This window comes from Puma concolor, chromosome B2 (assembly GCF_028749965.1).
Source record: "Puma concolor isolate L17-30 chromosome B2, mPumCon1.1.hap2, whole genome shotgun sequence".
NCBI classification, from domain to species: Eukaryota; Metazoa; Chordata; class Mammalia; order Carnivora; family Felidae; genus Puma; species Puma concolor.
In genome coordinates, this window is record NC_141671.1 from 47,841,175 (window position 1) to 47,985,353 (window position 144,179).

General features: G+C 37.1%; 1 pseudogene; it reads left to right on the plus strand.

The window, feature by feature from the left end:
• The first annotated feature begins 37,024 nt into the window (after window positions 1–37,024).
• Window positions 37,025–89,305, plus strand: LOC112862773 (protein ZAR1-like pseudogene; annotated as a pseudogene).
• Window positions 89,306–144,179: the final 54,874 nt, after the last annotated feature.

Sequence of the window (144,179 nt, forward strand, 5' to 3'; positions counted from 1 at the left end):
TTTTAAAAATAAAATTCATATTTCTCCTTGTCATGTCCACAGAGAAAATAAATTTATAGGAATGCTGGATTATTTCTCTGTCCAAACCAACTTCAAATTTTAGAGTTGTAAAGCAACCAATGAGATCCACAGGGTTAAAAGGTATGTGCAGTGTCACATAGATGGATGAGAGCGGATATAAATTTCCTTTCTTCTCATTTCAGTGCTTTCCTGCCTCCCTTCGAGGTCTTCTCATCACTGCCTCACCTGGATGAGCAAGGAAAGGCTTTCTGCGGGCTAAGTGAGATTTGTGAAAATGCCTCCAAGTTCAGGGAATCCTGCTGGGCAGCCAAATGCTGAGGCCAGTCACCCACCACTGATCACACTGGCATACTGAGAAACCAGAGGGATATTCTAATAGTTCCAGGGCTCAGCTTCACTTCACAGAGTAATAGAAGATAGCAGCTGTTTTAATCTATGGAATCTCCGAAGCAAGACCATATTATTTGTGTAAAATGGCAACTTTGCTGAGAAAGCTATTTCCACAGGTCAGTGGGGGAAAGGAAGCATTTAAGTAGTTGTCAGGGAAAACATGGGAGGGAAATAATGCTAGCAAACACTAGACAGTTTCAGTTTAGGAACATTTAAACTTTTATTTTTACTTTTTTATTGAGGTTTTGGTAAATTACTTATACCAACACCCCAAGATAATTATTTGAATTACCTTCTCGAATTCAAAGTTTTCAAAATCTTGAGTATTTTCCAAATTCATATGCAGATGATCAGTTTGCATCTACCTTTTCTAAACACCCACCCTGTGGATTGTTAGCAACTTTCCTATCCCTTCTGTTTCAATATCAAGATTAGTACATGATACCTACACTGCTAACCCCTAAATGTCCATTCTGAGACTGAGAATGGTGAGGCTTCCCTATCAATGCATAAACATTTAGGATGACGGAACTTTGTGTTGTATTGTCCATTATAATATATTCTTAGAAATTAAAAGGTACTCTACAAATTGTACTGATTTTAGTACATAGGTCAAAGTAGAGAAAAACTCAGGAAAAACTATTATTTGAACAATAGCCCTTTTTTTTGAGTCAGTTCCTGGGGTTCTGGTAAGTTTCTGAGGCTATATTTAAAATACAAACTTAATGGCATAATTGTTGCCACCAGAGGGTGCAAGGGCCCTGCTCCTCCCTGCCATCAATTATCCCCTCTAGTTAGAATGACTTACCCAATAGACATCGATAACTTTGGCCAGAATCCTAATTCTTATCTCCAACTAAGTGCTTTTATTTCTAAATAAAACTTGTCTTTCCTACTCCAAAAGGCTTCATTTCTGGCCAGTGAATAAACATGTTCCTTTCATTTCTTTGGTATTATCTTTAATCTCTTTTATCTCTTTCCTTCCAAACCTTGCTTAATTAAATGTTTTCTGTGGTTGAGGTGCCCGGGGTGGCCCAGTCGGTTGAGTGTCTGACTTCAGCTCAGGTCATGATCTCATAGTCCGTGGGTCCAAGCCCCATGTTGGCCTCTGCGATGACAGCTCAGAGCCTGGAGCCTGCCTCACATTCTGTGTCTCTCTGTCTGCCCCTCTCCCCCTTACGCATGCATGCTCTCTTTCTCTCAAAAATAAATAAACATTTTAAAAAATGTTTTATGTGGTCTATTTAATGCCTCATATTCATTTAACATTCCTGTTACTGCTAAGTCCAAACTTTCAGTAACTTCCACTTTGACTTTTGCAAGAGTTTTCTCATAGATTCCTGCCTCCGTTCTGGCATCAACACCCCAGGTGTTTCCAAACCATTCTTTACAGAGACCCCAGATGGTCTTAAAATGTTACAATGTTGGAATTCGTAGAAGAGACCATAGCAGTAAGCACCCAGAATCTGCTTTCCCACACAGACAACAATTGCACTGGCAGAATATGTCTGATGTAAATATTTCACAACTTTCAGGGGAAGGCTTGGACAGTAAATTGCTAATTAGTTTTGGTCAATTTCAGCTTCTCCCATAGTAGCAGCTACTATCGCCCACTCTAGTTGGTAGCAGGCAGCTGTGCACTTGATCATGGAGCAAACTCTATGAAGTTTGTGGGAGCCAGGGTGGGCAAAATGACCCTATCCTCCAAATATCCAGGATCTGTGCTCTGGTGTTTATTGCTACTTCTGATAGCAGAGTTGTTGCACCTGACCTACTTATTACAAATCCCTTACTATCTGGCTGAGAGACAGACAAGTGATTTAAAGGGCCAGCACCCCCTTTTTTACTCCTTTTATTTTTCCCTTTTGGGAACCAGACTTCAAAGACGAGGAGATTAAAAAACAAAGAACAATAACAACAACAACAACAATAACAACAACAAAAACCTGCATATACTGGGGAAGTAAGAGTGACAACAGATACCCAGGGGAAGGCTTAGAAAAGACTGTAAATTTATACCTTAGGCAGATTGTAGGGACAGAGATAGCCTACAACAATCAATCAAAAACAATAAACAAACAGTAAAAAAAAAAAAAAAAAAAAAAAAAAAAAAAACAGCAAGCCCTGGGAAAAGAGTAGAATTTGATATCTAGTCCTTCCCTAGTGATGGTTACCAGTGGGGGATGTGCGTGAGACCCAAGAATCTCTTCCTATCAGGCTTATTTTATCCTCGAAAGCCAGTAAATTAATCTTATCAACCCCACAAGCCCCAGAGGTTCCCAGGAGCTGGCCCTGGCTGGAGAGGTTAGATGCCCTAAACACAAGCAGTCATGTATTTGTAGACCATATATTTAAGAGAACCACAAGAGAAGTAAAAAGAAACTTTTTCCTTCTTAGAGTAACTCTTTCAAAGAAACTAAAACATGGGGCACCTGGATGGCTCAGTTGGTTAAGTGTCTGACTTCAGCTCAGGTCATGGTCATGATCTCAAGGCTGGTGAGTTCAAGCCTCCCATCAGGCTCTGTGCTGACAGCTCAGAGCCTGGAGCCTGCTTTGGATTCTGTGTCTCCCTCTCTGTCTCTCTCTGCCCCTCCCCTGCTTGCTCGCTCTCTTTCTCGCTCTCTTTCTCGCTCTCTCTCTCTCTCTCTCTCTCTCTCACAAAAATAAACAAACGTTAGAGAAACTAAAACTTAATAAAACAGGCCCAGAAGCACCTAACTCAGTAACTGCAATTAATGGGTAGTTTTCTTACCCAAAACATTAGTAGGTTGAACTGGAATAGTTCTTTAGTTTGTGGCGATCAAGGATATCTTTAAGCATCTACAGAAAAGTAGGAGTCCTTTTACCCAGGAAATGATATGTTTCACATATTCATTTAATTTCATACCATTTAAATTCAGGGGGTTTACCAGAATTGGCTTAAAGTTGTCTTTCTTCTCTGACATAAAAAAAAAAAAAAAAAGAAAATTCTATCCCATTATTAGTGGTGATATTCCAAGGTTTTCCATGATGGCAGGAGTTCTACCCCTGACAATGTAAATTAATTAGGATTTAGAGTTGCTCAGATTGTAAGATTTATCTATAAAAAGCAATGAGGCTCTAGAAAATTGACCAATATGATTCACTCCTCTCCTCAGTGATTCACCAACCATTTCAATGGTAAGTAGAAACAGCAGTTCAAAGTACATGAGGAACTGTGAAGACAATGCCAAAAGAGAAAAACAGAATATAATCTGACTACAAGCTAAGGACGTTAAGGCCATGTTTTCCCAGCAAAATAAATGAGATTTAATGTACACTTATTTAGACAATACACCACCACCAAACAGACCCAAACCCACCAGGCAGTATGAAAGCAAACGTCACTAATGAAGGTCACGAAAAAAAAAAAAAAGATGAAATTACTCGAATTATTCATTTTTTTTAAAGTAAGTAACAGCTGTTCTTGATGTTATGGAAGATAAAATAAATATACAGGAAGATAGATCCATCACTAATTCTGACAATAAAAGAATGTAAAAAGGACATAAAAATGCAAATGCAATCTACCAACGGAAGATAGCTTATCATAGAGACAAAATCCTAATGCCGGTGGGTTAGATTTTATAGACAATGCCTGCAAACTCAATTAAGGATTCTTGTTACAAAGTAGCTTTAAACGAAGATTGGGCAAAAAAGATATGCTGTTGTTTAAAACAAAAACAAAATGGTAAATGAGTCAGGATATAATATAAGAAGCTCTGAAGAAAGGCAGTGATTGAAAATGATGCTAAGCCCTTGACCACACATTATAAAAGTGTTCTTGGTAATGAGTAAAGATCAGGAAGTCTATTTATAAAGAGCCAAACAGGGGTGCCTGGGTGGTTCAGTCGGTGAAGCATCCAACTTTGGCTCAAGTCATGAACTCATGGTCCATGAGTTGGAGGCACCTATCGGGCTCTGTGCTGACAGCTTGGAGCCTGGAACCTGCTTTGGATTCTGTGACTCCCTCTCTCTGCCCTTTCCCCACTTGTGCTCTCTCACTCTCTTTAGCTCAAAAATAAGTAAACACTAAAACACAAAAAAATCCAAAACAACCAATGCAGAACTACGTTTAAATATGACTTCGAAAGGTCAAGGTAAGATATGATAAGGGAAATTTTCAACTTTTCAAAAATGTTTATTTATTTATTTTAAGAGAGAGAGCATGCATGGGGAGAGAGAGAGAGAGAGAGAGAGAGAATTCAAAGCTGTCAGCACAGAGCCCAATGTGGGGCTCAAACTCACAAACTGTGAAGATCATGACCTGAACCGAAATCAAGCGTCCGAAATCAAGAGTCAGACACTTAACCAACTGAGCTATCCCGATGCGCCAGAAATTTTCAACTTTTATGGGCCATGCTCCTGACTCCTAGAGAAGCTATGCTTAAACTTTTACCAAGGTCAGAATGACTTTACCAAACTTCAAAGCATGGCCTCTATTTCTGCCCGGAGCACACATTGTACATCTGCTTCATTAGCAAATAACTTAAAAAAAATATTTCAAAGTTGAGGAGTAAAAACCTCCTTAAGTTCCATTCCCATACCTCCAAAGCCTGCAACCTTGCACACACTAAAAGCATAAGATAAAGCTTATAATTTTCTGGAATACCCTTTCTCATGATGATTTGTAACTCTTGATGTAACTGAAAACGTATAACCCTATATTAAGCCTTCCCTCTCCAGGACACTCCTTCTTTGTGAAGATTGTGTATCTGGGGCAGCTGTCCTCACCTGGGCTCAAATAAAACTCTCTTCCTTTTTTTTTTAAAGACATTCCTAAAAGACTTGTTCATTTTGCATCAACAGATACACAGTTACTGCTAATGAAACATCATCCATCAATAAATGAATGTTGTAGAATGAATGTAGAATGAAGAAACATCATCAATAGATAAATGAATGTTTGTAGAATGAAGGAACATAAAGAAAGAATTGTTTAGTAAAAAGTAGGAAAATTTTCCTGGTTGTCAACACCATACTACGCAGAGGTATCACGTTAACCTTCTCAGCACAATATCTATGCTTAGTGTACTATTGGGCTTTAATGTGTCCTCAATAATTCAGTGAGTTAATGGTTGACTGAAGGAGCCATACAAGTGGCTATGGGCTGTGCTCTCACAGAGCTCACCTTCTTGGCATTGGAGCATTTAATCCAAAACGTTGATGGATTCATTTGCACAAAGTCATTCCCATTGCTTATCTCTTCCAATACTGTGCTCATTTGGGAATCACAACTCTGAGCAGTTCAGTGGGGCTTTTTGCTTTTAAGCTGACAGTGTTTCTATCCAAATATCTCAGAATACTTAGAGCCATACATTTTGTATAAGCCTTAGTGAAGAAACATCCATTGTTAAACAGTCTTGCTTCGTGGGTACAATGTGGTCTTAGATGCGGTCTACCCTTGCATCTGGGGATGTGCCCACATTCCAGGCAGAATCAGCACCAATATCAGAGAAACAGTTATCTGAAATATTTTAATTATTAGTTTCCTGAAAACTTTTTTGGTGTGTGATCAACCAATTTACTTGAACAGGGGTGCCCTGTTTGTCCATTGTCTTTTGTCCAGAAATAGGACCATCTGTATGATTCTGACACCCATCTTCCCACACTGAAAATCACTGACTTACATAATGGCTAGAATCCCCTTCCATGAAATTTGGGTTAAGAAGGCAGCTATCCTGAAAATCAATTTAACATTGCTTTTCTTAATAACAAAGTTATAAAGGTTCATGAAGTGAATATTAATAAAATTTCAGGGAGGAGAAAGTAATGTTTATATCTAAATGTATTCAAATAATATCTAAATGTTTACATCTAAAACACCTCCGAGAGCATTTAAAAAATATTCTTTTCCAGAAAAAAAAAAAAAAAAAAAAAAGCCCAGTCTTATTCATGGCTGATCATGAATAGCTTTAGAGCCAATAAGATGATGCCAACATTTTTTTTTTAATTTTTTTTTTCAACGTTTATTTATTTTTGGGACAGAGAGAGACAGAGCATGAACGGGGGAGGGGCAGAGAGAGAGGGAGACACAGAATCGGAAACAGGCTCCAGGCTCTGAGCCATCAGCCCAGAGCCTGACGTGGGGCTCGAACTCCCGGACCGCGAGATCGTGACCTGGCTGAAGTCGGACGTTTAACCGACTGCGCCACCCAGGCGCCCCGATGATGCCAACATTTTTAAAGGTATTGCTAAGATCATCAGATCAGTGAGAACAAAAATAGGAATCAAAGCTCTATTTCCTTATAATGACGTGCAGCACATGAAACTATGTTGTAACCTCTCATTTTCAATGCTTCTCTGGGTTTTGACTTTATTATTATTGTCGTCATCATAATCATTTCCTCTTGCTGACGCTAGTCTCCAATTGTAAAGGGGCATAAGAAGTAGTGGTAGCGTTATAGTCAACAAAAATTTTACTTGTGGTCTTGAGTGATACCATTTTTATAGGTTCTAAATCCTATTCTTTCAGGTAAAAGAAAAAGAAATACATGAGTAACTCATGGTTTTCATCTGGAACCAGTTTGCTGATACGGAAGTGTCATGGTAACAACGATAAAATGAGATTCTGCTGTTTCAGGAGCCAGCTTTGAGAACTTTTACAGAGCTGGCATTCCTCTGGAATGTTCAGGAAGCCTCCACAGGCTGTCCCCAGGTGAACACCAGCCTCCTGGTTGGCCCATGGTATCTACCATTTTACTTGTTCTGATCCAGATGTTAGCTTTGTGGAAACCTGACCAACAAGTTGGCACACCTACATTATTCTCACAATCCTTTTCTCTCTGTGGTTCAAAACAAGTCCTGCCAGTCCTCCCTTCTGCATCTTAATTTATTTATTTTTTTGAGGAAGAGCAAATATCATCAACCTCTATTTATAAAAGTAGCTGAGAGAGCCATGTTGGATAGATGACTCCAATCTTATAAAAGTACTAATAATGTGGCTCTTTTAGTCATTTCTGAAGAATCTTCTCCTGAGGACTCCAAATGATTCAGAGAGAGCTTGGTTGGCCAAGTAATCTCATTCACACACAATACTCAATATTCAATATTGGTCCTTCTCTAGGCCAAACCTTGGCCTAAACCATAAGGCAGATAGCATCAACAGAGCTTACAGTTCCCATGCTGGCTCGGAAAAATTTCTTTCCAGAATTCCCTCAAAAAATAAATGATTAGGGGAACAACACTGAAAGCTTGACTGTGGGTATCCCTACACTTACAGTGAGTATGGAATGATCCTTTACTTCAGTGTACTTCGATATATTTGTTTCAACACATTTACCCCTTTTGTCTGCAGTCAAAATGGAAGTAACACTTAAATGAGTACATCATCTAGCACTCCTCTAGGTCTTTAGATTGTATTCACAGTATAATTCTAGCTACATCAAACCAAATGAACGTATAAAAGAGGAAAAACAGAATCCTGGTCCCTTTCTAAATGCTGATCTTCCAAACATAAAAGCCAGAAAGAATTATAAACAACAAGCCCAATTTCTGAGAAAAAATATACCTTTTCATTTCCGACAAACATTAATATGAATAGAATTCAGACGCCCGCAAACCTTTGGATAACTAATCCATAAATTTGCTAAATAATCCCTGACTTGTGTAAAATGGAGTGAGGACAGATACTCCTCTGGAAAGGCCAGGAAACATCCTTTACTTCCAGACAACTTAAGTATCAGAAAACACTGATATCATTTAGCAGTGTGTGATAGGCAGCCTCTAACTGTTTTATCTCTGTAGTGGACTTGACACTTGAGATGTCAGATCTATCATTGGACATCTCCAAATAAAACACACAGTTCTTTAAGTAACAACCGGACAAGAAAAAAAGACAAAACACAGTTTTAAGCTTATGACCCAATTCTTCTCTGCCCTTAAGTGTCCATTATTGTACGAGAACTTCCCTCCACCTGTCATATAAACAGGATCATGTTTCTCGAGACCAAATGTTTTAGAAAAGCTGTAGGAGAGCCCTCCTTCCTTCCTATTCTTAACTTTACCCTCCCTCCGGTCCTCTTCCCTTTCCTCCTTTCCATTTTGTCTGTCTTGTATCAGAATGAACACATAAACAAATTATGCCAGGGGCGCCTGGGTGGCTCAGTTGGTTAAGCGCCTGACTCTTGGTTTCTGCTCAGGTCAAGCTCCCATGATTCCTGAGTTCAAGCCCCACGCTGGGCTCTTAGCTGACAGCACAGAGCCTCCTTGGGATCTTCTCTTTCCCTCTCTCTGCCCTTCCCCTGCTCATGCGCGCTCTCTCTTTCTCTCTCAAAATAAATAAGCAAACCTTAAAAAATTATTTTAAAAATTATGCCAAAGATGACCAGATTGCATAATTGAAATTGCCCAGAAAGAGAAAGAAGGAAAAAATAGATCGGGGCCTGGTTCTGAGTGAGGAGGAAACACACGTTGCTCCTGCCTCTCCGGCTGAATGCTGCTCTGAAACCTGGAGAGAAAGTCGGGAACAGCTATGTGAAGACTGAACAGTGTAAATTCTGGCAGGTGGGTCGGTGAAGAAGAGCAGATTTCTAAGTACAGAACCCCGGGACCAGTGGCATGCTTGCCATTTTTATTTATCTTTCCTCCAGAATCCTGAGGCTTCCACTCCACACAGGCTAAAACCTAACGTGGGCATCAGGATCGAAGGAGAGCCTCAAGAGCAGCACTGCAGTTCTGGCTTAAGGAGCAGGAAAGGGATCCCCTGACCCTCAGAGAGCGAGGAGGACTCTTTCATTTGTTCTTTCCCCCACACTCTGGTGCCCCGGCGCCCAAGCAGCTTTGGCAGCAGAGGCATCAGTGACAGCGGCAGCAACCAGGGCCCCACAGAAAGAGGGCCTGGCTCACGGCAACTGCGGTCCCAGCAGGGTGGGGTAAGACCACATAACTTTCTCTTTTCTGATAAACGCTTACCCCCTCTCCCCCATCATCCATTTTTCCTACCTCTGGAGGAAAAGGCATTTCACACGAGTGAGTTCTGAGTCCAAACACAGCATTGCGAACGGGGTCTTCCAGGGACCCAACGGGGAGGTCAAATAATGATAACTCTGAGAATGAGGCATTGAGCAAGCTGCCTTGCTTTGGTTCTGCTCCTTCCAGTGGCTTCCAGGCTGCTAGTTGTCACCACAGATGTTGGCTATTTGTTTTTGAGGCTACTGAAAACACTGGAACTAAGGATGGAACTAAGCTACTGAAACCACCACCGTGCTCCCTCTTTCTATCCTGATTCAATCATTATTCTTCAATAAATGCTCCCTGGACTGCAGTAAGCCTTTGGCAGACTTCTGAAGTCCCGATAAAGTCGAATCTATGATCATTTTTGCAAGATGTTTTTGTGCTTCTATGGAGAGGAGAATTTCTAGATGTCCGTATTCAACCGTGTTTACTAACATCACATAAAGATTTAGCTCTTCTATGTAACTTAATTTTATTTACTATCATTTAGTCTTTTTCTCCCCTTCCTCCTTCTGCGCTTTCCTAACTTCCATTTCATGGATTCAAATCCGTTCTAATAGCTTAACAGTTACACGTGATTTTTTTTTCTTCTAGAGGTTACCCCTAACTTAAGAATCCACCACGAGCTGTTTTTTCTGCCCGTTTTCTGAAAGTTTCAAATGTTTCTCACAAAAATGCTACTAACACACATATATTCAGCTATTCTTGACATCTTGCCAGCTGACTGTAGAGTATAACCTTCCCAAGTTGCTCCCTCATACAACAGTTTCCCCCACCCCCAAATTTATCTGTGCGGGATACCTTCCTAGACCCCCCCAGTGGGTGCTTAAAAACATGGAGACTACTGAACACTATATATATTATGTTTTTTCCTATACTTACATACTTAGGATAAAATTTAATTCGTACATTAGGCACAGTAAGAGATTAACAACAATAATTAATAAAATAGAATAATTATAACGATAGGCCGTACTAAAAGTTATGTGAATGGGGTCTTTCTTTCTCTCTCTCTCTCTCTCTCTCTCCTCCTGTCAAAATCTTATTGGACTATACTCACCTTTCTTGTGATGCTGTGAGAAGATAAAATGCCCACGTGATGAGGTGAATGAGGTGGGCGCTGTGATGGAGTGTAGGGCTGCTATTGGCCCTCTGACCATGCAACAGAAGGAGGATCCTGTACTTCTAGAGAGCTGTTGACCCTGGGAAACCATGGAAAGAGAAACGGAAGCTGGGGATAAAGGGAGATTACGGTAATAGTGCTCACCTGGTGAGGCTCTAACACTGACCTTTAATCAGGACTGGGTCTGTGTCTACACCTGGGTCTCAGAAGGTTCTGGCCTCTGCAGCCCACCTCTTTATCATTATTTCGCACCACTTTCTTGTTTCACTCATGGTACTGAACCACATTAGTCTTCCAATTTGATGGCCAAGAACACTTAGTTTTTTACTCCCACATGGCCTATGCACTTTTGGTTCCCCTGCTTCAATACCTTCTCCAGTCCCACTGTTACCTCTTTAAAAAAGTTGTTACCTGATTCAGTACTGAGCTCTGACAGTACTCTGCAGATGGAAGGAATTTCCCTACTCATTACACTTAGAAAATAGCACCATTTAAACCATAGATGTTCCTGCAGATGACACTGCTCTCTAGTTTACTCAACTATATCCTGTATGAAATAGCCTATTTCATGGTTACTTGGCTTTGGGGATTATTGTTATCAACTTCACATTTTCAATAAGATTTTGTTTAAGATTAAAATAATCTCTTTCATTTGTTCTGAGTTACCAAGTTGAATGTCCAGTCATAGACTACATCTGATATTAGCTTCCTGTAATTGAAATGAACATTTTCTCCCTTAGAATTTTGACAAATTGAGGCATGTATCCTATTAGGATACTACTTGCTTTAGAAGTTCAAAGATTATAGCTTCTTTTCTTCTATTCATTTTCTAAATTTGTTTCTGAAGTTAGGGAGGGCGAAAAACACAGCTCCCTGGTATATTTTTTCTCTTGGTCAATGCACACAAACAATAATTAACCTGGACAGGAGATATACAGCCCCATCCAGAGAATATAACTCTTTCTATATATCAGGGGAAATATAAATCCTTCATTATTTAGAGTTGTCTATTTTCCTAACAGCCTGAAAACATTAATTTTAAATGCTAATGGGAATTACTAGAATGCTCCTAGATACAGAATACATTCCAAATTCAATCTTAACAGCTGTAGGCAATCATCACACTGAATTACCTGAAGGGATATGGAAAGAGGGCAGATGCTGGTCAATTATCATAACCTAATTGCAGCAGGGCGCTTGGTATAGATAGGATAGCAAAGTTTTTATTAGGCTGGAAAAGAACTAACATTTAGGGGACTTCAAACAGTTCTTGCCTACCAAGGGAGAAAACTAAAATTTGCCTTTGGGAAAGACACTTCTGTTCTGAGAGGGCCCTTTTAGTAACACAAGTACTTCCTCATTATTTTGAGGAAACCTTCATATACGGTGGAGAAACCCAAATATAGAGGCTCCAAAATGAACTTAATACTATGAATTGAAGAGCTTTGACAGAATCATTGCATTACAGATTTGTTTTGATAATTTCCAATTGCCTACAATTTTTTCTTGTTCTTGATAGGTTCTATGAATCTTATCCAAAATAATTACTCACTGGAGATGGGGACTACAGATACTGAAAGAAGTATGTAAAAAGGCATTTCCTTGGCTTGACTCTGAAGATTCTGATTGCAATGCTGTCATCTAAGGCTGAGGAGCCTAGATTTGTAAACGGCATCACAGTGATTATTCTGTCTGGATCATTGGGAACTCACAGGGATGGATGACCAGCTTTGGATTTCTCAGAGAAAGTAAAAGTATTTTTGCTGTCAGTCATTCTCAGAAAAGTTTAATTATGAGGCAGAAAATAAGGTAAACAGTGGACTAAGGAAGAAAATAATTCCCTTTTCCCATTGCTGGTTCTCTTAGGTATAGAGACGTGAGAGGCACTCTTGATTGTTAGAATGTGCTTCAGCTGAAGGCAAATCAAGAACAGAAAGGGAGGTGAACTCTTAAAGAACTCCAAGGTCAGGTTTGACCAAGAGGGACTTAACATTCTTCTTAACCTGATTAAACTTCAGACTTCTCCCAGATTCTAGGTCTCTCTCTCTCTTTTTTTAGAACATTTACTTTAGAAAACTCATAATTTTATATTCTTTCTCTGCCCCCTTGAGATGTTTCAAAAGCCTCTTAGTTATTTTATGTCCCAGGACTGTCTTTCTCAAGGACCTGAGAACCATCCCTTTGAAATATTGTCAATCAAGAAAAATAGCCCCCTTTTACTCCAGTGTGGTGTGTGGGCGGGTAAGGACCTAACCTCTTTGGATGCCTTGCTCCAAGTTTTAAAACTACTTTCTGTCAGAGGCACCTGGCTGTCTCAGTTGGTGAAGCATGCAACTCTTGATCTTGGGGTTGTGAGTTCGAGCCCCATGTTGGGTGTAGCGATTACTTAAAAAAAATAAATAAAATCTTTAAAAAAAAAAAAAAACCTACCTCTGTCATGAAGATAAGAGAAAGTTTACTTTCCCTTTCAGTAAGGCCAATCAGCAAATGCAGATGTCCTATGGCACCCCCTCCTCCAGCTCTGAAACTCTCCAACCTTGCTATTTGTTTCTGTAGCATTGAGCTCAAACTGAGTAAAGTCTTCCTTAACTGCTGAACTATGTCCAGGGCAATTTTGTTTTGACACGTTTGATCCTTTGGAATGCAAGGATGATACTACCTCATAGTGTGTACAATTTACTGTAACGTTTAGTATTTGCTTTTACAGGGACTGGATCTTATTTTAAACCAACAGAGTGGTGACATTGTTGACATTCATTTAGTCTATATGTGTCTCTAAAGTGCTGCTGACACTACAGACTCAGATCCACCTTGCACTCGGTTTTGCTAAAATATTTAGGAATTTCGTATAAAAAGTACCTTGGGCTCTGAAAAGCACTTTCGTGAAACCACTTCTTCAAATGTTTGCTTACCTAGCAAATATAAAATCATAATCTTCTCTCAAAAGTCTTGACCCCAGAATGGAAACTTTTAGGTTGATGGAAATGTTGGGTGTCTTGATAGTATGGTTTCATGGCTGTTTACATTCCTCAAACTCACTGGACAACTAAGACAGGTGAGTTTTATTGTATGTAAATTAAACTTTGAAGACGTAGAAAACAGAATTTTAAAATAATAAAAAGCTATAAACACAACAACAAAACAATTGGGTCCTATTGTGTTTCTTCAGTTCTCTTTCCTAAGCTATTTTATAGACGCAATCAGAACAAAACCAGTTGTCACTGCTCTCCAAAAATACTTTAGCCAGTTGATAAACAACTAATTTATAAGAATTTCCATTTTTTTATCTATCACAATTCTGCCTGTGAAATATAAAATAGCCATCAGAGAAGATGATATTTAATTGGAAAATATACATTTCTCATTTTTATTTGGCCCTCTATGATAAGAAACCATGATGATATATAATAATGCTGTTTCATTGGTTTCTCTAGCAAAGCAGTGGTAAATCTGCATCACTTTTTCAGTGTCTTCCTGATTTCATATTTGGTAAATTACTCAAATGTTTGAAAAGGCAGGGGATAAAAAAGGTGCTTACTCAGTGCCCAAACCACCTTCTATTCAAAATTAACAAAATGGATATTCCCATTTTTCAGTGTTGTTCTTTCTCTGTCTCAGTTTTAGCAAACAATTTTTCTGTCACTATTTTTACCTCCGTTTCTTTGTATCCTTTAATTTATAACTGAGGGAAGTATCTTATTAAAGTCCCTATTTAAGAGCCTTAGTAGAAAAAAGAGAGGGCGGCAAAAAAAATAGGGAAGTCCCTATTTAAGAGCCTTAGTGGAAAAAAGAGAGGGAGTTCTCTTACCTATAGAGAACAAACTGAGGGTTGCTACAAGGGAGGTGGATGGGTTGGGCTAAATTGGTGATAGGTGTTAAAAAGGGTACTTGTTATGATGAGCACTGGGTATTTTATGTAAGTGATGAATCACTAAATTCTACACCTGAACCGATGTTACACTATATGGTGAGTAGAATTTAAATAATTTTTTTAAGAGCCTTAGTGGAGTTTCTGCTTTTTGCTAATTTATATGGCACATGTCTAGGTAAATCATGCCTAAAATTTTCTTAGTTATGTCCTTTCCTTTGACCACAATTGTCAATAAAAACCCCAAACCCCAAGCGAAGAAAAGACTCATCCTCCATTTTCTTTCTGCGTCTCCCGGATGCTCCATCTGTACCTGCTTTCACTATATCTTCAGTAAACCCTGCTCTCACTTTCTGCTGTCTCATTTTGATTTCTACTCTGCATGAAGCCAAGGACCTTCTTGACTGGTCCTGCGGGACCCCATCTGGGTCATCGGACCTAGCCTTCTGGCATCAGTAATACCCATGTTTTCCAACATTCACTGGGGGGTCTTGGAGTGTATCCTCTGCAGATAAGGGGTAGAGAGCTAGTCAGTACCCATAGCTTAGCAATGTTTATATTTTTAAGTAGCATAAGTAGATATCAATTCCTATATTAGCTGCTAATTGCACTTGGTGCCCCTAGAGATGACTATTGGTCATATAGAAGCCCAGTAGATTTCAATGTCAGGGTCACTCAAACAAATACTTAAAAATGACCCAGGCTTCCTGCCTCTTCCTCACTCATCTTTCTCGACTCCACTTTCTTCCTTCCCTCCTGTCATTCCATTCTTCCCTTTTCTCTTTTACAATTTCTCTTTAAACAAACATTTCATCCAGAGCATTTCATCTCCAGTTTATTTTCTTCTTCTTTTCCATTCATGGTATCTTTTTTACATTTCCTTAAATAATTTTTTTTATGCTGGATCTTATTTCCTTCATGCCTTCTTTGAACACTTACTAATACTTTTCAGGTACTTACGGCTACAAAGAAAAATAAAACATGGCTTTTTCTCTTAACAAGGTCACAGTACACTTTCCTTTCTCTATGCTCTTATGGAAAGGAGAATTTATCAAGTTTAGAGTGGGGGAAAAAGGCAAGCCCATGGGAAGCAAGTGTGAGCTGACCTTTTAGTGCATAAAGCAGTAATTAGTCCCAGGAATACCTTATAATGATCACTCTTTTTCAAGAGGTTAAGCATTTTGTATTTCTTCAAAGAAATAAGTTCCATGTTGGAAATACAAGTAAATCAGTGTAGAGTATAACAGATAACTTACTGCCTGCTCTGTTCTTAACTTTTACAAGAGTAGAATAAGATCTCCTTAAGATGACCTGTTTTTCATTAAAATCACTAAGCAAATAAATTGAACTATTTCTACCCTGCACGGAAGAAATAATTAAGTTACTAGATGTAGCCTTGAGCAAAAGGACAAGTGTTAAATTGCCCTGGTTCTCTGGCTATTTTCAGCACAACAGAGGGTACCAGGGTAAATAAAAACCCAGTAGGTGGTTAAAGCTCATCAAGGAGAAATCTTCACTCACAGTAACTTGACTAATTTATCATTTTTCTAGTAATAAAACACTTTGTTAGCCTCTCACATTCAACACTCACTAAGCTCCAATGTATCTTCCTCTCCAATTTCTTATGTTTCTATTCCCTTTCCTTCATTCTTATTAATGTTCTCTCTAAATTCTTTATCTTCATGACCTCAACCCTCTGTACAATCTTTTGCATTACCGTCAAAGCTATAGTCCTAAATATGTTGAAATATTTCATTCTAAACACCAAAACTTAAATGACTAGTTGGTGTATGAAGGTCAAACTCCTTATAATATCTACATACTACTTCCTCAATTCCCCAAATGTTTATTGATTATTTTAATAACTATCACCCATTGTTCCAGGCCAAAGCAATACAATAGCAAGCAAAAATAAACACAATGGCACTTTCAGGCTAATGTTGGAAACACATATGAATCAAATAGTTGAAAAAATTAGGTTCATCTAAGATAAAGTGCTATGGGAGTTTTTAATAGGAAAATCGGGCCTAATCAGGAAGATTGTCCTAAAGCTGTGGTACTTGATCTGAGAGCTTAAAGAGTATGAGTTACTCAAGGGAAGCAATGAAGAAAGAAATTTCCTGGCTGGAAGAGCCATCAGACTGTAATGCACACTAGACAAAGTCCCCCTTCAGCCCAGCCAGAGCTCTGAAGCAAAGATAGCTTGTTAGAGAAGTCCTGCATTGAGAGTAATGGCCCTCTCAACCACCTTCTTGCTCATCATTAGCCAGAGGCTGCCCCAAGAAGAGTGTAACCATGGCCTGGAAGCTAAAGCAGACCAGATGTTAACAGCTGAGGCTCTCATGTTCCTAATCTCTGGGCAGGGAGGTCTTCCCTGAAGAGGGATCTGAGCAATGCTTCCCCCTATCTACTACAATCCCCAATAACATACAATGCCAGAGAGCAGGAACAACATCTTAATAGCGTAATAGGTGCCTGTATAAACAGAAACAAAGGTTTAAACCACTTAAAAAAAAAATCCACTGTGTTGGTAACTGACAAGAATTCAAGTCTGAACCTGGATCTACATGATGCCAAAGTCCACCATCTTTTCACTGTTTAAATTCCCATATCATCTGAGCACCTACTTGGTGCCAAGCTCTGTCCTAGACGCCAGCCAGGGGGTGGGAGGTGGTGGATAGAGAATAAAACAGACAAAAATCCTGAGACATGAAGCTAAACATCCAGTCCCTCAAGATACTAAAATAACTTGCAGATACCAACCAACCATTGGCAGACATTCAGAGTCTCCGAAGAATAACAAATAGTGTAAGTAGAAGTTTAAGGTATTAAATATTCCAGTTTTCATGGGGGGGGGGTGGAATAAATGTAGTTAGACAGATAAGCGTGACTTCTTTTCATGAAATATTCTAGAATGCATTTTAAAACAGACAGCTAAAAACGCAAAAGATAATAATCATTAAGTAATAATAAGATTTCACCAAGAGTAAATCAGTTCTAGCTTATCTGCTTCCTATTGGTACAGAAAAAAAATAGGCAGTAAGGTCTTCTCTTAAAAAAATGTTAGAAAAGGACAGGTTTCTTAACTTTTGAAGAGTAGAAGTTGAGTATCAGCTGAAAAATAATATAGTGAATTAGGTTTACAGCTGGTGGTACCACTGTTCCCCAAGATATATATATTTAAGAAAAAGTGTCTCTACCTAGCAGAAGACTTCATGTAACAGGCTAAAAAATGTTGTTTCTGATCTTGTTCAATATCCTTATCCAAGTATAGTGAGTATAGAGGCGCCTGTGTAGCTCAGTCGGTTAAGTGTCCAAATCTTGATTTTGGCTCAGGTCATGATCTCATGGTTGTGAGATTGAGCCCCGAGTGAGGTTCCACACTGGGAATGGAGCCTGCTTAAGATTCTCTTTTTCCCCTCTCCTTATCCCCCTCCGTTGCTCACATTCACTCTCTCTCTCTCTCTCTCTCTCTCTCTCTCTCAGACACACACAAAAAGTTACATATATGTGTGTGTGTGTGTGTGTGTGTGTGTGTGTATACACACACACACACACACACACACACACACACACACATATATATATATATATATAATGAGTATAAGTTATGCTCACTACATAAACACCGAGTGGCACAGAGGCGGGAGGAATGACCAACCCATTAGGGAATAAAATAAAACCTCAAAACACTCAATATACTGGAATAATAAGCCCAATTGCAGGGAGTTAAATAAGTTTTCACATGGCTGCAAAAAGGAAATCAGTTTTCTTAATTCAGAATGGATAATGTCTGGTTTGGCAAAATTCTTGTGGAAAAAAAATTGCTTAAAAAATTTAGTTGACCACAAGTATAAGCTGAGGTGAGTCTATAATGTAAGTACTAAGACACCGTGTCCAAAGCTACGTTATTAAAAATACCATTGGCTCTGGGTCAGTGAGACAGGAATATTGAGTGCAAAGGGAAGAGCAAGATGCCTGAAAAGTTAGAATCCTACCCTTTCACAGACAAGGGAGAGAGTGCTCTCCCTAGATGCCTATATTTTAAAGAGATGACACTCAGCTCCTTGAACAACACATTCCTGAGTTGTAAAACTTGCAACATTTTAAAAACAAAGATGTACAATGGGGCGCCTGGGTGGCTCAGTTGGGTAAGCATCCAACTTTGGCTCAGGTCATGATCTCATGGTTCATGGGTTCAAGCGCCACATTGGGCTCAGTGCTGACAGCTCAGAGCCTGGAACCTGCTTCAGATTCTGTGTCTCCCTCTTTCTCTGCTCCTACCCCATTTGCACTCTGTCTCTGTCTCAAAAATAAAGAAACACTAAAAAGTTTTTTTCCAAAAAAAAAGATGTACATATAACTCAAAGGGACAGAGAAAAATTTTACAATTACAAACTTACAAAAGAAAATATTCTAAGAAAAGAGAGAAGGAACATCTCTTCCTTTATTCTTAGCAGGAAGAATTAAGCCTCATCTTTTATCTTTATTTATCCTTAAAGTTGGTTGGGAATTTACATATACACTTTCATGTAATTCCTCCCCTTTCATATTGTTCTCCTCTTTTTTTTTTTAAATTTCTGTAGGAAAAGTGGTTTATCACTAACTCACCTCTTAAATTCTTCTTTTTCCATAATATCCTGCTTTGAGGTAAGTAGGGGAACCTCACCTCTCACTCCGCTCACCCATTCCTCTGGGACCTAGAGCATTGCCTCCACAAGGAGTTGTTCTCCTTTGCCTGGGTGGCTACAGGCAGTGCAAAGGTGTGGTGTTCATAAGACTATTTGGTGATGGACGTGGCAACAATACATTGTTGCAGACCTAGCTCCACGGGTGACATGCTAGCTTGATGCCATTGTTTCCTTCCCCATGACATTCAGTGGGACAGAAGCAGCAACCCAGTGGTGGTGAGTGTGAAAATAACCATTGCTGGGAGCACCAGACCCTAGGTCTGGGGTAAGTTTGCTGAGAGCTGTGTAGGTTGGATTTCTTTGGGTGGAAAAAAAAAAAAAAAGCTTCAATGTTGACTCAACATTTACCCTTACTAAATTCAGAGCTTTCTCAGTTGATACAAATAAACTGATTTTTATTTCCTCATCAAGGGAAATTTCAGGGATTTACTTTCCTGCAATGATTAAACAAACAGGGAAGTAACAGAGGTAGGTTGAATATTGGAAAAACAAAAACAAAAACAAAAAACTATGTATTGACATCAACATCTGAATTTTAACAAAAATCTCTTCAAATAACTTCCTTTTTTTTGGTTCAAGGAACAGCATAAAAAGACAGTAAAAGTACCGCTTAGAGAATGCTTTCTCTTTATTAAGGATTGTATCTAGGTTTCTCTAAAATATATGATCTCATTAAACCCTTAGAATAACTCTGTGGAAGAAATGTTATTATTTCCCTTTTAAGGGTGAGGAAATTTAACTTTAAAGGACTTGAGCAACATGGCCAAGTACAAACAGTAATTGTGGAGGTCGGAGTCAAACCGAAAATTTTCTGTCTATATTACCTACTATATTAATTACCTTCAGGAAATCTTGCTTTGGATAAAAAACAACCCACAATGGAATGAGTGACAGGTATAAATCATTCAAATGCTTAAAAGGAATTCATACTCCTTTTCTACAATTAAAAAAAAGTGTTCGAATCAACTTTTAATGGTTTATTCTGTTTTCGTGTAGGTCAATTACCTTTTGTGGGCAAAAGCAGCTCCTCTGGAAACCACCCACAGTTATGTGAAGACTCTGCTTCACTTGTCAGGAGAACAGGTTCCCGCTGTGCTGACATGGGCATGCACATACTGATTACCTCAAATCTCTGTGACTGGCTCTTCGAAAAGTGACGAAAATAGGAAAGATCTCATTTTTCCGCCCTAGCTGAATCACCTGGAAAGCTTTTACACAATACTATGCTGGGACCCACTCCAAATCAATAATATCAGAAAATGTGGGTATGGATTGTAGGCATCACTATTTTTAAAAATCTCTTCAGCTTTTGCAGCCAACGTTGAGAATTTTAGATAACATAAATAAATAGCTGCATGATGGATGAGGTCTTTTTTAGTACTCACAATGTGTAATTCCACGAACAGCTCAACTACCTCTTGTACTATTTCATTTGTCAGGATAAATTTACTGAGTGCTTATTATGAACCTGACAGTGTACCAAACAGGGAAGATGTAAAGATCAAATTGCCCTGGTCACCAGGATAACTCACATTCCAGAAGAAATGTATGACTATCTATTAGTATCGTAGCAGAGGAAAAAATTTTACTCTACATTTCTGGATTCTTTGGCTATAGTTTAAATTGACCTTAAAAAAAGTCTGTAGTTTGGGGCGCCTGGGTGGCGCAGTCGGCTAAGCGTCCGACTTCAGCCAGGTCACGATCTCACGGTCCGTGAGTTCGAGCCCCGCGTCAGGCTCTGGGCTGATGGCTCAGAACCTGGAGCCTGTTTCCGATTCTGTGTCTCCCTCTCTCTCTGCCTCTCCCCCGTTCATGCTCTGTCTCTCTCTGTCCCAAAAATAAATAAACGTTGAAAAAAAAATTAAAAAAAAAAAAGTCTGTAGTTTAAATTGACCTAAAACAAATTAAAAGAGAAAAACAGGGGCGCCTGGGCGGCTCAGTTGTTAAGCATCTGACTTTGGATCAGATCACGATCTCACAGTTTATGAGTTTGTGCCCTGCATAGGGCTCTGTGCTGACAGCTTGGAGCCTGTAGCCTGCTTCAGATTCTGTGTCTCCCTCTCTCTCTGCCCCTCCCTGCTTGCACTCTCTCTCTCTCTTTCTTTCAAAAATAAACATTAAAAAAATCTTTTTAAGAGAAAAACAAATTTAATTACAGACATATGAGGGCCCCATAACACTCTGGGTCCCATAGACAGTCAAGCAATTGAGGCTTATATGCCATCATCCTGAGGTAGAGGTCTGAGACTTCAAAGAGGGGGAAGAAAATTCATAGGATGATGGGAAAAGCAAATGTTTGGTAAACAAATGTTTATAATACCATGGAAAGACAGTGGGACATACAAAAGAATTAGATCTCTTGGCCTTGTGGAGCCCTGGTTTACAACACCTAGCCTATAAACTTTGTAATTATCTCTAGTGATAGTTTCTTCCTGGACCAAGCCCTCTACTTAAATCTTTTTAGGCCTTGAAGGAGGGAGGTAAAAGTTCTTCCTGAGTCTTTTGGGCCTTCGTTGACTTCAGCTCAAAGTAATCCACATGTCAAAGTGGCACATTTTAGGGCCATCTGCCCCGAACCTCATCAGTATGGTTGGCCCTTGAAAAACACGGGAGTTAGTGGTGCCATAACTTTTTGACTCCTCGGACTCAACTACAGGTAGCCTACTGTTGACCAGAAGTCTTACCAATAATATAAACAATCAGTTAACACATATTTTGTATGTAATGGTGTATTCTTGTAAGAATACCTGATTGTTTTCTTAATTTTTTCACTATTTCTAGGCTATGCAGCTCCTCTGCAAGGTTTTTTTTTCAAGTTGTCACAAATCTCCAAAAAGTTTTCCAGTATATTTATTGGAAAAAAAGTCTGCATATAAGTGGACCCATGTTCAAATATGTGTTGTTCAAGGGTGAACTATATACTGGGTAAATCCTATGATTGCTCATTTTTCACTGGACTGTATCAGATAAGACCCTGGAGGTCCTCACATCTAGATATCCACTTCAAATAATTGTTCTGCTGTCTACAGACAGCATTCTTTCTTCATATCTTCTCACATTGATTTTTTTTTAACTAAATTAAATTTATTTTTTTTTTAATTTTTTTTTTCAACGTTTATTTATTTTTGGGACAGAGAGAGACAGAGCATGAACGGGGGAGGGGCAGAGAGAGAGGGAGACACAGAATCAGAAACAGGCTCCAGGCTCTGAGCCATCAGCCCAGAGCCTGACGCGGGGCTCGAACTCATGGACCGCGAGATTGTGACCTGGCTGAAGTCGGACGCTTAACCGACTGCGCCACCCAGGCACCCCTTAACTAAATTAAATTTAAAAACATTTTTTTAATGTTTGTTTATTTTTGACGGAGTGCAAGCAGGGGAGGGGCAGAGAGAGAGGGAGACACAGAATCCAAAGCAGGCTCCAGGCTCTGAGCTGTCAACACAGCGCCCAACATGGGGCTTGAACCCCAGAGCCAGGAGATCATGACCTGAACCCAAGTTGGATGTTTAACCCACTGAGACACCCAGGTGCCCCTAAATTAAATTAATTTAACAATTTACTTTTCTGCATTTGGATGAGTGATAAATTAACATTTTTTAAAAAATAGCAATAATAATGTAAAAAAAAAAAATTAACCACAAACTCTGCTTGAATTGGCAGGTATTTAGAGGTCATCTGATCCAGTTTTCCCACCAATGAACACATTAGTAAAGTGATTTGTCCAAGGTCATACTTATGGCCTGTTATTGTTATTGACAGAGCCCAGCTGTTCTGATGTCAGTTCAGTGATCATTCCATTCCATTCATCGTTCAGGACATTCAGGCAGGTAATAGATCTTTTGCTTAACTATCAGAAAATGTGGAATGGTGAGTTCTGTTTGCTTGATGGCAACCATCATACTCTTTGTCTTAATCATAATAAATATAAGACAATTCAGCATTGTTTGAAAAGCCACTTCTTTGCAGACATTCATTTGACCTTGAGTATTCAGTCCCTATAATTTTAAATACAGTAACACTTTAAATAAAGGAGGAAATATTACAGACGATTGTCTTTTCTGATGGGTTTTTTGTTATGCATTTCATCTCACTAAATTGGTAATGAAAATTCTCTTTTTATTCAAATATATATTGAAGAGTGATTTGTTATTATGAATAAATGTTATAAATATGAACACTATTCTTTTGCAAAAATGTCTTTTTTCCAACTTTATTAAGATACAATTGTCATATTATATTGTGTAAGTTTAAAGTGTACAATAGGTTGATTTGATATACTCCATATATTGAGGAATGATTAACATAATAGCATTAATTAACATCTCCCTCACCTCATAGAATTACCATTTGTTTTTTGTGGTGGGAACACGTAAGATGTACTCTCTTAGCCACTTTAAAGTGTGCACTACAGTATCGTTAACTATAGCCACCGTGTAGGACATTACATCCCCAAGATTTATTTGTCTTCTAACTGGAAGCTTATACCTTTTGAGCATCTTCACCCATTAACATTTTTGATATGATAAAATTATAGAAATAGAGAACAGATTAGTTGTTGACAGGGTTAAAGAACGGGGTGGGAGCAAGAGGGAAGTAGATATATTTATAAAAGGGCAACCTGAGAGATCCTTATGATGGAAATGTTCTGTATCTTAACTGTATCAATGTAATATCCTGGTTGTGACGTTCGAGTATAACTTTGCAAGATATTACCATTGCAGGAAGCTGGGTAAAGTGCCTATTATTTCTTACAATTCCATGTAAAATTACAATTATTAAACACACACACACACACACACACACACACACACACATATATATATATATATATATATATATATATATATATATTTGTTTTAAGTGAGAAGTTCCTCTAAGCAAACAAAAATAAAAACTACTTGCACCTTCTCATGTTATCTACACAATTTCTCAAATCACTAATAAAATTCCAGTAAGACATATGCAGCCATAGAAAACTCAGATGAAATACATTGGGACTAAGAGTAGTTAGATGGATAAGCAGGAATGAAGAAGGTGGCAATAGTTCCAAGTTACAAAGCACAGATCAAATAATCCCATCGACATAACCAGTGAACTGTTACGACGACTAGGAGGCCAATACAGCACTCAGTGACCCAGTCCGGATACTGCAACCTTGACTAATGCAAAGCAATGTTCTTTTTTGTTTTGAATCGATTTCTTTTGAAATCACAAATATAAATGATTCTGTTACTCGAAGCTGGCACAAAATAAATTTACACAGTATGAGGAATCAATTAAATTTAGTATTAGTGTTTTGTAAAATTAAGCATATGTAGGAAAACAAATTTTGTGACTATTGTCATGATTTTTGTTTGCTTTATCTGAGTTTATGTTGCTAAAGGCACTTAGGAGAAGTAGGCATGTGGGACTCAATGCTACTCAATTTAGACTAGTGAAGTTTGCAATTAATTTAATTCTAACTAGTTAAGTTAGAAGAATTTGACTAGTTAAGTTTGCAATGTTTAAATTCTTAAGAGATTTATCTTTATAAGACATTAGTTTTTTTAACTATGTAAGAATATTAAATATTTAGAGGAATAACTTAATATATACTTTAAGTTAACTACATTAAATATCAAAGCAAACATAAAAATTCAAAAGCCCTTTGGATGGTTAAGATTTCAGAAATATGGCTAAGCCAAGGCCAGCACTCCTACTTGCTAAGGGATCAATTCTAAGATTCTGGGGAACTCCTTTAAGGACTAACGATCTCACACAAAATCAATAATTTGTAATTCTTCACGTACTAGCAGTTCAGAACCAGCACAGCACCTGGCATGAAGCAACTGCTCAATAAAAGTTGGTAGAGTGACTTATTTTTTCTGTATTATAGTCATATAATGTAGCTGAACTCCTTATTCTGAACCAGAATTTACAAATGCGATTTCTGGAAAAGGTATCATTGCCATGAATGGCCATGCTAGGACTATTATACATTTGCAATCCCCTAAGTGGTAGTGAGATCAATAGTTACCCTTGTGACAAAAATGTAAAAGAGAAAACAATCAGCTTCATTCTGATATTGCCCAGTTGAACTGCAGTCCTGCAGTATTGTTAATCTAATACGATAATTAACTCTGAGCAGGGCCTCCCATGCTGGTAATTGGGAGTGAGTAAGCTCATCGCACAGCTATGCATGAGTCTAGGCAACTCCTAGAAGCGTTCACTGCACAAATTGCAGAGACAGGAGAGACTGAACCCTCAGCGGGAGGTTGGAGGTAAGAAAAAGGATCCAGAAAAAAAAGTATGAAAATTTTAACAAGGAGTTTAGACCAGAGCCAAATAAAGTAAGTAATGTGAGACTGTAACTGTTTAAGTCCAACGATCAAAAGTTGGATGTGAGATGCCCTCACACTCGTCTAAAACGTAGATGAGCATTGGAAAAGACTCTGAATGTCTGATGGAAAGAGACAAAGATGAAATTATTGTGAATTTGTGCACATCTTCCTCTTAAATTGGAAGTGCTAACTTTTAACATGCTTGGAGTTGTTCTGGGGGCAGAATCCAAGAGTAAAGTCTTCTGAAGCCTTCAACCGCCTCACCCCCTAAATTTATATTTTCTGGCAAAGGACAGCAAAATTTACATGAAATAAATCTGGAGGAACTGGAAGAGAAGCTTTCTGTCTTCTGGCAGCTAGAAGATAAATTCTAGCTTATTTACCTTGCATTATGAGACAGTTACAGATGTATTACAGCTCTTCTCAATCACTTAGTTACGAGCTTATTAACTTTCCTAACAGCTGTAGTCATATCTCACTATTTGAGAGAGGCGATGTGTTAGTGATTAAATGACTTAATAAACAATCTGTCACTTTTCATGTTTCATAAACCTGAGCATATTTACGAAGGACAAGGAGGTAGATTCCTTAACGCATTTGATATAAAGCTTGTGAGAGTTAGGAAAGGATAATTTCAGGGTATCTCAGATGCCTTTCCTGATTTACATTTAATCTCTGATAAAGCAGGAAAAAATTAGACCCATTTAGAAAATAGGTCCCATATTTGCTATTGAGCAACAAGACAAACAAGAAGTCAGATACATTCATATTCATATCACATATACACACGCATGTGCACATATTATTTAAAGTTCTAGAAGTGCAAAAGCGATCATTTTTAGCCAAGAGGAAACTGGCTAGCCCCAACTGTTCAAATCCCAGCTTTGCCATGTTATTTGCTACCTGTGACCCTGGGCAGGTTACTGTGATTCTGTTTTCTTCTCCACATGATATGGGTGGTAATAGTACTTACCTCTTAGACTTGTTGGGAAGTCATTAAAATTATTTTAAAACACTTGGAAAAGAATACTTAGAACCGGAATTTAGAAAGCACACAACAAGTAGTAACAAGTTGTTTTCTTTTTTTTTTTCTTTCTAATCAAAGGTGAGACCAAAATTAACTTTGTTAGGCAAACCAACCCATAAGTAAATTTACTATTAATTTGTGTCCATTGGGGAGATGATTTATTTGGAGTGTCCTTGGTGCCATTTTGCTATGTCTCTTCAGTGGATGAATTAGGGCAAGAAGGAGAACTGAATCTGCTCTTTCTAATTATCAGGGAATTAGTAGAGGAGTCTACTTTCCTGCCCCAGAATATCCGGTGGTATAAAGTTAAGAGGAAAAATAATTTTCTGCTTTCATACTGTTTGTAAATTAGTTCCTTACAAATCTGTTAATTTTGCTGCAACATTTTTAACGGTAAAAGGGCGGGGTGGGGAGGGGGAATCTTACTTTGGGAGCAGGAGTTCTCTCTTCCTTCCTTCCACAGCTGAACTTAGTTCATACAGAATAGCTGAAAGAGTGAGTCCTTGAATTATGAGAGCGCCTTGCACTTAAAGGACATTTTCTTTCCTGCAGCATGATAGCAATTTTAAATCTGGCTTCAATGAATACATCATAGAATCTCAAGGGTCTAAATTAAGCTGATTGTTAGTTTGAATATGAAAAAATACAAGAGCATTAATCATACGGACTACTTCCCAAAAACTCTGCAACTGAGTTATGAAAGCTCTACTGGATCTCCTTGTGTTGCTATCATTTTCCACCCAGTGTGTGGTCAGTACATCACTTGAAGCACAAAATTCTTCACCCTGGTCATTGCAGAGTCTGCGACATGAATGCCAATGTAGGAAAAAAAGAATCTAAATAACACCGCAAAGTGTCACGTTGAACAAAACCTTGAAGAGTGTAAAACTAAATCTTGAGAGTCTGATTATAAGAGAAGATGCCTGTTTTTTAAAGTCAGCTTAAGATCATCATGTTTTTTGCATTCACCTACATTTGGCAGAATTCCTGATAAATCTCTCACTCATTTCTCTATTGCTTACTTGTATGTATGTATGTTTTAGAAAGAGCATGTGAGCAGAGAGAGGCAGAGGGAGGGAGGGAGAGAGAGAGAGAGAGAAAGAGAGAGAGAGAGACAGAGAGAGAGAGAGAATCTCAAGCAGGCTCCATATCAGTCCCACAACCCTGGGATCATGACCTGAGCGAAAATCAAGTATCAGTCACTCAACCTATTGAGCCATCCAGCGGCCCCACTTAGTTGTTATTTTTAAAGATCCAGGCTAATTTATGAAACACAAATTTTACATACTTCCTCAGACCCCCTCAGTGATGGCAGCCTCCTGACACTGGCTCACCACTGATGCTGCCATGTTGAATAGAGTATGCTGTGATCCTCTCAGTCCTCCTGGGGCCAACCAGTTCCAAATCTGATGCAACTCCCCATCACAAGAAAGGACTTGATAGTCTGAGTGTCTACAAAAATAGCCAAATGATGCATCACAGAATATACGGGAGTTCCCTGCCACTATGGTTAAACTTTGACTTACGGGAAGCAAAAAAGTTAGTGAGGCAACTAAGTTCTTTCTCCTTCCTCCGTCCAATAGACACCCAAAGTCATAGTCTTTATCATTGATAAGATTTCTCCTTGTCATCCTCCAGAGAAGCCCCGTGTCCAGCAATGCTCTTGCTAAGAAGCTGCTATGTCTCTGTGCAGGGGGCCATGAAGTGGTAGCGGGTGTGGCCATGCATTCCTGTGGCTTCCCCTCTTTCATTGCCTCACTCATTTTTCCTCACCTATGCTGCACTGGGCTGGGTTTCACCTTTGACCTTGCTGCATTATTACTTTTATCATTGCCTCAGGCTCTCTTATCTAGGCAATGACAGTTATATTTTTCTTGTATTTCAAGATAGGGAGACTGATCACTTTACTCTTTTTATCTTCCTGCAGAAAATTGTTACTTTGGGGGATTAAGAACCCTAGCATTCTAAATTAAAGTGTGCTGAAATATTGTTATGAGCAATAAGAGCAAATAACTTGATGGCGAAAAAAGGAAAACATAATTAATGTCTACTTTCACCCTATTGGGAGACCAAGATAATTCAGAGCAGAGCAACGCACCTACTTATAAATACTCTTAGCAGGAAAGAAAAATACAATTTCTTTAACAAGGCCCATGACTTTTACTTTTTCCAAGAAACATTAGAAGAGGCTGGCCCCTGGGAGTCAGAAGGATGGTTGTTAAGGCAAGCATAATTAGGCATAGTGCATAGAATCGACTCAGGAAAGGCTGAAATAAAACATGTGGCTCTAAAGGAGAGCAAAGACTTTTTACAAGAGATAATAAACCCAATTTCCTGGTTGAGCTCAGGCTCATAAACCTTCACGAGTTTGTTAGTTTTTTTGTTTATGTGTTTGTTTTTGTTTATCTCTGGTTTGTTTCTTGGGAAAGGAATGTGATGGGATTTGCAACCCTCCATCCTAGACTCCACTCCTTGGAGCAAGGAGGAGATTCTCTACGTGCTCCTTCACCTCCTACCCCCTCATCTCAACAGAAAGGACCTATAACATGGCAGCCCAACAATTACCTTTTAAAGTATCTCGAATATATTATTTAAAACTTTTTTTACTATTTGTTTATTTTTGAGAGAGAGACAGAGAGAGTGAGAGGGGGAAAGGACAGAGAGGGGAGACACAGACTCTGAAGCACGCTCCAGGTTCTGGGCTGTCAGCACAGAGCCTGAACTGTGAGATCATGGCCTGGGCTGAAGTCAGATGCTTAACCCACGGAGCCACTGAGTCGCATCTAAAATATATTCCTCTAAATAAAATAACTAAGTATACCTTGACCACCAACTCTCATTTTTAACTTCACACAAACTGTAATGAATCTCACAGAAGAGCATGAGGAAAACCCCTCTGATTTTCAGGTCCGCTGTTTTATTTGTATTTATCTAACAGGCAGTGATTCGACTTTAGATAAGAAATGGGCTTGAAGGATGGGAGAATATGCCACCCCAAAATATGCCACTTTGGAATAAGGATTATTTTGAGCTAAAGGCACTTAAAACTCAGCAGATACAAAAAGGCTGTTCTAATTTCCCTCTTCTTCCTAAAAGCAGGAGATTAAAAAGTCCCAGGTGAAAGACACCCTCTCCGTACCGAGAGGATAAGAACATTCTTTGATGGTGAGTCAAAGCTGAGAGAATTCTGTACAGATTTTGTTAAAACAATTCGTATCTTCCTTTGGCCTCCCCATTTATTTTAGTCTCCTTTTCACAATTGTCTCTCTTTGTTAAACGTAGTATAACAAAGGTGTCCCTACTCCTTTGGGTCCTCATTTCCTTGTGAGGGCACCTGTGTCAGGTAAAATTTACATACATTTGTAAGCTTTTCTCCTGTTAATCTGTCTTATGTCTGTGAATTCCTGGGCCCAGCTGAAACACCCTAAGAAGGGCGGGGTAAAATTGTGCCTTCCCTACAGTCTCCACATCCCTTTACCTTCTCCACAGCATGTTTTGACTCCTCCTCTGCTATTGCTTGGGGCAGAATCAGGGGCAACAGATGCTACTGTGATCAATTGGAGTCCCGGCAGCTGATCTGCATAGAGGAGGTAATCAGCTGACACAGGATGCAGCAATCAACTAAATGTTCTTTTCCAATTCTGCGTGGGCTGTTTAAGACTAAGGATTATTTCATGGTTCCAGACTGACTAGAGAAACAACAGTGATGTAAAAGGAGATAGTTTATGTTTTCACGTAAAAACAAAAAGTGTTTATGACCCCCCTAAATGATAAATACACGGTCTTCATTCTACTGTTGCAGCTGATACTTTTCCTTTTGAAAATTTGTCTTACTGTGGCTTTAGAAAGACTCTTCTCCCCTGTGTGTTTCTCCTTTGTTTGCATTCATTTCACCCAGTAAATACTAATTTTCTCTAGGATTCTAAACTCAACTCTGTTTAAATAATGTAGATGTAGAGCCTGGCATAATGTCTATAGGCCATAAATAAGGTCTTTCCTTCCTTTGTCTTCAGAGTCCCCCTCTCACCCTTTGTGGCCTTATTCACCATCAGCAATTCAATGCCCATCTCCAGCAGGAGCCTGCAAATCTGTCTCCAATCCTGAAACCTCTACAAAGGCCCAGGTCCACGTAGATAAATGTTTTCAGTCACTTCCTCAAATTTTTCAGTCATTTCAAAGTCAACTTCTACCGAACTGAAAATTTTTATCACCACTCTCTAAAAATGGTTCCCTCTCTTATGCTTCCTATAGCTGTCTAAGTTATCATAATTATTTGCCGCTAACACTGAAAATATTTTTATCCTCTTAGAGTTTCTCATTTCATCTTTCTTCTATTTTCCCTGCTCCTAGTCTATTCTACTCCCCATAATTTCTCACTAGGACAATGGCATCTAACACTTGTCCCTGCTTCCTGTGTCCTTCAACACCAGTATATCCATCCCTGTGCATCAGAATTATATGTTTATAATCCTTTCCATATCATTGTACACATCTTCTCTGAAGTCATCTACAGCTCTAGCTCATTGCCAATTGTACTAGATCTCTATTTACTGTCCTTGATATATCCGTGTTGCAGCACCATTGTTGATACAATGTCTTCTGCCTGAAATTCTACCCTTCTGACTTGATAAAATCCATATCACCCTTTAAACCTTCACTCAAATTCCTTCTTTTCACTGAAATTCACTTTGCTCAGACATGTTTCACCCCTGCTTTCTCTATATTCCTGTAGGAATTCATCAAACTTTTTAAAGATTTTAACAAATGTGTATGATTAATGAGTGTACTTCAGTCTTCAATTCATCAACAGCTTGAGGTTTGTGATTACAACCTTTACTATACCATATCACTGGCCTATTTATATATACAAATCTCCCTTTCCTGTATATGTCTGCTTCTTGAGAAAAGGGGTGAAATCCTTGACACCTTCTTACACTCTGTGTCTACCACCAGTATCTTGCTTATAGAAAGATAATTGTATCTTTCTCAATAAGCTTCATTGCACAAGAATTGAAATTAGGTAGTTTGAACTTTTGTGTGAGTATCTCACTTATTTTTTGATCATTCTTCTTTATTGTTTAATTGCATATCTGTCACTACTGACAATTGGGAAAAAGACCCAGCCTTTCCAGTTCACATGAGATACAACTGAAAATGATGAATATTGGGGGAAAAGAAGAGTTAAGATGGCAGAGCAGCATGGAGACCCTCAGCTTGTCTCATCCCTGAAACGCAGCTAGATCAGCACCAAAACATTTTTCACACCTAGGAGATTGCTATGAGGATGAATACAACGATCTGCATAACTTGAGCCACAGAACTCAGCAGGGACACAGTGTGGAGGGGTGAACTGGGGGAGAGAGAAGCTGTGGAGGGTAGGAACCTGTTTTTGTGGAGAGGACAAAGAAAGGGGGAGAGTGCAGTGCATTGGGAGAGTGCAGGAGAAACATTCCCCCAAAAGTAGCTGGAAAGAAAGAGGGAGAAAGAATGAAAACACTCGCAGGGAAATGAACAAGAAATCTGTTTCTCAAAACCACTGACAGGAAGAAAGGTATCCTTCAACACCAGCAGAATTAATACAAACAGTGGATTGCAGAGTCTGATGTTTTGGAGCTCAAGTGCCTGGTGCCGGTGAGGAAGCAGAGTGAATCCCCAGAAGCAGGCAGCAGGGTCTGAGGGGTCCGTGTGCCACATGGAAGAAGTGGTTCCCTTGCTTGGTAGTGGTTCCCCTGCTTGGAGAACATTTGGTAGAGCCCATATGGCCTCCCAACAGGCAAAAGTCCCAGCAGATCCCAGAGACCAGCCTCGGTTGCTGATATTGGGACCAAGACGCCAGAATGTGGTGAAATCTGGCCTTGGCTGTGTGTTGTGATTCGCCATGATCTCTGAAGCTCTGCCACTGCATGGTCACATGAACGTTTTCCAGGGCAAGTTCAGCGAGACTCTCCTCCAGAGAGTCAGCATGGGTCTGAGCTATACGGGTCTCCGAAGCTTGAGGTTTTGAAACACAGCCCCATCTGAGGTAAAACTCTGGAGGGAGGTGCTGCAGGCCGATGGCTTGGACACCGACAGGGTAGAGGCGGGGAGTGGATGGAGGCCTGAGACAAAGGAGGGGTGCTTGATCGCGAGTTGGTCAGAGCACAAAATACCTGTGCCAGAGATTAGGGAACTGGGTGAAGCCATTACCACCTCTTCCCCACACGCTCAGGTGTACCACATTGATCCACCCCTGTAACCTAAGCAGTGCCACAAGGTGGACAATGGAGCCATTACATCAAGCCCCACCCAACTGCACCCTCCAAGCACATCCCCTAGAAGACCAACAGGAGTCCCTCCACCTGCTTAGTAGACAGACTATAGAGTGCTTCCTAGTTTGAGTTCTAGGTGAAAGTGGTTATAACTTCATCCAGCTTTCTTTCTGTTTGCTGGTTCATCTATTCTTTTTGTTTGTCTTTCTTTTCTTTTTCTTACATAAAGAAAGAGAAAATTTTATTTTTATTTTATTTTTTTAATATTTTATTTTTTCATTATTTTTTACTTTACTTTTAAAATGTTTTTATTCGACTTCACTTTCTTTATTCTATTCTATTCTATTTTATTATATATTTTTTAATTTTTTAACCTTTTTTCTTTATTTTCTTTCCCTTTTTTCTCCATTCCATCAAGCTTCTTTCAACAAGCAGACCAAAACACAACTAGGATCCAGCTTCCTTTATTTGATTTTTAAAAATTGAATAGGAAGAAATGACAGCCAGGGCTTAATCAACACAGATATAAGCAAGATGTCTGAACTAAACTTTAGAACCATGATAATAAGAATACTTGCCAGAATTGAAAAAAGCATAGAATCTCTTTGTGCAGAATAAAAAAAAATAAAAAAATAAAAAAGAAGTAAAATCTAGTCAGGATGAGATTAAAAATGTTATAACTGAGATGCAATCTCGAATGGATGCCATGACAGCAAGGCAGTGAATCAGCAATGTAGAAGACAAAATTATGGGGAATAATGAAGCAGAAAAAAAGAGGGAAACAAATGCAAAAGAGCATGATACAAGACTTAGAGAACTCAGTGACTTATTAAAAAGGAATAACATCCGAATCATAAAAGTCCCAGGAGATGAAGAGAGAGAAAAAGGGCAGAGGGTCTATATGAGCAAATTATAAGAGAAAACTTTCTGGGGAAGGACACAGACATCAAAATCCAAGAATCATAGATAACTCCAATCAGATCCAACAAAAAGTGGCCATCAGCAAGGCATATCATAGTCAATTCACAAAATACACAGGCAAGAATTATGCAAGTAGCAAAGGAAAAAAGGCCCTTAACCTATAAGGAACACAGAAGAGGTTCTCAGCAGATCTATCCATAGAAACTTGGCAGGCCTGGGGCGCCTGGGTGGCGCAGTCAGTTAAGCGGCCGACTTCAGCCAGGTCACGATCTCGCGGTCCGTGAGTTCGAGCCCCGCATCGGGCTCTGGGCTGATAGCTCAGAGCCTGGAGCCTGTTTCCGATTCTGTGTCTCCCTCTCTCTCTGCCCCTCCCCCGTTCATGCTCTGTCTCTCTCTGTCCCAAAAAAATAAATAAACGTTAAAAAAAGAAACTTGGCAGGCCAGAAAGCAGTGGCAGCATATATTCAACGTGCTGAATCAGAAAAATATACAGCCAAAAATTCTTTATCCAGCAAGTCTGACATTGAAAATAGAAGGAGAGGTGAAGAGTTTCCTAGACAAAAACCAAAGGAGTTCATGACCACTAAACAAGAAATTCTAAGGGAGACCCTTTGAGTGGAGAAAAGACAAAACGAAACAAAAAAGACCAAAAGCAACAAAAACTAGAAAGGACCAGAGAACGTCACCAGAAACACCAGCTCAACAGGCAACACAATGGTGCTAAATTCATATCTTTTAGTATTCACTCTAAATGTCAATGTACTAAACACTCCAATCAAAAGACGCAGGGTATCAGAATGCAAAAGAAAACATACCCATCTATATGCTGCTTACCAGAGACCCATTTTAGACCTAAAGACACACGCAGATTGAAAGTAAAGGGATGGAGAATCATCTATCATGCTAATGGATGGCAAAAGAAAGCTGGAGTTGCTATACTCATATTAGACAAACTAGATTTTAAAATAAAGACTGGAACAAGAGATGAAGAAGGGCATAATATCATAATTAAGAGATCTATCCACCAGGAAGATCTAACAATTGGAAATATTTATGTCCCCAACATGAAACACCCAAATATATGAATCAATTAATCACAAACATAAAAAAACTCATTGATAATAACATAATAGTAGACGATTTCAACACCCCACTTACAACAATGAACAGATCATCTAAACAGAAGATCAACAAGGAAACAATGACTCTGAATGACACACTGGACTGGATGGACCTAACGGATATATTTAGAACATTTCATCCTAAAGTAGCAGAATACACATTCTTCCCAAGTGCACATGGAACATTCTCCAGAACAGATCATATACTAGGGCACAAATCAGCCTTCAACAAGTACAAAAAGCTCAAGATCATACCATACATATTTTCAGACCACAACACCATGAAACTCAAAATCAACCACAAGAAAAAAAATGGGAAAGACAATGAATACTTGGAGAGAGTAAAGAGCATGCTAGCAAAGAATGAATGGGAGGGCACCTGGGTGGCTCAGTCTGTTAAGCATCTGACTCCAGCTTAGCTCATGATCTCATGGATCATGGATTCAAGTTCCAGATGGGGCTCTGTGCTGACAGCTCAAAGCCTGGAGCCTGCTTCGGATTCTGTGTCTCCCTCTCTTTCTGCCCCTCCCCTGCTCATGCTCTGTCTATCTCTATCTCTCAACATTAAATAATTGTTATTTTTTTTAAAGAATTAATGCGTTAGCCAAGAAATTAAAGAGGAATATTGATGGAAAATACTGATAAAAGTAATTAAATAATTATTTTCTCTTAATTAGAAGATAGGGTAAAAATGCTTTCTTGAGATGATTTCCTCTTTTATTTTTTTATTTGATGAACTAGAGTAAAACCTCACAGTTAAAATGTTATCTATTTGCTTACTTACTTGATTTTATTAGTTTCTTTTAATATGCCAAATACAACACATAGTGTTTCTTATTGGCGGGTTATAGCATGCAAAGTGAAATAAGACATTGCCTCTACCCCCAAGATATTTATAGGCTAGTGCAGACTAGACATGTAAATAATTAACAACAAAAGCCAAATTAATCAAGTGATAAATAGAGGTATAGACAGTGCTGTGAAAGAACAAAATAGGAAAAATTAGTTTATACTGAGACCAAGAGTGATGTCACCAAGATAGTGGCATAGGTTGTTTCTGACCTAACTCTCCCTCACAAGAACAACTAACAGCTACTCAAGAACAAACCACCCTGAGAGAATCCTAGAATATAGGGGTGAGGCTGAAGTATCCCTGTACCACAGAGAAGAAAACAACATTAGAAGGGTAAGAGAAGTGGCTATAAATTGACCTCATTGCCCCTCTCCCCAGCCAGCAGAGTACCACGTGGAGAGGTCTCCACTGAGCCTTTGGTTCCTCCAGTGGGAAAAGAAAACCCTGAGTGGACAACCAGAATCCCCACCACCACCAGCATTTTGTATTGCTTTGCAAGAACCCATACTCTGATCCCACACCTTTGAAATTTCAGGGAAATCTGTGGGGCTCAGCCACAGGGAATCTGACTGTGATGGAGAAGGGGAAAGGGCTTGAAGACTGACTTCATACCAGCAATACTCAGGTAGTAATACCAACCATCAGCTTTGCTCATCTGCAAAACAAAGTTAGGAGCACACATTGACCAAGGAACACAGGTGGGTACAGATCTGCCTGATACAAATCCTCAAATAAGGAGTTTTTCTGGCAATAGAGCCTGGGTTTTCATGCCTGAGCAAGGAACCGAATCACAGCCCCACCTGTTCTGTAGAGTATCTTCTGGCCACATCTGACCAGAAGGGTTAGAGACAAATCTTGGAAGCTGTGAGGCCCAGGGGCACTTGAGCCAAGAGGTGGGCAAGAAAGACTGATCACCTGCAGAGCAAAGCCAGAATCAGGTACAGAGTGTTCCCATGCTATGCACAGGCCAGGGATGATGTATAGCCAAGGCTGAGGGTAGCTTCCAACTCCTCCTAACTGGAGACACTGCTTAGGAATATGAGAGTAGCCAGAAGTGACTTTCCTCCCCCTGCACAGGCAAAAGAGCTAAGATAATAGCCTCAACCACTGTGGAGAGTGTGTTCTGGCCCCATCTGACTAGAAGAGCTGGTAAAAACACCTGGAAGCTGAGCTGCTGATACGTGAGCTACGAGGGGATAGAGCTAACCACTTCCAGAGCAAAGCCCGTGGCCCTGTTTGGTGAGGGAACTTGGAGGGCAAGTCAGCTTGAGTTAAGACAACAAGAGCTTTACCAGCTCTAAAGCTGCTTCTGCGGAACCAAAGTAGGGAATTTAATTCATAGTCCCACTCATTGTTGAATACAGCCTTCAGCCTGCTCAACTAGGACACCTAACCAGAGCATGTGAGAAGCTGCATAGCCCTTTCAACAACCCTAAGTAAAGTAGCACATGAACAGAGAGCACAGCCCATGGCTTCCTCCTTCTATGGAGCAAAACTAGTGGCCTCACCTGACCAGGTAATTTACCATTCTGATTTGGGTCCTCAAACAACAAACAGTATAGGTTCTGGGTCCCATCCAGCTGCCCTGCCAGGGCAGGGATACTAAGTCACAGCCCCATCTACTACTGAATATAGTACCTAATCCCAACCACATAGCAAACCTGACCAGAGAATCCAGGCAACTGTGAAGCCCATCCTTCAGCCTCCTTGAGTAGGGAACCAAGCTAGCAGTCCCATCCAACTATTTCAGCCAGTGCCACACTCTCTCATCCCCTACCCTCAGAGCTTGAAACAGTTGCCTCACCCAAAATCGGACCATAATGGCAGGCCCCACCTACCCAAGGACATTACCAGTAGACACACCCAGAAACTAATAGATGACTGGTGAAAAGCTATCTCTGCCAAAGGAAATCTGTAAAGTCTGGAACAGGAGCCCAATTATTCAAATATGCAGGTACAAATGTAAGGATTATGAAAATCAGGTAAATATGACACCAAAAGTATAATAATATGTTATTAGGTACACAATATTTTTTTAAGTTTTTTAATTTATTTATTTTAGAGAGAGAGAGAAAGTGTGTGCAAGCAGGGGAGGGGCAAAGACAGAGGGCAACAGAGGAGGATCTGAAGCAACTCTGTGAGGAGAGCTGAGAACCCAATGTGGGCCTCAAACTCATGAATCACGAGATCATGACCTGAGCCAAAGGCAGATGCTTAACTAAGTGAGCCACCCAGGTGCCCCCACAATTTTTTTTAAGTCATGTAAATTTTAATAGTAATAACATAGAATATGAGTGAGAAGAAATACAAGTGCAAATTTTATGAATTCTATTGAACTTAAGTTGTTATCAGTTTAAATAAGATATTAAAATTTAAGACATTTTGTGTAAGCCTCATGGTAAACACAAGGGGAAAATCCTGTAGTTATTACACAAAAGAACATGATAAAGAAGTCAAAGCATGCTAATGTGAAAAAACATCAACACACAAAAAAAGACAGCAGGGTAAGAAACAATGAACAATGGATCTACAAAACAGCCAGAAAACAATTAATAATATAGCAATAATAAGTCCTTAACCTATCAGTAAGTACTTTAAAAAAAAAAGTATTAAATTATTCAGTTGAAAGAGAATAGCTGAATGGATTAAAGAAAAAAAAAAAAAAAAAGTCAAGATCCAATAATATGCTGCCTACAAGAGATTTAGTTAGTCCTTAAAGATACACATAGGCTGAGAGCTAAGGAATGAAAAAAGATATTTTAAGCAAATGGTAACCAAAAGAAGCAGAGTAGCTATACTTACATCGGACAAAATAGACTTTAAATAAAAAATGGTAAAAGGATACAAAGGTCACCATATAATAATAACTGGGTCAATACATAAAGAAGATATAACAATTGTAAATATTTATGTCCTCAATATTGAGGCACCTAAATATATAAATCAAAACTTAATAGCGCTAAAAGGAGAAATAAACAGTAATAAAATAAAAGTTGAGGTCTTTACTCATTCTCAATAACAGATCATGCAGACAGAGAATCAATAATGAAACAGTGGTTTTGAACAACACTTTAGACCAAAGGGACCTAACAGACATATATAGAACATCCTATCCAACAACAGCAGAATACATATTCTTCTCAAGCATATATGGAACAATTTTTTTTAGGATAAACTATGCCTTAGGCCACAAAACAAGCCTTAGCAAATTCAAGAAGATTTAAATCATATCAAATATCTTTTCTAACCACAATGACATGAAACTATTAAAACAAGAGGAAAGTTGGAAAATTCATGAAATGAAACACATGGAAATGAAACAACACTCTTCTAAACAATTAATGGATCAAAGAAGAAATTAAATTTGGGGGTAAATATCTGGAAAGTTTTTAATGAAAATGGAAACACAACATACCAGAACTTGTAGGATGCAGCAAAATCAGTTCTAAGATGGGAGTTCATAGTGATAAACACCTACATAAAAATCAAGATCTCAAATAAACAACCTAAGTCTACACCTTAAGGAACTAGGAGGAAAAAAAAGATACAGAGAGAACAAACTGAGCCCAAAGTTAGCAGGAGAAAGGAAATACAGAAAAACAATAGAAAAGATGAACCAAACTATGATTTGGTTCTTTGAAAAAATAAGTGACAAATCTTCATTAGAAAACTCAAGGAAACAAGATAAAGAACCCAAATCAACAAAATTATAAATGAAAAAGTTGATATTAGAACTAGTAACACAAAAATTCAAAGGATTGTAAGAGACCTATGAACAATTTTATGCCAACAAACTGAACAACCTGGAAAAAAAAAATTTCTTTTTAATCTTAAAAACAAACAATTTACTAAAACTGAATCAGGAAGAAATAAAAAATCTCAATAGACCACTTACTAGTAAAAAGATTGAATCAGTAATAAAAAAATCTCCCAGGGGCGCCTGGGTGACTCAGTCAGTTAGGCATCCGACTTCAGCTCAGGTCATGATCTTGCAGTCTGTTAGTTTGAACCCTGTGTCCAGCTCTGTGCTGACAGCTCAGAGCCTGGAGCCTGCTTCTGATTCTGTGTCTCCCTCTCTCTCTGCCCCTCCCCTACTCATGTTCTGTCTTTCTCTCTCAGAAATAAATAAAAACATTTTTAAAAAATCTCCCAAAGAAGGAAAGCTCAGGGCCAGATGGCTTCACAGGTGAATTTTACCAAAAATGTAAAGAAGAATTAACACCAATCTTTCTCAAAGTCTTACCAAAAAATGAAGAGGAAGGAATGCTACCAAACTCATTTTAGGAAGTCAATATTATCCTGATCCCCAAACCAGAAATCTACCAAAAACAAAAATAAAAACAAAAAACAAACAAAAAACTATAGACCAATATCCTGATGAATATAGATGTAAAAATTCTCAACAAAATACTAACAAATTGAATTCAACAGCACATTAAAAGATTATTCATCATGATCAGGTGGAATTTATCCCTGGGATGCAAGAATGGTTCAACATTTGCAAATCAATCAATGTAATACATTACATTAATAGAATGAGAGAAGAAAATCATTTAATCATCACAATAAATATAGAAAAAAAAAACATTTGGCTAAATTCAACATCTGTTCACAGTTTTAAAAAAAAAATTAAGAAATTAGGCATAGAATAAATATACCTCAACATAATAGATGCCATATACGGAAAACCCACAATTAACATCATACTCAATGGTGAAAGGTTGAAAGCTTTTCATATAAGATCAGGAACAAGATAGGGATCTCCATTCTCATTATGTGTGTTCAATATAGTAGCAGTAGTAGAAGAAGTAGTAGTAGTAGAAGTCCCAGCCAAAGCAATCAGGCAAGAAAAATAAATAAAAGATAACAGAATTGTAAAGGAAGAAATAAAATTGTCTCTATTTGCAAATGACATAATTTTATATATAGAAAATCCTGAAGACTCAACCAAAAAACTGTATATCTAATCAATAAAGTCAGCAAAGTTGCAGGATAAAAAATTAACATACAAAATCAGTAGCATTTCTATACACTAACAAGAAATTTTCTAAAAGAAATAATGAAATTGATCCCATTTATAAGAGTATAAAAAACAATAAAATACTTAGAAATAAATCTAAGGAGACATTGATGAAAGAAATCAAAGAAGACACAAGTAAATTAAAGAAGGTATCCTATGTTCCTGGATTAGAAGAATTGCTGTTTTTAAAATAATAATATAACAGCCATCTACAGATTTAATAAAATTCCTATAAGGATTCCAGTTATATTTTTTACAGATTTAAAACACTTCTACAATTTATATGGATCCACAAAAGACCCTGAAAAATCAAACAAATCCTGAGAAAGAAGAACAAAGTAGGAGGCATCACACTTCTTTATTCCAAGGTATACCATAAGGCCATAGTCAGAAAAACAGTATGGTACTGGCATAAAAACAGATAAATATATCAATTAACAGGATTGAGAGCCCAGAAATAAATCCAAGCATATACAGTTAACCAATATCTGACAAGGGAGACACAAATATTTAATGGAGGAAGGTCACTTCAATAAATGGTGCTGGCATAATTGGATCACATGTAGAAGAATGAAACGGACCCATATCTTACTCCACTCAAAAAAATTAATTCCAAATGGATTAAAATGTACTCCAAATGGATTATAAAATTAACTCCAAATGGATTAAAATATAAGACAAGAAACCATAACTAGAAGAAAACATAAGAATAAAGCATGGTAATTGCTTTTTAGATATGACCCCTAAAGTACAAGCAACAAAATAAAAATCAATGAGACCAGGGGTGCCTGGGTGGCTCAGTCGGTTAAGCGTCTGATTTTGGCTCAGGTCATGATCTCACAGTTCGTGGGTTCAAACCCTGTGTCAGGCTCTGTGTTGACAGCTGAGAGCCTGGAGCCTACTGAGATTCTGTGTCTCCCTCTCTCTCTGCCCCTCCCCAGCTTGCTGTCTCTCTCTCTCTCTCTCTCAAAAATAAACACTAAAAAAAAATTAAATAAACAAATGGGACCATATTGAACTAAAAATCTTCACAGCAAAAGAAACAATCAACAAAGCATAAAGACAACCTATTGAATAGGAAAAAAAAATATTTGCAAACCATATATCTGGTAATGGATTAACATCAAAACAATATAAACAACTCACATGACTCAATAACAAAGAAACAAATACTCCAATTTAAAAATGGGCAAAAAACCTGAAGATATTTCTCCAAAGAAGATATATGAAAGGCAAAGAAGTACATGAAAAGATGCTCAACATCATTTGTCATGAGGGAACTGCAAATTAAAACCACAGTGAGATATAACCTCTCATCTGTAAAATGGCCATCATCAAAAAGACAGGAAATAACAAATAGTGTTATGTGTGAATGTAGAAAAAAGGAAACCTCATACATTGTTGGTAGAACTGTAAATTGGTACAGCCACCATGGGAAACAGTATAGAGGATCCTCAAAAAATTTAAAAAAGATCTACCATATGATCCAACAGTTCCGTTTCTGGGAATATATCCAAAGAAAACGACAACACCAATTCAGGAAGATACCTGTGGCCCCATATGCATAGCACAATTATTTACAATAGCCAAGACATGTAAACAACCCAAGTGTCCATAGATGGATGAATGGATAAAGAAGTGTGGTATATATATACAATGGAATACAATTCAGTCACAAAATAATAGGAAATATTACTGTTTGTGACAACATGGATCAACTTAAAGGCATTATGCTAAGTGAAATGAGTCAGACAAAGACAAACACTGTGTGGTTTCATTTATATGTAGAATCCAAAAGGAAAAAAAGAAAAAAAAAAAAGAAGAAGAAGCAAACAAACAAACTCATAGAAAAAGAGATCAAACTTGTGGTTGCCAGAGATGGAGGGTGTGGGGAGGGGCAATTGGAGGCAGGTGGTTCAAAGATACAAACTCCCAGTCATGAGATCTACAAACACTTTAGATGTACTGTACCACATGATGACTACAGCTAACACCGCTGTATGATATACAGGAAAGTTCCTAAGAGAATAAACCTTGGGGCACCTGGATGGTTCAATCAGTTAAGCATCTGACTCTTGATTTCAGCTCAGGTCATGATCTCATGGTTTGTGGGTTTGAGCCCTGAGTTGGGCTCTGTGCTGACAGCACAGAGCCTGTTTGGGATTCTGCCTCTCTCTCTCTCTCTCTCTCTCTCTCTCTTCCTCTCTCTTTCTCAAAATAAACTTAAAAAAAAAGAGAGAGAGTGTAAATCCTAAGAGTTCTCATCAAAAGGAGAAAACTTTTTTCCATTTTTTTTTCTTTTCTTTTTATTGTATCTGTATGAGAAAATAAGTGTTAGCTGAACCTATTGTGGTAATCATTTCACAATATATGTAAATCAAACCATCGTGCTATATACCTTAAACTTATACAGTATTGTATGTCAATTATTTCTCAATAAAACTGGAAGAAAAAAAAGAATATATTTCATGGAGGAGTTGGCTATTTAAAGGACATTTAGCAAATTCAGCCTTGATTCTTGGCCCATTTGTAACAATGATTAACTCACCTTGGATACCCTTATTGCAATTGCCTCAAACAGTAACTTGTTTATTTCTGTTCCATCTATTCTGTTTTGTCATAGAATAATAGAACCTTACACATTATGTTTACTTGTTATTTGCTGTTTAACCATTACAGAGTTAGGTACTATTAACTGCGACTTAACAGGATGTGTAGAACTTTCAAGTTAATTACCTGTAACAATGCTATTAATCTAGCATTTCTGAACTCAGGATCATTTGCAATAGGTGATTAGATAATTTCAAAAAGTACTGCGGACTTCACTGATTATTTTTTTATGAAAAAAATGTCATTTTTCTTAATGAATCTCTTCGAGACTAAAAAGGATAGTTGTTTTAGGGTGCTTGGATGGCTCAGTTGAGCATCCGACTTCAGCTCAGGACATGATCTCCTGGTTCTTGAGTTCAAGCCCCGCATCGGGCTCTGTGTTGACAACTCAGAGTCTGAAGCCTGCTTCAGATTCTGTGACTCCCTCTCTCTCTGTCCCTCTCCCGCTCATGCTCTGTCTCTGTCTCTCAAAAAATAAATAAATGTTAAAAAACAATTTTTAGAAAAGATAGTTGTTTTGAGGTACTTAAATTTACCTTAAGTAAATATTACATTTTATCAATCTATAAGTAAAAATTAGTTTGCATAAACAGCTATTCATTTATTGATTATAATTGGAATATTAATTAATCTACCTCTTTGTAAACTACTAAAAATTGTTATCCTTAAAAAAAAGGCAGTGAAAAAAAGAACTTCTCTATTTTTTTTTTATATATGAAATTTATTGTCAAATTGGTTTCCATACAACACCCAGTGCTCATCCCAAAAGGTGCCCTCCTCAGTACCCATCACCCACCCTCTCCTCCCTCCCACCCACCATCAACCCTTAGTTTGTTCTCAGTTCTCAACAGTCTCTTATGCTTTGGCTCTCTCCCACTCTAACCTCTTTTTTTTTTTTTTTTGTTCCCCTCCCCCATGGGTTTCTTTTAAGTTTCTCAGGATCCACATAAGAGTGAAACCATATGGTATCTGTCTTTCTCTGTATGGCTTATTTCACTTAGCATCACACTCTCCAGTTCCATCCACGTTGCTACAAAAGGCCATATTTCATTTTTTCTCATTGCCACGTAGTACTCCATTGTGTATATAAACCACAATTTCTTTATCCATTCATCAGTTGATGGACATTTAGGCTCTTTCCATAATTTGGCTATTGTTGAGAGTGCTGCTATGAACATTGGGGTACAAGTGCCCCTATGCATCAGTACTCCTGTGTCCCTTGGATAAATTCCTAGCAGTGCTATTGCTGGGTCATAGGGTAGGTCTATTTTTAATTTTCTGAGGAACCTCCACACTGCTTTCCAGAGCAGCTGCACCAATTTGCATTCCCACCAACAGTGCAAGAGGGTTCCCGTTTCTCCACATCCTCGCCAGCATCTATAGTCTCCTGATTTGTTCATTTTGGCCACTCTGACTGGCATGAGGTGATACCTGAGTGTGGTTTTGATTTGTATTTCCCTGATAAGGAGCGACGCTGAACATCTTTTCATGTGCCTGTTGGCCATCCGGATGTCTTCTTTAGAGAAGTGTCTATTCATGTTTTCTGCCCATTTCTTCACTGGGTTATTTGCTTTTCGGGTGTGGAGTTTGGTGAGCTCTTTATAGATTTTGGATACTAGCCCTTTGTCCGATATGTCATTTGCAAATATCTTTTCCCATTCCGTTGGTTGCCTTTTAGTTTTGTTGGTTGTTTCCTTTGCTGTGCAGAAGCTTTTTATCTTCATAAGGTCCCAGAGTTCACTTTTGCTTTTAATTCCCTTGCTTTGGGGATGTGTCGAGGAAGAGATTGCTACGGCTGAGGTCAGAGAGGTCTTTTCCTGCTTTCTCCTCTAAGGTTTTGATGGTTTCCTGTCTCACATTCAGGTCCTTTATCCATTTTGAGTTTATTTTTGTGAATGGTGTGAGAAAGTGGTCTAGTTTCAACCTTCTGCATGTTGCTGTCCAGTTCTCCCAGCACCATTTGTTAAAGAGACTGTCTTTTTTCCATTGGATGTTCTTTCCTGCTTTGTCAAAGATGAGTTGGCCATACGTTTGTGGGTCTAGTTCTGGGGTTTCTATTCTATTCCATTGGTCTATGTGTCTGTTTTTGTGCCAATACCATGCTGTCTTGATGATGACAGCTTTGTAGTAGAGGCTAAAGTCTGGGATTGTGATGCCTCCTGCTTTGGTCTTCTTCTTCAAAATTCCTTTGGCTATTCGGGGCCTTTTGTGGTTCCATATGAATTTTAGGATTCCTTGTTCTAGTTTCGAGAAGAATGCTGGTGCAATTTTGATTGGGATTGCATTGAATGTGTAGATAGCTTTGGGTAGTATTGACATTTTGATAATATTTATTCTTCCAATCCATGAGCAGGGAATGTCTTTCCATTTCTTTAAATCTTCTTCAATTACCTTCATAAGCTTTCTATAGTTTTCAGCATACAGATCCTTTATATCTTTGGTTAGATTTATTCCTAGGTATTTTATGCTTCTTGGTGCAATTGTGAATGGGATCAGTTTCTTTATTTGTCTTTCTGTTGCTTCATTGTTAGTGTATAAGAATGCAACTGATTTCTGTACATTGATTTTGTATCCTGCAACTTTGCTGAATTCATGTATCAGTTCTAGCAGACTTTTGGTGGAGTCTATCGGATTTTCCATGTATAATATCATGTCATCTGCAAAGAGCGAAAGCTTGACTTCATCTTTGCCAATTTTGATGCCTTTGATTTCCTTTTGTTGTCTGATTGCTGTTGCTAGAACTTCCAGCACTATGTTAAACAACAGCGGTGAGAGTGGGCATCCCTGTCGTGTTCCTGATCTCAGGGAAAAAGCTCTCAGTTTTTCCCCGTTGAGGATGATGTTAGCTGTGGGCTTTTCATAAATGGCTTTTATGATCTTTAAGTGTGTTCCTTCTATCCCGACTTTCTAAAGAGTTTTTATTAAGAAAGGGTGCTGGATTTTGTCAAAGGCCTTTTCTGCATCGATTGACAGGATCATATGCTTCTTCTCTTTTTTTTTGTTAATGTGATGTATCACGTTGATTGATTTGCGAATGTTGAACCAGCCCTGCATCCCAGGAATGAATCCCACTTGATCATGGTGAATAATTCTTTTTATATGCCGTTGAATTCGATTTGCTAGTATCTTATTGAGAATTTTTGCATCCATATTCATCAGGGATATTGGCCTGTAGTTCTCTTTTTTTACTGGGTCTCTGTCTGCTTTAGGAATCAAAGTAATACTGGCTTCATAGAATGAGTCTGGAAGTTTTCCTTCCCTTTCTATTTCTTGGAATAGCTTGAGAAGGATAGGTATTATCTCTGCTTTAAACGTCTGGTAGAACTCCCCTGGGAAGCCATCTGGTCCTGGACTCTTATTTGTTGGGAGATTTTTGATAACCGATTCAATTTCTTCGCTGGTTATGGGTCTGTTCAAGCTTTCTATTTCCTCCTGATTGAGTTTTGGAAGCGCGTGGGTGTTCAGGAATTTGTCCATTTCTTCCAGGTTGTCCAATTTGTTGGCATATAATTTTTCATAGTATTCCCTGATAATTGTTTGTATCTCTGAGGGATTGGTTGTAATCATTCCATTTTCATTCATGATTTTATCTATTTGGGTCATCTCCCTTTTCTTTTTGAGAAGCCTGGCTAGAGGTTTGTCAATTTTGTTTAATTTTTCAAAAAACCAACTCTTGGTTTCGTTGATCTGCTCTACAGTTTTTTTAGATTCTATATTGTTTATTTCTGCTCTGATCTTTATTATTTCTCTTCTTCTGCTGGGTTTAGGCTGCCTTTGCTGTTCTGCTTCTATTTCCTTTAGGTGTGCTGTTAGATTTTGTATTTGGGATTTTTCTTGTTTCTTGAGATAGGCCTGGATTGCAATGTATTTTCCTCTCAGGACTGCCTTCGCTGCGTCCCAAAGCGTTTGGATTGTTGTATTTTCATTTTCGTTTGTTTCCATATATTTTTTAATTTCTTCTCTAATTGCCTGGTTGACCCACTCATTCGTTAGTAGGGTGTTCTTTAACCTCCATGCTTTTGGAGGTTTTCCAGACGTTTTTCTGTGGTTGATTTCAAGCTTCATAGCATTGTGGTCTGAAAGTATGCATGGTATGATTTCAATTCTTGTAAACTTATGAAGCCTCTTTTGTGACCCAGTATATGATCTATCTTGGAGAATGTTCCATGTGCACTTGAGAAGAAAGTATATTCTGTTGCTTTGGGATGCAGAGTTCTAAATATATCTGTCAAGTCCATCTGATCCAATGTCTCATTCAGGGCCCTTGTTTCTTTATTGACCGTGTGTCTAGATGATCTATCCATTTCTGTAAGTGGGGTGTTAAAGTCCCCTGCAATTACCACATTCTTATCAATAAGGTTGCTTACGTTTATGAGTAATTGTTTTATATATTTGGGCGCTCCGGTATTCGGCGCATAGACATTTATAATTGTTAGCTCTTCCTGATGGATAGACCCTGTCACTATTATATAATGTCCTTCTTCATCTCTTGTTACAGCCTTAATTTAAAGTCTAGTTTGTCTGATATAAGGATGGCTACTCCAGCTTTCTTTTGGCTTCCAGTAGCATGATAAATAGATCTCCATCCCCTCACTTTCAATCTAAAGGTGTCCTCAGGTCTAAAATGAGTCTCTTGTAGACAGCAAATAGATGGGTCTTGTTTTTTTATCCATTCTGATACCCTATGTCTTTTGGTTGGCACATTTAATCCATTTACATTCAGTGTTATTATAGAAAGGTATGGGTTTAGAGTCATTGTGATGTCTGTATGTTTTATGCTTGTAGTGATGTCTCTGGTACTTTGTCTCACTGGGTCCCCCTTAGGATCTCTTGTAGGGCTGGTTTAGTGGTGACAAATTCCTTCAGTTTTTGTTTGTTTGAGAAGACCTTTATCTCTCCTTCTATTCTAAATGACAGACTTGCTGGATAAAGGATTCTCGGCTGCATATTTTTTCTGTCTAGCACACTGAAAATCTCGTGCCAATTCATTCTGGCCTGCCAAGTTTCAAAAGAGAGATCAGTCATGAGTCTTATAGGTCTCCCTTTATATGTGAGGGCACGTTTACCCCTTGCTGCTTTCAGAATTTTCTCTTTATCCTTGTATTTTGCCAGTTTCACTATGATATGTCGTGCAGAAGATCGATTCAAGTTCCGTCTGAAGGGAGTTCTCTGTGCCTCTTGGATTTCAATGCCTTTTTCCTTCCCCAGTTCAGGGAAGTTCTCAGCTATTATTTCTTCAAGTACCCCTTCAGCACCTTTCCCTCTCTCTTCCTCCTCTGGGATACCAATTATGCGTAGATTATTTCTTTTTAGTGTATCACTTAGTTCTCTAATTTTCCCCTCATACTCCTGGATTTTTTTTATCTCTCTCTTTCTCAGCTTCCTCTTTTTCCATAACTTTATCTTCTGGTTCACCTATTCTCTCCTCTGCCTCTTCAATCCGAGCCGTGGTGGTTTCCATTTTGTTATGCATTTCGTTTAAAGCGTTTTTCAGCTCCTCGTGACTGTTCCTTAGTCCCTTGATCTCTGTAGCAAGAGATTCTCTGCTGTCCGCTATACTGTTTTCAAGCCCAGCGATTAATTTTATGACTATTATTCTAAATTCACTTTCTGTTATATTATTTAAATCCTTTTTGATCAGCTCATTAGCTGTTGTTATTTCCTGGAGATTCTTCTGAGGGGAATTCTTCCGCTTGGTCATTTCGGATAGTCCCTGGCGTGGTGAGGACCTGCAGGGCACTTCCCCTGTGCTGTGGTGTATAACTGGAGTTGGTGGGCGGAGCCGCAGTCAGACCTGATGTCTGCCCCCAGCCCACTGCTGGGGCCACAGTCAGACTGGTGCGTGCCTTCTCTTCCCCTCTCCTATGGGCGGGATTCACTGTGGGGTGGGGTGGCCTGTCTGGGCTACTTGCACACTGCCAGGCTTGTGATGCTGGGGATCTGGCGTCTTAGCTGGGGTGGGTAGGCAAGGTGCACAGGGGCAGGAGGGGCAGGCTTAGCTTGCTTCTCCTTAGGTGATCCTCTTCAGGAGGGGCCCTGTGGCAGCAGGAGGGAGTCAGATCTGCTGCCGGAGGTTTGGCTCCGCAGAAGCGCAGAGTTGGGTGTTTGCGCGGAGGGAGCAAGTTCCCTGGCAGGAACTGGTTCTCTTTGGGATTTTGGCTGGGGGATGGGCGGGGGAGATGGCGCTGGCGAGCGCCTTTGTTCCCCACCAAACTGAGCTCTGTCGTCCGGGGGCTCAGCAGCTCTCCTTCCCTTTGTCCTCCAGCCTTCCCGCTTTCTGAGCAGAGCTGTTAACTTATGACCTCCCAGAGGCTAAGTCGCACTTGCTGTCGGAACACAGTCCGTCAGGCCCCTCCGCTTTTTGCAAGCCAGACTTGGGGGCTCTGCTTGGCGGTGAGCCGCCCCTCCGCCCGGGCTCCCTCCCGCCAGTCCGTGGAGCGCGCACCACCTCGCCGCCCTTCCTACCCTCTTCCGTGGGCCTCTCGTCTGCGCTTGGCTCCGGCGACTCCGTTCTGCTAATCCTCTGGTGGTTTTCTGGGTTATTTAGGCAGGTGTAGGTGGAATCTAAGTGATCAGCAGGACGCGCGGTGAGCCCAGCGTCCTCCTACGCCGCCATCTTCCCTCTCCCAAAAAGAACTTCTCTAATACTGACTTCTAAGGCAAAAAAAAAAAAAAAAAAAAATAGCCAAATTATTTTATTTTGTATTTTATGTTATCAGTATAAGCATAATAGAAAGTTTTAAAATGTCTCAAATTATTTGCAACCTTTTTTCTGCATTCCTGACCCTGTTCCAATTTCCACAATATAATTTACAATCCTTTTTCCTACAACAATGGACATAAGGAATCTCATTCCTAGAATAAATTTATTCTTAGGATAAATTAAAATCTAGGAATGTATCAATCCAAAGCAGACTCCTACAAACTGGAAAGAGTAATCATTTTTGTGGAATAGTGGGGAGAATAATAAAAATATGTGCTGCTCTTTAAGTGTGTTCAGTTATAAATTCCTTTCCTAAGCCTTTGAAATTTTAAAGACATTCTATGCATCATTAAGGTATTTATGTCAAGGAAAGGTAAATGATTAAAGAAACATCCTAGACAACATCCTCCACAAGGAATATCAAACAGACATAACGATTATTAAAGTATTAACTACTCATTAGTGGCAGTGTTGATTAATGGAACGGTTATTTGAATCTTAATAATTCTGTGTTGTTGAACAAGATATGCTAAGTCTCTGCCTCATGCTTTATGTTTTCTTAAGCATAAGTCACGCACACAATGCCTCCAAGAAAGCTTCAAAGAACATAGCACTTTGTACAGGCTTTCTAGAAGAGAGCTGTGACTAATTAGTGATCATGCCATTGAATAATAACAATTTTTAAAATTTTTTTTGCTTCTACATACACTATGTATTATTTAATCCACTTTATAAGCTTTCAACAGCCTGGGATAGAAAAGAAGAAAAGGCACAGCTTATGAATCTTTTCCTATACCTTAGATTAGTCCTTTATACTGCTATTCACCCTACTGAGAGCTACTGTTAGCTGAAGGAGAAGACATTAGAACAAAAGTGCTCTCTGTTTTTCCTCTTACTTTTTTTCATGGACAAGCAAGAATCAGGGAATATAGGGAATTTTATACTGCTTTCAAAAGAAGGAAGGTAAAATCTGCAGTTTCACTGTTAATAAGAAAACTTCTTGGTAACTTCTATTGGACCTGTTTCTACGTCACTGAGACAAGTATGTCTGGGTCTGATGATGATGGCCAACATTTATTCAATGTTAACACTATGTAGACATTGTGCTATGTGCTTATACATGCACTCTTATTTGCCCCTCATAAGTTCCACATAAAGTAGACACCATTATTACTCTCATTTTAACCTATTTCACTGAAGGCATAATATCCAAATTATAGCCAAGAAATAAGGGTAAAAGGACATAGGGAAAACAGGTTTCATGGGGGGTTTTTGTTTGATTTTTGACAGGCTTTGGATTTTACTCAGAAAGGATGCCTTCTCCAGGGACTTTTGCCAATAGTCCAGCCAAAGTCATATGGCCCCCAAACTGTAAAGGAGCCTGAGATATCAAATATTAGCTTCTATCCTTGATAACAGAGAAATGCCAGGAAACGGGATTTGTGGCATTGTTAGAGAATAAGCCAACCCACAGAATCTGACACATTTAAAAAAGAAAGTAAGGGCACCCGGGTGGCTCAGTCAGTTGAGTATCCGACTTCATCTCAGGTCACGATCTCGCAGCCCGTGGGTTTGAGCCCTGCATTCTGTGCTGACAGCTTGGAGCCTGGAGCCTGCTTTGGCTTCTGTGTCTCCTTCTCTCTCTGCCCCTCACCAGCTCACACTCTGTCTCTCTCTCTCAAAAATAAACATTAAAAAAAAAGAAAGTAAACTTCAGGTACATTAAATAACTGAATTTAAATTTAAATAAGATAAAATTTGTTAAAAAAGTTAAGAAGAATATACATCTATCAGGACCAGGGGAGACATTCTTATACAAGACTGGAAAATTATACATAACAGAATAAAAAAAAACTTATTTAATAATATAATTTTAGTTAACAAAAAAGACCCCACAAACAGAGTTAATAAACAGAACATTCAGAAAATGACCGTGATATAGCGGGCAAACACAGACACATATACAAACACATGCACCCAACACACATACTCAACACAAATAGTTCTTACAAATACACAAGAGAGATATAAAGTGCAAATGAGTAAATGGGCAAAGATATTGTTGGCATAATTCATAGGAGTAAATTGAAAGAGAAAAATAACATAAAATAATCTTCAACCTCCCCAGTCATAAGTAAAATGCAAATTAGATTAATAAGAAAATATCACTTCTTATTTATTAGAACTGCAAACATTTTCTAAAAAGAGAGAGATATATGTCCTATGGTGAGAAGCCCAGCAAAAGGATATTCTTTTCCCAGTGGTGGAAATTCAAGTTTTATATCCTTTTCAGAAACCAATCTGGCCGCATCTTTTAAAATCTGAAATACACACTTGACCTTAGAAATGGCATTCCTAGGAACCTAATAAAAATAAAAGCATTACTATGTAAGGATATAACTAAAGATTATTAATTGCAATATTATTTATAATGCCAAGAACTGGGGAAAAAGTTTAATATCAATCAATAGGAACAGGGTTGGCTAAATTATGTTATATTTATGTTTTAGAATACTATGTAGCCCACTATAAAAAATTTAAATTTTACCAATTGACTTAAAGCATTTTCATAACTTTCTGAGTGAAAAAAAAATGTGCAGAAAAAAACATACATGATCATCCCATTTGGGACAATAATAACATATTTCTGCATAGATAGACTTTTGTATGTGTGCACATATATATGCTTATATACAATTACATAAACGTGAAGAAAATATGTAAGAAGAAATGGTGGTGTAAACATATGTTACAGGGTTGAAGAGTGATTTAGGTGAAGCATGGCAGAAGATAGAGAACTTAACCAAGTAAAAAAGAAAGAGAAAAATACCACTAATAATAACTATATAACAGCAGATATGATCTGCTGCTAAGTGTGCATTCATGTAAAATTATATTTATTTAAATACACATATATATGAATACATTTATGTTAAAAAATTAAAATAGTAACATGATATAGAATAAGGGTTGTGACCATGCCTATAATGTCATATGGGGTTCTAGGCAAATATAGAAGACATTAAGAAAAGAAAAGAGTTTTGTAAAAAATATTTAATGTAATTAAAATATACACAAACTTAAAATAGAAAAGTCAAAACAATGTGGAAGCAAGAATCTTCTACATACATTACCTCACTAGCAAGATAGTTTTTTTTTTAATTTACCATATTACAACAAATGGCCTGTTGTTATTGTATATTCTGTATATGGCATGGTTATGTCTACAAATATGAAACATCTGGAACAAATCTGAGAAATCCAAACATCAAAAGTGTTTTCAAGTGCTTATATAGACATCATCACATTGATAAGACAGCCAGATGATGACCAAATTTTTCAAACTTTATCAAGCAGTATTTGTTGTTTTATAGATACAACATTTGTTCTATTTATTAAAATTATAAGCCTATGTTAAAGTGTGTGTAAATTAATAATGGAAACCATGATTTTTTCCTACACCTCAAATAAATAAATAAATTAATTAATTAATTAATTAAAAAAGATAAGAAAAAAGAAAAGAAAAGCAGAGAATCGTGAAACAAAAATGACAACTGAAATCATTAGGGAGTGCAGGACCTTCAATTCTTCTAGGATTTTAGGAAAATGAGGATTAAGATGGACTAGTTTCCTCCTTTTCTGCTCAACAAATTCTACCCTCCTTTTCCCTCATCTTTAACAGGTGGTTTTCCCACCCACTTCAGAGAGAAAATACTAATTCGTGGACTGAAACTCCTCAACTTCCTATTTCTGTGCATATAAACTTAAACCCATTTCCATGCCTTCCCCCTTTCCGCCCTCTACAGCTAAGCCTTCACCCCAAACTCTGGGATTCCACGCACATCCCTCCTTCTCGGAAAATGCCTTCTATGCATCGTCCCTCCTTGTCCTTTGGCATCTTCAACTTACCCCTCTTTAGGCTGTTTGTTGTTTTTTTAAATTAGGCCTTACCTATATATCATTTTTTTTAATGTTTATTTTTGAGAAAGCACCAGCGGGGTTGGGGAGGCGGGGAGGCGCAGAGGATGTGAAGAGTGTTCTGCGTTGCGCTGATAGCAGAGCGGATGTGGAGCTCAAACCCATGAACCATGAGATCATGACCTGAGTGGAAGTAGGACGCTCAACAGACTGAGTGCCCTAAATCTTTTTTTTTTTTTTAATCCAAGTCTGGGTTAGAAAATGTAGCAAATGAGTCTGCCACATTTTACATATCTGAAGACAAGAAAATTATCAAAAACTACTGAGGACTTGTCAAAATGACTCACCAATTTTAAGAGGTTTGCAGGGTCCAAACGTGGTATACTTTAAGCATCAGTGAGAATAATAGCTACGGTGGGTGGAAACTTGTGAAGCCATTTAAAATTCTTGCATTCATAATAACCATTTTTGAAAAAAAATAAAAATGCCCAGGTATTCTTTGAAGGATGTCAGATAAGTAACTCAGAATTTTGAAACTGGTCAATAAACGAAACTAATCACTGTCCACACAAATTATACCTCAGAGTAACCAAATAGTTAATGAGGAAAAGTCTCATTTACAGACTTATTCCAGCTAATGAATGACAAGGTAATATCACATTTTGCAACTCTTAATAAATTAATAGACCCAGGCAAAGGTTCTCAAAGGCTGCTGATTTCACAATAAAAAACACAATGGGACATTTTGTGCCTCCAGATGAAAGAACAAACTGCAACACGTGAAGCAGTCTTCAAAAAATAATTGAACTACAAGAGGATCAAGACTCCAGTTCTAAGTACCAATTTAAAGAAAATGTGGAGCATAGAAAACATATTACATAGCACAGTTCAGCAACTAGCAACATCCAAACCATGAAACATTCTGCAGGACAAATGGTCCATTTGCTCAAAAAAATCAATAAGAAGAAGGGGTGTGGGAGAAGAAACCTATAGTTTAAAAGAGATATGGGAGGATTCCTCTCTGTGCTCCAAAGGAGGACACATCCTCTTTCCAATTGGAAGTCTCCTGCCCATTGGTGGTGGGTCTGCAGGGCTGGTCAAAGTATAGACCCTGGCCTGGTTCTGGTCCATGATGGCAATGGAAGAAGACCTCACCTCCTCCACAGACACACCAAATCCACACCTATTTATACAGCAATTCCTCCTGAAGAAGAACTGAGGGCTGACTTAATAGCTTCTGTATAACAAAAGATAAAGAGACCACGTAGAGGGGTGCCTGGGTGATTCAGTGGTTTAAGCGTCTGACTCTTGATTTCCCAGGGTTGTGGGATCAAGCCCCACATCGGGCTCTGAGCTGAGGGTGGAGCCTGCTTAGGAATCTCTCTCCCATTGCCCCTCTCCCCTGCTTGTGCTTGCTCTCTCTCTCTCCAAAATTAAAAAAAAAAAACTAAAAAATTTTTAAAAAGAGACCACATAGAAAATGACGAGCAAGACAAAGACATGATAATGAAAAGAATCCTCACCTCTGATACTGTGAACTGCAGTGGGGAGGGATAGTACTAAGGGACTATGAGCAGATTCATCTGTCCTAAGGCAGAGAAAAAAAACCCTGTGATTTACAAGGGCAACTAGTGGGGTGCCTAGGTGGCTCAGTTGGTTAAGCGTGAGACTTCGGCTCAGGTCATGATCTCTTGTTTTGTGAGTTTGAGTCCTGCATCAGGCTCTGTGCTGACAGCTCAGAGCCTGGAGCCTGCTTTGGATTCTGTGTCTCCCTCTCTCTCTGCCCCTCCCCCACTCACACACTGTCTCCCCCTCAAAAAAAAATAAACATTAAAAAAATTTTAAAAAACAAAGAAAATCCTAAATACTCCACCCAAGAACTATTAGAACTGATAAATAAATTCAGTAAGGTTGCAGGATACAAAATTAGTACCCAGAAATCAGTTGCATTTCTATACACTAATAACAAAGTAACAGAAAGAGAAATTAAGCAACCAATTCCATTTATAAGTCACCAAAAAGAATAGAATAACTAGGAATAAAATTAACAAGGAGGTGAAAGACATGTACTCTGAAAACTCTAAAACATTGATAAAATTAATTGAAGACAACACAAACAAATGGAAAGGTATTCTATATTCATGGACTAGAGTCACTGACATTGTTAAAATGTTCATACTACCCAAAGCAATCTACAGATTCAATGCACTCTCTATCAAAATGCCACAAGCATTTTTCTCATAGCTGGAACAAGTGATACTAGAATTTGTATGGAACCACAAAAGACCATGAATAGCCAAAGACATCCTTAGAAAGAAGAACAAAACTGGAGGTATCACAATCCCATATTCAAGATACTATAAACCTATAGTAATCAAAACAGTATGGTACTGTCACACAAATTAACACAGAAATAAATGAAACAAAATAGAAAGCCCAGGTATAAACCCACATTTGTATGATCACTTAATCTACAACAAAAGAGGCAAGAATATACTATAGGAAAAGGCAGTCTCTTTTTTAAGATGTAGATATTTTTACTTTTTATTTTCTTAATTTTTTATTTAAATTCCAGTTAGTTAACATAAAGGGTAGTATTAATTCCAGGTGTGCAATAAGTGATTCAACACTTCCATATACCACCTGGTGCTCATCACAAGTGTACTCCTTCATCCCCATCACCTATTTCACCCCTCCCCTTGCTCACCTCCCTCCTGGTAAACATCAGTGTCTTCCCTTTAGTTAAGAGTTTGTTTCTTGGTTTGCCTGTCTCTCTCTCTTTTTTTGTTTGCCCTTTGCTCATTTGTTATTTTTTCTTAAATTCCCCCATATGAATGAAGTAATATGGTATTTGTTTTTCTCTGACTGACTTGTTTTGCTTAGGATAATACTCTGTAGCTCCATCCATGTCATTGCAAATGGCAAGATCTTATTCCTTTTGATGGCTGAATAAAATTCTATAGTATATATAACCACATCTTTCTTATCTATTCATTAGTCAGCTATTTCCATAATTTGGATATTGTAGATAATACTGCTATAAACATTGGGGTGCATGTATCCTTTTAAATGAGTATTTTTGTATCCTTGGGTAAATACCTGGTAGTACAATTGCTGAATAGTGGGGTACTCTTATTTTTAACTTTTTGAGGAACTTCCATACTGTTTTCCAGAGTGGCTGCAACGGTCTTTTCAAAGTGTCCTCAGAAAACTGGACAGCAAACATGCAACATGCAAAAAAGTGGAACTGGAAAACTTTCCTACACTGTACACACACACACACACACACCCTAGAAGAAAAGATAGCCAGTGGTTTCTTTGACAATGGGCATAAAGCACCATTTTCCTACATATGTCTTCTGGGTCAAGGGAAACAAAAACAAAACTAAACTACTGGGACTACACCAAAATAAAAAGCTTTTACAGCATGAAGGAAACCATCAACAAAACAAAAAGGCAACCTGCTGAATGGGAGAAGATATTTGAAAATGATATATCTGATAAATGGTTAACATCAAAAATATATAAAGAACTTATATAACTCAACACCAAAAAATAAAATAAAATAAAAATAAACTGATTAAAAAATGGGCAGAGGCACTGAATAGACATCTCTCTAAAGAAGACATTCAGATGGCCAACAGACACATGAAAAGATACTCAACATCACTAATCATCTGGGAAATGCAAATCAAAACCACAATGAGATATCACCTAACACCTGTCAGAATAGCTAGAACAAAAAGACAAATAAAAAGTGTTGGTGAGGGTGTGGAGAAAAAAGAACCCTGTTGGTGGGAATGCAAATTGGTGCAACCACCGTGGAAAACAGTATGGAGCTTCCCCCCAAAATTAAAAATAGAAATACCATATGATCCAGTAATTCCTCTACTGGGTATTTATTCCAAGAAAACAAAAACATTAATTCAAAATGACATATACACCCCTATGTTTATTGCGGCATTATTTACAATAGCCAATATATGGAAGCAGTCTAAGTGCCCATGGATAGACTAAATGGCCAAAGAAGATGTGGCACACACACACACACACACACACACACACACACAGTGGAATATTACTCAGCCATAAGAAGGATGAGATCTTGCAATCTGTGACAACATAGATAGACCTAGAGGGTATTATACCAAGTGAAATAGTCAGAAAGAGAAAGACCAATACCATACGATTTCACTTATATGTGAAACCAAAAAAAATAATAATAAACCTATAAACAGAACACACTAATGGTTGCCAGAGGGAGGGCAGGTGGATGAATGGACAAAATTGGTGGAGGAGAGTGGGAGACACAGTCTTCTAGTTATGGAATAAATAAGTCATGGGGATAAAAGGTACAGCATAGGCAAATAGTCAATTGGACTATAATAACACTGCGTGGTAACTACACTTGCAGTGAGCATAGCGTAATGACTTGTCAAGTCACTATGTGGTACACCTGAAACTAATGTAACATTGCTTGTCAATTATGCTTTAATAGTAAATAAATACATAAATACGTAAATAAATACGTCAGACAAAAGACATTATTAAAGGGTGATTCCGGGACTTAGCTCCACTCTGTGTATGGGAAGTTCCTTCACACCAACAGTTCTCCACGACACCAGCTGGATGTTCTACAATTTATCTCAATCCTGACACTGTCTGGAGGTGGTGTCAAACTCCACAGGTTAAGGGGTAGTCCCACAAGACTGCCTCCACGCCTCTCCCCGCAGCCACCACTTGAGACACCAGTCGCAAGCCCAGGTTATCCTGTGCTTCTGACCAACTAGCTATACATTGGAGGTTTCAGGGGTCCCTTCTTGGGTTTCATTAATTTGCGAGAGTGACTCATAGAACTCAGGGAAACACCTAAATTTGCCAGTTTATTAAAGAATATGACAGAGGTACAGATGAAAACAGCCAAATGAAGAGATTCACAGGATAAGATATGTGGGAAGGGGCGGAGAGTTTCCATGGCTTCTCTCAGTTCCTTGTTCTCCTGTGTCCCATTATGAAACTACAAATCATCTGTGGTAGAAACCCCTCTGTCACCACATTCTTCAGGCTTTGGTTACTTTCGTATATGCCGATTTAAACCTCAGATTTATAAAAGTTACCAGGTTACCACCCAGATGCACAGTATCAGCATTCATGATGTAAGAATAGCTCTAGGATACATCGTGATCAGATAATCATTCAGTTACTGAATTGTAAATAATTCTTGGGATGGCTTCTTGACTTTAAGTCCATTGAATAAAACTATAAAATTGTACTCTGTGTTACCAGGCACTAGGATAGGGTACTGAAAATTGTGCATGCAGACACATGACACGAGCCCCTTTGCACACAATTCATAGTTACGCAGTCTCCGTAAACACTTATGTTCACATGCACTATGTGTATGGCAATAGATCGTCTGTGTTCAGACAAAAGTAAAAGAACAGTTTTCTCAAGTTGTTTTTTGGAGAAATTTATGAAAATCCGGCTGTATATATTTGACATAAAAAATTTCCATTTAGAGCCAAAAAAATAAGAAAAATTAATCTGTATATTCCTCAGTTCCATTGAGTATACCTCTCCTTTATTTATACCTCTGCATTTCCTTCTGAGCTTCTCTGCTTGTTAAAATGCAGCTTCGTTGTAAAATAAAAGACCATTTTGTGATTCTAAACAACACTCAGTAAATACCACCAGTGTAGCATTGGGAATCTCCATACTTCTACTTGTTCACTAACTAGAAGCTTCCTGAATCCTCTATTATTGGCATTTTATGGAAGCTTCCTCACATAACCATGATCAAGTATTAACTTCATTTTGAGCCCCTTTCCCCTCTCTGGAGGATGGAAGGGTAGGCTGAAAATTCCAAGCTTCTAATCATGGTTTGGTCTTTCTGGTGACAAACCCTCATCCAGGAGCCATTCAGGAGCTCACCCAGTCACCTCAATAGAACAAAAGGTGATTCTAGTATTTCCTTATCACTTAGGAAATTATAAGGGCTTTAGGAGCCCTGTGCTAGGAAACAGAGACAGGACAAACTCATAGTTTGTATTATCTCACAATAATCAATGACAATGTAAAGGCTCTATTTCAATCCAAAATTAAATAAATAAATGGTAAAATGAATTACAGAATAATTGAAGCAATTTGAACACTGAATGGATATTTAGCAATACTAAGTAATTACTATCAATTTTTAGGTAGTACAATCATATTGTGATTAATTTAAACAGCAGATAACTTTTGAGGGACATAGACTACATTACATGTTAATGAAATTACACAGTGTTTAGATTTGCTTAAAAATACTGCACATGAGGGGTGCCTTGGTGGTGCAGTCGGTTAAATGTCTGACTCCTGATCTAGGCTCAGGTCATGATCTCACAGTGTGTGAGTTTGAGCCCCGCATCAGGATCTGCAATGATGGCGTAGAGCCTGCTTGGGACTCTGTCTCTCCTCTCTGCCCCTCCCCCACTTGTGCTTGCTCTCTCTCTCTCTCTCTCTCTCTTTCTCTCAAAATAAATATTTAAATAAACTTTTAAAAAAATTAAAAAGATAATTCAGACAAAGGGCACCTGGGTGGCTCAGTTAGTTCAACTCTTGATTTCAGCCTCTGTGCTGACAGTGTGGAGCCTGCCCCACCCCCATTCACACCCACTCTGTCTCTCAAAATAAATAAGTAAACTTAAAAAAAATAATGCAGATGAAGGAGCAATCGGTTTAAGTATAATTGAAGCAATATCAAAAAATGATATTGTTTAAGCTGAGTGATGATTACATGGGAGTTCGATATTTATGTACTTTTGTATATAATTGAAATTTTCCATATTATCTTTTTAAAAAAATCTTACTTTGATTTTCCCTAACATCTTCCACGAACAGCTTCTATCTCACATTTCTGTCACAACAAAATGACTAAGTTATCCAGACTAATACTACTATTCCCCTACCTTCATTCCGTCTCCTTTCAACTTTTCATCCCCTGGCTTTCACTCTTACTACCACACTTGATCTGTACTTTCTAATCTTAGAAACGACCTGCATACACTTAATTTCACTGGCTCCCTTTTAGTCCTTATTATGTTTAACTTTTTATCTCATCTACTCCTTTTATTCCTTCCTTTCTTTGCCGACATTTTCCAATCTTGGCTCTGTAACATTTTATTCTCTTGGCTTTTTGCTTATAGTTCAGGCTGTTTTCGCCACATCTATCTGTGGACTCCTGGCCTAGATGGGGCCATCTCTCTGTACTCTGTATGAACAATGGAGAGTTTTTAAGTCATATACTTTACCACTCCTGATCAGTCTTTGAAATCAGAATCTCACCCCCAGGCATTATAATACATCATTCTCTGTTATTAAAACGTTTTCCTAATCCTCCCCACTCATCCCTCTTTTCTTAAGGGCTCCAGCATACTGTACAGGTCTTACTTATTTTTCAAGACTTTCTTTCTGCAGGGACTCTCCCCTTTTCTAAACTAAATGAAGCCTTTATGCTCTCTGCATATAAGAGAATAGACTTCCTCTAATTATTATTAGACTCATCAGACACTGTTTGCTTGCTTATTAAATTATCTTTTTCTCTAAAAGATTAAGTTCTCTAAAAGCAGAAATCTTCCACCTCTTATTTGTTGTGGTATTCTGAGCTCCTAGCAGTACCTGGCTCAGAATAGAACCCCCAAATATGTGTTAAATAACAGGTTTGATTCACTACTTGTTGGCCTGAAATGACTTTCACTGTGTGTGTATTTCACTCTTTGTTCCAGTACCCATGGAAAATTATTTGTACTTGCACCCAAAACTCCTGGATCAAACACAGTAAGAGCTTCAAAGAAAAATCACAAATTTATTTTAAAAATAAATTCAGTCAGTGTTTCAAATTGCAAGCATCCTTCTATACATTAGTGGATATTGAAGTCAATTTAGAATATTTTTAATGAAATAGAAAAGAAAATATCAAGGTGTGTTGCAGAGTAAGTATTTATTGTTATTTTATTTTTTATTTTAAAAAATTTAATGTTTATTTACATTCTGAGAGAGAGAGAGAGAGAGAGAGAGAGAGAGAGAACGATCCGGGGAGAGGCAGAAAGTGAGGGAGACACAGAATCTGAAGCAGCTTCAGGTTCTGAGCTGTCAGCACAGAGCTCGAACCCACAGACCATGAGATCATGACCTGAGACGAAGTTGGACCCTCAACCCACTGAGCCACCCAGGCACCCCTATTGTTATTTTTAAAAATTAAATATATACATATATGAATATGTGTGTGTTACCTGCATGTGTGTGTACACTGAGTTAAGATGTAAAGTGTATCTTTTGTTTTCTGCAAGTCTCAAAACAGTGTGAAAGCCATCCACTTAGGATACATGCAACAAGAACAATAACGTAAGAATGATTTCTTAGCCAGCAGGCTTACTCCCAATGATTACAAGTAACCTCTGCAGAAGCAGGCAATCCCTTCTGGATATGGAGTTTAATAAGAGCAATAGTGTCAAAAGTAACCTAATGGAAATGGGTGGCACCCGTGGTTAAGACTCACCAAGGAGGATTTAGCACGCAATTTCCTTAAAAGCACTTTGACGCTAAAGAGATGCATCTCTTACTTCAGGCCAAATTAACCATAGAGGAGACCCATTCCCTAGACTCTGTCAAAATGCCAGAGAGGATTTCTATCTTGGACACATTTTTCAGAACTTTTCCAGGAAGGAATTTATGTACTGCTAAGATTTCCAAGTGTGTCAAATTTATCTTCCCCATTTATTACCACATCTTAGTCCCATCTTCCTGTAATTCAACCCTCATTTCTTCTCCTCCAAAGCTCTACTTCTATCTACAGACTTATTGATCCATTACCCTTTCTCTTTCCCAGTCCCATAATTCTTTGTTACTATGACTTTCAATTCTGACATCATTCTCTCACTGTTGTATATAACTATTTTAGAGTCCTCTTTCTGGGGTACCAGTCAAACATTAAGTGACACTGAAGGACAGGTGGAGAGAAGAAAGGACACAAAATTAAGTGCCTTGCCCATAGTAACTTTTTACTAAGGTTGTCTCTTAATTATTTTTAAGAATGCAAAATGGCGGGGGAGTGGATGAAATGGCTGAAGAGGATTAAGAGGTACAAACTTTCAGTTATAAAATAAATGTCACAGAGATGAGAAGTGCAGAATAGGGAATAAAGTTAATAATATCATAATAACTTTGTAGAATGACAAATGGTAACTACACTTACCATGGTGGCACCAAGTAACGAATATGAATGTCCAATCACTTTGTTGTACACCTGAAACTAATATAACATTGTATGTCAACTATGCTTCGTTGATAATTTTTTAAAAGAATACAAAAGAATTACAAATGGTACTTAATTGCAAAGTACTCGTATAGTTACAAAGGTGTGGCAGGGAGACTGGCTGAGTGGGGAGACGGGTGAGAGAATGTAGGTTCAAGTTTTTCTTTAGGTTGCATTTATTAAGCCTATGAGCCTTCCTTACCTGGTCCATTCAAACAAGCATTTTGTTGAAAAGAGAAAATGATGATTGATAAAGACATACTTTGATGGTAACTGTCCAAGGAAAAAAAGATATGGGGCAAACGTGTAGCACATCTTGTAACTTGAGAAAGTAGCTGGCAATGACCTGTTTAGAATGCCTCCTTGTTACTTCCTTGAGGCTCCGTTTCAGACCTCTACTTGACATCATTTGAACACCTTCCAATGGCCAGGAGAGGCTGAGCTGAATTCTTTTTTTGAGGTTTTTTTCGGTAAGCTGAATATAGAAAATAATTTAACCTCAGCTTATTCACACATTTAATAATTTAGTACAGAAACCAAATTGTCAATGTTTGGAGAACTTCTAATTCAGAAATCAAAGTCAGAATACCACATTTTATAACCAGAAGTTATAAAACCCGTGATATAGGTAAGAATTGCTTTTAGGTAAACTAATTAAAAAGAAACGAGAGTAGCCCTCATTCTATAGGTTTTCATAGTATGGATTTTCATGACATATACTTGAAATCTATGAGTGAAGTAAACATATTAGAAACACACTTATGATGAAATCACCATTTTGTTGTGCAAAAAGAAGTAATTTCCTTGCCATCACATGCTATTTATAAATAGTTTTTCTTTATGCACCCAGTCATTAAATGCTTTTGCTTTGCTGGCTTCTGACCCTGAAAATTTTTCTGGTATTAAAACAAATTGACAGTTTCGTTTTGTTAGTGAAATGAGTTTTTACTAGAGTGCCCTTTCTCTTTCAAGTTTCTGCTTGTCAAAGTCTCAATTTCCTTGGAGCTTAGCAGACATTCTTCTGATATTATATATTGATTCCTAGCCAAAGAAATTACAAGAGAGTAAAATCACAAAGGATGGATGCCACAAAGAATTAGTTCAGCATTTCAAGAAACAGAAACACATATGACATACTGTGTAATCACTGCCAGTGAGGGTGCTAAATAATCTTTATTTTGTATCCTTAATGACATCCTTGATTTATACTTTTGATTTTGATTAATAATTAATAATTTCTACTGCAGACATTATCATCTTTTAAAATTAATGATATAAAAGTTATCATTAGTATTTTCATTAATATCTAATAAAGAATGCATTTATATATGTAACATGGTATAAGGCTTCCTTGTGGAACTTTTGGTCTCTAAAATTTCCAAGCATTCCAGACACATATATTACAATCAGAAACAAGGGTTATATGTCAATTTATGGGATTAAAAGTATCTTCTTTGCCCTTCATGACACACAGAAGCAATAGTGTTGACTCTTGTGGATGGATGCTCATTGCAAAAGTTCTAACGGAGTGTCTAGAATGAGGATCGTGAAAGCATCACTCTAATCTTAGCTTTGCCGCTAAATGGCTCTGGGCCTTCAGGCAAAACATACCTGGATGTTGATTTACTCATCTGTGAATAGTGAGAATTGGGCTCCTTGACTTATAAGGTTTCTTCCAGCTCTGAAAGCTGTGATTCTGAGTCAAATGTTTTTTTCCCTCATTAGCAGTTTAAAAAAATGTGTGTTGCCTTTCTTTTTCACTATAGTCAATGGTAAAACAAAGGTATTTATTTTACAATTGACTGAAGAGGACATAGCTTGGAGCCTTACCAAAATAACTGTAGAATTCTTATGAAAATTAGAGAAGAAAAAGACCATTTTTGACATTTTGTACATGATTATTTTTTCTATTCTTTTATCCACATGCAGAATTTACAATGTGGAATTTGACTTGGATATGTTTTGTTGTGCTTTGATGCCCCAGACTATCTACATGAAGCATATGACTTGAATATAAGGCTCAGACATTGTACTGGTCACTCTCTGCACTGAAACAAATAATATACTTCCTGAACAAACGTACTCTACTGCCTTATATGTTAAAAGTTCCTAAAGGGGTTCCCAGGTGGCTAAGTTGGTTAAGCGTCCCACTTTGGCTCAGGTCATGATCTCACAGTTCATGGGTTTGAGCCCCCCATTGGGCTCTGTACTTACAGCTCAGAGCCTAGAGAGGAGCCTCCTTCAGATTCTGTGTCTCCCTCTCTCTCTGCCCCTTCCCCACTCATGCTCTCTCTCTCTCTCTCTCAAAATTAAACATTAAAACTTAAAAAAAAAAAGAAAAATAAAGTTTTTTCTTAGAGTCTTTATAGTAACAATGCAATCAAGAATGACTGGTTTTTTTCAACATATAGAATGATGAGCTCTTTTGATAAGATTGAACTTAAAATTTCCAATTTAAGTTTTATCTGACATGTTAATGAAAATGATGTCTGGATTTTATGTATTAATTGGAAAAATGATAGACGATATTTCAACAATATAAAATATTTTCAACTTAAGTAGGTACTTAATAGGTAGGTACTATTAATGTGTAAAGCATTGTCAAATAGTGAAAACTTTACATACTCCTGCTCTATTTCCACGTTTTTCAGGGTACACAACTTTGTGATTTAATAAGAAATCATAGAATGATTTTTTAAAAACATTTTAAATGTCAAACTCAATAACTTGTATACAAAATCCAATTTTTTCACTTCAGTGATGACAATACGAATACAAATTGACTAAATGTGTGCATGCACTGACTGATAACCTTGCTACAACAGCATTTGGCTGATGGTAACTGTTAGATATATCCTGATTTTAGAAATGTTTGAATATCATCATCATCTTAATTTTTTTTAATTTATTCATTTTTGAGAAACAGAGAAAGACAGCACAGAGCCTGACATGGGACTCAAACTCACGAACCGTGAGATCATGACCTGAGCTGAAATCGGACGCTCAACCCACTGAGCCACCCAGGCTCCCCTCAAATATCACCATCTTAGAATCAATGAATTGTGGTCTATATTTATAAAATATTCCTGCATAATACTAATTTGAATAAAAGAAAAGCCACTAATTCACTATCCATCAATTGTAGCATAGTATTAATATTGCATATGCACTTTCAAATTTTGTCAAAAGCAAAAATTCTATCCTGCACTCTAGATAAATTTTTTTATATATACAGTTGGATATACCTACTCAGAACTTATTCAAGCACCTCAAATTGAAAGTGGCCCATACTGAACTTCCTTCCTTTCACATCACCTCTCTTCATGTATCTTACAACTTGGTTAGTAATAGTACCATTTGCACAGGTGCTTCTGTTAGAAACTTTGGAAACAACTGTTTACAACCTTTCACCTTTATTCTCAACATTGGAAGACTTGAGTACCAAGATTTAAATATTCTATTACCAAATAAATCTTTGTGGCTCCACCTTTCAGCCTATCCTCAAAGTCATTGCATTAATTCATTTTATGTGAAGGCTTATGGGATTTGTTTTTTTTTAATGTTTATTTTATTTTTTAGAGAGAGAGCAAAAGCAGGGGAGGGGCAGAGAGAGAAGGGTACAGAGGATCTGAAGCAGGCTCCATGCTGACAGCTGAGGAGCCCAATGCGGGGCTCAAACTCCCAAACCCCAAGATCATGACCTGAGCCAACCAAAGTCAGGAGCTTAACCAACTGAGCCATCATGGCACCCTTGGGATTATCCAGTTTTAAGACATATTTGTATTTGTATTATCCAGTTTTAAGACATATTTTCCACACATTGATGCGTTTAAAATGTGTGCATGTAATGCGGTTTTCTCCCCTTCATCCAGGAAGCTGTAATTAAAATAGTAATGCATTTTACAATAAGTCTTAGAACCAAATAAACATGATTGTGATGGTTGATCTTATGTGTCAACTTGACTGGGCTAAGTGATGCTCAGAATACTGATAAAACATTATCCCTATAGTGTCTGTGAAGGTGTTTCCAGAGAGAGAAGCATTTGCATCAGTGAATGGAATAAAGCAGGTGGCCCTCTCCAGGTTGTGTAGGCTTTGTCCAATCCACTGAGGGTAAGAATAGAAAAACAAGGCAAAGGAAGAGTGAATTTACTCCCTCTTTGTTCGAGCTGAGGCATCCATCTTCTGCTTTCAGAAACATGATAAAAGGCAAAACTGAAGAAAATAAAGGTTTAACTTCAGTAAGTATGTATGTGCTAAATGAAATCACATCTAATGACCTAACATAAACACCACTAATTTTTTTTCAGTTTTACCTCTTATCCTTGCACAATAATTTTTATCTCATTTAATATCCTTAAACTTAAATTCTATCATTTATGATTACTTATACCATCATTCTTGCTTTTTTGTTCTTTATCTGGACTGGGTATCCCCTTATCCATCCTGTTAGTTTTAACATTTAAAACTAAAGGCACTTTGTTTTCAATGTGTGTGTGTGTGTGTGTGTGTGCGCGTGCGCTAAGTTGTTTGAACAGCTTAGATTAGTGCTTTTCTTTTTAACCCAATATAAAAACCCCTTTTTCACATTGGTTGTAATAATACCCATATGTGATGTATTCTTTCCATTTTTATTATTTTCTATTTCACTTATATAACTTTCTAATCAGAAACTGATGGCTTTAATATTTTATAAACAAGATACCTACTGTTTTGCATATTTAGAATCACTGTTTTCTCCACAAAGGTACAGATTCTCCTCAGTCTTGTTTTTTTTTTCCCAATAAGATTATATTTTTAGAATATTTTATTCCACTTTCTCTCTTCCTTTGACCCAGTCCCAGCTAAGACTTCTGGAACACTTTTACTTCCCACCCACATCCCTCACATTCCCAAGTCTTTCTGAGACAATTTAGTACTTACTAGAAATTTTCTCATGTATTTAAACAGATCTTAATTGGCATTCATATTACAGACCCCAGGTAAGTTTATTATTATCTGCAAATTACTTATGTCACCAGGCTCATTTCCCAAGATTATTTACTTTTTCTTTATCTCCCCCTACTTCGCTACCTCTATTTATTCATTTATTTATGTAGTCATTTCACAGGTGTTCTCTGTACATGGAAAATGCAGATAATACAGTCTCAGATTCCTTGCATATCTTTAATGTTTGTCTTTCTTCTAGAATGGGTGAATGATATTTTTGCCAAGTCAAGGACTTCTGTCCTTTTGTTTCAGCAATCTGCTGGTTTGTTCCAGTATTTTAGGTTCTGGCAGTGCAAATAAGGTGTGCAGTACCATCAGATATTTTTCTCTACACAAAAGTTTGTAATTTTTTTATCTTGAAATGTATGAATTTTCTCTTCATTATAGGAATTCATGCTCAGATGTACAATTCGTGTGTCAGGCTATGTTCGGATTCACATATTATTTTTTATCGTCCAGAATGGAAATTGGTAAAACTTTAATTTTACACTCAGATCTTTTTGCAGTTAGGGAAGTTTCTTTCCCTCTAATTGTTTAATTATTGTCCCTCCTTTATTCTTTTTCCTTTTTTGGCTTTTCAATCTGGATCACTTATTTTACTCATATTGAGTCTCCTAAAGTGATCTCTCAAGTACTTTATCTTTTTATTTATGATTTCTTTCCCTTTCTCTTTCAATGCTCTGTTAGGAGTTCTTTGTTGCACATGAACTTCTCACAAGTGGTTATCGCCTATGATTTGCTGAATGTTATATTTTAAAAATCATGATTTTGGAACCCCAAACTCTCTTATTTTACATTATACTTGGTTCTTCTTGTGTGATCTTATTTTTCTTTTTACTTTCATTCCTCCTTCCTAGGACAGATTTTATTTGACTGTTCTTATATTCCAATCATTTCTCTTTTTGAAAGACGAATCAGTTTTGATGGGTGACTGTTTTCTCTGTGTGCCAGTTGGGTTTATATCTGATAGCTGGGATATCATTAATAAAAAGAATCCTGCAGTGGAGAAAGACAATACACTGTCTAATTTTGTGCACTATTACTCTACCTGCAGCCTGTCTGCTTTTAAGTGTCCCACACTCCTCAGACTTGTCAGGAAAGACTCATCCCGCTTGCTCAGTTTCTCACTAGCTATTTGTGCCTCAGGGCAATGGACACTCATGTCTAGGTCATTATCAAACAACTTCCCTTCCCTTTCTCCCCCACTACATAGATCCAAATCACAAGAACTTCCTATGATTAAACCTGCTGGTCTGTGCCTTTAGACTTTGTATCTGTCTCCAATCAATTTTTCAGCACACAGGAGCTGTTCGACAGAGAAAAGGAAACCCATCTAAAAAATAGAAGCCAGACGTTCCCTCTAGTTCCTGGGCTCACGAGAGGCAAGGTGCTTGGCATTGAAGGTAGAAGGAAAGGGTTCCTGTTCAGATTGCTATTCCAGTTATTAATCACTGGAAATTAAAAAACCCAAAGCCCAACGTAATAGGATTCTTTCGAAAACATTGTAGGCCTCTTATGTATCAAATTGTCATTCATACCATTAGGCAAAAATCACATCCCCATTTCTTTCTAAGACATGTTCTTCTATATCTAGGCTGTATGTGTGGCCATTGTGAGGAAATGCCCCTAACATTCTTCAGAAGCACAATAAGGCATGCCCTAAATACAATTAGTGGTTCTATTATTTACCTGGAGGTGCAATGCAAACTTACACATTTCTGAGGACCTAGCAAAAAATATTATAGGTATACTTCATATTTTGATCTCTGCCCTGAGGCCATTTCTTTTTGAGAACATTTGCTGTTTGAAAAAAAAAACTGTTCTGGGACTTCTCTATTTCCTCTAGGTTGTATTTGAAAACTAAATATTTCTTTTTTAATCCATCTGGCTCATCTCATATTCTCTCCTAGACAGTTGGCACTTTTAGCATCCTATCTGGAAAGCTCTTCAGCAAGAGCCTGAGATCATTAGATAATATTTTCTATTTCCCATGGTACTGCAGGCAAGAGTTTCACTGTTTTGCCAGAATGCAAATTTTCTCCAGCCTAAAATAATAGTTTTCTCACTGTCCTTCAAATTTTCACCAACCTTCTCAACTCCCTTCTAGCTTTCTCTAATCATCACCTTGTGGCTTTTCCAGATTTTTCTGTCACTGGTCCCCAAACCAATGCCACGCATGTTAGTTTTGGGTTAGAGCAGCATTCCACTTTATGGCAGCATCCCAAATTCTGTTCCAGTTATCTATGCTTTATAACAAATTATTCCAAACTTAGCTGCTTAAATCAGAAGCAAATCTTTTTTTTTAATCTCACAAATCTTTGATTTGGCGGAACTCAGTTGAGGAGGATTTGTCTACGCTGCCTCTAATATGGCCAGGCTGACTGCAAATGGCGGGGGGCTAGAACAACTTGGTGCTTCCTGGGAATCTCTCTGATCATGTGGTCTCATGGCCTCTCCATGGGGTCTCTCTACATGTTCTTTCTATTCTGCCACTTAGAGTGGTTTAACTCCCTCCATGGCTGCTCAGAGCCCTAAGAACAGCTATTTCAAGGGACCAAGCAGAATGCTACAAATCCTTTTAGGAAGTACGCTTTGTGACCCATGGCCAGCACTAATTCAATGAGAAAATGGGACTCCACAGGGGCATAAACACCAAGATACAGGATTATTGGGAGAGAGGGTCAACCTACAGGCTAACCACCACAATCAGCTTCCTGCTCTTACACCCCACCCACAAGTCTTTAACAGTTATTACATAGTATTGTAAACATCCACTACTTTATTTCTTCTTTTATGCCAATAAGCTTTAGAGAGACTGTGCCTTTTTTTTTTTAAGTACCTTTAGGTGATCATAGTCACAGTTTACATTTATTATTCAGGTATAATTATTTAGGGCCCTTTTCAAGGGTCTCATTTTGGTGAGGAAATATTTGGTCACCCATCTTGTTGTTATTATATCTCTAGCATCTCAAACAGTATCTGGGACATACTTGGTAAAAAAAAAAAAAATAGATGTCTGTTGAAATACTTATATACTTATATTTGACACTTGAAATAATAAGTAGTATGTTATAATTGCAGCTTTAAAGCAAGAGGTATTATGCTTTTTTGTGAAAGGATTACTTTAATGTCCTATTTGAGGATACTAATTGCTCACTCTTAAAAGTCGCATCAATCTGGGGCGCCTGGGTGGCGCAGTCGGTTAAGCGTCCGATTTCAGCCAGGTCACGATCTCGCGGTCCGTGAGTTCGAGCCCCGCGTCGGGCTCTGGGCTGATGGCTCGGAGCCTGGAGCCTGTTTCCGATTCTGTGTCTCCCTCTCTCTCTGACCCTCCCCCGTTCATGCTCTGTCTCTCTCTGTCCGAAAAATAAATAAATGTTGAAAAAAAAAAATTAAAAAAAAAAAAGTCACATCAATCTGCATATCTGATGAGTAGGGTCACAATGTACTAAAATAGTTAGCTTTTCACTTATAGCATTCAAAAAGCATTGACTTTAAAGTTTCCTAAATGCACATGGACATTTTCTATTTTTCAAGACACTTCCTCAAGTCACTTACTTTTTTTTTTCCTATTGACCTTTGTTAGCTCATCCTTGCATCTTCCCCTAATTTAGAGAATACAGGATCAAACACGAGAGTCAAGAATTTCTAATGACATATTCTCAATTGCCCTGTAATACACCTATAACAAATGATCTTTTTAGAAATAAGTGCTTCACAAATAGAACAGAAATGGTCTGATCTATTTTTGATGACATTTCCATTTTCTTATGCATTCCTTAAAGAAAAAGGGGAAGGAGGTAAACTTCAAAGAGCAAAAAGAGAAACAAGGTCACCTTTAAGATTCTGTCCCATATATGTCTCCAACGGCAGGAGTTCCTAGTTTGTATCTGGCTTCCAAGTACACACTGGTATACAAATTTTAATGTATTTCCTGGTTATCATCCCTGCCATGGTGTCTTGGATGTAGTCACCAGTCAATGAGTATTTATTAAATAATTGTCTAATCTCATCTGCCATCATTTTACCAAGACTCTAAAATAAATGTTGCTTGTAAAGTTCTCACATTCTCACTGTGCCCTAATTATTCATCCACACCAGCAATGGTATTTATTTGTAATAGTTTTGCCCTTCCTGACAGTGCTATGAAGCACAGACAAGAATCCAAACAGCTAGAGTTTATAAGGCAAACAATGAAACAAGGTCTACCTGCTTTATTAATGTTTAATGTGGCTAGACTTAAGGACAATTTAACAAATTAAAACCACTATCTTGCCTAATACAATGCCTCTATAGCAGTATTTTTTTTCCAAATGTTTCCCCGTACGTTGTTCTGCCATGGTTCACTGTTTTTTTTTTTTTTTTAATTTTTTTAATGTTTATTTATGTTTGACAGAGAGAAAAACAGAGCATGAGCAGGGGAGGGGCAGAGAGAGAGGGAGACACAGAATCTGAAGAAGGCTCCAGGCTCTGAACTGACAGCACAGAGCTGGATCCGGGGCTCGAACTCACAGACCGTGAGATCATGACCTGAGCCAAAGTCGGACGCTCAGCTGACTGAGCCACCCAGGTGCCCCCCATGGTTCACTGTTAATAAGACTTCACTGCTGACCATACCACTTCCCCAAGTACAGAAGTAATGCAACAAAAGCAGTGATTCAAACTTCAGATTAAAGAAATAAGTGTTTCAATTCCAGTTAGAATACAGAAAGTTGCCAAATAGCATTGCTCTTACCATAAAAACCAGAAACATCATGAAATCTTTTTAAAACGTGATTTTTATTAAAGTCATTGATGAGAATGGTAAGCAGAGAAGAGATGAACTTTTGTTTCTGGAGTTAATTCCTTGTCTGGATATTAGCATTTAAGAAGGTTAGAAGACTTTATTGGAACACAGAAAAATGAGCTGATTTTTTTTTAATGTGATAGAGCTAGAGACTAGTACACTAAGTAAAATAAGCCAGTCAGAGAGAGACAAATACCATATAATTTCACTTATATGTGGAATTTAAGAAACAAATTGATCACAGGGGAAAAAAAGAAAGAGAAAAGCAAACCAAAAATAGACTCTTAACTCTAGAGAACAAACTGATGGTTACCAGGGAGAAATAGGTGATGGGGATTAAAAAGGGCACTTGTGATGAGCACCAGGTGTCGTATGTAAGTGTTGAAATACTATATTTTGTACCTGAAACTAATATTACACTGTATTAAATAACTGGAATTTAAATAAAAACTTAAAAACAGTGTGGATTGACATAATAATTAAAGTTGAAGAAGCCCTAAACACAAGGCTTATTCTCCTCAATCAACAATCCCTGCCCCCCATAGGATTTTTTTTTTTTTTTTTTTGAGAGGTCAGGATCATGGGAAACAGAACTGGACTCAAAAACAGACAAATTTTTTTTCCCTACAATGCTAAGGATCCAAAGCATTGCTGGGAGAAGGGTCCCAATCTCATCCTAAAGACTTTCAATGTTAGAGGTGAACCAAACTAAGTAAGGGTGTAACCCAAGTCCAACACAGTTCAATCCCAATTTGCTCAAAGAGATCACCCTTTATCCTGGGATATCTGACATTTAAAACAGTGAGTACTTTCTGGAAAAAAGCAATATGCATTTCTATCTCTAATGATACCTTATCTACAATATTTGGCATAAAGTCTAAAAAAATACAAAATATATGAAGCAAAATATGTTCCCTATCTTCAGGACTAAAACCATCAAGGGAAGCAGACAAACAAATGACCCAAGTGTCCAAAACAGCAGATAAGGACTTTAAAATCTTTTGTATGTTAAAAGATTTAGAAAAAGACAAAATGCAGAAGGAGTGGGAGTATTTATAAAAATAAATATAAACTCTAACAAGGAACCAAATGGAAATTGTAGAACTGAGAAATATATAATATTTGAAATTAAGAATTTATTGGATAGACTTTATGGTAGAATGCCCATAGACGAAAAAAGGATCACTGAATCAGACCCCTGTTTGAAATTATCAATATCTAGTAATCAGAATCCAGAGAGAAAGAAGAAATGGCCACAGGAGATAATGGCTGCAAGTTTTTACAAAATTCATGACAGTCATCAACCATGTGTTCAAGAATCAAGCAGGATGAATACAAAGATAATGAGAGCGAGGCATAATCATAGTTAAGCTGCTGAAAATAAAATAAAATTGGAAACCTTAAACGTAACCAGGAAAACCAGGCATATTATATTTATGAGAAAAAAAATTAGATGTCTATTTCTCATCACACATAATTGACATAAGAAGCTAATTGATTGACAGCTCTGGAAAGTGGGGGATAAACAAAACAAAACCCTGCAACCTATAATTCTATGTCCACTAAAACTGTCTTCCACAAATAACTGTGAAATAGTCACTTTCAAACAAACGAAAGCTCAGACCTGAACTATAAGAAATTAGCAGCAGACCTGCACTACAAGAAATATTAATATATATTGTAAGTAAATTATATTCCAATAGAATAAAGGTATTTGGGGCAATGATCGGAATTATAGGATTTTAAGATTCTTATGTAGTTAATGAAATGATATAATGGTAATTAAGTTAGTCTGTCATAAATTAAGTCTACATATTGTTATCTATAGTTTAACCACTACAAAAAAAGAACACAGAGGCATAGCTAAAAAACCAATAAAAAATAAAAAGAAACACTAATAAATATTTTACAAGTTTTTTAAAAGGCAAGAGAGACAAAACAAACAACATTTAAATAGAGAACAAGCAGCAAGAAGGTATACTTTTTTCAAACAAAAAAATTTAATGTTCATACATTTGGGGGGAGAGAGAGAAAGAAAGACAAAGCACAAGTTGGGGAGGAGCAGAGAGAGAGACACAGAATCTGAGCAGGCTCCAGGCTCTGAGCTGTCAGCACAGAGCCCTGTGTGGGGCTTGAACCCACAAACTGCAAAATCATGACCTGAGGCTAAGTCCAACCCTTAACCAACTGAGCCACCCAGATGCCCCCAAGAAGGTATATTTAATATTGAAACAAAATTAGATGTTGGCCCTTTGATAACTTGGTACTCAGCTAAATATTTCCATCAAACCCTTGCAAAACAGACAATGATACTTTAGAAATATGATTTCAACACAAGTGATTGGAACTGATTGTAGGCAGTGACTAAAGTAACACTGAACATATAGCTATCTGATTCAACTTCTTGTTCAGTACTTATATAGTCTGCAGGATGAGAAAGAAATACAGATGCTTTCCACTCCTTAACCTAAGAATAATAAACAAATCACACAATAATATATAATACCTATACAACATATATACAACATGTAATCACTTTAAATACAAGATAGATGATAGATAGATAGATAGATAGATAGATAGATAGATAGATAGATGATAGATAGATAGATAGATATGTTATATATGTACACACATATCTGTACTTTGGTGGAATATATTTCAGTGTGTCTGATAAGGACTGACGCTATGTGCTATAAAAATAATTCTTTTGATTTCTATAGGAGGTTATATTTCTTGGATTTTTTAAGTTTATAGAGCTATGTCTTTACTATGAATATTGAATTTGTCCACATTAACAATGATAATTATTTTACTTCAGTAGGTAATCAATGATCCACTAACTCTGGAAGTTAAAGTAAAAGAAAAAGACTATGAAGAAATTGATATAGGGAAGTAGATATTTTCATTTCAAACCAGTTATAGCCTCTAAAATTGAAGTTTTAGTGCTTATTTGCCTCATGGATGAGGTTATTTATTCATAGAAAGTCATTATATCATTAATTCTAACCCAGCAGAAGCCCATTGACAGTTCACTACTGATAACTTCGTCTTCCTATTTAAAATCCACCTATTTTTTTAGCCCATGCCTAGTAAGTTTCCTATTCCTTGAATTTAAATCAATCCTTTTTCTTCTATATTTAATCATCTCATACCCACAAAAATGATTCTTCATAGAAGTGGTATACTAAAAGAGTTTTCCATTATAATAGAATTTATTTTTTCCTTTTCATAAACATGTTCCAGAGGGAGTCTTCTAAGCAGTCTGATCTCTTCTATGGAAATGAGAAATAAATTTGAATTATGAAGAGCAATCAATAAAAAAGATTTTTAAAAAGTATAACATGATATGCTAAAAAAGAGAAATGAAATTGTATAAAATGTTCAATTAAAGTCACAAGAGGAAGAAAAAGAGCAGAAGACAAAAACAGGCAAAAAGAACAAGAGCAACAAAAAGAACAAAGGTAACAGAAAACAGTAACGAATATGGTAGATATTAATCCAACCATATCAATAATCTCTTTGAATGTCAATGGTCTAAATGCAGTAATTAAAAGACAGATTGTCAGATTGCATCAGAAAACACCACCAGCCATATATGTCTATGAGAAAACCATTCTGAATATAAAGACACATATACATTAAAAGTAAATGGATGATGGGGCGCCTGGGTGGCGCAGTCGGTTAAGCGTCCGACTTCAGCCAGGTCACGATCTCACGGTCCGTGAGTTGGAGCCCCGCGTCAGGCTCTGGGCTGATGGCTCGGAGCCTGGAGCCTGTTTCCGATTCTGTGTCTCCCTCTCTCTCTGCCCCTCCCCCGTTCATGCTCTGTCTCTGTCTGTCCCATAAATAAATAAAAACGTTGAAAAAAAAATTTTTTTTACAAAAAAGTAAATGGATGAAGAAAATATACCATGCTAACACTAATCAAAATAAAGCAGGAGTAGATATATGAATTTCAGACACAGACGACTTCAAAGTAAAGAAATTATCAGGGATAAGGGAGATATTTACATAATCAAGGAGCAAATTCTGGAAGAAGACATAACAATTCTTAATATGTATGTATCTAACAATACAGCATCAAATTACATAAGACAAAAACTAATAGAACTAAATTCCATTATGTCAGCAAGATAAAAAAAGAAAAAAATCACGATTGTATCAATAGATGCAGAAAATGCATTTGACAAAATCCAACACTTATTCACAAAGAAACTCTTAGTAAGCTAGGACTAACGGGTACTTTTCTCAACTTGATAAAGACTATGCAGAGAAAATCTACAGCTAACCTTATACTTAATGATGAGAAATTCAAAGCTTTCCTGCTAAGGTCAGGTAAAAGGTAAGGCTGTCCCTCTTACCTGCCTTTTTCAACATCAAACTGGAAGTCCTTTCTTAAGCAATAATTCAAGGAAGAAAATAATATATATACAGATTGAGGAAGAATATATAAAATTGTCTTTGTTCACAGATGACGTAATTTTCTATATAGCAAATCTGAAAAAATTGACAAAAGAACTCCTGAAACTAAGAAGCATTACAGCAAAATTGCAGGATACAAGGTTATTGCACAAAAGTATATTGCTTTCCTTGGCACAAAAACAGACACTCAGATCAATGGAACTGAATAGAGGACCCAGAAATGGAACCAATTAATCTTTGACAAAGCAGGAAAAAACATCCAATGGAATAAAGACAGTCTCTTCAGCAAGTGGTGCTGGGAAAACTGGACAGCGACATGCAGAAGAATGAACCTAGACCACTTTCTTACACCACACACAAAAGTAAACTCAAAATGGATAAAAGACCTAAATGTAAGACAGGAAGCCATCAAAATCCTCGAGGAGAAAGCAGGTAAAAACCTCTTTGATCTTGGCCGCAGCAACTTCTTACTCAATATGTCTCCAGAGGCAAGGGAAACAAAAACAAAAATGAACTACTGGGACCTCATCAAAATAAAAAGCTTCTGCACAGCAAAGGACACAGTCATTAAAACTAAAAGTCAACTGACAGAATGGGAGAAGATATTTGAAAACAACACATCAGATAAAGGGTTAGTATCCAAAATCTATAAAGAACTTCTCAAACTCAACACACACACAAAAAACTAATCCAGTGAAGAAATGGGCAAAAGACATATATAGACACTTCTCCAAAGAAGATATCCAGATGGCCAACCGACACATGAAAAAATGCTCGACATCACTCATCATCAGGGAAATACAAATCAAAACCACAATGAGATACCACCTCACACCTATCAGAATGGCAAACATTAACAACTCAGGCAACAACAGATGTTGGCGAGGATGTGGAGAAAGAAGATATATCTTGCATTGCTGGTGGGAATGCAAGCTGGTGCAGCCGCTCTGGAAAACAGTATGGAGGTTTCTCAAAAAATTAAAAATAGAAGTACCCTATGACCCAGGAATTGCGCTAATAGGTATTTATCCAAGGGATATAGGTATGCTGTTTCAAAGGGACACATGCACCCCAATGTTTACAGCAGCACTATCAACAATAGCCAAAGTATGGAAAGAGCCCAAATGTCCATCGATGGATGAATGGATAAAGAAGATGTGGTATATATATACAACGAGTATTATTCGGCAATCAAAAAGAATGATATTTTGCCATTTACAACTACGTGGGTGGAACTGGAGGGTATTATGCTAAGCGAAGTTAGTCAGTCAGAGAAAGACAAATATCATATGACTTCACTCATATGAGGACTTTAAGATACAGAACAGATGAACACAAAGGAAGGGAAGCAAAAATAATATAAAAACAGCGGGGCAAAACATAAGAGACTCTTAAATATGGAGAACAAACAGAGGTTTTTGTGAGAGGGGGGATGGTCTAAATGGGTAAGGGGCATTAAGGAATCTACTCTGAAATCATTGTTGCACTATATGCTAACTAATTTGGATGTAAATTTAAAAATAAATAAATAAATAATTTTTTTAAAAAAAGAAAGAAAAAAGGGCTTATCTGATCCCATGGACATTAAAGAATAAAAAAAAAAAAAACTATATTGCTTTCCTATAGACCAATAAGAAACAAGTGGAACCTGCAATTAAAAACACAATGTCATTTACATTAGCACCTCAAAAATGAAATACTTAGTTATAAATCTAACAAAATATGTATAAGTCCTATCAGAGGAAAAACTACAAAACTCAATGAATGAAATCAAAGAATAAAATAAATGGAGGTGCGCCTGGGTGGCTCAGTTTGTTGAGTGTCCGACTTCGGCTCAGGTCATGATCTCATGGCTCATCAGTTTGAGCTCCATGTTGAGTTCTGTGCTGACACCGCAGAGCCTGGAGCCTGCTTCAGATTCTGTGTCTCCGTCTCTCTCTCTGCCCCTCCCCTTCTCATGCTCTCTCTCTCTCTCTCAAAAATAAACATTAAAAAAATGTTTTAAATAAATGGAGAAATATTCTACATGCATGGATAAGGAAGACTCAATATTGTCAAGATGTCAGTTTTTCCTAACTTGATCTATAAATTCTGTGAAATCCCAGGTCCCAGCAATTAGCTGATGGATATAGACAAACTGACTCTAAAGATTATATTGGATAAGCAAAAGACTCAGATGGCCAACGCAATACTAAAGGAGAAGGACAGAGGACTGCCACTACCTGTATTCACGACTTAATATAAAGCTACATTAATCAAGAGAAGGTGGTATTAGTGAAAGAATAGACAAATAGATCAATGGTAAAGAATATAAAGCCCAGAAATAGACCACCATAAATATAACCAACTGATCTTGACAAAGGAGCAAAGGCAATACACTGCAGCAAAGATCATCTTTTCAAAAAATGATACTGGAACAACTGGACATCCACATGCAAAAAAATGAATCTAGGCACAGACCTTATACTCTTCATATAAAGAAACTCAAAATGAACTGGAGAGCTAAAATTAAAATGCAAAACTATAAAAATCCTGGCAGATAACATACGAGAAAACCTAGATGACCTTGGAGTTTTTAAGTAAAACACCTAAAAATATGATCCACGAAAGAAATAATTGATAAGCTAGACTTTATTAAAATTAAAAACTTCTCTGTGAAAGACAATACCAGGAGAACTAGAAGACAAACCATAGAGTAGGAGAAAATGTTCCAAAAGACACACCTGATAAAGTCTTGTCATCCAAAATATACAAAGAACTCTCAAACTCAACAATAAGAAAACATGCAACCCAATTACAAAATGGGCCAAAGATCTTAACAGACATCTCACCCAAGAAGGTATACAGATGGAAAAAAGCATTTAAAAAGATACACAACATCATATATCATCAATGAAAGTCAAATTAAAACAATAATAAAATACCACTACACACCTATTAGAATAGCCAAAATCCAGAACACTGGCAACACCAAATGCAGGTGAGGATGTGGAAGAACAGGAACTGTCATTCTTTGCTAGTGGGAATGCAAAATGTCGCAGACACTTTGGAAGACAGTTTGGCAGTTTCTTACAAAACTAAACATAATCTTATCATATTACCCTTCAATTGTGCTTCTTGTTATTTACTCAAAACATTTGAAAATCCATCTACACAAAAACCCATACATGGTTATACACAGCAGCTTTATTTGTAATTGCCAAAACTTGGAGAAAAAAAAGATGTCCTTATAAGTAGGCAAATAGATAAACTATGGTGTATCCAGATAATGGAATATTATTCAGTACTAAGAAATGAACTATCAAGCCCTGAAAAGACATGGATGAAACTTAACTGCATATTACTAGGTGAAAGAAGTCAATCTGAAAAGACTACATCTTGTATAGTCCAAATTATATAAAATTCTTGAAAGAGAAAAACTGAAAACAGTAAAAAAGATCAGTGATTTCCAGGGGTGTGGTAGGAAGAGGGGGCAGGGATAAATAGGCAGGGCACAGAGGATTGTTAAGGCAGTGAAAATACTCTGTATAGTATTATAATGATGGGTATAAATCATTATACTGTTGTCCAAAGGCAGGGAATGTACAACACCAAGAATGAACCCTAAGGTAAACCTATGGGCTTTGGGCAATTATGTTTCAATATGTTCATCTTTAGTTTAAAGAAAGAAACAAATAACCACCATTTTGATGAGTGATTTTGATAATAGGGGAGATGATGCATGCATAGGGCAGTGGATATATATGGGAAATCTCTGTGCCTGCCTCTCAATTTTGTTGCAAATCCAAAACTGCCCTAAAAATAGTCTATTAAAAATTAAATTATGAAAAATTAATAACAAGCAATTTTAATCATATCTTTGAAATATTTTGTTTTAAAAGTCTTTCAAGATTTCAGATCTAAATTAATGTTTAGTTGACAATTTCAAGCAGTGGTGAATGTTCTAAAAAAGAGAGAGTTAGAAAAAAGGCTGAGAGGCTAAATACCATAGTGCAGTCTCTGTGAACACACAATATGTCTTAATTTTCATCATTTGTTTCTGCTCATTCTTTGTCCTGCTGTAGATAATATGTTTTTGCATTTTAACAGGTTATTCTCATGATGTTGTCATATAAATGCAAATTTCTTTATTTTTGCTAAAAATGATGTCATCCTTGGGGCAATGTTAACTTAAACCTTTGTTTTTGACTGTGGATTGATTGCTCCAGCTGGTATCCAGCTGAAATAGGCAAACTGATAGCCCTGAAGACTCCAGAAAGAAATAGACAAGTACAAAGAAGATTGTAGAAGGAAAAAAGATAAGAAAACAGATAAAAGGCATAAAGATAAGTCAGAAATTAATATAATTAGCTAACTTACAGAATATAGGTGGTAATATGGTAGAAAAATCAGTGCAACTAAAATGGGGTAGAAAGAATGGCTCTGAGGTTGCCTCTGGGTATAATTCTGACTTTTAGTGCCACGGCAAAGTTTGATATATACATGATATACACACATTTTGTAAATAATTAAAATTATCCAGAATGTGGGAAAGCACAAAATGAGGTACAAGCAGTAATAAGGCAAACTTACTGTATTACAAATGCCTAACAAAACCACACAAAACTGTGTGGGGAAGAAAAGAACTAATCTGTTAACTCAGTAAAACATTATTTGCATTATTTGACTGTAAGCTAACAGGCTAAGACAAAATGAACTACACACAAACATTCTACTCTATACTCACAAGAGTATAATTAGTAATTATAAAATTAGGATTTTTGTAATTATGAAATTAGGGTTATTCACCTTCAAATGAATGTGAATAATGAGATGCAGTTTTCTTATTGTAGGAGAAAGGAATTATAAATATGAGTTGAGGAAGGCTAGAATGAACCCTTGGGTGTTGGACTTAACCAGATGAATCAGTATGTACTAACAATTCTTAACAAACACATAGAAAAATACATAGAAATCAATATAGATATTGGTATAGATGTCCATGTGTACCCACTAAGAAGACCTAGAACAGTAACACTACAGTAGCAATGAGCATAACTAGTGCCCATATTTTGTTTTCTGAACGCCATTCTTCAATAAAAATGAAAGGACTCTGAGAAAATGGCTGATTTCAGGAAAAGTACTAGATTAGAAGGGAATACTTCATGTTGCCTGAAAGTATGCGAATGCTTAAAACAAATTATTGGAGATATAGAAAGGAATAAATTTGAAAGGATTCTCATGACCAAACCTGGGATAATTTGAGCAAAAATAAATAATAATAATGAACTATGAATCATAGAATAAAATATCCAGGAGTCAATGCCAATATAAATATACCATTGAAGAAATAAAGGGGAAAATGGGCTGTTCTTCCTTCTAGTAAAATTCCAATTAATAAATGTAGAAGGGATGATGGAAATAAAAGTCACTATTTGGCAACATCACAGTAAAAATTGTCACAGCAAGATTCATCCATGAATGCTAAAATTAGTAGGCAAAAGCTTAATAAGAAAGGATATTAGCATAACTTAACAGTATCTTCCCACAAGATAATTATTATTTACAAAGAGAGAAAATAATAGCATTACAATGGAGAGACTTTTTAGGTACCACCTGAACCAGGTTGTCTAGCATTTCCCTTAATAACATCTATAAACATTACGTGCCTCCTACTATGATATACTGAGAAAGACATGGTATTACTTTTCTGGCACTCTTACAAAGAATGCATAATCTGAATTTAATCATCAGGAAACATCGGACAAATCCAAATTGGGAGACATTCTACAAAACAATTGGCCATTTCTCCTCAAACGTAGGATCATGAAACACACAAAAAAGACTGACATGATAACTAAATGCAATATGGGATCCTGGCTTGGACAATTTGGACAACTGGCAATTAAACAGGGTCTATAGATTAGTTAATAGTATTGCATCAGTGTTAATTTTTATTTTGATCCTTGTACTTGAGTTAAAGAAACTATTAATTTTTGTGCAAGAATTTTCAGTTCTATTTCTGCAACTTTTCAGTTCTCTTTCAGTTCTCTCTTTGTGTATGTCCAAAATTATCTCAAAATAAAAGGTTAAAAATATACAAAAAGCAAATCATTTTTACAATCAAGTAAAGCTCTTTTTAGTTAAAATGCAATTACAAAAGAGTGAGACATCTTTTAATCATAAGCATGCCATAAATTACATATCAAATTATGCTTCGTATTTCAGAAAAGTATCTTCTTTGGGAACTATTTCAGTAATAATTCTTTAAAAAATGCCTCACAAATACTTTTTCTGGAAATAATTTTGCCACAAAAGTAGATCATGTGCCACTGAGAATATTAGTTATTTTATTTTAAAAGTTGGGATTTTTTCACTATTACCCAGATAGGATAGATAGGTGATAGATAAATAGATGATAGATAGATAGATAGATAGATAGATAGATAGATAGATAGATAGATGCATAATAGATAAATGATAGAGGGATATATAGACAAATATATAGAAACATATACATATATATTCATATATTCATTCTTCTGTCTTGCCTCCAAAACAATTACATCTATTTTTAGATATTATGATCCTCCACATAGATTTTCTGCCCTTGAGAATATGTAAAATAGTCCATTGCAATAATTCTTAAAGTCACAAATTAATCTTGAAGAATGATAGATGTGTTGGAATTGATGCACAAACTTCTAAAGTGACAGCTTAAAATGTAGTAGCACCCCTAATTTCTGCTATGTTTATAAAATTGGTTTCATTCAAGGTTTGATGAGAGACACTTTAAAGACTCAAGGGTACATTTGAAAGCTGTAATTCAACAGCATCAGGCTAAAAGGGCTTGACTTCTCAAACAGGACTTGCCCTGCTATAATTGCTGTGATTATGTCATAAATCAGCACAACTGAAAACAATGTACATTTGTTGGCTACATTTTTAAAAGACAGAAGAGTTATGGATAACAGCAGTAACTCTGAATGTTCCTATAAAAATCTACATTATCGCTTCCCCTACCCAATAAAATGGGAATGACTAGCTTTTGCATTTTAATTATCGCACAAAAGCATTCTTAGGGTATTAACAACCAGCTGGTAATGGCCTTTTCCATTTCATGGCATAACATTGTTTAACTGTAAAATAATAGTCATGTTTTATGTCACTTTTTGCCATTAGTTTTTCCATCTTGCCCTCATCAATCTTGGTAATTTTTATGTGAAAATCAACTTGTAAGTTCTTTAATGGCTAGTTTTATGAAACATCAATTTAGTATTATTTACATGCTGGAGAACACAAATATAATTATGAATTAATTGGATTAATTTTATCAATCCAACATAGCTGCATATTAGGAAAATGTCATTCTTTCTTTCTTGTATTGAGTTTGTTCCATATAAAATCTGCAATAATTATATTATTCCAAACACCACAATTAGCTTGAGATGTCATTCATTATCGTTCAAAATAAATTTACTCAGCATTCTTTATACTATACTTTTGAATATTCTCTTAAAGAGATGTGTTTTTAAACACAAAAAGAAATGAGAAAACTCTATATTGGTTTGAAATAACACTAAGTTAAACATTCATTATGTCTTCCTTCATTTAATATTTGGCTTCGCATCTCAAGATTATTGTAGAATTTAGGACCTAGAAACACAGTCCACAATTTTTAGCTTTACATGTAATTGAAAATATTTGAGTCAGATAGCTAATGAAGATCACAGCTCATACTTTAAAAGTGCTTTATGGCTTAGAAAGAACGTATTATTGTGTCCTTAAAAGATAAGGAAGCTAAGTCTCAGAAAGGTCCAGGCTATGCAAGTATAAAGTGAAAGAACAAAGGCTATAAATTCAACTCTCCTGATTTCATTGTTTTCCCAAACATAACACAGCTGCCTTTATAATAAGGCAATCTGATAATTCTTCCAGCTTCTCCTGGCTGAGGAAAAAAAGCAGTCAAAGAGCAATTTGGCTAAAGGAAGTACTTTCCTAAACAAAAAGCATTCTATAGCTAACATAGCCAAGTTATAGGTGTTATACTCCAGGTATACATATATGTAAGGATCCTCACTCCCACATTTCATTTATAATATTTCTATGAAATAATTTAACAGCTCCATTCACATTAATTGTTTTTTTTTTTTTTGAGGACTTAGTGTAGTTTTGGACAGTAGTGATCTACTTCATTGCTATCTAATTTTACCATGATTAATCATTTTCTCTCCCCCAGTGGATTGTAAATCTTATGAGCCTAATGTCCAATACTGGCAGTACTGTGTTGAATACATGATAGTTCATACCATGATTATACATACATAATAGCAGTAAAATAAACATTGTTGATTTATTGATTAACTTATTCAGGGCAAAGAGTGCTACATATTTATATTATTTGCAGATTAGTCATACAGTATGTAACACATGTATATTTTATTACTGGATGCAGTTATTTTATATCTCAGTCAATAGAAGGGATTACCTTCATGGCACGTAATAAAAGGAACTGGTATGGGCTACGAATATACATTGAGTGTAGATAAAATGACTGAAAAAAGCGTGAGAATTATGATTTTCTAAGCATAAGACAATGTAAAAGGATAAGGATATGGGCTAGTTTGGGAACCAGGAAACATAATCTAACATATGGCCAGTCCCAAAAGACAGCCAGAGCATAGTGACAAGAACTACAGCAACGGAAGACGTGAGGAAGGTGAAAACACCCAGCTGAAGCACAAATATCAATTTTGTAAAGGGAAGATGGCAACTCTGGCAAGCCATCAATCGAGGCACAGACAGAGGAGTGTGTTGCCACCTCCTAACCAAGAGAAGTTGGGAGAGTTCTAGGAAGGGTTTGCAGAATCTAGACATTGTAGTTGGCTGTTTTGTTTTTTTTTTAAATAAAAACTCATATTGAATAATACAGAAATAAAAGAAGACGTAAATAAATCCCGAAGCTTTGTCATTGGGCACAAATCTTTCTGGTTACAGTGTCTTCCTATTGAATTAACTCCTGTATCATTTATGAAGTGTCCCTTGCTATTTCTGTTAATGCATGCAATTTTGAAATCTATTTCATCTGATATTATCTGAGAGCAAACCTTCATATTTTTACTTTGCATTGTATATATTTTTGTCTATTTACTTTCAACCTATCATTATATTTAAAGAACATTTCTTTTAGATAGCAAATAGTTGGATTTTGTTTCAATTTTTATCCATTCTAACAATTTCTGAACTAAATTAGCATGATTAGTCCATTAACATCTAATACAATTATCAACTGTGTCCCTGAAAGCTCATGGGTAGGATTCTTGATGGAGTCTGTTGTGTTACTAGTAGAATCTGCATCCCTTTAAAGCCCTCTGAGAGTCTCATTGGCTGTTCTGCTGCCTCTTTCCACCCACCCCCCCAAGTCATGCAACTCATGATGCAGTATTCTGAATGAAGCAAGAAACAAATGGGCTCTTTGGCAGCACAATGCACAGATAAGGAAACAGGCACCCATTCATATGCTCTTACTTTCCCCCATAGGAGAAATCAGGAGCCAAGAACTCTTTGCACTAGGCTGTGCCACATGGTGGAAGAGGTGATGCAAGTAAAGTCAAATGTTCCTCTTACCCTCTCTAATGCATCCAAACTCACATTTTTTTCTTCCAACAGTGTGCAAGAGTTTCTCCACTAGATGGATGGATGACAAATTGTTATAGTTGAGTGTGGGATATGACTGATGAATCAGCCATATGCTGATGTCATTCTAGAAATTCTCAACTTGGGTTTTAAAAATTAACTCAGCCATATATATTTATGAAATACACCTCAAACACATATATACTGAAAGCTGGAAAATAAAGAAAAAATATTTTAATTAATGAAAACTAGAATCTTATGTTTGTATCAGAAAAAATAGACTTTATATAAAAATATTAGGTAATATTCAATGTCAGTCTATATTGAAAAATGATTCCTCATATTTGCTAAATATCTTTAATGTTTACATTACATATTTCATATATATTTCATATAAATTTCATATATGTATTACAAATACATATATTTCATATACATATATTTCAATTATATTACTTCATATACATATATGTAATACATATATCTTTCATACATATATTTCATACATAAATTTCATATATATTTCACATATATGTATTTCATATATATAGTTCATATATAGTTCATTATATATTTCATATATATGTGTGTATATAGTGTATACAAAATATATACATATGAACTATATATATGAACTATATATACATGAAATACATATATATGCAATACATATATGCCATATATATAAATAAGCAATACATATATGGCATATATATAAATCGCATATATATATGCAATATATACATATGCAATATATATGAAATATATGTGTATTTCATATATAAATAAGTAATGTATATAGATATGCATATATATTGCTTATATATATTGCATATATATTGCAATATATATGCAATATATATTATTTATATACATATTTCATATTTATATGCTATATGCATACAAAATATATATATGAAAAATATGTTATATGAAAAATATCTATATGAAATATAGATATAAATAAGCAATATATATGCTATATATATGTTGTGTATATATATTGGATATATATGCTATTTATATGAAATATACATATGCAATATATATTTATAAATAAGCAACATATATATTGCATATATATATATACACTATATATATACTATATATACAAAAATATATATACGAAACATACAATGATATATATGTTATATCATTGTAACATATGATATATATATAATATATAATATATTATGATATATAATATATATGAAATATATAATACATATATACAAAATATATATGTGAAATATGTAAAAATAAGCAATATATATGCAATGTATATATTACAAAGTATATACACGTTATATATATGAAATATATGTATAAATAAACCATACAGATGCATATACATTACTTATATATATATATACTATATATATAATACATATATAAGAAATACATACATGAAATGTATACATGAAATATATATATGCAATATATATATGCAATATATATAACTTACATATATTTCATATATACATTGCATATATATGTATATGTATATATATTTATGAATATTTATACATGTATATATAAATACATATATATACATTTATATATATTTATTGCCTATATATATTCCATATATATATATTTCAGCCTGACTGGAGGCAAGACACTGGTCCCCCGACTTTCCTGGCCAGGCCTTGTTTCCTTGTGCCTGCAAATGCCTCTGACTATTGTATGGAACCTTCAAAGAAATCGGAGCTTAATTTCATTCTCACCCAGATGAATGCCAGCCTGAGCCTGAGGCTTTGCAAGGCTAACACCAGGGAGGTGGGCGTGCAGGTGAGCCTGCGGATGGACAAGTCTGTATCGCTGGGTTCTCCCACTGTTCTCCCTCTGGGGCAGCACAAGCCACAAGGTACCCCTGCTGGCCTGGGGAGTCTATTCACCAGGGATAGGTTATAGGAGCTTTATCCAGCTGCAGAAGGAGGGGGAAGACCAGGAGAGGAAGGTACTTTGGGGTCCTGCAGAGGACAGCCAGCAGCACCGGAAACCACCAACTCCAAGTTCTGAAGAGTGCAAAAGGGAGTAGCTTTGCCAGTATGAGCTGGGGGGAGGAAGATGCCTCAAGCCCTCAGGAACGGAAGTGCAAGCAGACGGGAAGTCAGTGGAACAGATTTGCTCAGAAAACCCAACTTCCAGTTTTTGGAACCAAAATATGGCTATTTTCACTGCAAAGATTGTAAGACCAGGTGGGAGAGTGCTTATGTGTGGTGCGTTTCTGGAACTAATAAGGTTAATTTCAAACAACTGTGTTGCAAATGCCAAAAGAGTTTTAAGGCTTATCAAGTAGAAGCATTCCAATGTCAGACCTGTTCAAAGTCTCGTTGTTCCTGTCCTCAAAAGAAAAGACACATTGATCTAAGGAGCCTGCATAGATAGGAAAAGTATAACTTGTACAGGACACCCAAACTTTCCTTGTAACTTATGGTACTGCTCCTTTTTTGCAACTTAGCTCTCACCTGGTATTGGAAAATGGACTAGGCTTTTGTACTTTTTGCAGGTTGTTTAACAATTGTACAATGTGAGTAGAGTAACATAAATGCATGTAAAAAGATATATCTATGAAATGCATACATATGAAATATATGATGTAAACATTAAAGTTATATATATATATTTCATATATAAATATTTCTATTTTTCTATTTTATCTATCTGTTGCCAAGATAATTGAGTTATGAAATTTCTACTATTGTTACGTGATTTATGAATAATAAATAGTAAATAGTAATTTATGTAGTTCTAACAATGATTGTCCATTTGGTCTGATTGTAACATAGTGATTATTATGGTAATGTTTTAGTATAAAATTTTCCATCTTTTTATTGTAGCATATTGTTTCCTTAAATTTATGTGTGTCTCTTTCCAGAACATATACTTGAATATTGATTTTCTATTCAGCCTACTAATCCCTACCTTATACTTAAAGTTTTATTCCAATTATATTTAATGTAATTACCTATATGGTTGGATTTAATAATTCCATTTTGCTTTCTATTTCCCTTTGTCTAACTTTTCATCTGTGTTCCTCCATTCTTCCCTTCTTTCAGAATAATCAAATGGTCCCTTGTATTCTGTTTTGATTCATCTTTGGTTTTTAGCAATTCATCTTATTTTATTAGTGCTTGTTCTGGGAATTAAAGTATGCATTTCTAAACTATTATAATTCAGTTAATGTTAACATTGTATTGTTATATGTAAATATTGAAAATCTGAAATAATGTAGCTTACTTATTATTTTCCGTCCTTTATGTTTTCCTTTTATATGCAAGTATACATATTACAGACCCTATAATGCAATGTTAAAGCCTTTTGCTTTAAACATTCATATGCCTTTCGGTGGGAGTTAACATGGCAGAGGAGTAGGGAGACCTTAGGGCTGCTTCGTCCCTCAAACACAACTAGATAAATATCAAATCATTCTGAACACCCAAGAAATAGATCTGAGGACTGAAAGAGCAAAAATGCACAAATAGAGGTGAGGGGCACCTGAGTGGCTCAGGCTGTTAAGTATCCAACTTTAGCTCAGGTAATGATGTTGCTATTCATGAGTTTGAGCTCCTGCTGACAGCTCGGAGCCTGGAGCCTGCTTCAGATTCTGTGTTTCCCTCTCTCTCTCTGCTCCTCCCTCATTTATGCTCACTCTCTCTCAAAAAATAAATAAATAAACTTAAGAAAAAAACAAATAGAGATGAAAAAACCACAGTGGTAGGGTCCCCTCCCTAAGGAAAGAAAAAAAAAAAAAAAACCTTAAGGCAACTTTGCTATTCAAGTACTTGACAACATCCCTTGTGACCTTGTAACATGAGACCACTTAATCAGACTGCATGTTTGTGTGTTACCATATATGGGAGACAAAGAAGTAAAAAATATAATATAAAAAAAAAACTACGTCACGTGGCATTCGGGGCTCAGTTCTTTGGGTAAAAACCCAACTGAATGGTGCCAACAGGAATACAGTTGTTTCCTGGAAAGACAAACCTCGGTGTCATGACTCTCTATGCAAGAATCCTGCTACACCACCACATCATGGAAGGTAGGAGCAGCGGAGAGTTGATGTGAGGGGAAGAAGAGTTGATGGTGCTGCGATGGGAAGGGAGCCCTGATAGTGGAGAGAGGAGAAGAGAGAAAAAAAGAGAAAGAGTAAAAGTGCGTGTGTGGGGAATTTCAGAAGAAAAACTCTTCCCCAAAAACATTGACTGGGAAAAAGAGAGGGGCTGAATATGGCAAGTTTTGATAGCCAGCAGAGCACCAAATCTGAAGTTTCAAAGGTCCATGCCATCATCAGGGTCACACCTGGTAGGCCTACTGGTCCTCCAGTGGGGGTGGAGGATGGGAACACGGGAGTGGGAAGTGTAGACTACAGATCCCTTGGTTCCCACAGGAGCAGAGTTCCCCTGCTTGGAATGCATCTGGGAGAAGGGACACAGCCTGTCCAGGAGCAAAAGACCTGGCAGGCACCACTGAGCTGCTCTGTTCACTAACATAGGAACAGGGATACTGACTGAGGGCAATAAGCCCTGGTGATAGCTTTCTGCTGCACTCTACTATTAATTCTGAAACACTACACAATTGTGCATTCAATTTCTGGGACAAGCCTGCACTGGCCAGAGTGCAGCAAGACCTTCTCCTACAGGATCAGCTTAAGTCCATGCCACATGATCTCTAAAATTGGGAGTTTTGAAACCCAGCCAAGTGCTTGAGATAAAACATAATGGTACTATACTGCAGGCAGGCTCACAGCTCAGACATAGGAGGGTGAAGGCAGGGATCTGGTGGAAGCAGGGGACATAAGGCAGGTGGTTGTTTTCTCTTCTGTGGGGGCTTCCTGAAGAGGGACAAGCGGAGCTCTCTGCTCTGGGGATAACAGAGCAGAATGATGCATTTTCACCCCACTCATCAGCACAAAGGACTTCAGTGAGCAAAACAGTGCCACCAAGTGGAGGCCAGAGCAGCTTACACCAAACCCCACTCTTCTGTGCCCTGCAGGTACATTTCCAATAGGGCAAGTCCACCTGACAATCAGCACAGCAGGCCTCACTCCCAGAAGACTAGCACAAAACACTCACATGCACCAAGTCTACTGACCATAGAGTGCTGCAATGCTTTATTTGTAGGGGAAGTAGGATATAGCTTCCTTTGTTTTCTGGGTTTTTTTACCTTGACAATATGACAAGATGGAGGGATTCACCCCAAAAGAAAGAACAGGAAGAAAGGACAGCCAGGAATTTAATCAATACAGATATAAATAAGATGTCTGAACTATAATTTAAAACAACAATTATAAGGATACCAGCTGCATTAGAAAAAAAAAAGCATAAACAACACTAGAGAATCCCTTACTGCAGAGATAAAAGAGCTAAAAACGAGTCAGGCCAAAATTTAAAATGCTATAACTGACATGCAAATCCAAATGGATGTCAGGACAACGAGGATGAATGAAGCAGAAGAAGGATTTCAGTGATATAGAATAACAAATTATGGAAAACAATTATGCAAAAAGAAGAGGGAAACAAAGGTATTGGACCATGAATATAGATTCAGGGAACTCAACAATTCCTTAGAATGTAATAACATTCATACCATAGTAGTCCCAGAAGATGAAGAGAGACAAAAAGAGGTAGAAGGTTTATTTGAGCAAATTATAGCAGAAAGTTTCACTAGCCTGGGGAAGGAAACAGACATCAAAATCCAAGAAGCACAGAGAACTCCAAATTCAAAAAACACCAGACATCACCAAGACACTTCATAGTCAAATAACAAGATATACATACAAGGAAAGAATCCTGAAAGCAGCAAAGAAAAAAAGTCCATAAGCTACAAGGGAAGACAGATCAGGTTCACAGCAGATCTATTCACAGAAATTTGGCAGGCCAGAAAGGAGTGGCATGATATATTCAGCATGCCAAACAGGATAAAGATGCAACCAAGAATACTTTATCCAACAAGGCTGCCACTCAGAATAGAAGGAGAGATAAAGAGTTGCCCAGATGAACAAAAAATAAAAGAGTTTGTGACCACTAAACAAGCCCAGCAAGAAATATTAAAGGGGACTCCGGGGGGAGGGGAGGTGAGAAAAAACACTAGAAAAAGCAAAAAAAAAAAAAAAAGACTAGGAAGGAACAGAGAACATCACCAGGAATACTAACTTTACAGGTAACACAAAGGCACTAAATTCATATCTATCAGTAATCACTCTAAATATAAATGGGCTAAATGCTCTAATCAAAAGACATAAAGTATCAGAATGAATTAAAAAAAAAGACCTATCTATATGCTGCCTACAAGACACTCATTTTAGACCTAAAGGTACCTGCATATTGAAAGTGAAGGGATGGAGAACTATCTATCATGCTAATGGACGTCAAAAGAGCTACAGTAGCTATACTTCTATCAGACAACCTATATTTTAAAACAAAGACTGTAACAAGAGATGAAAAAGGGCATATTAACATAATTAAGGGGTCTATCCATCAAGAAGATCTACCAATTATAAATATTTATGTCCCCATATTGTCAGCACCCAAATATATAAATGAATTACTAACATGTGTAAAGAAACTCATTGATAAGAAAACAAAAATAGTAGGGGATTTAACACTCCACTTACAATGGACAGCTCATCTAAGCAGAAAATCAACAAGGAAACCATGGCTTTGGATGAAACACTAGACCAAATGGACTTAACAGATATATTCTGAACATTTCACCCTAAGGCAGAAGAATACACATTCTTTTCAAGTGCACATGAAATATTCTCCAGAATAGATCACATACTGGGTCACAAATCAGTTCTCAACAAGTAAAAAAAGACTGAGATCATACCAGCATAACTTCAGACCACAACACTATGATACTTGAGGGAAATCAGAAGAAAAAATTTGGAAAGACCACAAATACATGAAAGTTAAAGAAAATCCTACTAAGGAATGAATGGATTAATCAATAAATTAAAGAAGAAATTAAAAATACATGGAGGCAAATAAAAATGAAAACATGACAGTCCAAAACTGCACTAAAGGCAGTCTTAAGAGGAAAGTATATTGCAATACAGGTCTACATCAAGAAGCAAGAAGAGTCTAAAATAAAAAACCTACCCTTACACCCAAAGGAGCTAGAAAGGAAACAACAAATACAACCTAACGCTAGTTGAAGAAGGGAAATTATAAAGATGAGTAGAAATAAATAATATACAAACAATAACAACAACAACAACAAGAAAAAAAACCAACAATAGAACATCTTGAAGAAAACTAAGACCCAAAACTGATAAACCCCTACCCAGACTTATCAAAAAGAAATGAGAAAGGACCCAAATAAATAAAATCATGAATGAAAGAGAAGAAATCACAACCAACACCATAGTAATACAATTATAAGAGAATATTATGAAAAATTATATGACAACAAACTGGACAATCTGTATGAAATGGAAAAATTCCTTGAAACATACAAACTACCAAAACTGAAACAGAAAGAAATAGAAAATTTAACTAGACCCATAATCAACAAAGAAATTGAATCAATAATCAAAAATCTCCCAAAAACAAAAGTCCAGGACCAGATGGCTCCCCATGGGAATTCTACCAGACATTTAAAGAAGAATTAATACTTATTCCCAAACTGTTTCAAAAAATAGAAATGGAAGGAAAACTTTCAAACTCATTCTATGAGGCCAGAATTACCTCAATTTCAAAAACAGACCAAATTAAAAAAAAAAAAAAAAAAACACAACCATTGAAAAGGAGAATTACAGGCCAACATCCCTGATAAACATGGATGCAAAAATTCTCAACAAAATACTAGCAAATTGAACAACAGTACATTAAAAGAATTATTCACCATGATCAAGTAGGAATTATTGCTGGGTTGCAGGCCTAGTTCAATATTCTCAAATCAATCAATGTGATACCCCACATTAATAAAAGAAAGGATAAGAACCACATGATCCTCTCAATAAATGCAGAAAGCATTTGACAAAACACATCATCCTCTTGATGAAAACCCTCAAGAAAGTAGAGATAGAAGGGACATACCTCAACATCGTAAAGGCCATATATGAAAGACCCACTAAAAACATCAGTGGGGGAATACTGAGAGCTTTCTCCCTAAGGTCAGGAAAACAACAAAGATGTCCACTCTTACCACTATTGTTCAACATACTACTGAAAGTCCTAGCCTCAGCAATCACACAACAAAAAGAAATAAAAGGCACCAAAATCGGCAAGGAAGAAATCAAACTTTCACTTTTTGCATATGACATGATACTCTGTGTGGAAAACCCAAAAGATTCCACCAAAAAATTGCTACAATTAATACATGAACACAGCAAAGTTGCAGAATATAAAATCAATGACAGAAATTGGTTGCTTTTCTATACACCAGTAATTAAGGAGCAGTAAAAGAAATCAAGGAATCTATCCCATCTGCAACCACACCAAAAACAATAAGAAACCTAGTAATAACCCTAATCAAAGAAGTAAAATATCTGTATGCTGTAAAGTATAGAACACTTATGAAAGAAATTGAAGAGGACAAAAATAAATAGAAAAACATTCCATGCTCATGGATAAGAAGAATAAATATGGTTAAAATGTCTATACTACCCAAAGCAACCTATGCATTTAATGCAATCCCTATCAAAATACCATCAGCATTTTTCACAGAGCTATAACAAACAATCCTAAAATTTGTATGGAGCCACAAAAAAACCTAAATATCCAAAGTAATCCTGAAAAAGAAAAGCAAAGCTGGAGGCATCACAATTCCAGACTTCAAACTACACTACAAAGCTGTAGTGGTCAAAAGAGTATGGTACTGGCACAAAAATAGACACATAGATCAATGGAACAAAATAGATTACCCAGAAATGAACCCACAACTATATGATCAACTAATCTTCAACAAAGCTGGAAAGAATATCCAATGGAAGAAAAACAGTCTCTTCGACAAATGGTGTTGGGAAAACTGGACAGCAACATGTAGAAGAATGAAACTGGACCCTTTCTTAAATGAAGTAAGTAAGTAAGACAAATATCACATGATTTCACTCATATGTGGAATTTAAGAAACAAAACAAATGAGCATAGAGAGAAAAAGAGGCAAACAAAGAAACAGATTCTTAACTATAAAGAACAAACTGATGGTTACCAGAGAGGAAGTGGGTAGGGGATGGGTGAAAGGTAATGGGGATTAAGGAGTGTAATTGTCATGGTGAGCACTAGGTAACATATGGAATTATTGAATCACTATACTGTACACCTGAAATGAATATTATACTGTATGTTAACTAACTGGAATTCAAATATAAACGTTCAAAAATATCTATTTCAGATTGCTTGTTAATGTCTTACAGGTTTTTTGTCTCTGTTCATTTTTTTTCAGGTTTTACTAATATTTCAGGTTGGATTCAAGTTCACTGACTCTCTCTTCTGCTAGCTCCAGCTGATTATTAAACCCATTCAGTGAATTTTTCATTAAATCTATTGTACTTTGTAGCTCTAGAATTTTCATTTGGGTCACTATTATAATTTTTACTTATTTGCTGACTTCTACCCATCTGTTCGTTCATTAAGGAAGTTTTCCTATAAACCTTGAACTTATTTATATGCCCGATTTAAATAATTGTAACATCTTAGTTATCTCAGGGTTGGCCTTTATTGACTACTTCATTCTTAGATATGGTTCATATTTTTTTCTCTTTTTTCATATGTCTATAACTTTTGGATGAATAAAGAAGACTACTCTATAGTCTCTGAATAGTGATTTTGATTCTGGTACATTTAACCCAGATAAACTAAAACTCTAAAGCTTTTCTTCTTTATAGTGGGCAACAGTTGACATTTCTGTTCAGTTTTTTGTTTGTTTGTTTGTTTGTTTTTTTAGCTTCTTGATGCTACTTTTTCATGGGCCCCTTGGTGTCTATGTATAATAATATAATTTTTTTTCATTTTGAATTGTGTGTAATTTAAGAGTTAGCTAATTATTTGGGCAGATTTGGGGACTCAGCTTCCCTCTGATCCCCTCTCTTTCAGAATATTTTATTTAAACTTCTTAGTTCTCTAGCCCTTAACTCTATCTTTTGACACCTCAAGCTTATACACTTGTGATTTTCTGAATTTCAAGTTTATTTGTGAATCAGGGTGTTCTCTCAGGCAGAGGTTCACAAAGTCACAAAACTTTCACATTCCAATTACTCTTTCAAGGATAAATTATACAGTTTCTGTTAGCTTCTTATGGCTCTCCAGTGCCCAGAAATAGTTGGGTTTTATCATTGTTATCTCTAGGAAAATTAGAAAGTACCAAGCTACTCTGCCATTATAAGCAGCTGCAACTCCAATATGTTTTTTTTTTCTTTTTTTCCAATGTTTATTTGCATGTGTATTTTTTCCTTAAGTTTGTATATGAATTCCAGTTGGTTAACAGACAGTGTAATATTAGTTTCAGGTGTACAATATAGTGATTCAACACTTCCATACATCACCAGGTGCTCATGGTCACATGTGCCCTCCTTAGTCCCCATCACCTACTTCACCCATCTTCCCACCCACCTCTCCTCTGGTAACCATCAGTTTGTTCTCTATGGTTAAGTGTCTGTTTCTTGGTTTGCCTCTCTCTATCTCTTTTTATTCCCTTTGCTCATTTCTTTTCTCTCAAATTCCAAGTATGTGAAATTCCAATGTTTAAATCTAGAGAAAGTTTCATATAAAAAAAATCAAGATCACAAAATAACCCTTATCTTTTTCTTTCAAAAATTTTGTTAGCCAAGATGCTGTACTTAAATCTTAAATCTATCTTAAATCTCTCAAGTTGTTCTTCTAGTTCTCACAGCTATTTCATGGTCCACCAGTTTCAGTCTTTTTAACATATAGAATTTTCAAAGCATAAAATCATATTTGCTAGCATATAGGAAAATCACATTTATTAATGTCCAATCTGTGACAAGCACTGTACTAAGTATTTTGCACACTATTTCTTTTAACATATGTCTTGTGCCAAAGCCCATGCTTGACTTGAAATACTTAACACTCCAATTTATTTCCTATTGGATGTGAATGATAATAATAATGGTGACAACAATTACTCGTGGATCTGATATCTGCCAAATTGCTGAGACTCCTATCCTTGACACGACAATCACAGTATGGTTCATAAATTCTCATTTGTATTTTTTAATATTTGCCCCTGATGCAACTAGTCTCTTACACCATTTCACCCCCTAATGACTTTAGACACTACTCTCCTGATATTTTTTTTTAACTATATGAACTAACCTTGGAGTGACTTTGGTTTTGGCTACATCGACATCATGCCTTCTGTTTTTATATTTTACAAACACAAAAGCTACTTGCTCTTTGAGAGCATTGTTTCTCCCCAGCGGTGCTGAAGTTATTTTAAATTTCAAACACAATGACTCGCACCATTGATGTTGGTCACTATATGTTTAGGTTGCCTCCGAATGGTTCTGAAGCCAGTCCAACAAGAACGGATTCCAAGGCATCTGCCTCTTCACACTCGTTTCCTTTCTTTTTTTCTATTTTTTTAATATTTATTTATTTTGGAGAGAGAGAGAGAGAGAGAGCACAAGTGGGGGAGGGGCAGAAAGAGAGGTAGACACAGACTCTGAAACAGGCGCCAGGCTCTAAGCTGTCAGCACAGAAACCAATGCAGGGCTTGAATTGACAAACCGCGAGATCATGACCTGAGCTGAAGTCAGATGCGTAACCCACTGAGCCACCAGGTGCCCCTTCACACTTATTTCTGAAGCTAAGTCTCACAGGACTATGTTTAATGGCTATCCGCTAGGCTGTACATATTTATGCCCTAGCTGCTAAGGAAGCAGGGAATGTGTTTCTGACTCCCATCACAAGTGACTTATGAAATTCCCCAGATTCTTAAAGGTACTATTCAGCCAAAAGCCTAGCACATTTTTCCTAGATGGTCGTCAGCATATGGGTGAAAATTGGGCCATGGATTTAAATGCTATGAACCAGGAAAGGTAGATGATATAGCTATTCACCTTACTTATTTCTTTCGTTATCCCTAAAAAAGAATTTGTGTACTGTCCTATTTTTAGGGCAAAACAGAGTCCATAGAAATATGTGGAGAAGACTTAGATATAAAGATAGATTATCAATAGAGTTGCAGCCCATGCAGAAAGCAGGGCAAACGTGTATTTTACAAAAAAGTTTGCTGGCCTCTATATTCCTAAGATCATCCTTATAAAATGAAACAATTTAGGAGTGCCTGGGTGGTTCAGTCGGTTAAGTGTCCAACTTCCGCTCAGGTTTGCGAGTTCTCAGGGTTTGTGAGTTTGAGCCCTGCATTGGGCTCTGTGCTGACAGCTCAGAACCTGGAGTGTGCTTCAGTTTCTGGGTTCCCCTGTCTCTCTGCCTCACCCTGCTTGTGCTGTCTCTCTGTCTTTCAAAACTGAATAAACATTAAAAAAAATTTTTTTAATGAAACAACTTAGAAGACACAGAGAGGGACCTCATTTCTGGAAACACCGGGAGCTAGAAGAGAAATTTTAACGGAGATTTATACTTATATAACTATCGGATATATTTTACATATTATAATATTATCTAATTATTGGCTATATTTTACATATTATAGTATATATTAAATAATTACATATTATTTAATATACATTATATATTATAAATATATTTACATATTATATAATATATTGTTATATATGGTTATGTTATATTATATTATATATTAATGTAGTGTTTAGTGGTAATGCCTCTTTCCTGAATTGTTATTCTCTTCCTCAGACAAGTTTCATGTTTTTACAGAGATTGAGTTTTTCACAAGCAGTATAGAAAGTCTAAACACAAATAGTAACAAGTCACAGAGTGAGAAAAAAACAGCAACAATAAAATTAGCTTATTTTGTGACAAGTTGAAGCAGTGATGTCTCAGATATGCTTGATTAGAGTTGGAGGAATAGGATACTTTTTGCAGAGTTTTAAATTTTATAAATCTTGAAGACAAAGCTGCAGTGAGAATTTGGCACATTTACTTCTGTTACAGACAATAGCAAAAATCCAAGATCTCCAAATAAAGGAATTCCCAACTTTCCCAAGACCCTCCCCTAGAGATTCCTTTAAACAGATTTGTTCTCTAAGAAAAAAAAAAGCATTTATATATAATAGGAGACAAAATCAAAAGCTCCTAGAACTTTTTTTATGATTCTCTTTTAAATCTTTCATAGAGAATTCTGTAAAATAATTAAGAGTCAAAATCTGACATGTAGAGTTTATTTGTTTAATGTTGGTGACTTTTTTAAAAATTATTTTGCTTTGTTTGTGGTGTTTAGATTATTGCAATGAACTCCGAGTTTTGTTATCTCACAGATTTCTTCTTTCAATAGATAGCTCAAATAGTATCTCATGATGGGCCTGGTATATTTCTTCTAGGGGTCTTTGAATCTATAAAACCATATCATCAGATATACCCTTGATCTTTATTCACATCCCATAATGTAACAGATTTCTTACAATACATCCTAAATGTAGAAAATGTATGGTAGATTCAGATCCAAAAATAGGCAAACACTGAAGTGGAAACACAGATTCAGTTAAAATGCAGAGCAGAAGGGCAAGTGAGGAAAGAAGTACAGCCATAGATATTTACTTGGATCTATTCATCTCTCTTAGGAAACATAGAGTAGGGTCCCTGATTCCACGATGTCATCACCATACGAAATGTTCTTCCACTCAGCAATGTCCACGGATCACTAAAGATCACAACATTGCCTAGCAACCCTGCACATTTTCCTGGTATGCTTGATTTTCCACTGTCCAAAGAGACCATTTCAAACTCTTCTGTTGACAGGTCGGCCACACATTTCCCCCTCCCCTGCCCCAGTGGATGGCTTTGTCTCTCTTTTCATTAGAAAAAGAGAAGCACCACAGCTAGTAATCACACACCTAGGAGCCCCATCTGTCTGTCTTTTCATCTGTAACAGTTCTGCTTCCACACCAAAGAGATCAGTGCAGTGCCTGCTCCCCCCCGAAAGGCTCACACATCTTCTCTGATTAGAATTCTATTCCTCTGGCAGGGAGCTTCTATCAATTTCCTTCTTCTATTCTACCATACCAATTTCTATGTCGCTAGTGCATCCTTCTCCATCACTGCATAATACTTACTACCTTAAAGAAAAACAAACAAAAAAATACAAAAAAAAAGTTATTCTTTTCATATCACATTCAGCTTCCCTCTCAATTCTTCAAAATAGCTAGTGAATGAACATGACTGAAAAATACTTTTTATGGCAGATTTACGACCATCTCTGCTGGTTTTCATGCTACCTATTTTGACTCCTTTTCTACCCTTCCCTTCCCTCTGCTTGACATATTAATATTGGGATGTGTCCAAAGCTGTCCCGGGTCTCTTTCTCTTCTCTCTATATATTACCCATCCAAGGAAGCTTATCTATTTCTCTGATTTTAAGTTCTAACTACACATCAATGAACCCTAAATTATTCTCTCTAGCATAAATGTTTCACTATGTTATAATCTTTATAAAACTTCCTATTTCCAGCTTAGAAAGAGAACTATCCTCCATCACCAACAACTAATCTATCCTTCTCAATAAATACTATTGCCTTACATGCAATATTTTAAGCCAGATATGCAGAAATTATTCTTGTTTTGTTTTTTGTTTTGTTTTTTTTTCATGCAACTTAATTGTCCTGTAGGGACCTGGCTAATTGGACTAGACTGTATAAGGGTTCATAGACAGTTTTTGACCAAACTAGCAGCAGGAATTAGCTTAGATAAAAATCAGGCTAATTTATTGGGTCTCTTTTCCAGGCCAGTCCTCCAATATAAACCTTCTCAATACCGCTACCATGACATGATTAAGATTCAATAAATGAGGATTTCAAGGAATATCACATGAAGTGGAGAAAGAAAGTCCATTTGTCCCATCATAGGCTTATTCACTGTAATATCTATTGTTGATACTTCAATATATTAGTGATGCTTCAAATAAAGCTTTATCTAAGAATATGCAGGCCAGATGGCCATGGCCACTCTGCTTATTCTGGAACGTAGAATGAAGGAGAGGGTCTGAGTTCACACCAGAGAATACTGCATGCCACTCATTTTAAAACTCTCCAAATATATCAACACACATATCTCTTTATTTTATTCTATTCACTATTTAATGGGTATTCACTTTGTTTCCAGGTTGTTTGGGGTGTTGTCAGGTGATAGGAGGGGTGGTGGTGTTGCTGCAACAGTGATACATTAAATACAAAATTATAATTTGTTGGTTTGGGTTTTTCTAAGTTCTAAAGTGTGCTTACTTTATGGATGCTTTTCATTCTTTTCTTCAAGTTCAAAATTATAGAGCTGTCAACTCTGATTTATAAGATACAATGTGCATGCAAAGTCTGTATCTATCTCAGAGTAAGGGGATGGAAAACACAATGGAAGTCACAAAGTTTATTTCTGCCCTTGTGTAGCAACAGCTGCTGGATCGAATGTAATTGTGTTTCGGTGTCTCAGTTTTATCACCTCTGTCAAACTTTCACAGGGATAATGTGAACATAAAAAGAATACATAAGTAAAATGTGCCCCCATAAAGATTTGCATTAAGATTGCCATGGGAAAGGGCAACATTTGCTTCCCCATCTTCACTGACTCTAGAAAGCCTAGACCTGGCCTAATTACTCATAACAGGGTTTCTACTTATATTTTAATAATGATACTGAATAAAATTATACATGTGCACACACGCATCGTTGACATAAGCCATTCTAAAACATTTTCTTTAATGAGTGGAAGTTCTAAGAAAGTGACACAATATTATATTTATGGCCAAGGTGTTTTTGATGAACAGAAAATGTATTGTGTGACTAGTTTAGAGACTGAGACTCTCTATTTGTTCTCCATTCATTTCCCTACACAGGGCTCTCAACATAGGCACTGTTGACATTTTGGGCAGGATATATCTCTGTTATTGGAAATTGCCCTGTGCCATATAGAAGATTTAGCACCTTTCTGTCCTCTGCCCACCAGATACCAATAGCACACCTACACCCCCAATTTTCACAACCAAAATCTCTTCAGATACTGCCAAATGTCTTCTGAGGGAGAAGTGTGTGCAAAATCACCCTTGATTGAGAACCACTGTTGTAACAGAATTAGAAATTGCCTTCCTTGGAGATGAGTTTCTTGGGAATTAAGAAATAAATTATGTTTTATTACTATTTTTTTAAATTTTTTTAAATGTTTTTATTTTATTTTTGAGACAGAGAGACAGAGCATGAGCAGGGGAGGGGCAGAGAGAGAGGGAGACACAGAATCCGAAGCAGGCTCCAGGCTCTGAGCTGTCAGCACAGAGCCCAACGCGGGGCTTGAACTCACAGACTGTGATATCATGACCTGAGCCGAAGTCGGATGCTTAACCGACCGAGCCACCCAGGCGACCCTGTTTTATTACTATTTACATGCGCACGATGAGGTTAATTTGGGGGACCTATTTCCAAAGCAGAATGGAGAAGAGAGTGAAAAGCAGAGAATGTAAGTATCAGTCCATATATATGTGTCCTATTCACCATCATATTGAAAAATATATCAAAAACTTTCTGTTGGATATTGATTATGAACTTAGAAAATGCTTAAGATCGGCGCCTGGGGCAAGAAGGAAAGAACTACATGTATTGATTGAAAATCTGTGGTCCAGTATGAATCTGTGGTATTCGTATATTGTTTTTCCATTAAATCCAGTGGGTAAAAACAAGGATTCTGCAGAAGACAAGCCTGAATTTGTTCCATTTTAGTCAATTTGTGGTTGTGCAACGTTGTACATGTTATTTAACCTCTCTTGAGCTACAACTTCCTCCTTGGTACATACGGTTAATAACAGTTTCTACCTTGCAGGATTACTGTGAGATTTAATTGTGGCAGTGCATGAGCAAAGTCACCAAGTCTCGAGATGTAAATAGGCTCAGATGTGAAATAAAGTAAAATAAAGTAGAGCAATTTACAGGTCCTTTAAATGTCACGCCCTTGAAATAAAATTTCAATGATTTCTTCTCCTTATCTATTTTTTTTTGCATACATTGCAGTTCTTCAAGTTTGTTTTTTTTTTTTTTTTTTTTAACTGCAAGAGATTAATGCTGTATTGCAAATTCTGTCAGATTAAAAGTAATAATATCTTTTGGCTTATTTGCACAGTAATAACTACTGAGCTATTCTGAGACCCAGTGTCATCTGTAAAAACAAAAGCCTGAATATTCAACAGTGAATGTATTTTTAATGCACTCTATGCATAATAATAATGGATTATAAACTGACAATATGTCAAAGAAGGGAGAGTAGAAATCTCACCATTCCCTTCCTGATATTGTTTATCTTTGATATCATCATTTTTATATAATTATTAAAAAGCAGAATTTTAAACACTATGTTTCATTTTATGAGTATAATAGTCACTTGAAATGCTCAGTTTTTGTCAATTTTGATATCATAGTGACACAGAAATGAGTGCTGACCTAGTAATTGTACAGATAACTACTTGATTCTTATTTTCTCTGTCTCTAAGAAAGCTAAATTAGATTAGAAAGTAAGTATAATATCATTAAGTTATCTCTTCAGATAGATGATTCTTGGATTACTAATTTTGGTAGGAATTCTAGCAGATGAATTTTGAAGGGATCTAAATCATAGACTATTGAGGGGCAACTGAACAAATTATATGATTCCACACAGTACTTGTTGTATTTCAATGAGAAAAGCCCAATGATAAAATTCCTACTCGAGGGGCGCCTGGGTGGCTCAGTCCGTTAAGCACCAGACTTCGGCTCAAGCTCAGGTCATGATCTCATGGTTCATGAGTACCAGCCCTGTGTTGGGCTCTGTGCTAACAGCTCAGACCCTGGAGCCTGCTTTGAATTCTGTGTCTCCCCCTCTCTCTGCCCTCCCCTGCTCACACTCTGTCTCTCTCTCAAAAGCAAATAAACATTTAAAACAAATTTTTAAATTCTTACTCTAGACTTAAATGTCATTTAGGCTTATACATTTTAATATCAAATGTTAAAGATTTATAAACATTATACATATTAAATATCAATTTATGACCAGATCTACAGAACTACAAACTTTCATTTACATTAGGATAGTATACAATTCCTACAGAATCCTTACAGGAAAAAAAAAATGTGCCTTTATTAAAAAAAAAAGTGCTTGAAAAAGTGAATCACTACATCAGGAAAGTATAGATAATTTTCAAACATTGCATCAACTGCAACCATAGTAGTTAACTATCTTCCACATATAAAGAAATTATTTCATAATGGGAAATGGTTGCTAGACATGTTACAGGGTGTTAACTAAAAGGCTGAGCTTAGACTCCTGTATAATTTCTCCTATCAGTCTGTGAGACCCTTTCAGAAATATCTTCCATTCTATGGCTGGTGCCCTCTCACTGCAAATAAACAAAAGAGTTGGCTCATTCTCCAAGAGAACATTTATAGTGCCTACTTCAGCCCCGGATTCTTGGTGGCTCATTTCTGCACAGACACTGCATCAGGACCTCACTGCCCCCCAAGGCAGCCCTCCTGTACAAACTTCTTTAAAATGGCTCCAGGACTGCCTTAATGCTCGGATCTCTTTAACCACACTGTTTTGTATTCTCCCAAAGAAACTTCCAACCTTGCTCTTAAGCCACTTCCTTGGTAGATAAGTTTAAGTAGTTTTGCACCTTGCTTTGAATGTGAGAATTTTTGACATCTGTTGTGTGGTTCTTGCTATGTGGGGTCTTAGCTGAAATTACACAGTCCCAAATAAGCCTCCTTTTTCAAGGACAATAAAGATTGCATTCATACATACATACATCCAACTTAATTTATTGAAGGTCTGCTACTGTTTGGGATCCAGAGCAGAGGAAGAGGAGTTAGCCATGGTTAAGAAGAGGGATTCTTCCTCCCACCTAATAATAAGAAAAGATGATTACAGATGGAGGTAGTTTGTAAGTTTGGTGACAGTTTAGGCTTACTTTTCACTTCTATCCAAATGTTTTCTCTTCCAACTGCATATGAAATAGGAGATTAAAATATTGTGTACACATGATGAAATCTTGGCAGAAAAGTTTCAGGAAATAGAAACAAAGCTATCATAACAATGTTGATGAAAGATTAAGTGTTCTTCCTTTAACATTGGATGGAATCAAATATATTATAAACTTATAAGCACAATCATTAACCAAGCCTTTTTATTTCTGCAGTACAAAAATAAATTAAATTGGAAAAAATTAAAGGCTACCATTTCCTGTGTTTGCTGAAAAGCCGGCGTACCAGGTGCTATTAATTTATTATCCTCAACAAAGAGCTTTCAGAGAGCAAATTGATTGTTTTAAGATAGGCTCCAATTTTTATTAAAACCCTCTGAGGAACAATTAAGATAAAACATGTGTAATATACAATTGATGTCTTTGTTGTGCATTGTAGAATTAGAACAGGGAGAGCCATTAATTAGCCATCACCATCTACAATGTATAACTCTCTATGCCTTGGTATCCTTTATTTTTGTTTGGCTAAATATGTGAAGAATAAACTTTACTGCATTTCATATGCTGCAGAAAGGAATATTGAATACTGTCAGAGAATCCTGTGGTTATGCAGATGCATGAGATATTCTAGGAAGAAAAAAAAAAACCATTATGTCTCTGGCATGTGAATGACAAAGGGAAAATTGCTTCCTACTTCAAAGGGAAAGATCATAGAACTACAGAATTTAAAACCTTAAGATATCATTATAACCATTTTCTTGTCAGAAAGTGTCTAAGACATCAGATTTTAGGAAAACAATCATTTAGAATTATTCATCTCATAGTGAGGCCTCAAACCCCAACCTCAACAGACAGGTATGACTAAATATTCCAAGGTCTGTTGTGACTCATTCCTTTTTGATAAATCACAGTACCCATTTTTCCTATCTTTCAGAGGCAGAAATGCAGTGGAAAACACAGACATGGGAGCAGAATCCCTGGAATTACATTCTGGCTCTAGAAACTCTCATCTATAAAATCGTGAATTTAACCTTTCTCTTCCTGAGTTCCTTTATAATGTTAAATAAATATAATAATTAATTTATCTCAGAGGGTCCTGAGGATTAAATTGGAATAGTGACTAATGCATAGCAACTGCTTTTTATAAAATTTAACCATTAGTATTAACCACAGTTCATTTCTCTGTGCCAATTTTTGCATTTTCCTATACTTAACAATTTTTATATGAAATCATTCCTCTCATTCTGAAGTCAGATATTGCTTTTTAACCCCATCAAGCTCAATGCATATAGTGAGTGCTCAGCAAAGCTTTTTCTAATAAATGTAGCTGTATTTAAAAGTCTGTCTGTCTTGGTCAAAAGTGGGAGAGAAAACATTTTGTACAAGGAGATGGGTTCACTGTGAAATAGACTGTAAAGCATTACAATGATGTGGTTTAAACCAGTAAGAGGATAAATAGCACTTCAAATGGCAAGACCTAAAGGAAGCAGATCACAGAACAGAGAAACCTGAGGGTGAGAATTTTACTGGACTTACAATGTGAAAATGTACCAGTACCAGGATATTTTCTTTTAACTTTCTACTTAGTCCCAGGTTCAGGAAAAGGGAACTTGAAGCAGAAAGCAGGCCCTTTACCCTAACAAGTTTCTTTTTTTTTTTAATGTTTATTTATGTTTGAAAGAGAGAGAGGGTGTATGCGCAAGCAGGGGAGGGGCAGAAAGGGAGACACAGAATCTGAACAGGCTCCAGGCCTCCAGGCTGTCAGCACAGAGCCCAACATGGGGCTGGAACTCACGAACCAGGAGATCATGACCTGAGCCGAAGCTGGATGCTTAACCAACTGAGTCAGCCAGGGGCCCCTTCAAAGAACTTTTGAAGAAAATTTCCCTGTATCTCTGAAAATCATTATGGTTGTGAACAAATATGAATATATTTGCTCTTCAAGTTAAAAGATTTAGAGTCACTTTTGGAGCATCTGGCTGGCTTACTCAGAGGAGTGTGCCAACTCTTGATCTTGGAGTTGTGAGTTTAAGCCCCACCTGGGGAGTAGAGATTACTTAAAAATAAAAATCTTAAAAAAAAAAAAAAAAAAAAAGGGTTAGAGCCAGTTTAGTAGGAGGGTCATAGGATTACCTGCAGCTTTGTTGTATAACAAACATGTTCTTTTTCTCTTACATATAATCTTGGAGTCACCCCTGAATCTTCTCTTTTTCACACCTAGTGAATCTAATACACAGAATATCTTGTTGGCTCTATTTTAAAAATATATCCTGTTTGCAACATTTCTTCCAGCCAACCATTCCTACTCTGGCCCATGCCTCTGACACCTCTGCCTGGATAAGTGCAGTAGTCTCCTAACTGATTTTGCTGTTCTTTCTGCCTTTGTTTCTTTAGATTCTTTTCCATGAGGAAAAGAGAGAGAGAGCGGAAAAAGAAATGTTTTGTCAAGAATGTTCATTAATATTCTTATTGAAAATTTCTCTTTTCTGTGCCATCAGACTGACAATTTACAAAAAAGGAAGTCTGCTTTAAAACATTTTTCTCATTTTAGAAAGTAGGTCTGTGACTTTAGAAAGTACTCCTTTTACAAAACGCCTGTTAAAAAATTGAGAGAACTAGGGGGCACCTGGGTAGCTCAGTCGGTTGAACATCCAACTTCGGCTCAGGTCATGATCTCGCAGTCCGTGGGTTTGAGAATCACGTTGGGCTCTGTGCTGACAGCTCAGAGTCTGGATGCTGCTTCCGATTCTGTGTCTCCCTCTCCCTCTGCCCCTCAGCCATTGGGCTCTGTCTGTCTCTCTCAAAAACTAAATAAACATAAAAAAAATTTTTTAATACAAAAAATTGAGAGAACTGTATTCTGAGCAGAAGTTGAGATACTTTGAACACCTTCCTCATGAAACTAACTAAAAGTGCAAATAATGAATATGGAGTCCAGAGGGTTAGAAAACAAGCAAGCTGAAGCTTCTCTTTTGATAGTCACATATGTCATGGAAAACCATATATAAAACCTGTGTGTGTCCAATATGGTGAGACCCAATTGGAAATCCATAAATTAAGTTGCTATTTTTTTAAGTTTATTTATTTATTTTGAGGTGGGGGAGGAGCAGAGAAAGAGGGAGAGATGGAGAGATTTTCCAAGGAGGCTTCTCACTATCAGCGTGAAATCCGACATTGGGCTCAAACTCACAACCTGAGATCATGACCTGAACCGGAACCAAGAGCCAGCTGCTTAACCTACTGAGCCACCCAGGTGTCTCAAATTATGTTTAAATTTTGCCAGCATTGAGTAGTAAGAGATAGGTTCTCCCTTGAGCCTATGCATATTTGTGGCCAAAAGTTATTTATACTACTTGTGTAGTCCTATGAACCTCAGTCAGAATTTATCATAAAGTAGCTCAGAATGGTAGTGCTGCTTTGCTCCCTTAAGCCCTCCACAACCCCCCCCCCACCAAAAGCCATAATTTTTGTTCATCTGAAGGGATGCTGAATTGAAGTACCTATAGGCACATACCAAAAAGAATCAATGTCCTCTAAAGGAATTCACCTTCAAAAAAGCTTCAAAAATTATCCCGATAAAATTCTAAGGATCCAAAAATTTTTGAAAAATCATAAAACGTAAGGAAGCAGGATATCATGAAAAAGAACTTCTGAAAATAACAGACAACAGAATTAGATCTGCAAATTTTCAGATAGTCACATTACCACTCAAACATAAAATAAATGTGTCAAATATATTTAAAGAAACAAAAGAGAGAACTATAAATATAAGTGAGAAATACAAACTGTAAAAATTACCAAACATATTCAAAAAGAAACAAATATAATTACTAAAAATTAATACTGAACTTGAAAACACAATGGATAAATTCCAGTTGGGAGAAAAAATGGAAAGGTATTAACGAATAGGAAGTTAGACCTACGAGATGGTCAAACATGAGGCACAGAAAAAGGCAAGGGGCATATATGAGAAGCGATGAAACAGGGAAATAACATAAAATGTTCCAATATATGTGAAATGGGAGTATCAGAAGGTAACAATAGCGAAATGTGGAGATGCAGAATCTGACCAGATAGTAGCTGGCAATTAAAGCACAGATTTTTGAAGCTATTAAATTGCAAGTCAGATAGGGGTGCCTGGGTGGCTCAGTCGGCTAAGCATCCAACTTTGGCTCCTATCATGATCTCATGATTGGTGAGTTCGAGCCCCTGAGACAGGCTCTGTGCTGACAGCTCAGCCTGGAGCCTGCTTCAGACTCAGTCTCTCTCTCAGCCCCTCCCCTACTCATGCTCTCTCTCTCTCTCTCTCTCTGTCTCTCTCTCTCTCAAAAATAAATAAATATTTTAAAAAATTACAAGTCGGATAAATTTTTAAAATCTGATCTATAATTCTATATCCAGCAAAAGTATTCTTTAAGAATTAGGATGAAGTAAAACTTTGTGGAGAGAAAAAAAGGCTTTGGCAAGCTAAAAGGACAATGACATTCTGCAGACTGGAGGAAAGTGATACAATATGCACTCTCAAATTCCAGAATGAATGTTGAGCAAAAAACCTGAAGCTTCTCATTTCTGGTTCGATATGTATAAAGATCGGAAGTTGCCACTCTTGCCTCACAACCAGCAAAAATCTGAACGGACTGAAAGTCAACCGTTCTTAGATCTATCAGAGAATCAAGGTCACAGGGCAAACTGCTACCTGAAGAGCACAGGCAGAAAGAGAATCCCAGTTTATCAGGAAAAGGGAACAGAAACTTCTACTGGAGCCAGCAATCGGTAGGAACACTTTAAGGATCACTGACTAATTGCTGGAGGGAGAGTGTGGATGAACTTCAAAGATAAAAGCTCCTGAGCTCCCAACCTTAGGGGCCCCACACTTTTCTGAGTTTTACCTCTAGTGGCCCCACCACATTCTCAGGGTAAAGATCAAAGAACAATCTGTCTTCATGCCTTAACAAAGGCCTGCTCTCAAAGGGAGACTATTTTACCAGAGCCTAGCTGAACTAGAATTTCATTAGAGCCTAACTAACCAACCAGGAGGAAGAGAAATGCCCAACCCCATGTTGATCTAGTCCTCTGGTCTCAACTGAGAGGGAAAAAAAATAATCTAAGAAGCTCTTGTGAAGGTCACAGTCCAGAAGCCCAGGCCCACCACAAAACTGAGACCTAATCATGGGATTATATAACACTTCCTTTCTCCACACACCTTCTCATCATTGTATCATTCAAGCTCATATATAAATATATATAAATATATATATATATATATATATATATATATATATATATATATATAACAGAGAATTACAGCGAAAAGAAGTACAAGGCTCAGACCCATTTTTTTTAAACCTGTAGAGAAACCCAAAGAAAATGGGAGATATGAAAAGAAAGACACTAGAGGAAATTTTAGCCTCTGATATCTACAGCTAGAGCAAACAGTAAGCACAGCCTCACTGCTAGCCAGATGAACATAAAACCTTACACTAAAGTCCTATTTACCTCAATTCCCTATACCTGATGTACCATATACAGTTTTCAACAAAAACCTTTTTAAGGCATGATAAAAGGCAAAAACACAGTATTAACAGACAAATCAAGCATCAGAGCCTGACTCAGATATGGCAGAGACTCTGAACTATCAAACCCGAATATAAAATAACTATGATTAATGTGCTAAGGACTCCAATAGACAAGTGCAATAGACAAGCATGCAAGAATAGACAGGTAATGTAGAGATAATGAAAAGCAGAGAAATGAAAATTTTAGGAAGAAATCAAAGTGAAATGCTATAAATAAAAATAACATTGTAAGTAAAATGAAGAACAACTTTGATGGGCTCATCAGTAGACACTGATAAATAAAATTAAAGCAATGTTAGTATCTATATTCATTTTATATAACTGTGTAACAAAGTACTACAAACATGGTCTTCAAACAACATACATTTATTATCACACAGTTTCTATGAGTCATAAAGTAGTCACAGAAGTGACATCTCATTACCTTTGTCATATTCTATTGACTAAAAGCGGGACACTGGTCCCACCCACACTCAAGGGGACCAAAGGCATAGATACCAAATCAGGGACCATTCCAGGGTCTGTCTGCTACAGTGTCCAGCTCATGATGCTAAAGTTGCAGAATTGAAAGATAAGAGTGGTATATGCATTGGCACTGGGGTAATTGTAATTAAATTGTCCTATTATTTTATTGTTGGGGATGAAGGTAAATACACTGATTAATGTTTATACTTTGTAAAGTTGAGTGTGTATGTTAAATTCATAGAAACTATTAAAAGAATGGAAACAGAGAAGGAAAAAAATAGAACAGATGAAGGAAGGAAGGAAGGAAGGAAGGAAGGAAGGAAGGAAGGAAGGAAGGAAGGAAAGGGAAGGGAAGGAAGGAGGAAGGGAGGGAAAAGGGAGAAAGGGAGGAGGGCAGATGGGTGGGTCAAATAGAAGTACAATAGTTGTAACAAATCCAAATACATCAGTAACCTGATGAAAATAAATGGGCTAAAACTCTATAGTTAATAGAAAAAGATAACCAGAGCAAGTTTCTAAAAACCCCAATAATATATAGATTATAAGAAACATACCTAAAACATACCTAAAATACAAAGAAAGAAAAAATTTGACACTGAAAATATAGAAAATGAGATCAGACAAATCTGATTGAAAGAAAATATATTAGGACCAAACAAAGGGAACTTTAAAGTAAAAGAAAAAAAAAGTTAAACATTATGAAGCTTCCACAATGAAAAAAAGGTTTAATTCAACATGATGATATAATAATCTAAAGGTCTATGCCCCTGTAACATAACTCCTAAACATATAAAGGAAAAACAGGAAAAAAACCTCATAAGAATAAATTCGCAATTTACAATCCATTGGAGGATTTTTAAAATACGTATCAGCAATTGATACAGTCATCATTTAAAAAAACAGAAATAATATCAAAGAATTGAACTGCAAAAATTAGAAAACCTTGAAGCAACTGATATGAATATGTTGCTATTAAACATATAAGCATCACACCCAAATATAATAGAATATACATTGATATCAAGCAAACATAAAATGACCACATAATAACATATAATAATGCAAATGTAAGCCATGGAAGTGAATAGACTCATCCAATTTATAGAGAGATAGAAAGAAAAAAAGAAAGAAAGAAAGTTTTAGGCAGAATCCTGAGTATGAGACTAAATATAAGGGCAAATATTTGATTACTTCTTCTTCTTTTTTTTTTTTTTTTTTTTGACAGAGAGAGACAGAATACAAGCAGGGGAGGGGCAGAGAGAGAGGGAGACTCAGAATCCAAGCTGTCAACACAGAGCCCAACCTGAGACTAGAACTCACGGACCGTGAGATCATGACCTGAGCCAAAGTTGGATGCTTAATCGACTGAGCCACCCAAGCGCCCCGATATTTGATACTTCTAAATCTATTTCCCTAGGTTTAACTATTTTTTCTTCAGCTCCAACTAAAAACATCCATCTGGATTTCTGTAGGTGCATCAAGGAAATTATTTCCCAAACTTAATTAATTTTCTTATGTACCAAATGAATCACCTTCCTACATGCTCTATTTCAGAGGCTTAAACCTCTACAGACTACATTACAATGGCTTTCTTGCCTCTGACTTCCTGTTGGGTTAAATGTCTGGGAGTCTCTGAAAGATCAAAGTGGGAAAAGAAAGAAGTGGGGTTGGAATATTTACTGACCCCAATCCCATCACACCTCCAGCTTAATTCTGGCACTGGGGTTGTAGCTCTAACTGCTTCCTGCCTTAGAATTCTAACAGACTCTGCTCCTGGTAGTGTCTGGCTGCCTTATGAACCATTGTAGGTTCCCATCACTCGGAATACACCTTTGTACAAAGCTTTGTATTAAATTATTTTTAGGTAATTGAGTGTACCATCTGTTTTCTGTTGGAGGCCTGAATGATCCATCACCTGTAAATTCCAAACTTAATTCTTAGACAAATGCAAATGCAATCATGTACCCCCCTAATAAACTGAGGCTGGCAGCCAATCTTCAAAAATACAAAGATAATGTGTGTTGAAAGGCAGGGGTTTTACTAACAGAGAAGCATAAATAATTCAGAAATTATCATCCATTCCTGAATACGCAAGTACTCAGCTGCATACCGTGATTGATATTCTTTTGACTTTTCATACAAGCTTCAATAGCATAGTGTTTCTTAACCTCTTTTATTTGAAGTCTATTTAACTAAAAGATAAAATAGTAAAATAGTCTCCTGATGTTTACAGTACTCTCATTTTATCTCTGAAAGATGAGTATGTTTGCATAGCAACTGTGGACACCAAAGCTATTTTCTGTGGGGTTTTATTTCTTCTAGGCAACTCCCTCAATTTTTTATTATTTAGGTTGTTCATTTCTCTTTCTCAGGAAATCTTCAGTGTCATTTCTTTTTGAGAAATAATTTATCTCTAGTCTGCTGTCAGGACCCTTATCATCTGTGGATTGAAATCCATCCCTCCCATAAATCAACCTGATTTAAACTTCCCCTCTGTCTCCCTCTGCTTCTTCCCTCATTCTTTCTCTAATCTTACTCTCCCCATTGTCCTATCTCCTTTTGACTATTAATGGGACAAGTATTTAGTCTGTCCATAAAGTTATGTGTTAGGGACAATTTTTCTGGGCTAATTTATCTTAGCCATCCAGTGTTCTAACAAGGCAGCACCTCAAAGCCTTGTTCACTAGGTAGATGGTAGCCCTATCAATAGAATCCTAATAAAACAATTGCATACAATCCTTACTACCCTGGAATGATTAGTTTCTGTTCCTTTGGGAGGTGAGGATAATCAGCCGTTTTTGGAGACACAGGCAGGTTGACTCTGATCATAACCCGTCAGTAGGAAAATGTTGAAAGACCAGAATTAGGTTAGTCCAATGCACTGACCTCTGCTCCCAGAAAAACAGGAGAAACCTGGAGAAAGACTGGGAGCATTTAGAGACATCATCTTTTCCTCTAAGGAGAAAGACTTTTTTATATATTACTGGGCACTATCCATAATGTGCGTGCACGAGGGTCACACAACTGAGAATGTAACATCAAACGAATGAGCATTCTACCAAAACTCAAAATTCTGTCAATTTAATATTCCAGGAAGACAGAATGGGTTTGCTTTTACTGCCTGGGCATTTTACAGTAATGCAGTATATGATCAAAACAAATTCTAGTGCTTTAGAGTTCAAGCCTTTGCTGAAATGATTACTCTGTTAAAACCATGGAAGATAAATATACTCCAGAGGATATCATCTTACATACCAGACTATTTGTAACAAAAGGCTTTGCTATACCCTCAACCTTAATCATTGACTCTGTTTAAAAAAAAAAAAAAATTGATTTTTACTTCTAAGTGATTTTTATCCTGAGATTTCAAAGGAAACTTTTTTTAAATAATAAATGAAATAGAGACTCAACTAAAGGAAGTCATATTCATAGCATTTAACTAATGCTCTCACGCTGCTTCCTATTTTCTGAGTATAATTTATAATCCTCTCATCTAACCCACCTCGACTGTTTTATGTCTTTCTAATTTCTCCTTCAACCTTGGAGAATACAACCCAAACTGTATGGATCTTATTAAAATTACTTTGAGATTTTTGGACACCCACTAGACAAATTAATAGAAGCAAGGTTTTCTTCATTTCATGCTGCTGCAAAAGCCCCCCCTACCCCTGGCAGCATATCAGGCTGATTAATCTAATCTGGTTGAACACTAAAATCTTTCACTTTGCGACATAGAGTGACATCCTCTACCTACATCCCTGTACCCTGAGCCCTGTTTCTCTGTGATGGCTCTAGTATGGTGGAACTGGCATTGGCACACTTTTGGTCTATGTAGTAACTTACCCAAGGTATTCATGTTATCTCTTCAATGTGTTTACCTTGCCATATGCCATTCTCCCCCTTGCCATGTACTTTATTCTAGCTGAGCTGTCTTGATAATATAATGGATTTATCTGAAAGTTCACAAAATGGTCTCTCAGTTCTTGAAGTGATACAGGTACCATTTTTTTTTTTTACTCACTCTTCTAGTTTCCAAAAAGAAACTCCAGTTCCCAGATCTACAAGAGTTGGGGCAAAGAATAAATCACAATATCTCACTCAAAGGCATCATTTTCAACTTATAATCAGCAAGTCATTCTGGGCAGAACTCTTCTCTATTACATAGCCTTGTGATGATTAACTAGGAAAAAAAAAATAAAGCACTTGGAACCTAACACATAGTAAATGTATAATAAATATTATTGATGTTATTATATTTTATTACACTCGTTGTGAACAGTCAGCCTATCATAAGGACAAGAACATGGATTTCAATCAAGATTTTAACTCTATTCCCTGTGAAATGATATACAGGTCACTGAACCTCAGTTTGGTCACCCTGACTCTAGTCAAACTTCACCTGCATGAGCACTTTAATAGCACTCCCCTTCCAGCACAATGAAGTTCAAATTCCTACACAAGGTGTATAAGGCCCTTAACAGCATAAACCTTGACTTTCTACTTTCTTATCACTGTGACATACCACCAACAACCCATCTCACACTCTAAACTGTAAAATATTTGCTGTTTCATATTTGTTACCCTTCACATGCCATCCACATGCCCTTTTCAAAATAAATTCTTACTTTTAAAGACTCAGTTAAAATACTCTGTGAATCTCTCTCAGAATTTCCTAATTAGTTACTACTTCTAATATGTTCATATAGAGTCCATACTTACTTATATTTTATAAGTACATGATTCCAGAATTGCTTATTTATTGTTTATATCCCTACCACAGTTAAAGTTTTCACTCAAGGGCAGGTATTTTACTTCTAATCTCAGCAACTGGTGCTGCTTTCAGCAGATAATCAGTCCCAATCATTAGTAGAAAAATAAGTGAATGACAAAATGCATTACTGTAGATCTCAAAACTTGCATTTATAAAATTAGAAAATTATGGATAACGATCATTTAGAAAACTCTATGACATCACTATCCATAAATAATTTTTATTTAAAGAGATAAATGTTTCAATTTGATCAAAATCTATGTTTTATTCAACCTAAAGAAATTTATTACACTATATATTAATTTTATTCCACATCCACAGTGTTATTGCTACAGAATAGATAATATTGAGAACAATTTTTATAAGGGTGTCAGTTTAAATAATATGATTTGGAAAGGCACCTGGGTGGCTCAGCTGGTTTAGCACACAATTCTTGATTTTGGCTCAGGTCATGGTCTCAAGGTTCGAGAGTTTGAGCCTTACATGGGGCTCTGCACTGACAGTATGAAGCCTGCTTTGGATTCTCTCTCTCTCTCTCCCTCTCTCTCTGCCCCTCCTGCACTCTCTCCCCCCCAAAAAAATAATTAAATAGACCTAAAAAATAATAATAGTATGATTTGGAGAATTTCCATTTCAAAGTGAGATTGAGTAGTTTGTAACAAACCATCACTCCTGCCAAGGACAACTAAAAATTCCAGATAGAACTTAAAGAAGTCATCTGTTTCAAGGCACCATGGATCTGCAAAAGTGATGAGGAACAGAGGAGCTAACATTACAAAAAATAAGAACCTCAGAGCAACTATCAAATGGACAACCACCTTTTCCCTGTGAGCAATTTCCAGTTCTGAAAATGGGCTAGCATCTGAAAACTCAGACTTCCCTTGGGAACTGGACTGCCTCTAAGGGACATAAAAACCAACAAAATGTTGATGATCTTGTGAAGTCAGAATGACATAACTGTAGAATTGAGAGATCTTAACATGTGGCAGCCTTCTCAAGAAAGTCGCTGAATTACTCAGCTATGCAAAACAAGGGTTTAAAGAAATGAGTTCAAACAGGAAAAACTCTGAAAAGCAGAATGGAATTTTCCACAATCTCATGGTACTAAGATAAAAACCTCCTAGGGAAATGGGCACTTACAGATTATCAGTTGGAGCTCCTGGGGAGCTATGCCCTGGCAGCAGGGAATGGAAGAGAGGTGTTGGAAGCATACCGAAAGGCAAGAAAAAGCACAGTCTGAAAAACAAGCAAACAAACAAACAAAAAACAAACATCAGAATCAAACTCAAATATGAGATATGTTAGGGAATTATCGGATAGGGACTTTATAATCACTATGACTCATATGTTAGGTCTCTCATGGAAAAAGTAAACAACACCCAAGAACAGCTGAATAATAGAGCAGAGAGATAGAAACTTTATGAAAGGACAGAAGGGAATGCTAGAAATCAAAGACACTAACAGAAATGAAGAATGCCTTGATTCACTCATCAGTAGATTGGACACAGCAAAGGAAAGAATCAGAGAGCTGAAAGATAGTTAGTAGGAACTTCCCAGACTGCTTATGACAGAGATTGCATATCCATAACCAGCTACACCAGTCCATAGGCCCAGACAAAGTACTGGAGACAAGTTAAGTGATGGGAAGAAAAGAAGGAAAAATGAAATTGGTAATAGAGCGAATAATGTTAAAACTTAAAAAAAATAAAATTAAATCAGATAGGTGCAAATGGTACATTTTTAAAATGTTTATTTGCTTTTTGAGAGAGAGAGCGGGGGAGGGGCAGAGAGAGAGGGAGACACGGAATCCGAAGCAGAATCCAAGCTCCAAGCTGTCAGCACAGAGCATGACATGGGGCTCAAACCCATGAACTGTGAGATTATGACCTGAGCTGAATTCAGATGCGTAACCAACTGAGCCACCCAGGTGCCCCTGTACATGTTTAATTTATAATAAAAATCAAATTCACCAGTTTATTATACAACATATTACTTCTCTTCCTCCTTGGAGAAATGAGCCTAAACTAATCTTTCTTAGATAATAAAGACAATTTCACTTTAGCCCATTGAATTACTATGAAACATTTTAAAATTTAATTCTGTGACATCTCTGTCTCTCTGTATATCTGTCTTTCTCTCTACATCTTCCTACCACCAGAGGGATCAAGGATTCTTCTTCACAGATCATATCCTTTCCTCCTCCAGAAAGGTCCTTTTCTCCTCCTATATTTAACATTTGTTGACATTTCAAATACTCAAAAGCCCTATTCCTAGTTCTTCATAGCAACCAATAAAATCTCCATTATGCAAAAGAAGATATTAAGGAGCAAAGGGGTAAAAATGACCTCTCCTAAGTTCATACAACCAGTAAATTAAAAAGCTAGGACTTGATGCTAGTAAGCTTAATCCAAAATCTGTGTGATTTTCATCTTACTACGTTGCATTTCATACCTCTTGTGGAGTTCCTACTCTTACTATGTCATTCTCAGCACCATATACTAAATCTGGATTTTAAAATGCATGATTAGTAAACATGAATTCTTAGTTTTACCTTATGAAATGCCAATCAACCTGTATGGTATAGCTTTGAGAGTCGAGAGTATCTCGGCCATTTTGGAAAAAAGTTATTGAAACCTTACCAAACATATTTGGTTTTACCAATCCTTCATGCACACCAGGAGGGCCTAGATGACTTCTTCCCAATATAAAGGGTTAGACATGTTTAATATTACTAGGACAACTCTATTTGGGGCTTAGAAGAAGCTAGCAGGACACTGACCTGGTGCCATCCACTTTCCAAACACACTCAGCTACCTCCTATAGACAGAAACATAGTTCTAATTGTGACCACATCTTTTTTTTCTCCTGAGACTGAATGGAAGAGCCGTGTATCTGAAACACATTTTTACAACCCTTAGTTGGATTCAATTCTTCACCCTTCTAATATTAATACTATATATTTTAATTATTTACTACTTATAGGCAATTTTTCTCAGTGTATCTTGACCCAGGATCATAACAAATTCATCATTATTTTATAAGTCACTTAATATGGTCTATATATTGTATACAGTATGGTAGATAAAATATAAACAGAGCTCAGTCCTTGCTCAGAGGGTTCAAAATCTACTGGAGAAAATAGACATATGCATAGATAAAATGCCAATGCTGGATTACAAATTTTGTTTAAGTTTATTTTGAGAGAGAGAGAGAAAGAGAGAGAGAGAGAGGGAGAGAGAGAGAGAGAGCATGCAAGCAGGGAAGGGGCAGAGAGAGAAGGGGAGAGAGAGAATCCCAAGCAGGCTCTGCACCATCAGCACAGAGCCCAATGCTGGACTCGAACTGTGAAATCATGATCTGAGCCGAAATCAAGAGTTGGATGCTTAACCAACTGAACCACCAGGCACCCCTAGATTACAAATTTCTTAAGAGAAATAGGCCAAGAACCCAGGGTTTATTTTCTACATATTTTATTATTTCCTTTTTTTTTCAATATTCACTACACTTGATGGCACCAAACTTAATTTTACATTTAAATTTCCTTGGTTATTTCAGCATCAAAATTGGCATAAAATGATCATAAACAAAAACCAAGTAGCATTTTCATTATTTTACTTCTTAACCAGACTAATCTTTGTTCACATAAAGATAGTATAGAGAGGGAGAACAGTTGTCCCATATATACAACACTTTTAAGCTTCAGGAATAATTATAATTAAAGGAATGCTGTTATCTCCTAAGCACAGCCATTTAATTGTACCAGAGAATCTTGGCATTGTTTTGCTTAATAAATGCAGTTCCTAAAAGATGTACAAATTAATTGAGTGAATTTAGTTCATACATATGTTGTAACAATAAGACTTCAGAGTGATAAATACAATTAACAAGAGAATATCAACAAGGCATAGAATATCCTGTAATTTCTGCCCACTTGCTATTATTACCCATAAAAAACCACCTCAAAGTTTATTATCTCAAATTTTCAAGAAACTAAGTGATTATAATTAAGAGCTCAATGGCTCCTCCATTTGTCCATTAAATAAAATCTCTTGGGCCTCACTGAAGGAGGCATGCTTTGAGAATTGCTTCCTTGGGAAAAATAACAGGCTGAGCAGATATTTATATCAAAATTTGCCAGAAAATGCACTCAATCATGCACAAAAGATAATAAAACACAATGAAAAATTTAAATACAATCTTTTTCTTATTTTAACTTCATTAACTATTAATTGCCACTTATAACTAGGATGTTCTGCCCTTTGGTAAATATGAGGACTATTTTCAAAAGAAATCTAAACTCAGAAAAACATGTGCAATAAGTAACACTTGAGTTAATGAACAAAATTTATACACCTGGATAACTTACAAATATCTGAGGCTGAAACTCAGCTATAGGACAAAGGCCTTATTGAAGATTCATGACTACTCCTTGGAAATGTATGCAGTTTTCCCTCATAACTCATTTTAGGTTTCAAATGCCTTATGTTTCTAAGTGTTGGTTGTCCTGTTCCCTACTCAGATGCTGCCACTGTTGCCATAATGTAACTGTTATTAGGCCAAGGACAAAAGAGTCAAAGAAGGGTTGGCAAAGACTGGTAGGCAAATGCCTTAGAAAGTACACAGCTAGAATTCATGGCTGAGAAGGAAGGAAAGAGGTAAAAATGACCTCTTTAAGGGCATACATACAAAAAAACATATATATAACTAATAAATGGAAACTTAAAAACTAATCATCTTAATCCAACACCTACGCAATAACCTCCTCCAAGATGGACCCAAATAATGCCTGCCTCCTTATATCCATATCTTTGTATAAGCCCTGTCCACATTGTCCCACTGCTGTTCTGTATGATCAATAGCATATGGAAAAAGTGATGATATGCCACTTCTGATATTAGGTTATAGAAGATATTATGGCTTCCATCTAAGTTCTTCTATAGCCTGGATCATTTGCTCTGGAGGAAGCAAGATTTCATGTCATGAAGAGCCCAATGGAGAGGCCCATGTTGTAAAGAACTATAAGTGATCTTAAAAGAAGATCCTCCAAAAGCTATTTATAAAAGCACTCAAAACGTAAGTAGGTAAAAACCTAACAATATATTTGAAGGTTCTCTATGCTGAAAAATTATAAAACACTAAAGAAAGAAATCAAAGTAGATCTAAATAAATAAAGATATAATATTCATTGATTGGAAATATCAATATTCGTATGATGTTAAGTATTGCCAAATTGCTCTATAGTTCAATATAATCTCAATCAATACCCTAATAGGATTCTACAAAATATCTCTAAGCTGATTCTAAATTTTTTTTTTTCAACGTTTATTTATTTTTGGGATAGAGAGAGACAGAGCATGAACAGGGGAGGGGCAGAGAGAGAGGGAGACACAGAATCGGAAACAGGCTCCAGGCTCCGAGCCATCAGCCCAGAGCCTGACGCGGGGCTCGAACTCACGGACCGCGAGATCGTGACCTGGTTGAAGTTGGACGCTTAACCGACTGCGCCACCCAGGCGCCCCTAAGCTGATTCTAAAATATGGACAAACAAAGGAACTAGAAAGCCAAAACAATTCTTTTAGAGAAGAATGCAGTTGGAAGACTTATCCTACCTGATTTCAATACGTACTATATAGCTGCAGTGATTGAGACAGTGTGGTATTGTGGAAAGGCAGACATAAGCAAATGGAACCAAATGGACAGTCCAGAAATAGACCATATGATTTTACTTCTGACAGAGTTACAAAAGCAATTCAATAGAGAAAGGATAATCTTTTCAACAAATGATATGGAAACAATGGACATCCTTAAGCATAAAAAGAAAAAAAGAAAAAGACCTCAGCTTATACCTGGTAGGCAAATGCTTACCAGTACAAAATTAACTTTAACTAGTTAACTAGTACAAATTTAGTACAAAATTAAACTAGTACAAAAATTAACTTTAATCATAGGCTTACGTATAAAATATAGAAATACAGAACTTTTATTTTTTTAATTCTTAAAAATTTTTTTTTCCAAGTTTATTTAATTTTGAGAGAGAGACAGACAGAGCCTGTGTGGGGGAGGGGCAGAAAAAGAGGGAGACACAGAATCCAAAGCAGGCTCCAGGCTCCAAGCTGTCAGCACAGAACCCAAGGTGGGGCTCGAACTCATGAACGGTGAGGCCATGCCCTGAGCCAAAGTCAGACACTCAACTGACTGAGCCACCCAGGCACCCATTTTTTTTTTTAATTTTTTTTCAAAGTTTATTTAATTTTGAGAGAGAAAAATATAACTTTTAGAAAAAAAATATAAAAATTTCTTATGACCTTTGGTTAAGCAAGGTATTCTTTTTTTTTTTTTAATTTTTTTTTCAACGTTTATTTATTTTGGGGACAGAGAGAGACAGAGCATGAACGGGGGAGGGGCAGAGAGAGAGGGAGACACAGAATCGGAAACAGGCTCCAGGCTCTGAGCCATCAGCCCAGAGCCCGACGCGGGGCTCGAACTCACGGACCGCAAGATCCTGACCTGGCTGAAGTCGGACGCCCAACCGACTGCGCCACCCAGGCGCCCCAAGGTATTCTTAAATATAAAAATTCACAATCCACAAAAGAAAAATTGCGAAGTCCAAGTTAGTAAAAAAATAAAAACCTTTTGTTCTATGAAAAATCCTGTCAGGAGCAGGAAAAGACAAACTATAGATTCGTAGAGAAATACATACAGATCATTTATCTGACAAAGCACTTGTATCCAGAAAACATAAAGAACTTTCAAAACTCAAGAAAAAAATCCATTTTTTTAAGTGAACAATAGCAAAAAGTCACTTCAAAAAGGAAGATATATTGAATGTCAATAAGCACATAAAAAGATGTTTAATGAAATGGAAATTAAAATCAAAATGAGATACTGCTATACATATATTAGAATGCCTAAAATTAAACAGAAGAATAATACATAATACCAAGTTCTGGCAAAAATGAAGGGTAACTGGAACTCTCAGACATGGCTGGTAGGAGTAATAAAGAATGGAACATCCACTTTGAAAAACAGTTGGCAGTTTCTTATGAAGTTAAACACGGAAGTTTAGAATTTCTTACCTACATGAATCGTGAAAGAGAAAAAAAAGGAAAATATAAGGAAAACTGAGAAACTAAAAACTCACAAATACTCAGTCACAAGTCATTATTAAGATGTATAGGGGTGCCCGGGTGGCTCAGTCCGTTAAGCATCTGATTTCGGCTCAGGTCATGATGTCTGAGTTGGTGAATTACAACCCCGTGCTGGGCTCTGTGCTGACAGCTCAGAGCCTGGAGCCTGCTTCAGATTCTGTGTCTCCCTCTCTCTCTGCCCCTCCCCCACTCGCACTCTGTCTCTCTCTCTCAAAAAAAAAAAAAAAAAATTAAATAAATGTTAAAAAAAAATGTAGAAGACATGATGGAGTGAATATGAACTCCTATTCTGGAGTCCCCCTTTTGCCAATTTCTGTGCATGGTCATGCTGTCTACGCCCAAGGTTTATGTCTGCAAAATCGATCTAAAACTATAAGCAATCCAAGAATGTTATAAGATCCAAATCATTTAGTAAATTTTAAATACATTTGTAGGTTTTTAGAATCAAATGTAGATTTAGGATACTTATATGGTCATATTGAAGAAGTTGAAACTGACTTTCCTATAATGTAAAGAGAGTCAGTCTGTACTCTACTGTAAGAAAACGATTTATTTTAAAATGTACCAATATGCTGAATGGATATGGGCTTTGTTTTCTCTAAAAATGTTACCGGGGCGCCTGGGTGGCTCAGTCAGTTGAGCGTCCGACTTCAGCTCAGGTCATGATCTCGCGGTCCTTGAGTTCGAGCCCCGCGACGGGCTCTGTGCTGACAGCTCAGAGCCTGGAGCCTGTTTCGGATTCTGTGTCTCCCTCTCTCTCTGACCCTCCCCCATTCATGCTCTGTCTCTCTCTGTCTCAAAAATAAATAAATGTTAAAAAAAAAAAAACTTTAAGAAAAAAAATGTTACCTAATATCCATTTTAGCAGAGAAAATGGACTTCTTCAGAGGAAGAAAAATTAAAATGGCCTCCAAAAAGGGCATAATCGTATTGAAATGGGTTGAATGGAATAATCATTATGTATGAAATTACTATAGAATAAGGAGGAGAAAAGCATACATTCACTCCCTAATAATTCTGGATAAAATCATTCCTGCTATTATACTTTAGTTTTTATCCCTTTTTATGGACATTAATGTTTACAGAGTTAAAACTAAGAAAAAAATATAAAGCTATGTGTTATAAAGAACTTCACTGAGATAGTACAGGGACGAACATTATTTTTCACATCATGTAATTACTTAACTGTATTCAATCCCATAGTGTGTTTTTATCTGCTAACTTTTGTTAGTTTTGTTAGCTTGGTGCATGTTTCTGTGTGTGTGTGTGTGTGTGTGTGTGTGTGTGTGTGTGTGTGTATTTAAAGGCACCTTTAGTCATGGCACTGCTGCTGAAAAAAGCAACTGGACAATCTGCATGATGTAAAACTGGGAAATGGGATGTCTTATACCTTCAATCTACTGATTGTGATAAAACAGATATGTTATATTTAGGCTGTAGAATTTTTATAGAAATGCAGTGCATAAAGTGGAGGAAAAGAAAGAAATGTAGTTCATATAGATTATGACAGTGGTAAAGGAGAAGGGAAATCAAAACAAGGTGGACAGTTGATAAGTCAAAAGAAACAGATTTAGACAAATAACATAGCTATGAAAGGAAATTATCATATAAAATTAGCAAAGAGAAAACAATTAAATCTTAATAGCTCTCTAACAAAACTTATGAATAAATAATATACTATGTAGAGAATTCTAAATGTTATAATAGTTAGAAAACATAAAAATAGATTGGGCAATCATTGGAGATAAATCATGAAGATAAATCTTACCTTCAATTTCCAGATTTCTGATCCTTCTCTTCAGCTAGTAAAACTAAGCTACAAACTTTCTTTATCAATAGTTAAATTAACATATGTTCTTTTTCTTAGCTTTAACATAAAATGCCTTTTGTCAATTTTTTTTAGCTAACAGAGTGACTTCTCAGATAAAATTAATGTTTTGTTTCTCATTTCATATTAAGAAATAGCTATTTCTTATGGTTACATTGGTTTCTTGATTTCAAGAATGTTCTCATTTATTTAAATCCTAAAATAGTTCAAAATTAATCTGCAATAAAATGCAAATAAGATGAGTTCTAATTAAAAAGCAAATTTAACAAGTTCTCCAACACTAATTTTTCATCACAATCCCCAGGCCAGATTTCACACCTTATAATACTATCAATGGTCTGATTCATGACAGTAAAGTAAAACCATATTTCAGTGTACAAAAAAAAAAAGTGGGGCAATAATAACCCTACTTAATAATAGCAAATATCAGAACTTCAAAGTATTTGGGCCCTAAGTAAAAGCTCCGATTATTTTAACCCATAAACATTTAATTAAGGTCCATGTTCTGTTTTTAATATTCCCATCCAAGTCCCTCAATTTTGTATTCTTTTAACATGTGCTATGCGTGTTTTCAGGGTTATAAGCAAAGTATAGGATATAAAGAAATAATATGTTTGATTGCCACACTAAAGGGGTTTACAATCTGTTTGTGGGCTGAGACCTGCATGTGACAATCAAATATCAAAAGTAGAATTAGCATTTGAAAAGTAGGAAAGGTAGTCCTTAATTGCCAAATAAATGGCATAGAAACAAACACATTTGAGTTCAAGGGAGGAGACCCATCTGAGCTACAGTGTTACAGAAGCATCTGAGTGGTGCCAAGCATTGCACTCTATGCTAGGAATACAAGAAGAATACATATTCCTATCTTCCAGAAGCTTCCACTCCAGCCCATGGACCCACAAAATGTAACCAAAAACAACAAGAGCTGAGTCTAAAAGTAGATGTGAGATTTAAATATATACACAAAAGAGAGCAGAGCATTGCAAGTGCAAAGTACAGTTTGGTGGATAGTAGTTTGTTGTGCATCATCTATGGGTTAGGCACTTTGCATACATTACTTTACCCCCAAACCATACTACAAAATCATTGTTACTATTATTATCCTCATTTTATAATGTGGGTGCAAATTTTTAAAAGTTAAAGAACTTGCTCGAATTCATTTGGCTAGTAAATGGCAGATTTATCATTTGAGCCAGTCAGGCCACCAATTCTCCATCACAGGTGCAAATGTTAAGAAAGGAGTCCTCCTTTACAGGTTTTATGTGAGCATCAAGTGTGTGCTCACCTCTCATTTGGGTATAGATCTACAATCAAATAAAATCCTAAACCTCATATATTACATCTATATTAGGTTTTTTCTTTGTTTGTTTGTTCAGGACATATAACACATTACCACAAAATAAGCAGCTTTAAACATACATTTATTATCTCATAGTTTCTGTGAGCCGGGACCTGGGGAATGGCTTAACTATGTGTCTTCTGCTGAAGGTCTCATCAGCTGCAATCAAGGTGTCAGCCAGAGCCTTATTTTCATTGAGGTGAGGGGTCCTCTTCCAAGCACATGAAGTTGTTGGCAGAATTCAGTTCCTTATGACTATAATACTGAGGCCCTCAGCTCCTGGAGGGCAACTTTCAGTTCCCCTCCATATGGCCCTGGCACTTCACATCTTAGCTGCATGCTTCTTCAAGAGCAGAGGAGAGATTGTTACTCAGAGAAGTCCCAGTCTTTTTTCAAGGGCTTTCACTTGATTTTACCTGATAATCTCCCTGCTGATTATTTCAAAGTCCCTGATTTAGGACCTTAATCACAATGCATGTTCTGCACCTTTGTCACAGAACATAATTGAATCAAGGGATAGCATTCCTCCATTTTTGCCATATTTTATGGATTAGCAGCAAGTCTCACTTCCTGCCCACAGATTATAAAAGGACATGCATACTAGAAAGCAGTGGTAATGCAGGGTCACCTTAAGGTATGTCTGCCACACCTGTCTGCAAAACATTGGGTGTGTTTCTTTTTAGATTAAATACAGGAAGAAGAGCAATTAAGGGTAATTTGGGGGTGCATAAGCCCTGCCTATGAACCTCTAGCTAGAGAGTAGGTATGAGAGAGGGAAGCATTTTAGGTGTCAAATTTTGAAGGCATAGCCTTTGTCAAGTTAGTGTAAACTTTGAGTCCATAACCCTTCCTTTGTGAACCTCTAGCTTGAGAGTAGGAATGACAGAAAAGGAATATTTGTTAACAGCAGATGTCAGGTGATAACTGTGTGTGTGTGTGTGTGTGTGTGTGTGTGTGTGTGTGTGTGTGTGTGTTTTAAGCAGGCTTCGCACCCAGCACAGAGCCCAATGCGGGGTTTGAACTCACAGTTCTGAGATTAAGATCTGAACTGCGATCAAGTCAGACACTTAACTGACATCCCACAGGTGATAACTGTGTTTTAATTTTTAAACATGAGACTTGGGCACTAAGGAGATACCAGACACCATTTTATGAAGCTCTGGTCATGCTACTGTAGTAGCATATTAATCGAGCATCGTTAGAAACACCAGTAGTTAAAATGCAAGGTGGAATGCAGAAACAGTAATGGTAGAAATCAGTCTGAACTCCCTACATCTACTAGGAGAGATAACAAGTGAGCCATTCTCTAAGTATCTTGTTTTAGTAGGGGCCTATGGGAGAGAAGTTTGTAAAGATTGCTTGATTCAGGGGAAAAATGCATGTAATGGACAATTGAGTCATATGAAGCTCATCTGCTTTGTCCAATACTTAAATCTCTGGTTTGACTAATGAGGAAGCCTAGAGGGGATTTTCCAACATTCACTGGCTCAGTGCATGTTTATCACTACAGCTTAAGGGAAGCCAAACAAACCAATGAGCCACTATACTCACAATCTGAAAGTGTTGTTCCATGGTAACCCATGGAATTTCATTCTAAAATGCACAGCAAAGATTCATGGGAGCCCAAGTCTGGCTGCATCCCCAGACCAAACAAAATTGGGTCGATGACTATGTGACACATCCAGCTTAGGCCTGATACTTATTTTAGATGTAAGGACACTCATTTGTTCCATATGCATATTTTTTCTTTGCTCTGACATATATCTCTGATTCACACAGCAGAGGTGCTGTTGACATTCACTTTCAACAACTCAGATGGTTTTATTTACTCTGCAAGTATAGCAAGAGTTGGCATTCATCAGGATCAGACATGTTACTTAGGAAGCCAAATGTATCAGGGGATTCCAAGTCTTCCACATGGAGTACATAAGCTAGAGGTGTTACTGCAATAACTCTAAACTACCTATTGGACTGCAACACATCCATAAACTTCAACTCCTCTCTCCAGTGTTGCAATGACTTCTACACTTAGGAGAGACTAATCTCTACACAGATATTCTTAAGGCCACAAACATTAAGTTTGCTGTGTCCACAGAATACTGGACTCAATTTCCCTATAGGCTTTGTTAAACCTAATTTAAAATCCTAAAATTACATCTTATTCAGCACTTGCCCCTTTGGGCCTTCTAGATATACCTAATCCCCTGTCCGGTAGAATCCTCTTACTGAAGAATTTATCAGGCTCATAAGCCTTTGAAAGAAATTTTGCCATAGGGAGTCATACTGCTATGATGGAGTTGTCCTAAAATATGCTGTCTTTATGTATTTCACCATTCCTGAAATACTCTTGTTGTAAATCTCACTGAACATCACTGGCTTTTATTAGGGAACTGAAATGTACTGCTAACCTCCAGGCATAATAGAAAATAACCACCTTTTCCATCTAAAATCCTACAACAAATCAATCCAAGATATAAAAATCTGGAAGCCATTCTTTTTGTATTATGCCACAATCATACACTGAATTTTAGGGTGAATTTTCTTTCCAAATCCTCTCCAATTCCTGAAATTTGTTTATCATAGGTACATAACTCGAGGCTTTAAGCATGGTAAAATGCAAATATCCCTAGGAGAAGAAACACTTTATTCTAATACTTTATTTATTTATTTATTTATTTATTTATTTATTTATTTATTTATTGGTTTTGTCTTGTAGGAGCAGAGAGAAGATTCTGAAAGTCAATGCAAGAAGAGAATATGAGGATATAGGGTATAGGAAAAGAAAGCTATTTTCATAAAAGTTGTTATTTCTTAAATATATTTAGGGATGGATGTGACAAATTTCAGAAAGCTTACATTAACCATAGTCATTGATATTTACATTACATTAAGTATATTCCTTAAGTGCTTAGAATCAGGCACTATCCAAGCACTGGGAATGAATTCTAATCTAGTGGGGAGTATATCCATGTAATAAAATGAATACCTGAAGTCAAGTCAGTTTGACTTTGCTTTGTCTTAAGTGTTTACAGAATTTCCTAGAAAAATGTGACAGAGAGAGAAGGAAAAAGAGACAGAAATATTAGATATAGAGATAGAGCTGATGAGTCCTTAATTTACTAAGGTACTATAACTGGAGGTTAACATTCTAGAGCAGTTCCCTAGAATCATATCTATGTCACATCAAAAACCACCAATTTTATTTTTTTAATTAATCAAAACTTCTATAAAAAGCAAGTATGATATCAGTGCTAAAAACAAATCTCCAAATGGAGAACATGTATAAAGCTATATAAAATATTAAAAACAGTCTACCTTTTCTCAATGCATGGCTGAGTTTACCTTAAAATAAGGAATTTCCTCAGGTGAGAAACAGCAAGGTAAAAGTTGAATCCAGCGAGCTATGATAAACTGTTAGAGGCTAGTCATCAAGAGGACATGACACTGGTTGACCCATGAACTGGACACTGGTAATCTGTGGCTTCTCACCCCTGCCCCTATCATTGGAATGTGTATTTTATTTGCCTTCCCAGTACCCAGAAGCTGCTCTGAGGACACAGACTTGAAATAATGTTGTGGTGCACCATGGGTACACATGACTAAATCCAGTTGCAGCCTCTGTAAAAACTGTTAAGGTACTGGTGGGCAGTGTCAAGATCTACTTATCTTGTGGCCACCCAAGGCAAGACTTGTGTGTAAGTTCCCTTGCTTATAAAACCTACCACCTACCAGTCTGAGTGCCCTGCTTTTTCTTCAATATGTACCAGCTTTCTTCATGAAGGCTGGTTTCAGATTGCACTCGGGAAGCTCCCCAGGATGTTGTAAGCAAACAGCCAGTGAGGCAGCCAGGAGACTAAAAGAAATGGGTCTTAGGGTCTTAGGGTCATCTTTAGGAAAGTCCATTTAGCCAGTAACCTTTGTGTGGAGAGGGATGGCCCATATTCTCTATGTTTATGGACCACTCCATGAGTAAGGGGGCACCTCAGAAATGCTAGCTGCAGCTATGTGCTTCTTTACAAAACTGTGCATAGTGCACTATGACTAAAAGAATCCTTGGAAAATTGAGGAGAGCAAAGAAGGGACTGTTGTGGTGACTGTCCATGAAATGGACAAAACACTCTGACATCCAATCCCCAATGCAAAGGAGAGCAAAAGCACAGCACAGTGAGTTCGGGTCCAAGATGGTGATGTAGGAATACCCTGAACTCACCCACTCCCTGGAATGTACCAAATTACAACTATTAATAATAAAATCCCTCCTGAAGAAGCACTGAGGGCTGACTGAACAATTGCTGAACAACCAAAAATAGAGAGAATGGCAAGACAACAGCAGAAGTGCTGAAGACACAGTAATAAAAGGAACCCCAACCCCCTATGCTGCAAATGGCAATGGGGAGGGATACTACCAAGGGACCAGGAACAAATTCTTCTGTCCTTGGGTATAGAAAAAAAGCCACAGTTTAAGAGAACAACTAGCATATAAAAAAGAAAACACTAGAACTCTGCCAAGTGGCAGAACTCTGCCAGAGCTGCAAGAATACTCTCCAGGTCAGAGGGACAGTTAATATTCCCACTCCACCTTAAAAGCACAGACTGGACCAGAGTCTGGGCACCATAACAGGCTGGTCTGGATGCCATAACTGGCAGGTATGGTTATCACAGGAGACTTGTGACCTCAGCAAACCTAGGGTCTGTGACAAAGAAATAAAAGGCATCCAGATTAACAAGGAAGAAGTCAAACTTTCACTATTTCCAGATGACATGATACTCCATATGGAAAACCTAAAAGACTCCACTAAAAATTGTTGGAACGAATACACGAATTCAGCAAAATTGCAGGATATAAAATCAATGTGTAGAAATACATTTCATTCTATACACCAATAATGAAGAAGCAGGAAAATAAATCAAGGCATAAATCCCATTTGCAATTGCACCAGAAACAATAAGAGACCTAAAGAGTTGGATCTATACTCTGAAAACTATAGAACACTTGAAATAAATTGAAGAGGACACAAAGAAATGGAAAAGCATTCCATGCTCATAGATTGGGCTAAAATGTCTATACTACTCAAAGCAATCTATGCATTTAATGCAATCCCTATCAAAATAACACCAGCATTTTTCACAGAGCCAGACTAAATAATTCTAAAATTTATATGGAACCACAAAAACCCCAAACAGCCAAAGCAATCCTGAAAAAGAAAAATAAAACTGGAGGCATCACAATTCTAAAATCAAGCTATATTAAAAAGCTGTGGTCATAAAGATAGGATGGTACAGGCATGAAAACAGATACATAGATTAATGGAACAGAATAGAAAACCCAGAAATGTGGGTTTCTATGTGATCAACTCATCTTCAACAAAGCAGGAAAGAATATCAAACTGAAAAAAAGAAAGTCTTTTCAACAAATGGTGTTGGGAAAACAGGGTGGCAACATGCAGAAGAAAGAAACTGGACCACTTGCTTACACCATACACAAAAATAAATTCAAAATAGATGAAAGGTCTAAATGTGAGACAGGAACCCATCAAAACCCTAGAGGAGAACACAGTAACCTCTTTAACCTCAGCTGGAGCATCTTCTTATTAGACACATCACCAAAGGCAAGTGAAATAAAAGCAGAAATGAACTATTGGATTTTATCAAGATAAAAAGCTTCTGCACAGCAAAGGAAACAATCAACAAAAATAAAAGGCAGCTTACAGAATGGGAGAAGATATTTGAAAAACAACATATGTGATAAAGGCTTAGTATCCAAAATGTAAAGAACTCATCAAACAATACCAAAGAGCAAATAACCCAGTTAAGAAATGGGCAGAAAACATGAATAGACACATTTCTAAAGAATACAACCCAATGGCTAACAGACACATGAAAAGATGCTCAATATCACTCATCATCAGGGAAATACATTTCAAAACCACAAGGAGATACCACCTCACACATTTCAGAATGGCTAAAATTAAAAACACAAGAAACAACAGGTGTTGGCAAGGATGCAGAGAAAGAAGAACCCTCTCCCACTGTTGGTGGGAATGCAAACTGGTGCAGCCACTCTGGAGAACAATGTGGAGGTCCTCAAAAAATTAAAAGTAGAACTATTCTATGATCCATCAATTGCATTATTACATATTTACTCAAAGGATACAAAAATACAGATTCAAAGGGTATCCTAATGTTTATAGCAGCATTATCAACAATAGCCAAACTATGGAGAGAGCCCAAATGTCCATCAACTGATGAATTGATAAAGACATGATATATTACTCAGCCATGGCAAAGAATAAAATCTTACCATTTCCAATGACATGGATGGAGCTAAAATGCATTATGCTAGGCAAACTAAGTCAATCAGAGAAAGACAAATACCATATGATTTCACTCATATGTAGAATTTAACAAAAAAGGAAGTGAACATATGGAAAGGAGGAGAAAATAGAAGAGAAGGAAACAAACCACAAGAGACTCTTAGTGATAGAGAACAAACTATGGGTTGATGGAGGGAGGTGGGTGGGAGATGGATTAGATGGGTGATGGATACTAAGGAGTGCAGTTGTGTTGAGCACTGGGTATTGTATGTAAGTGATGAATCACTGAATTCCCCTCCTGAAGCCAATTTGCACTGTATTTTAACTAAAGTTTAAATTTAAAAAAAGGAAACAAAAATAAATTAAAAATGTAAATGGCCTAAATGTTCCAATCAAATGACATAGGGTGGCAGAAAGGACAGAAAAGTAAGATCCATCTGTAAGTTGCCTACAAGAGACTCACCTCAGACATAAGACACACACAGATGGATAGTGAAGGGATGGGAAAATATTCACCATACAAATGGAGGCAAAAAAAAAAAAATACTGAAGTAGCCATACTTATATCAGACAAAATAGATTTTAAAACAAAATTGAAACAAGAGACAAAGAAGGACATCACATAACAATAAAAGGATCAATCCAATAAGAGAATATAATAATTGGAAATATCTATGCACCCAACACTGGAACACCTTAATACATAGAGCAAACTTAGCAGACATAAAGAGAGAAATTTATGGTAATAATAGTAAGGGACTTTAATACCCCCACTTACAACAGTAGATAGATCATCCATACTGAAAATCAATAAGTAAACCTATCTTTCAATGACATATTAGACCAGATGGACATAACAGATATATACAGAACATCCCACTCAAAAACAACAGAATACACATTCGTTTCAAGTGCACATGGAACATTGTCCAGAATAGATCACGTAGTAGGCCATAAAACAAGCTTCAGTAAATTTAAGAAAATTAAAATCATACCATGCATCTTTCCAATCACAATGGTATGAAACTAGAAATACATCACAAGGAAAAAAATGGAAAAAAACACAAAACATGGAGACTAAACAACATGGTACTCAAGAACCAAAGGGTCAACAAAGCAATCAAAGAAGAAATAAATAGATACATGGAGACAAGTGAAAATTAAAACACAATTGTCCAAAATCTTTGGGACACAGCAAAAGCAGTTCAAAAAGGGATACAGCAATATATGGTTACCTCAAGAACAAGTAAAAGCCCAAGTAGACAATCTAACCTTACACCTAAAGGAACAATCAAAAGAAAGTCCAAGAAGAGTAGAAGAAAGGAAATAATAAAGATCAGAGCAGACATAAATGACATAAAAACTAAAGACAGAGATGGAGAATGAATCAATAAAATGAAGAGCTTTATTTTAAAGATAAAAATATTTTTTTTAAAAACAAGCTCTTCATTTCATTGATTCATTCTCTCTTTCATTAAAAAAATCTTTTTTTTAAAGATTTTAAAAAAATTGACAAACCCTTAACCAGACTCATCAAGTAAAAAAGAGAAAGGACCCAAATAAGTAAAGTCAGAAATGAGAGAGAAGTAAAAGAGGAAACTACAAAAATACAAAGATTTATGAGAATGTTATCAAAAATTATATGCCAACAAACTGGACAACCTAGAAGAAACAGAAAAATTCCTGGATACATGAAACCTTCCAAAACTGAACCAAGGAAGAAATAGAAAATCTGAACAGACCAATACAAGTAATGGAATTGAATTGGTAATCAAAAAATAAAAGTCCTTACCAGATGGGGGCACCTGTGTGGTTCACTCAGTTAAGTGTCCAACTGTTGATTTCAGCTCAGGTCATGATCTCACAGTTCATGAGATCAAGCCCCGTGTAAGGCTTCCTGATGACAGCACGGAGCGTCCTTAGAATTCTCTCTCTTCCGCTCTTTCTCTGCCCATCACACACAAGCCTTCTCTCTCTCTCTCTCTCTCTCTCTCTCTCTCGATAAATAAATAAACATTAAAAAAAGATACAGTTGTGATTAAATATTTTTTTAAAAGTACTTACCAAATGGATTCACAGAGGAATTCTCCCAGACATTAAAAAAGTTAGTACCTATTCTCCTCAAGCTATTCCAGAACATAGAAGAGGAAGGAAAGCTTCCAAATACATTCTGTGAGGTCAGCATTACCCTGATACCAAAACAAGACCAAGACACCAAACAAAACAAAACACTCCATGCCAATATCCCTGATGCACATAAATGCAAAAATTCTCAACAAAATATTAGCAAACCACATAGAACAATATATTAAAAAGATCATTCACAATGGTCACATGGTATTTATTCCAAGGATGCAAGGATAGTTCAATATTCACAAATCACTCCACATCATACACCACATCAACAACAAAAAAAGGATAAAAATTATATGATCATCTCAGTAGATTCATAAAAAGCATTTGGCAAGATGCAATATCCATTTATGATAAAAATCCTCAACAAAGTGGGGTTAAGGTACATAACTCAACATAATAAAGGTCATATATGAAAAATCCACAACTAACATCATACACATTGGTGAAAAACTGAACTTTCCCTTTAATATCAGGAATAAGACAAGATGTCTACTCTTGCTACCTTTATTCAATATAGCATTGGAAGTTGTAGACAATCAGACAAGAAAAAGAAATAATATGCATCCACATTGGTAAAGAAGTTAAAACTATCACTATTTGCAAATGCCATGATACTATATATAGAAAATCTTAAAGACTCCATCAAAAACTTAGAAGTAGGGGCACCTGGATGTCTCAGCTGGTGAAGCATCTGACTCTTGATCTTGGCTCAGGTCATGATTTCATGGTTCATTAAATCAAGCCCTACATTGGACTCTGTGCTGAGAGTGCAGAGACTGATTAGGATTCTCTCTCCCCCCACTCTCTCTGCCCCTCCCCTGCTCTCTCTCTCTCTCTCTCTCTCTCTCAAAATAAATAAATTAACTTTAAAAGAAAAACTACTAGAAGTAATAAACAAAGTCAGTAAAGTGGCAGGATACAAAATTTATACACAGAAATTGGTAGCATTTTTTATCCATTAATAACAAAGTAGCTGAAAGAGAAATTAAAAAACAAAACAACACCATGTAAAATTGCACCAAAAAGAATAAAATACCTAGGAATAAATTTGATCAAAGAGGAGAAAGATCTATACTTTGAAAACTATAAAACACTGATGAAAGAGATTGAAGATAACACAAACTAATAGAAATATATTCCATGCTCATGGGGGCACCTGGGTGGTTCCATCAGTTAAGTGTCAGACTCTTGATCTTGGCTCAGGGTCATGATCCCATGGTTCATGGGTTCAAGTCCCACATCGGGCTCTGCACTGATGGCTTGGAGCCTGGTTAGGATTTTGTCTCTCCTTCTCTCTGTCCTTCCCCCACTTGTTCTCTCTCTCTCTCTCTCTCTCTGTCTCTCTCAAAATAAATAGACTATAAATATACATACATATATAGGCTTGTGGATTGGAAGACTTAATATTGTTAAAGTATCCATACTATTCAAAGTAATCTACATATTCAATGTAATCCCTATCAAAATACCAACAGCAGTTTTTACAAAACTAGAACAAATAATACTAAAATTTATATAGAATCACAATATACCCTGAATAGCCAAAGCAATCTTGAGAAAGGAAAACAAAGCTGGAGATATCACAATCCTACATTTCAAGATGTGCTACAAAGCTGCATAATTGAAAAAGCACAATACTGGCACAAAAATAGAAATGTAAATCAATATAATAGAATAGAGACCCTAGAAATAAACACACAATTATGTGTTCAATAATCTTTGGCAAAGGAGGAAAGAATATACAACAGGGAAGACAGTCTTTTCAATAAATGATGCTGAGAAAATCACACAGCTACTTGTGAAGGAATGAAATAGGATCACTCTCTACCATCACATGCAAAAATAAACTGAAAATCAATTAAAGACCTAATTGTGAGACCTGATACCATAAAAATCCTAGAAGAGATTACAGGCAGTATAAAAATAGTAATAATATATGCTCCAATAATTCCACTACTAATATTTACCCAAAGAAAACAAAAACACTAATTCAAAAAGATAAATGCACCACTATGTTTATTACAGCATTATTTACACTAAGACATGGAAGTGACCTAAGTGTCCATCACAGACAAATAGATAAAGAAAATGTTATATATATAATACTATATATATACATATTATATATATATATATATATATATATATATATATATATATATATATATGTTGTACATATAATGCAATATTACTCAGGATAAGGGTAATATGGTGCCATTTGAGACAACATGGATAGACCTAGAGGGTATTATGCTAAGTGAAATAACTCAGACTGAGAAAGACAAGTATTTTATGATTCCACTCATAACAGGAATCTAAAAAAATGAACACACAAACATAAAGTAGAATCAGATCTATAAATACAGAGAACAAACTGATGGCTGTCAGAGGGGAGAGGTGGGGGGTTGGGAAAAATGGGTGAAGGGATGAGGGAAATACAGGCTTCCAGTTATGGAATAAATAAGTCACAGAAATAAAAGGCACAGCATGAGGAATACAGTCAATGATATTGTAATAGCAATGTAAGGGGCGAGATGATAGCTACCTACACTTGTGTTAAACATAAAATAATGTATAAACTTGTCAAATCACTGAGTTGTACACCTGAAACTAATATAACATTATATGTCAACTATACTCAAGTAAAAAATAATAATAATAATAATAAAATACTAAGAAAAGCAAAAAACAAAGCACGACAATAGCAACCTTAACCAGTGGGGTAAGTCTCTAGCTCAGAAAATGTAAATGATGAGAGAATATACTCCCACTGAGCTTATTGATGTAACTGCCAAGCTCTAACAGAAGGCCAGAAAAAGCATCCAGATTAATGTGCCATGGGACACAGGGGGTGATGCCATTTCCCTGACTGAGCAAGGGCAAGAGTCAGAGTAGTACCTGCATGTTGCTCAGAAATAGGGGATCAGTTCAAGTACTCATTCTCTTATATACTGAAACATTCTAGCTTTCAATGAGAGAGAACTTTCTCAACACGTGGAACCCTTAAAATCCACAGAAAAGTAAAGACAAGTTATTAGGGAATTGGAATTGAGACAGAATCTATGCCCCTGTCTTTAAAGTTCCTGATCAGGCCACATTCACTGCAGAAATGAAAGCAAGATATTCCAGTGTGCCCTCACTCTGGGTATGGGACTCTGAGATCCATGCTGAGCCCAATGGTGAGACAAGATATTTATGTGTTGGGCAAGTCATTGATTATATGGTAGAAACTGACAAATCCCAGGGGCAGGGACAGGCTGTCGGAAAGACCTGAGAGAGGAACTTGGAGAGCAAAAATGGTATCCCAAAAGGCTATAAAGTGTCCAGTAAATGTAACCTGGAAGTAAAGGTAATTTGACTTCATTGCTGTGAGAACCACATCTAAACAGATAGATTGACAGACTAAGCCTGTGTGGGTCAACATGTGGAAAAACAAAACTTGAACAACAGTTCAGACCTGCCCCATTTGGTCCTACCATCCCTGATGGCCCATCTTCTTCAACAGAGGCCTCAGGGATACAGTCTTATTTCTGGTGGGTACTTCCCACACCCCAGGTATAGGATACAAGCCAATACTGCTTCCAGATGAGGGCCATTGAAGGTAATTAGAGACATCAGGTCAAGATCACTATTCACTGATCCTCCAGAAATAAATAAGAGATGACAGCTCTGGTGGATGCTGGAGCTAAACGTACTCTAAAAATGGTAACTCCCAGAAGTTTTCTGCCCACCCCACCCCCAGCACCATTGATGATAATGGTGGGTAAGCAGTTATAGACAGGAAGGTCTTTTTGACACGGCAAATTGGGCATTCTGCCTCCAAGAATATGAAGTTTTTATCTCTCCAACACCAGAGAACATATTGGACACTGATATTCTATAAAGTCAAACTCTGCAAGCCTCTATCAGAAAATTCCTCCTCTAGGTTAGAGTAATCAAATAGTGCTGAGTGGAAACACCAACTGGGAATTGATAAGCCTGCCACCCCTTGAAAATTGGTAAGTCTCAGGTGCCTGGGTTGCTCAGCTGTTTAAGCCTATGACTCTTGATTTTGGCTCAGATCATGGTCTCATGGTTCTTGAGATCAAGCCCCATGTCAGGCTCTGTGCTGATAGCACAGAGCCTGCTAAGGATTCTCTTTCACTCTTTCTCTCTTCTCCACCCCTATGCTCTCTTTCTCTCAAAATAAATAAATAAACTTAAAAAAAGTGGTAACTGTCAAAAACATAAATTTCTTGGGGAATATAAGGAGATAAGGGAAACTATCCAAGAACTCCACCAAGTGGGTATTATACTCCCTGGCCACAATGCTTTCAGTATAACCAGCAAAAAAGCCAGATGGCATATGGCAAATAATGATGGACTACCAAAAGTTGAAGAAAACACTGCCTCCATTTATACAGCTGTGCCCAATATTGTCACCATCTTAGATACCTTAGCCACAATCCTAGGAGTGTACCATGCTGTGCTGGACTTAGCAAATGCTTTTTTCACTATACCCCTGGCTACTGAGTCAAAAGAGCAATTTGCTTTCACATGGAAGGGTCAACAATGGACCTTCCACGTGCTTCCCCAAGGTTACCTGCACAGCCCCACTACGTTATGGGATGGTAGCCCAAGCTCTGTCTCTGTTATTCTCCACATCAGTAAAATGGGTTCATAACACTGATAATTATACTGTTAACATGTGACTTGCCCCTGCTGCAGGACATTCTGCAGGCTTTGCTGGAACATCTGCATGGAAAGAGGATAGGTGCTGAGCCCACAGAAAATTCAAGGCACAGGCACCACCAAAAGTTTTGGGGAGTCATTTGGTTGAGTAAGACACATATTGCCCCCAAAGCTGTGATTGATAACAGAGAGGTTTATTCAACATCTAATAGTCTAAAAGAAGTACAAGCCTTTGTAGGGATATAGGGTTTGGGGAGGACTTGGCATGTGCCTCTGTCCATTATGTCTCCTGGTAAAGAAAGGGCATATGTAGAATTGGGGATCAGAGTAGTGAGGCATCTTGGGAAGGCAAAAATACTAGTGAATCAGATTAAAATTCTGAGCATCTTCCAAGCAGGCTACCATTTGAGTTAGATGTGCCTGTGACTCCGGAAGTTATGGGTCAGGCACTGTGGCAAAGACAACAAAAAGAGATAACTCTGGAAGGAGAAAGAGACTCCATATACCCTCATGGAGAAACAGCTTCCAGCAGTATAGACAGCACTCCTCCAGGTAGAGCCTCTCAGGAAGGAGTAAACCACAGCAGCCAGTGGGCCGAATTCAGATTGCTCATAATCACTCATGAGCAGTTAAACTTTTGCACTGACAGGCCATTCTAAAGAGATTAAGCCTATGGCTTGAATAATGGGAAGCCAAAGGGTAGATGAACATGAATGAACATGAATGAAGCCCTTGTGGGGTCAGGATATGTGGGGTCAAAGATTTTTGGGTCTACCCACAAGAGTCTGAAGCAGTCTCCACTATTTGCCACATCCAAACTCATAAAGCACTGACACCCCTCAGTCAGGAAGCTGATGCCCTCACTTAGGTATAAATCTAACAATTGACCCTTCAATAAACACAATAGAGTGGGTGAATAGAAAAAACAGCCACTGTTTATCCCAGGTGGGATGACAAATTGCCAAGGATGTGGATTGCCCTTGAAATATAACGACTTGGTTAATGCAAAAATAGGTCTTACGTGTTCTAAACCACACCCAAGGAAACTTCAAAAGGAGTCTAGAGCAATCCACTGGAGTTTCCAACCAGTTAGGGAACATCAAACTGACTCTAAGTGACTGTTCTAAATATGCCTTGTTTTATATGGACACCAGTTTTGGCCTAACCCAAGATTTATTCTGCCAATGTGCAAACCAGGCTGCCGACATTATGGAATTGGAGAAGTTGAGTGGCATGTGCCCTCACTGACTAGACAGTAAATAGAGGTCACATTTCAAAGGCCATGGTCTGTAATACTGGGCAAAAGAACATGACATTGAATGGAGGCTCCATGTCATCTATAACCTGCAAGCAGCAGCGTTGATAGAAAGGAAAAACAGAATATTAAAGCCGCAGATTAATTTATGAACAGGTAAAACCACCTTGGCCAAGTGGATTAAAGTACTATGCATTGTTTTAATACATTTGAATGACCATCCAGTAGGGCTTGTTGCCCTAAATGCCAGACCAGGAAACCTTGCCAAGGCACCCAGTACTCTAATGTGCTTTGCCCCCAACTCTCACTATGAATCAATGTGCTATGCTGCTGAGAACACAAGCCATCAGGCTTGAGAAGGGAATTATCTACTGGAATTTGCAATGGGATGTTCCATGGAAGTGGGTGAGTTACATCACCCCCCCCCCCCCGGGTGAGGGGGAACTACTCAATCTCCCCTGGGATCCCACTGTCCTCCTGCAAGCTGGACTTGTTGAAACACACTATGCCTGGAATAGAACACATACCCCTGAAAGAGGGGAGAAGGTGGGGGTCCCTGTCTGGCATAGCCCACCACCAGCTCATCTCCTTATGCCAGTTGGGGCTGCCTCTTCCAGACGATATGTATCGTATGCATAACTAGGTCAAGTTCCCATAACTGCCAACCTCCCTCTCCCCAAGGCCAGGTGGGCATGTTCTGTTTTCCACTGGTATGATCATTTGGCCACCATATTTGTTCCCTCTGTTGGCCTAGAGAACATCATAGCACACATAGAAGCCCTTACTAAATTCACAAAGCAGGCTTTAAACAATAATCAACACAGCCTGCCCTTACTGAACACTAATGTCTCTAATGAGAAAAGCAATCCTCCAAAATAGGATGTCCTTGAACATTATTACTGCCTCTCAAAAAGGCACCTATGCGATTATCCAAACAGAATGTTTTATATTCATACCTGATAAACCTGCTAATGATTATTTTCATTAGATCACATAAGGACACAGTTTAATGCCTTGAATGAATTTACCACCAGCCTAGAGGGCTTAGTAAATCAATGGTTTGAATAATGGGGCTCTTGGTTGAAAAAAAATTGTCACTGGCTTTGGGAACCATTGTCTTAATCTGTTTTCTCTTGTATGTATTGTTGATGTGGCATCTGCCTCCAAGGCAGCCAAAAAGCCACCAAAGGAGCTACCTCCATGCCAGTGAAACCCCCTGCTGACTGCTCAGGGCACAGTGTGGAACAGGGGTGTGTGTGAAATTATAAGAGCTGGTCAGGAGGAGTGGAGTGTTAGGGGAAGTCATCAAGAAGATGTCACTCCTTGTTGACCTGTGAGCTGGATCTTGGACAATCAGAGGCTCCTCATCCCCTCCCTTGTTTGGTAATGTGCATTCTGCTTCTCTTACCCACTCTTAGAAGCTGTCCCAAGGACATAGCCTTGACACAGTAATGTGTTGAGATCATTTGGCTGGTGTATGTGACTGAGTCCAGTTAAGACCTCTGTATAAACTTTTAACATTCTGGTAGGCAGGTGCTGAGGTCTACTCATCTTGCTGCCATCCAAGATTAGCCTCATAAGTTCCCTTGTTTATTAAACCTGCCACCTACCAATCTGGAATGGCCTGCCTATTTCTTTAGTCTCTCCCTACCCTCCACATATGGAAATCAGTTTTAGATTACACTCAGGAAGCTCCCAAGAAGGTTTCAACCCAACAAGAGCATTGAAGCAACCATTTTCCCTGTGTTTAAGTACAGAGGCAAGAGACAAAGCCTAGAGACAAAGCAGGGCAAAAGATCATAGTGAATTCTTCCACATAAAAGAAAGATCCCTTAAAGTCCTCATACGTGAAGTCATATGATTTTGTCTTTGGATGTAAATTTTAAAAAATAAAATAGAGGTGAAAAAAAAAAGAAAGAAAGATCCCTGAAGGGAAGGGCAAAACTTCCACAAGGTCTGCTGGCTAAAAATTGGCCCATGGAAGAAGAAGGTAAATGTAGTTGCCTGTCTGGACCTTCATTCTGGGGAGAGCTGGAAAAATGAGTTTAGCCTGTAGGTTCTAATTCTGGATAAGGAGGAGTAGGCACACTGTATCCCATCTTCCCCACTGAGTGCTTGGACAGAATGCATGGTGTCTGAAGAATAAATAATTAGCAGGTGGACTGGAAAAGAAGACCAGAATTTGAAATACCACACAATTGATGATGAGTTTCTTCTTTTTGTCCTAAGGTATCATCCAACCTTGACGCAAGGCAGCCCAACACACCAAAGGACAGGCACACAGGAGAAACAGATAGTTCAAGAAACCCTCAAGTTCTGTCTTGAAGAATGGGAAAAGAGTCTCCTAATACTCAGAGAAAGTTGGGGAGGGGGAACTCTCCCATTCTCTGTTCACTCATGCCCCAGCCCCTAAGCTGGGTAGAAACCTTGCATTGGGATAAACAAGAGTGCCATTGGCAACAGCCAGGGCCCATGCATGGGTGCCTAAAATGTGAAGAATGGGAACTTTTCTCTCCTTTAGAAGGAGTGGTGATGGTCCTAAGATGATAGAGCAGGCAAGCCTCCTTGCTTTTCTCCTTTCTCTGCCTTCCCTGTAATACTTGACCCCAGACATAGGCACAGTGACCAGAAGAGGCAACAGAGAAGGATAAATAAACCCCTAGCTCTAGGCCAGAAGGCAGAAAAGTACTAGAGGCCTTTTAGGAAACTAAGGGAACTTCC